Source organism: Oreochromis niloticus, linkage group LG20 (assembly GCF_001858045.2).
Source record: "Oreochromis niloticus isolate F11D_XX linkage group LG20, O_niloticus_UMD_NMBU, whole genome shotgun sequence".
Taxonomy (NCBI): domain Eukaryota; kingdom Metazoa; phylum Chordata; class Actinopteri; order Cichliformes; family Cichlidae; genus Oreochromis; species Oreochromis niloticus.
The window spans coordinates 3,282,202-3,414,307 of record NC_031984.2 but is presented as its reverse complement, the minus strand read 5'-3'; the positions used below and the strand labels follow the sequence as shown (position 1 = coordinate 3,414,307).

Sequence of the window (132,106 nt, the reverse complement as noted above, 5' to 3'; positions counted from 1 at the left end):
AGGGAGCAAAAGAAGTCAAAATTCATAAAACCTTAGATATTAAAAAGAGTGTGCTTTCTTTTTACCATAAGCTAAGATAAGATAAGATAAGATAGCCTTTATTAGTCCCACAGGTGGGAAATTTGTTTTGTTACAGCAAAAGTGCAAAGTTATGTAGCAGAAATTAGAAAACACTGGAATGCAATAAAATACAATAAAATAAAATATACAATAGAATAAAATAGAATAGAATAATATATACAATAGAATAAAATAGAAATACAAATACTATATACAACTGAGTAGGAAAATACAAAAACACAACATCGTCAGAAGAAGAATTGCACATATAGCAGTCTTATTGCACATGTGTGGGTTTGTGTGTTTGATCAGCTGCAAAAGTCTTTATTGTGGAGTCTGACAGCAGTGGGGAGGAAAGACCTGCGAAATCTCTCCGTCCCACACCGTGGGTGCCGCAGTCTCCCACTGAAGGAGCTGCTCAGTGCTGTCACAGTCTCATGCATGGGGTGGGACATGTTGTCCAACAGTGATGACAGCTTAGCCACCATTCTCCTGTCACTCACCACCTCCACTGGGTCCAGAGGGCATCCTAGAACAGAGCTGGCCCTTCGGATCAGCCTGTTCAGTCTTTTCCTGTCCCCAGCAGAGATGCTGCCGCCCCAGCAGACCACACCATAAAAGATGGCTGAGGCCACCACAGAGTCATAGAAGGTCTTCAGGAGAGGGCCCTCCACTCCAAACGACCTGAGTCTCTGCAGCAGGTACTGTCTGCTCTGCCCTTTCCTGTAGAGGGCATCTGAGTTATGAGTCCAGTCCAGTTTGCTGTTCAGATGAACACCAAGGTACCTGTAGCTATCCACAGCCTCGATGTCCATATCTTGGATGTTCAGTGGTTGCAGTGGAGGATGTTTGTGCCTGCGGAAGTCTACCACCAGCTCCTTGGTTTTACTGGCATTGATCTGGAGGTAGTTCAGCTGGCACCAGTCCACAAAGTCTTGAGTCAGTCCTCTGTACTCCTTGTCGTCCCCATCAGTGATGAGGCCGACTATTGCAGAGTCATCAGAGAACTTCTGTAGGAAGCACTGGGTGGAGTTGTGGGAGAAGTCTGCAGTGTAGATGGTGAAGAGGAACGGAGCCAGAACCGTTCCCTGTGGGGCCCCCGTACTGCAGACGACCCTGTCCGACACACAGCCCTGAGTCCTCACATACTGTGGTCGATCGGTGAGGTAGTCCAAAATCCAGGTAGTGAGGTGATGGTCCACTCCAGAGTTCTCCAGCTTGTCCTTCAGAACCGAGGGAAGAATGGTGTTGAAGGCACTGGAGAAATGGCTGCACCTTTGGCCTCCAAGGTATTACAAGAAGCCCCGCGAACATGTGGACATCAGACTACTTCAAGATGTATATGTACACTACCAGCCAAATGTTTGGACACACCTTCTCATTTAAAGGTTTTTCTTTATTTTTACTACTTTCTACATTGTAGATACATACTGAAGGCATTAAATATATGAAGCAAGATATATGGAATTATGTAGCAATGAATAAATTGATAAATAACTCTAAATATGTCTTATATTTTAGATTCCTGAAAGAAGCCACCATTTGCTTTGTTGACAGCGCTGCGAACTCTTGGCCTTCTCTCAATGAGCTTCATATTGTAGTCACCTGAAATGGTTTTCACTTGCCTTGTTAGGTTTTACATGTGAAATTTCTTTCTTTCCTAATGGGGTTTGAGACCATGAGTTGTGGAGTGCAGAAGTACAGAGGATTAATTCATCCGAGTCACCAGCCTCAGAAATCGCAAGTTAACATCAGCTCTGATCAGAGCCCAGATAAATGCCACACAGAGGTCCAGTAGCAGAAATATCTCTACATCAACTGTTCAGAGGAGACTGTGTGAATCAGGCCTTTATGGTCAAATAGCTGCTAAGAAACCAAGACTAAAGAAAAGCAACAAGCAGAAGTGATTTGTTTGGAGCAAGAAACACAAGGAATGGACATTAGACCAGAGGAAATGTGTGCTTTGGTCTGATGAGTCCAAATCTGACATCTTTAGTTCCACCTGGCGTGTCTTTGTGTGATGCAGAAAAAATAAAAAGATAGTCTTTTCATGCACCACCGTGAAGCATGGAGGAGGAGGTGCTTTGCTGGATTTATTCAAAACTGAAGGCACACTGAACAACAGCATCCCGCAGTGACATCCCATCCGGTTTGCGTTTAGTTGAAACATTATTTATTTTTCAACAGTAAAATGAACCCAAACACACCTCCAGGCTGTGTAAGGGCTATTTGACCGAGAAGGAGAGTGCTGCACCATGGCCTGGCCTCCACAGTCACCTGACCAAAAGCCAGTGGAGATGGTTTGGGATGAGATGGAGCGCAGAGTGAAGGCAAAAGGACCAACAAGTGCTCAGCATCTCTGGGAACTCATTCAAGACTGTTGGAAAACCATTTCAGACGACCTCATGAAGCTCATTGAGAGAAGGCCAAGAGTGTGCAAAGCAGTAATTAAAGCAAAGGGTTGATATTTTGAAGACTCTAAAATCTAAAACATGTTTTGAATTCAATTTTGCTAGCAAAATATCAGATATGTTGAATGAAGAAATCACTTATATATAATCCTTTTAATGAAGCAAACAACAACACATCATGCCAAAATCTTATTAAACAGCTGAGAAACAAAGTCTGCCATATCTATCAGTCTGGAAAAGGTGATAAAGCCCTTTCTCTGCCTCTGGGACCCCAGTGAACCATGGTGAGAGCTATTATCCACAATTAGAGAAAATTGGAACAACAGTTAATCTTTCCATTAATAGTGGCTGACCAAAAGTACTTAAAGAATGAATAATGACTCATTAATGACTCATTCAGGAGGTCACAAAAGAACCCAGAACAATATCAAAAGAAATGCAGGCCTCAGCACAAAAAAACAAAATGGGCAAAATTTGCACCCATGCAAGGGTTCCAACATGAAAATGACTTCTGACCAAAAATAGTTTAATAATAGTTTAATTACTTAGATAGCACATTTAATTACAACAGGAGTGTTGACCAAAGTGCTGAACAAGAATACAACATACATAATAAAATAACTTCGAGTATTGATAGCAAACACCAAATATGAATTAACAAATAACTCTCATGTTGTATTAAAAGCCAGTACATAAAAATGCGTTTTAAGATAAGATTTTAAAAGATTGACAGTAGGAGCCTGTCTGATGTATAGGGGCAAATTATTCCACAGCTTAGGCGCTACGACTGCAAATGCTCGATCGCCTCTATGAACCAGCCTTGACCTTGGTACGGCTAAAAGCAAAAGATCACTTGATCAAAGAGATCTAAGGGTGGTATAAGTCTGCAAGAGGTCAGACAAATACCCGGGAGCCTGTCCATTCAGGGCTTTGTAAGTCAACAATAAAATTTTAAAATTAATTCTGAAGTGGACAGCGAGCCAATGAAGAGAGGCAAGCACCGGGGAAATGTGCTCACATCTTTTAGTACGTGTCAGAAGACGAGCTGTATGGAGGACCAGAAGAGCCACGCGCATCGAAATAAAAATTTCTGTGCTTTAATAATGAATTTTAGAATAAATTCTGCAATTGTAAATTCATTTTTGAATTCCAATTTAATAAACTGCATTTCAAAATCCTTTTTCCAATTGCATTTCAAAATCCTTTTTCCAATTGCACTTTAATAAACTGCATTTCAAAATCCTTTTTCCAGTTGCACTTTAATAAACTGCAGTTCAAAATCCTTTTTCCACTTGCAATTTAATAAACTGCAGTTCAAAATCCTTTTTCCACCTGCAATTTAATAAACTGCAGTTCAAAATCCTTTTTCCACCTGCAATTTAATAAACTGCAGTTCAAAATCCTTTTTCCACTTGCAATTTAATAAACTGCAGTTCAAAATCCTTTTCCACTTGCAATTTAATAAACTGCAGTTCAAAATCCTTTTTCCACTTGCAATTTAATAAACTGCAGTTCAAAATCCTTTTTTCCACTTGCAATTTAATAAACTGCAGTTCAAAATCCATTTCCCTTTCCTGTTCGCTCTGGGATTAGCTGCTGGATTAGCTGCTGGATTAGCTCTTCGATTAACAACTTGCTGGAGGCTATTCAAATTAGCCACACCGTGGGATGTAAGGAGCTCTCTGATTGGTTGGTCGGACACAGGCTGTCTGCCAGCCTGGATTTTTCTAGCTCAAAGCTTCTCCCTGCTACGAAGCGTGTGTGCTTGTACAAAGGCCGTTCAGCGTCGGGATTTACACTCGGCTCGACACGGATATGTGAAGAATGAAGGGACCCTGCAGCGAAACGGAGAGCCAACCTCTGACTGAGTGCCTGTCTACACAGTCTGACCACCTGTTGAAGGTAAGGTGCTAACATGGCTAACGCTAGCGTCACCGCACGTAGCCCCGTTATTTTAAGATCATCTTAGCTAATGAAAGTTTTACGTCGCAGCTGTACGAGCTCGCTACGTGTTTTATAAGCTGCTGTGCTCTTCACAAATAAAGCTGGAAGCAGCTCAGACTGTTAGAACCAGCACTGAGCCCTGTTACATTTATACGGTGTTAGAGCAATGGCTGCAACCTACAGCCTTTAAACTAGCGATTACAAATGCTGACAGTAAACTCGTCAGTCCAGATGTTACCACATTACTCTATGGTACTTAGAGTTAAAACAACTGAGACAGGCTGATTAAAATAACAGCTGTCAGTTCTCTCATTCAACATATAAAGACTGGAGATCACACTACTGATTTCAGTTCATTTAATATGTGAGTGCACAGATTCATTCTCAACTGGACATAAATGATGATCAAAGGTTGTATATATGATGAATTCATCAAATCCCAGCCTCTAACACAGTGCGCTGAATCTTAGCTTTGAATGTCCAGTATATTCTAATCAGTGCAATGTAAGCATTCACCGAACCTATAGTATCTACACCTGTGTGGCAAATGTGTGGTAAAGATACAGATAATGAAATTTAATTATTAATACAATATACATCATGAAAAATGAAAGCTGAAATTGATTCAGTTTAGTACTTTTCTCTGTATGCTCTGTGATTATAAAGGCCTTAAATTCTGTGATATATACTGTAAATGATTTTCACAGAGGTCTTAAAGTACTTAAATCACTGCTGATAGTCTGGTTGTTTATATTTTCACATGTTTTTGTGTCTGTAGGGCTGTTTGATGACGATTTGGACTCCTATGGGAGATGAGGACACACCCACATCTGTTCCATACTGCAGCCATTGATGGTGTTACAGCTCTGAGTCAGATTTGGGCCATCAGACGCACACACTGGAAAACCAGCACCTGGACTTCATGCAGGAGAGACGGCCTCAGTGATGTAGGTTCATAAGCGAGTTCAAACATTTCTGGCCTCTTATCACTTAGATTTTGAATGCATTTAAAGCAGGAACTGCACACTAGGGGTGGGTTTTAATAATCGATTCATCGATTAAAATTGCCTGGCTTGGATAACGTGAAATCGATTCATTAAAATCCTGAATCGATTTTTTAATATAAATTTATTTTGCCCGAAACGCCAGAATCTCAGGTGAAACCTCACAAAATTTCAACAACCACCAAACAGCTAAGACAGTAAATGAGAGCAGGTACACGGATTCTGCACAAGGACGTAAACACACAGCGCGGACCCGTGGATCAGAATCAGTGAGATGTCGCCTTTCTCACCCGACGGGCGCTGCAGCTTTAAGCGTCTGCGCGCGTTCCCGCAGACGGCAATCACTTTCTGGCACAACAACTGCACGGACACGGTCGGTGCTGAAAGCCGACAGCTCGCTGATTCTGTTTCGGCGGGTCCGCGCTTTGTGTTCACGCCCTTTTTGCGCTGATTCTAAAGCTGTTAGTTTTATCTCTCTCCAAACAATATTGACTGAACCAACAGCAAAAGAAGATCCAAACTACGCTTCACGTAAACATCGTCATGAATTCCCTCTGACTTTTACTGTTTTGCTTCACCCACGATAAAATCACACTTCATGCACAGCTCTCTCTCTCTCTGTACTGTTTTCTGCATTATTCGCTTGCTTGTTACGCGCAACTCTACTGTTGTTTACAGAGCTGTCGGCCGCTGTTTTTTTGTTTTGTTTTTTTTGTTTTACATACTTCTGAAAAGAAAACCTAATTTCTGCCGTTCAATACTGAACAAATTTAAACTTTTTAAAATTATGCAAAACGCTTAGCCGTGTCTCTAATAAAACCGCTGTAACGTCAGAGGTAACGTTCATATGTTGATTAATGGTTTTCTTTCGTTTTTGATGTACTGCAGATACATATTTTTATAAAATCCCAGGCCAGGAAAACCACCTTCATGTTTTTCTGTATTATCTTCAGCTACTTTGACACAAAGGCATCTGCTGTGACGCTCACACCTTTGATAAAGTCTTGCGTGTGTCAGCTTCCTTTTTATAGATACAAAAATATGTCAATGAAATCTGAATTATAATATTTCTGACTGTCAAAATTTCCCAGATTCAAATCGAATTGAATCGAATCGTGGATCGAATCGATTTGGGACCTTGTGAATCGGAAATGAATCGATTCTAGAAATCAGTGACGATACCCAGCCCTACTGCACACCTAGCTGTCAAAAGTTTGGCAGCATGAGTACTGTAAAGTTTTGTAGGGTCCTTGTTAAAAATTCCACAAGCACCACACCACATTTGTCATATACAGTTCCATTTTGTACAGGACATTTTTGAAATTATATCTATATAGATATTATATATCCTAGTTATCCACTTGTCAGTATTTTTTGAGTAAATGGATGTCGCTGATAAATCAGTGGTGATTCACCTGCAAATGTTTTTAACAAACTTTGTTTTTTGTAGAATTCATCAGCAGCTGTGGAGAGATGCATTTGAATATCTTCTGGTTCCACTTTTCCTTACCTGGAAGCTGAGTATTGCTGATTTCTGACAAGGACACAAACCTCAGTGCTTATCATGGGTGTTACATCCTCTGTGCAGCAATTCCAGAGAAAACGAGAGAGCAACGACCACTCATTAAGACCAGCCAGAAATCTGTCCCTTTCTGGCAGCTGTGGAAACTTCCATTAAGAAAGTTTGCATTCTTAGAACAATGCTGGATCATGTGTGATGTGTCATCATATGAGGATATTACATTTTGCCTTAATTCTGCTCAATTAAGTGTTTTGATCGTTGATCCAGTATGGCAGCTTTGTGTTGTGCTGCAAGTTAAAACCCATTGTCCTCATGAGCACAGCATCTAACAACTCTCCTTAAAAAAAGTCGATTGACTTTAACTGGACACAATGGTTTCCAGTGGGAGATACATTCATCACTCATCCGTGACACTGGAGAAGTCACCTGGATGAGTGATAAAACAATTTTCCATGGAAAATCCAGAGGAACTAAACTTTGTTGTTGTTTCTTTGGGCTCAATTTTGCCTGAGGCTGAAATTGAGCCCAAAATGTTTTCTTCTTTCAGAAGAATGTTTTCTTCTTTCAGAAGAAAACATTTTGCCAATAATCAGATAAAAAGATTGTTGAACCAGGTGGTATTCTCTGGAGTTTAAGACCAAAACTGAACTCCGTGAATTGACATTAGACTGGAAATTCATAAGATGAATAGAAATACTGCTGAAGCTGAATGATATGTGTGAGTATGTATGTGTGTGTGATCTTTGTTTTCTCCAATTCACCAGGTCTGTAAAGTTCAGTATGACTGTGGTACATGATACAAAAGAATAAATACAGAAGAATAACAACTTTATGTGAATAACTTTACTCTTCTTAAAAATAACTCATAAAACAAGTAAAAGTACAAATGTGTACAAGTTAGAGACTTCCTCAGTAAGTTTACACTCTTTTGGAGTGATTTTAATTGTGTGTTAAAGAAGAAAGAGATTAGAGGTAAAGTAGAGGATGCAGAGTCCATCACTGAGGCCGTCTCTCCTGCATGAAGTCCAGGTGCTGGTTTTCCAGTGTGTGCATCTGATGGCCCAAATCTGACTCAGAGCTGTAACACCATCAATGGCTGCAGTATGGAACAGATGTGGGTGTGTCCTCATCTCCCATAGGAGTCCAAATCGTCATCAAACAGCCCTACAGACACAAAAACATGTGAAAATATAAACAACCAGACTATCAGCAGTGATTTAAGTACTTTAAGACCTCTGTGAAAATCATTTACAGTATATATATCACAGAATTTAAGGCCTTTATAATCACAGAGCATACAGAGAAAAGTACTAAACTGAATCAATTTCAGCTTTCATTTTTCATGATGTATATTGTATTAATAATTAAATTTCATTATCTGTATCTTTACCACACATTTGCCACACAGGTGTAGATACTATAGGTTCGGTGAATGCTTACATTGCACTGATTAGAATATACTGGACATTCAAAGCTAAGATTCAGCGCACTGTGTTAGAGGCTGGGATTTGATGAATTCATCATATATACAACCTTTGATCATCATTTATGTCCAGTTGAGAATGAATCTGTGCACTCACATATTAAATGAACTGAAATCAGTAGTGTGATCTCCAGTCTTTATATGTTGAATGAGAGAACTGACAGCTGTTATTTTAATCAGCCTGTCTCAGTTGTTTTAACTCTAAGTACCACAGAGTAATGTGGTAACATCTGGACTGACGAGTTTACTGTCAGCATTTGTAATCGCTAGTTTAAAGGCTGTAGGTTGCAGCCATTGCTCTAACACCGTATAAATGTAACAGGGCTCAGTGCTGGTTCTAACAGTCTGAGCTGCTTCCAGCTTTATTTGTGAAGAGCACAGCAGCTTATAAAACACGTAGCGAGCTCGTACAGCTGCGACGTAAAACTTTCATTAGCTAAGATGATCTTAAAATAACGGGGCTACGTGCGGTGACGCTAGCGTTAGCCATGTTAGCACCTTACCTTCAACAGGTGGTCAGACTGTGTAGACAGGCACTCAGTCAGAGGTTGGCTCTCCGTTTCGCTGCAGGGTCCCTTCATTCTTCACATATCCGTGTCGAGCCGAGTGTAAATCCCGACGCTGAACGGCCTTTGTACAAGCACACACGCTTCGTAGCAGGGAGAAGCTTTGAGCTAGAAAAATCCAGGCTGGCAGACAGCCTGTGTCCGACCAACCAATCAGAGAGCTCCTTACATCCCACGGTGTGGCTAATTTGAATAGCCTCCAGCAAGTTGTTAATCGAAGAGCTAATCCAGCAGCTAATCCAGCAGCTAATCCAGCAGCTAATCCCAGAGCGAACAGGAAAGGGAAATGGATTTTGAACTGCAGTTTATTAAATTGCAAGTGGAAAAAGGATTTTGAACTGCAGTTTATTAAATTGCAAGTGGAAAAAAGGATTTTGAACTGCAGTTTATTAAATTGCAAGTGGAAAAGGATTTTGAACTGCAGTTTATTAAATTGCAAGTGGAAAAAGGATTTTGAACTGCAGTTTATTAAATTGCAGGTGGAAAAAGGATTTTGAACTGCAGTTTATTAAATTGCAGGTGGAAAAAGGATTTTGAACTGCAGTTTATTAAAGTGCAACTGGAAAAAGGATTTTGAAATGCAATTGGAAAAAGGATTTTGAAATGCAGTTTATTAAATTGGAATTCAAAAATGAATTTACAATTGCAGAATTTATTCTAAAATTCATTATTAAAGCACAGAAATTTTTATTTCGATGCGCGTGGCTCTTCTGGTCCTCCATACGAGCTGCAGCATTCTGGACTAACTGCAGCCTTGCTAGGCAGGTCTGGCTAACTCCAGCATATAAGGAGTTACAATAGTCCAGCTGGGATATAATAAAAGCATGAATCGCCCGTTCAAAGTTTTTAAAAGATAAAAATGATCTCACCTTAGATAAAAGCCTCGGTTTGAAGAGAGACCACTGTACGACTGAGCTAATGTGTTTTTCAAAGGTGAAATTGCTGTCAAATATAACCCCCCAATTTTTGGCATGCAATTTGACAAAAGGTTCAAGACTGTGCAGGTTAAAATTAGAGGTGCTGGGATAGCCACTTGGTCCAAAAATTATCACTTCAGTTTTGTTCTCATTGAAGTTAGAGGCCATCCAAGATTTAACTTCACCGAGACACTGAAGTAAGGGTTCTAGTGAGGCAGGACTGTTTCCCTTCAGTTGAAGATAGATCTGAGTATCATCGGCATATGAATGAAAACAAATGTTATATTTTCTAAAAATTAGACCTAGAGGCATCATATCAATGGAGAATAAAATTGGCCCCAGTATAGATCCCTGGGGAACACCACAAGTAAGGGGAGCTGAGGAAGAGATAAATTCGCCAAAGCTCACAGAGAAGGTCCTGTCAGACAGGTATGACCTGAACCACTCTAATGGGGAACACAAAAAAGAACACAAAAGCTTGTTTTGCATTTGCCAAAACTGCTCATGCTCAAACTCTCCAGTGTGGCTGAATTAATACAATTCAGCAAAGAAGTCTATTGCGGCCAAGGGTGGCAAAAGCAGTCATTTGATTGGGGGCGAATGGTTTTTCAGACAGAGCTAGGAGCATTTAGTTGGATTTCCACTGTCTACTATTAAAAGTTGTTTAAGGATCTGAAACACTTAGGTGTGGCTGGCTGCTTCTATGTCACAGCTAAGAGTGGTTATAGTATCAATATTTTATCATGGTTAGATTGACGCTTTTAAATTTGTTTCAGTAACTATACTTCAAAGTACTGTTGAAAGTATTCTGGAGTACAATAAGGGCTTTTTCAGAATGAAATCAACAGAGCACCACTGTGATGTTGAACAGGAGATTCTCAACATGGATCCCCAGCATACAATCATCAGCACTGTCTGTGTGATGCTATCATGTCAATATGAATCTAAATCTCCGAGGAGTGCTTTCAGCAATATTTTGAATCTATACCAAGAAGAATTAAGGCAGTTCTGAAGGCAAAAGGCGCTCCAACATGATACTAGCAAGGTGCACCGAATAAAGTGTCAGGTAAATGTTTAATAAAAATGATAAAAATAATAGACAATAAACAGATAACAGGGATACCAAATATAGCTGTAGGTATCTCAATATATTTGCTTGTATTTATACTGCATATTTACAATTATTCATAAAATGCACAAACTGATTAAAAAAAAACACCTCAGCAATATGCAGCACAGACTACATGTTTGATTATAAATACTATGATCTATGACCAAATAACCAACCAAATGCCACAGGTTTATATTTCAACCAATTCATCTGTCAGTGCAGCAAATACTAAGTCTTCATATTTTTCTTTTAATCCATTCATCTTAGGAGTAAATGTGATCATAAATCCTTAATATAGGTTATTGTTAGTCACTGCAATGTTTCAATACCAATGTACACTTCTACAGCAGTGTTCTATAAAGATCCATGTAGGCTATAGTAATAACTTTACTCTGTGGAATTAAAGAGAGTGAAGTGTACTCTGTTTTGGTTTTGGACTTTTTCCTTTGAACACCGTGTTGTTGATAAAATTGTGAAATAACATAAAACTCAATTTCTTCACAGTAGGAAGTCTGCTTAAACTAAATGCTGTTAGATGCCGCACGAAAAGAGTCAAATGCGTTCAGAAGACACTCGAAATGATGATAAAGGGGGGCTATTTAAATGTCTTTTCGTGACATCATGTTGCGGTTGCGTCCTGCTACCTGCAGGGGCGCACATGTTGATGACGTTTTATTTGAGGATCGGAGAAAACTGAGTCACTTGGACAGGAGGACGTGATAATTTCACAGCAGTACAGGACTGAGGCTGAATTTTTAAATAGTCATCATCTTAACAAAAATTGTGATACTTAGATACAGGACATAATTTTACTGCTATAGTTTTAGAGGATGGAAGCTTCACTCTCAGCACACAGGATGGTAAAAAAAAACAAAAAACAAAAAAAAAACTCTTTCAATGTATTCGTCGTGACCCATTTATTGTCTTGATTGTTACCATCCTGGTGGGTGTCATCGTTTTTTATTACCAGTATCTGTCCTGCAGTTGCAGCACCTGCAAGCCATGGGTGTGCCAGTTTTTATAACGTTTTTCTTAATGCTGCTGACAGACAGGACATTCCGGAGAACTGCGAAACACGCTGGGACGCTTCCATGTGTTGTAGTCAAGCGCGTTATCAGAGCCTTTTTAATTGCTCTGCTGTGGGTTGTAGCTGTGTTAGTTCATGGTGTCTGGTACTTCTCCTGTAAGACTGACGAGAAAAACATCAAGCTGCAAACTTGTACTATTAATGGATGAAGCAGAAAAAGCCAAAAGAGCTGAGAGGATGAACGCATCAAAGGTGAGTGTCTTTTTCTAAATAGAGCTATAAGTGATCTCAGTCTCAGTCTTCTTTATGGAATTACAGTAAATATACATTAATGCGTTATATATCGCATTTCTACTTTTTTTTTCAGATTTGTGGTTATACGTTGTTATTGGCTATAGTTGTAGCGGCTTTCTTCACGTCGTGGAGTGGATGGAGACGATTCTTTGAAAAAGAAAAAAATGGGCATTTACAGCAGGAAAAGTTTGTACTACTAAGTGGTTTTGGAAGAGGAGGAAAAAAATCCTGGAAGATCTTTTGAGAAAAGCAGTGAATGAGAACTTGTTTAGGGAAATCACAAAGAACATAAATAAACAGGACTGGGACGGCTGTTTAAATGCTGCTCAAGAAATGATTAATTAAGCAAAACTACAGCAAACAACTGCAACGAAGGAGGACAACACGGGGATGAGCGAGGGAAATGTCAAAGGAGGGGAACAGGCTCAACAAGGACCCGCAAGTCACCAGGTAAAGTGCTGTGTGTTATGTACAGCTGCCAGACTCAGTCTTTTGTTAGCTTCTGATGTGTTGAGCTATCCGAGTCACGCAACAGGTTGTTGTTGTAGAGTTTTTACAAGGTCTTTACATAAAAACAAAATTAAAGAGGGGATAAGTTGTGTTAGAAAAGCATTACCGCACAGAGATTCTGTCATGTCTTTTTTTATGTCAAAAGCAACTTTTTACTCATGATATTAAAATCTTTCTCAGGCACAAAATCTTGAGCTTCAGTCATTGAGAGAAGGTAAATACAGCTACTCACTCAGATCCTTAAATGTTTTCACTGCTGTGAAGCTGGTGATCTGCACAGTTGCCAATTGATGGCGCTGTTGTACCTGATGCAATTAAAACTTTGGCTCATAAAGATATCATATATGCAGGAAATAGTGAAGGTCTAAACTAACGTATTAGAAGACTCCATAAACTAATAATAATGATCAATACTTATTATTTAATGACAACAATACGGGAAAATGGCAAAACCTCACCATGAAGCTGCAGACACCCTGGAAGTTGTTTCTGGGCTAAATGTGGAAGGTTAAAGATCACCCTTTGCAAAATGTTTTTCAAATTTGGTTGAAAAGTAAAAAGTTTAGTTTGCAACTACATTGCACACAAAAATGTATTTAAAAATACCAACACAGTTTTTGTTTTGCCTTTTTTATTTGTGTATTTGACATTTTATTTGGTTGCAATAAGACAGCCACATAGCGCCCCTTCCGGTGGCATGTATGTAAGTATTAATGCTTACATACATGCCACCTGACATGTATAAACCTTTCCACTTGCAAAGTTGAACTGTGCATCTTTAGCAAAGACCAGCAGCACTTTTTAAATTTGTGTTGGTTCAGAGTGTGTATATTTGTTTTATTTTAATTATTTCAGTTTTCATATTTGAAATTTGGTTTACTTTTAGTTAACCAGCTCAGTTTAATTTTCAGTCTAGTTTTAATTTTAATATCTTTGCTCTGTACTGACACACTTCTTTTTTCTGGAAAAACTTTTCTACTCCATCAGAGAATAAAGAAACCACACCACCGTTTGACTAAACCGACTGAAGAAAGGGGGAAAAAAAATCAAGTAATTCAACTACAGAAGCAACGCAAGTCACATAATCACAGAAATCATATTGTACTATAAATTGTGATTGCTTTGTCTTTCAGACTGCATAAAGCACCTTATCTTTGCTGTTTGTAATGACAGAGTCACAAAAACATTTCTATGAGGTTTTAAAGTCTCTGTGGCTTTCAGTTTAATACACATCTTACTCAAGTGCTAAAAAGCAATGATAATAATCAAGCATAATGCCTTTGCTTTAACTCTTTCCTCCATAAAGGTGACATTTGAAAACCTGCCCTGTACCCTGTACGAGTTTTGACACCTCAGTATATATCTATGTGAGGTTTGATGTTTATACTTGGTTTGATGACCATTATGATTGGTTCAGATTTTTCCGAGGGTATCCCCAGTAACCTGACCACCTTCGCTTCTAAACCTTCTGATGCACACTCAGTCATGTTATTGTGGAAGCAGGACAGAAATATGACAGAAACCCACAGTTCAGAAAAGAGAAAAAAGGGTTAAGAGTACAAACTCTTTATTGTTAACTTAGTACTTAATTATTCACTGTACAATATAATCTGAATCTTGTACTTCTAATATTAGATTAATAAGAGGTCTGAAGATATCCTGCTCTTGACTATGATACTACTAGAAAATATGATAAAACGTAGTGTGAGTTTTGAAAGTCTGCTCATATGCCTCTGTGTGAATATTGTTTTATATTATTTTTTTAATAACCTAAAGACAACGAATGTTCAAATAAACTGTTTCTGCTCTTAATTTATCAAAGGTTGTGTTGGATTTTGACTTTTATTACCTACAAAAAAGAGATGATAGTAGATTATAATATCAAAGAACTGTAACGCAGCTCCTATAAACTGGACTGACCTGCTGCTGCTGTTTGCCAAAATTGCCAGCGTTGTGAAATTAAAAAAAAAAAAGATGAAACAAACAAAACAAACAAAACAGAATTTATTTCACCAACTTTGATCTAGTTGATGTTTAACCCTGAATTTATGGTTAAAAAACAGGTTTATACTCCAGCAAGAAGTAAATTCTTTTACCAAAAACCACTGAATTCAGTTTATGTAATGAAAGTCAGTCAGCTACACGATCAAAGGTGTGGGAGTTACAGGTGCTGCACTCTAGCATATTTTTATCCTGTATAAGTTAACAGTACTTTAAGTGTAGTTTATGACATTTATCTAAACTGAACTTAGTACAGGGCAGCACGTTGGTGTTGTGGTTAGCACTGTTGCCTCACAGCATGAGGGTCCTGAGTTGAATTCACTGTCTGGTTGAGGGTTTTATGTGTGGAGGTTGCAAGTTCTCCTTGTGTCTGTGTGGATTCTCTTTAGCTAGGTAGTCCAGCTTGCTTGCACATGCAGTTAATGCAACAGGTTAATTGGTCATTCCAAATTACCTGTAGATGTGGACCTGAGGGCAAATCGTTTTCTGTGCCAAATCACAATCATAAATTTAGTGGCAAACTACAACAACAGTTGCCTCAAGGCACTTTATATTGTAAGATAAAGGCCCTACAATAATACAGAGCAAACCTCAACAATCAGATAATAACAATAATAACTAATGATTAAATGCAGAGTAGTGCATAAAGATCTGGTGAGTGAAAAAGGTTAGAGAAGGACAAAAACTCAGTGCATTATGGGAATCCCCCAGCAGCCTAGGCCTATTGCAACGTAACGTAACTAAGGGAGAATTATTTATCTGCAAAATGCTGTTGCAGTGTAACAACACCCTACAACGCCCACTCTTTGGGCCTAATTTAAGAGCAGTTAAAAAAAAAAACCAGTCAATTTTGACTGGGAACACTAAAGTAAGGGGCGGGAGGTGAACATGACAGGAGGGTTAACGAAACAGCGTTGAAACAAAAAATCCAGATCAGGAACGGATAAAGACGAAAAGCCCCGAACAGACAAACAGCGAGCAGTTACAGATCATTCTTCTTAAATTAAAGTACATAAGGAATTAATGTATTGATATGCATGGATCTTTATAGATCCATGGGGGCAATAGTGCAACACGGTTACCTTGAAATACTCCAATAAATATCTTACAATTAAACTTATTTATGTCCTATTATCGAACTAACTCCACAGACAAATTTAAGATGCACGGGTATACAAGCACTGAGCACAAGATCCATAGAGGCTGGGGTCTATCACACCAGGCAAGACCCCAGGTGCAGGCTGTGTAAAGATGCCCCAGAGACAATCCAGCACATAACAGCAGGGTGCAAAATGCTAGCAGGCAAGGCATACATGGAACGCCATAACCAAGTGGCCGGCATAGTGTACAGGAACATCTGTGCCGAGTATAACCTGGAAGTCCCAAGGTCAAAATGGGAGATGCCCCCAAGGGCGATGGAGAATGACCGAGCTAAGATCCTGTGGGACTTCCAGATACAGACGGACAAAATGGTGGTGGCTAACCAACCGGACATAGTGGTGGTAGACAAACAGAAGAAGACGGCCGTAGTGATCGATATAGCGGTTCCGAATGACAGCAACATCAGGAAGAAGGAACACGAGAAGCTCAAGAAATACCAAGGGCTCAGAGAAGAGCTCGAGAGGATGTGGAGGGTGAAGGTGACGGTGGTCCCAGTGGTAATCGGAGCACTAGGTGCAGTGACTCCCAAGCTAGGCAAGTGGCTCCAGCAGATCCCGGGAACAACATCGGAGATCTCTGTCCAGAAGAGCGCAGTCCTGGGAACAGCTAAGATACTGCGCAGGACCCTCAAGCTCCCAGGCCTCTGGTAGAGGACCCGAGCTTGAAGGATTAACCGCCCACAGGGGCGAGTGGGGAATTTTTTTTTTATATTATACTAGGGGTGCAACGATACACAAAATTCACGGTTCGGTTCGATTCGATACTTTGGTGTCACGGTTCGATATTTTTTCGATACAAAAAAAATGTTCATGCCTTTTTAACTTGTCATTTATTAAAATTATAAATAGATATTTTAACTCAAAAGTACAGTTTTTAAATTTAATGTTGCTGAAACAACAAAATAATTAAAAAAAAAATTAATCTATTTGATCGAGAAATCACTCATCTTTGGAAAAGAGAGTTTATTACAGAGAAATGGCTCTTTCCAAAATAAAAGCTATACTATACGCTTCTTCTGGGCTATATTCTCAGCAGCATATTAAACATATCAGGTCCCCATAAGGAGAATCATGTGCTAACGGCTGTCTAAATGACTCGGGTAAAGTTTGTAGCATGCGTGCTTGTTGTTTTTGTCTGCTACCACTTGTCTTTGCACTAGGATAATGTCGGCGTAAATGTGCAGTCATATTCATTGTGTTCCCACTAGTGCTGTCAGCATTAATCTCGTTAAAATTACATTAACGCCATAACGCCGCAAATCTCCATTAACGAGTTACCGCAAATCGGACTGTGGGGCTGGACGGCGTCAACACGTTAACGAGCTAACTGCGCTAACGCACTAGTTCCCACCAATGTAATTGAGCATTGCGTGGCACATCCGAAATACTGTTTTACTTTTGTCCATGACGCGCTGACCATCAGGGTCATATTTCACATGAAAACCAAAATAGAATGAGGGTGGGGGAGGTTCAATTTTGGCTAGCGTTGGGGCAGTTGCCATGTTGCAACGAGCTTAGCTTCTGTCTCGCTAGCTTGCGCTGCGCTCAGTGGATCTGCGCTCGACAGTGCAGCCTAGGCGGAGTAGTCGAACGCAGATCCACTGAGCTCTCGTCAGAAGAAAAGTTGATAAAATAAATTAAAAATTTTGTATTGTTTGATACATATGCGTACCGAACCGAAAGCACTGTATTGAACGGTTCAATACCGATAAGAGTATTGTTGCACCCCTAATATATACACACACACACACACATATACATATAAGTCACTTATTGATAAATATCTGAATAAGAGAGAAGAGCATGTGCAAAAAGGGTGTAGCTATTGTAGTATACAGTGTGTTGTTAAGTGGATGAGTTGTACAGGGAGATGGCCACAGGCCGGAAAGATTTCCTGTGTTGTTCAGTGGTGCTTTTTGGTAATCTCAGTCTCTCACTGAACGTGCTCCTGTGACTGACCAGCGTGTCATGGAGTGGGTGGGAGGTATTATCCAACATTGTCTTTATCTTGGACAACATTCGCCTCTTCGTCACCACCTTAAGAGAGCCCAGCTCCCTCCCCACAACATTGCTGGCCTTGCGGATCAGTTTATTGAGTCTGTTAGCATCAGTAACCCTCAATCTACTCCCCCCCAGCATGCAACAGCATAGAGGATTGCACTGGCCACAACAGACTCGTAGAAAATCCTGAGCATTGTCCGGCAGATGTTGAACGACCTCAGTCCCCTCAAAAAATAGAGGCGACTCTGGCCCTTCCTGTAAAGTGCTGTGGTGTTTTTAGCCCAGTCCAGTTTATTGTCAAAGTATACTCCGAGGTATTTATTGTCCTCCACAATGTCAACATCAAGGTTATTATCGTTAACTAAAACTAACGAAATAACGAAAACTAGAAGTGAAAAAACATTTTCGTTGACGGAAATAAAAATAAAAACGAAAAAAGGAAAACTAACTAAAACTGTAATGAGTGTTCACAAAACTAACTAAAATTAACTGAATTTATAGCAAAAATGTGTTTAGTTTTCGTTGATGTGTGCTTGTCATACAATAGTCAAGGGTAAAAAAGAAGTTTAGTTTCCAGGTTTTTTTTCTTGCTGTGTCTCATTATGCCAGCAGGTGGCAAGTACGTTAGTCGAGTCGTTTTTGTTGCTGCTCCGTCCACGCGCAGAATCACGTCAGGAAAAGTCTGGAGAAAGCGCCAGCTTCCAATTTGAGATTACTTTGAATATGACTGTGTTTTGGATAAAGCAAGTGTCTTGTAGTGGATCGAGACAAATTATGAGGGACATTTCTAAAGGGAAAAAAATCCCACAAACCTTAAAGTGCACTTGAAAAGCTCACACAAGAAGCCTAACCTAGCTTACCTTGAGAAGGTAAGGGAGCACACTCAACCCTCATCCCCAGAAACAGAAGCTAACACCAGGCAAGGCAGCGTGATGCATCCCGAGACAACAGGACTGGGATATCTACATAACTGTGTGAGTCAATTGCCTTGAAAAGGTTTATCAATTCACTTGAACCAAAATTACGAACACCCGGTGCTGCAAGAGTTAATAGTCTCATTGCGGCCAAGATATACATTTTATAGTTGCCTGGTATCAATGGTTGTTCATCTGCCCTAATTTATTTATTTATTTATTTAAAGAACCCATAGGTGGCAACGTGAGTTGTCTGTCTCTGCGTGTTAACCCTGCGACAGACAGGTGACCTGTGCAGGGTGCAGGGTATGGTAGCTGGAATAGCAACATACCCAAGGATAAGCAGAAGAGAATGACTGATATGATGAAACTGGGATTTTGTTACACTTAATTATTGCAAACACAACTAAAACTATAACTGAAACTAATCAAAACTAAACTGAAACTAAGGATTTTCAAAAAAATAAAAACTAAACTAAACTAGCAAACAATTGGTAAAAACTAATTAAAACTAATATAAAATTGAAACTCTGAAGTCAAAACGAAATAAAAATAAAAACTAATGAAAATTGCAAAACTATTAAAACCCTGGTCAACACTGACCCCCTGGATTGAAACAGGGGTCAAGTGTTTCCTGGTCTTCCTGAAGTCCACAATAAATTCCTTGGTCTTTGCCACGTTGAGCTGCAGATGATTCTGCTCACACCACGTGACAAAGGAGTCGACCACAGCCCGGTACTGTTTGTAGTGTTTCATCATCCCTGCTAATGCATCCAACCACTGCAGAGTCATCAGAAAACTTCTGAAGATGGCAGGTCTCTGTGCAGTGGCTGAAGTCTGTGGTGTAGAGGGTGAAGAGGAAGGGGGAGAGGACAGTCCCTTGTGGTACCCCTGTGTTGCTGGTTACCTTGTCAGACACACACTGTGGAAGACGCACATATTGTGGTCTTCCTGTCAGGTAATCAACAATCCAGGACACCAGAGAAGCATCCACCTGCATCGCTGTTAACTTATCACCCAGAAGGGTTGGCCTGATGGTGATGAAAGCACTGGAAAAGTAAAAAAACATGACCCTCACAGTGCTCGCCGGCTGGTAAGCAAATTGAAGGGGATCCTGATGTGGTCTGACTATGGGTCGGAGCTGATCCAGGATGAGCCTTTCCAGGGTCTTCATGATGTGGGAGGTCAGTGCCACAGGCCTGTAATCCTGGGGGCCACTGGAACGTGGTGTCTTCAGTACATGGACGAAGTTTATGGAAGACTCCACAAAGCTGGGGGGCACAGGCCTTGAGGATGTGGGGACTCACTCCGTCTGGTTCAGCAGACTTGCCTGAATGGAGCTTCCTCATTTGCATCTGAACCTGGTCTTGAGTGAAAGTAATGGGTGGGAGAGGGGTGTCAGGATTCTCACCTGACACCTGACAAAATCATACCATCATTAAAACTGAGTGTTGGGTTAGCACCAGTTAGCTGTTGGTGAGTTTTCCTTTCAAGCACTGGCACATTTGTCTAACAGCAGCAGTTCAGTTAGGTTTGAAAGTGATGTTTGATTTGGCAGAAATTTACCCCGGACACTCTTCCTGACACAACTCCGTATCACAGGAAGCCAAATGTATCCTGTTTTTCATACCAAGTATCACACTCTCTGTTAACCCTTGAATTGTGTTCATGGATTTTGTTACTCAGCTAATGTTTATAGTTCTGGTCAACACACCTGCATTTTAAATCAATCCAACTATAAAAATTTATTAAATTAAATTAAATTAAATCTTATTTACATAGCACCAAATCACAATGACAGTTACCTCAAGGCACTTTATATTGTAAGGTATAAAGTGTTCTAAGGTGTTGTAAGGTGTAAGAATATAGAGAAAACCCCAACAATATGACCCCCTTTAAATAAGTGCTTTGGCAACAGTGGAAAGGAAAAACTTCCTTTTTGTCACGGTCTGAGCTGGCAGATCAAACAGAGTCCAAAACCAGAGAACATGGAGCCAAAAAAGGTTAAAAACAACCCTGAAAAGCCCTGCTCTGGGGTTGGCCATGTAGAAAGCAGCAGTGCAAATACAGATCAGGTGACCGACAGAGTGGAAAGCTGCAGTGGTGCAGGCTAGAAGGTCCAGAGGCCAACCGTGAGGAAAGTGACAGCGACAGAACACTTTAGGAGACGGGCCGTGTGGGAAGTGGCAGGGGCAAAGCACTCCAGGAGGCCAGCCATGTGGAAAGCGTCGGCGGCAACGTTGAAGCTCGGCAGTGAGTGGCCAGGAAGGTGGCCGGTAATGGTGTGGTGTGGTAGATGAATGTGGACAGGCAAGGCATGTAGGACATGGACAGGCAAGCCATGGAGGACGTGGACAGACAAGCTGAGCATTATATGGACATATAGGCCGAGCAGGATGTGGACAAGTCAGGATCAGACGAGGCAGGACCAGATGACGGGGTGGCAGCCATCAGGCTGCTTGTAGGTGGAGCTGATGGCTGGAAGGACTCCCCAGAGCCCCCAGCGGACACAAGGGAGTGCTGGAGCAGCTCTTATGAGCCCCCAGGGAGGGGGTGCAGGCACCTGCTGGACACTAGTTGCTCCCACCCAAGGAGTAGGTATGGGTGCAGAAGTCAGCTGTGTCCTGGCTGGCCTCACCCTGGGGACCGGCATTGGTGCCGGGGCGGACCGAACACCAGCCACTCCCACCCGAGGAGTAGATATGGGTGCAGGAGGGAGCTGGTTCATAGCTGGGACAGGCACCGGCAACGGCTGGGCGTCTGCTGTCCCCACCTGAGGAGTAGGTACAGGTGCAGGGACTATCAGAGCCTCAGCCAGCCTGGGAACCAGGGCAGGGACCAACCGGGCTCTAGCCCCCCTCACCCGGGGAACTGATACGGGTGCAGGGGAAAGCTGGGCTGCAGCCGTCCTAGAAACAAGAGTACAGAGAGGCAGAGGTGGAGGTTCAGAAAAAACAGTCTCAGCAAAAATAATTGCTATACATTGTCCACCACAGGTGATGGTCTCAACAGTATTTATCTACCCAAACTCTGTCAACCCAAACTCTGGGTTGACAGTGTTTGGGTTGACAGAGTTTGGGTTGACAAACCCAGAGTTTTGGATAACCCAAACTCTGGGTTGACAGTTTGACTCTGAAAACATAACTTCTGGCTTCTGGAGAGGAACAAAAACAGTCTACAAATTCAAACTCAGTCTCATTAAAAGCAGTGTCTAAAGTTTGAGGTGAGATTGTTGTTCTTAAATCATGTAAGCTCAAGAGGAGCATAAGAAAAACAGTCATTTTGACTCACAACCGGGAGTTGCTCAGCGACCATTGAGTGTGGCGGCGGGAACACTGCTTCGTCCGGGAACAGGAAGCCGGCAAGCCAGGCAGCTTAGCCTCCAGCGCACAGTATGGCAGGGCCAAGTCTGCGGAGTGAGGGCATGGAGCAAACCTGAGTACTCCCGCTTGAAGTGGCCGAGGCCTAGGCGCTGGTGGACGTACACGGCAACTCCAGGGCCGCCCGAGAGCTGGGCGGGTTCCACGGAAAACATGCTCATATTCGGGGGTGCACAATGGCTTCCACCTGAGCTCTTCCTCCAGCTGGGTGAAGGCTACCTCCCACCGCTTGTACAGCTCGAGGTCTGCTGGGTCCATAGTTTGGTAAGTTCGTACTGTCTTTGTACTGGAGAGAGAGTGGACCCAATGCAGATACACGGAGCTGAGGTGAATGTTTAACAAAAAGTGAGCCGTTATTTGGCTGAACAGGAACACAAAACAAGGCAGGAAGGGAACTAACAAAACCTAAACTGGGAAAACTAAACAAGAAACCTGAAACACAGAACAAACAAAAAAACCTGAAACACGGAAACATGGGAAGAGGAATGCAGGGGGAGATACACAGGGAATTATGGATTTGATCAACTGGTCTCTTAACGAAAATTGACACCACCTTCTCGATGAGAAGCCTGGGCTTTGGGGAACCCGATTGTCGTGCAGGGTCCTTTGCTGCCGGACACACAATGGCTGGGAGAAGTGGAGTGTCGTGTGCCTGGCAACACTCAATATGGAAGACATTTGAAAGACATCTACCGACTTTGCTTATTGAACACAATATGGATACGATCTTGGAGAAGCTCCAACTCTGCAACGGGGAATCGATAGATCTGGGGACCAGTGATGGACATCAGATCAACTGCGAAATTGGAATGCAGTTTGTTTGCACTAAACCTAACCCAAACAACGATTACCTTCATGTGGCTGGCTGGCTGGCTGGCACAACAAATTCTCCCAGATTACAAGACTGTGTTTTGACTCTCTGCCTTATCCAACCTGTTTCCTACCTGTCTTCCCAATGTGATCTTTGTGCAATATATGTATGGTCAGAAGGGGGTCAAATTTTCACTGCAGGTAATATGTATGTGTAACATTGCATGTGACAAATAAAGGCTTGATGGAGGGGATGATGAACAGACGAATCGATGAGAAACAGAGGGAACAACAAAAAATAAAATAAAATATTGCTCATCAGATTATAACAACTAAAAACATGAAATTTACCTTAATTAGATGGCAAAAAACAAATAGACCCAGACAAGGACATGAAAGCTTGACAATCGAAAAGAGGACAAACATACATGGAACACATGACAGACTGAGGTGACAAAAACACAGGAACAGTTCATGGGGGCAAACAGAAACACAACTAAAAGGCGGCACGAGGGACACACACAGATACAGACATAGAGACAAGGCACACGGAGGGTGACAGTCAAACATGGAGATATAAACACGGGTGACATGACAGACTCTAACACGCAACACAGGGATGGGTCAGAGCAAGGGCGTAGATTTGGCATGGATAAACATGATATATACATCACTTGAATAACTTAAATATGTTGTTTGGCCTTTTTCAGTGTTTTATTTGTTCGTGAGTAAATCGGTTTGGTTGAGATTAAAGTTATTAGATTAGATTAGATTAAATAAAACTTTATTAATCCCACAGGAGGGTTCATCCGGGGTTTTCACACAGCTGAATAAACGTCAAACAGAAAACTGATTAAACAGAAGTGTGAGATGGTCGAGAATTTACGCCAGTGTCCGGTTATACTTAGATAGCAAAGAGCAGACGGCAGAGTTTTACTCCACCGAGAGAGCTCGTGACGTAATTCTGAAGGCTATACCGTCCAATTTCACAGTCGCTCATTTCCAGTCTACCCGGCTTTCGGAGGACCCGGCCCACTTAGATCGCAAAGGCAAGGTCCTCAGGTGGATTCTGAATTTGGACAACCCCAGCCTGTTTCCGCCCGAACAATAATAACGGTGACATTTAACTTATTTTATCCGATAAATAAACACTGTAAAATTCAAGTTTTTTTGTATATATATGTATATGTATACCACTCCTCCCCCCTAACAGCCCTTTTGAATGTCTCCCTAATTCTGAGGTCTCAAGGTTGGCAAGTATGTGCTAGGCTTTGGCCCACATCAGTATAAAATTGTATGTAACCATGAATAACGTGTTGCCATGTCCACCAGGAGAGACTGGACAGTATAGATGTAAAACACATATGCCAGCAGTTTATCTCAGTTAACGAGAGGAGAAGGCATGTGTTTGGCTCCTTCACAGAGTGGACATTGAGTTGTTGTGTGGGACACCAGTAGTCCATGTCTGTTGCTGTAACAGTAGTTCATGTTGAGAATATAAAATCCCAGCTCACTGATTTGATCGGGGCAATAGTGCCTAAAATGTTGCATAATTTTGCTGAGAGATCTTTTACTTTGTGGTAATCTTAGATGAGTACACTGTAAAATGTAATTCTAGATGTTTGTTATTTCAACATATTATTCTATATCAGTTTGACGATAGATGACTGAAGTTGTTGTTATAACATAGAATTACAAGTTAAAAACGTCCCAATTACACCAAAAAAAGCTAACTTGAAAACTCATGTCCAGCTAAATCAGCAACTTATGTGAACTTGACAATGTGGGTAAGTTGAGCACAGCAGGATTCAAAACTGCGTCACGTGACTGCTACCGAGGTGCATCATGGGGAATTGGCGGTTAACGACATGCTCACTTTACTTGGACGTTTTCTAATCGTCTTCTTTGGAATATGCTTTCAAGGTGAGTAACATTGGTTATAACTATAAGGAAAGAGAGCTACAAAAGTTGGAACATGTTTTGAATTTATGGCATGATGTGTGTTTTTCTCTTTTACCGAAATGTTTGCTTTAGCTAATGTAACTTTAGCCGACAAGGTCCAGCTTGTATGTCATGACCAAACTTGACCTAATAAACTGACACATGGCCTTTTTTATGGGTTTAATGTGGCACTGACCAAATCACAAGTATTGTGCCGCTAGCTTTAAGGTTGTGCACTCAACCACTGTTGCGATATTAGCAAGCTAACTCAGCTAATTAATAAAGCTTATTTCATATTGTCTCTGTACTTGTAAATTTCTTTCAAGTTCACAGGCTGTTGTATTTGGTGGAAGTTCATTTTGGCAATATTTCCAATAACTGGCTGGGTTCAAAAAGAACTTTTTGGCAGGACTCCGATGCTTGTTGTCATCTGTTTACCCCTATGTAATCACTTAAGTTGTTATTAACTGCTGCATGCTAAGCTGCAAGAGTGCACTGAGGACTGAGACAAAATATGGTCTACAAACCAGCATTATATTAGTTTTTATCAGATAGTCCTCCAGTGTGTTTATTTTTTGCTTTAATTCTATTGTGCAGTTATTTGTTACCCTGAAATGCTTTATGCTTAACAACAGCTCACTATTTTGACTTATTTTTGAACTCATGTGATCAGTATGACTAGATTGTGTGAGTTTCCATACTAAAAGAGCTGTAGTGATAAAATAATTGGCATCAGAGACACTGATTTTTGGCATGGTATACTGCAGAAGTTTTTTTTTTTTTTTGCATAATTTACCTTTTAATTAAACTGCATTCTCTGTATTGTAACAAAACTAACATTGTTTATATGTCAGAAAACTAGCAAACATGAATAAATGGCGAAAACAATATAATTATAACATATATTTTTATTTTACTTATTTTAGGTCTGTGAAGCCAAACTTGATGCTGGGGATTTATTTTTGTCAGTGGAGTCAAATGGTAAGTTACAATTTGTGCATTTTGTCATACTGGAAACACCACAGATTATATTGTAACTTAATAGCTCTGTAGAACAAATGATATAAAGATTGTAGTGTCAGGGTACTTCTTAAGAAGTAATATGGCACTATTGATGATCACATGCAGGTGGCATAAACTAAATATTCAGACGTGCTACCAACAAATGATTCATTAACAAAAGCAATGGAGCAGACTGTTTAGGTTCTTGTGGTTGTAATAACATCCATAACTGCAAGTTTGTCATTAATTTATTTTCACAGGTCTAGATGATCACATCTGTCTTTGTCATTTAAATGAGGTGGACTTGCAAACTTTGCGCTCTTTTGGGTAAATTGCTGTCCACTACATATACACAGAATGTGCACAGTATTTCAGATCTAAAAAGGGAGTATGTAATGGACTTGCTGGCTTTAATGTAAAAAGCCTGTTGTGTAACTTTAATGAGGCAGTTGGACTAAAACAGTATTGCTCATCAAGGTAAACATCTGAGGAATAAGGAAACTGTTACTTGTCCTTTTACTCAGTGTTCTTTTAATCGCACGTTTACTAAAGTTTTACATCACATAAGTCATTTTCACAATCATTCTACTTTAAAAGATTTCAAGACAGAGCTTATTGTTCTCTGAACTTCCTTGTTTGCTGAACGGCAGGTAAAGTGCATCTTTTTGTTTGTTTGCTTTTGTGTGTTTGTGTTTTCTCTAATGGGCCTCAGATGACCGTTTGCTTAAATTTGGGTCTCAAAGAATCTTTTTTTCATTCTGCCTGTACTCTCCACCCCTCTTCTTCTATTGCTCAGGTTGAAGCAGAATTTGCCCGTCTTACATCTGTTGACCTGAAAGGGTTCCTTTTTGCTGTGCTTGACCATTATGGAGAGGTTCGTGGAGCTGTACAAAATCAAGAGCGGCATAGGAGGGCTAACTAGGCTCATAAGATGCTTCGGTGATGATGTAAGTGTTCAACTGCGAAATCTAATCCTTTGTTTACGTTTTAGGTTATCCAGTTCAACTGATGAACTCATTGAAAGAAAGCTGATAAGTAAAGTCTGTCATCATATTTCACAACCGGACATTTAGTGTGGTAACTTTTACAGAATCTATGTATATTGGTGGTAGTTTGGATATCATATTCTACTTGAATGTCCTGATAAGCCTGATTCAAAATCTCCAATGATAATCATATATTGATGGAATTATGTAGCAAAAAGCTGAATTTGGAGCTGTCTACATGCTTCATAAACACTGTTTAAAAAATGTTTTGGTTTTGTTTTTGACTTCTTTGACCAGAGCCCTACACAAAGGAAGAGGACAGAGGACCTCATTTTCTAAAGGAAGATCCCTCACACACTTTCAAGACTGTGAAGGTTAGCATTGTTTCTTTTAGTAAATTTAATAATGACAGCACCACAGTGGATTTTAAATGAAACATGTGGCATCTATGAAACAATAGATGCCACATGATAACATGTGTACTTTTTCCTCACCAAATGTATTATTACAAGATCTTTGACACTGGATTTGGTCTGGGTTTCAGAGAAACTAACTGGCAAGCTAGCATTGATATTATTAGTGTCTTGTGTTTATTCATGTCTTCACCAGGGTCTTTGACATTTCGCTGCTGTACTGTTCACTTCAGCTTTACGTTTGATTTCTCACATTGTATATTGTAATGGCAGAGATATTAGGATATTTAAGGGCCTGCAGTGGCTGCTACAGCTGTGGGGGCAATACTTTGGTGAAATGTCCTGGACCCTGGAAAAGAGACTGTGTAGACTGGGTAAGCAATTAAAGGTTACTGGCCAAGAGTCATTGGGCAGCTGGGTAAAGGTGGATGTTGATATTCAGTGCCAATTATGCAACCTGCTCAGCCATGTCTATATGCTCTTTTTCATGCTGTTAATATAGGGGGAAAAAATAAACTTTAATCAATAAACTGATTAAAGAAGCATTGTCTATGGAGCCACAATCTGATCCTGTAGTGTAGCTGCAGTTTGCACATTTCATGTATTCTCAGCCAGATTTGGTTTAGAGCACAGCCAATATTTAGCATAAGTAGATTTAAATTCACACACTGGTGATGGCAAGCTACATTGTAGCCACAGCCGGCCTGGGGCGCACTGACAGAGGCGAGGCTGCCGGACACTGGCACCACCGGGCCCTCTGACCACCGCCAGTAGGCAACAGGTGAAGTGTCTTGCCCAAGGACACAACGACTGAAACTGTCGGAGCCGGGGCTCGAACCGGCAACCTTCCAATTATAAGACGAACTGTCAACTCTTGAGTCGCGATTCAGTCATCCACCCATGTGTGTGAATGACTGAATGTGTAAAGCGCTATACAAATACAGGCCATTTACCATTTAAATTGAAAATTTTGTTTGAATTCTGCAATTGAAGACATGCTCAGTTATTTATGAACATGATCTTTGTTTAAACCAAGAAATGGATTTGTAACATGGGGGTGCATATCTCATTCTGAAAAAACTTTAACAACTAATAAGATAAGATAAGATAAGATAAGATGGCCTTTATTAGTCCCACAGGTGGGAAATTTGTTTTGTTACAGCAAAAGTGCAAAGTTATGTAGCAGAAATTAGAAAACACTGGAATGCAATAAAATACAATAAAATAAAATAAAATACTATATACAATAGAATAAAATAGAATAGAATAATATATACAATAGAATAAAATAGAAATACAAATACTATATACAACTGAGTAGGAAAATACAAAAACACAACTTCGTCAGAAGAAGAATTGTGTTACCCAAAGCCAATCACCATCATCCAAGGCATCAGTATGGCTCTGCTTTGGAAAGACATGCATTGTTAAGCACAAGGGATATTGTGTAATTGTAATTGTGTAATTTTTTTTTTTTTTTTTTTGTCTTTGAACCCTTTTATAGCCGACAGGTATTGAAGACACGTTTTCTAAGAGGATGAAAGTTGGCATTGCGATGGTGAAAGAAGAAGACATCATCGATGTGTTGGTTGTCCTTGAGGCGGCAGTAATCCTGTCTAATCTGAGGGATGTCTCAAGTGCCATTTCCATGCTGATGGGCCTTCTTTTTGCCCTCAACATAGACTATCCAAAGGAACTTAAGGACATCTTTGAAGTCATTCAGAACATCCTAATGAACATTGGTGGAAGGCAGTGCATCTCACTAGTGCATGGTCTAAGAAACAGACTCTTGCAGAAAGCCATGCAGAACTGTAATTGTATGTTCCTTAGTGTTAAGGACAGTTTTTATTTTACTGTTTGTTTTTTTATTCTTGCAAGTTCTCATTCTCACTTTTGTATGTCACTAAATGACTACACTTTACATTCCAGATTAGACAATTACTCATTTGTTCATGGTTTAAGAAACTTATGTGAACAACAATATAATGGTGGACTTTGCAGATGCTTATCTCATGCAAGTCAGTAGTTTTTCCTTTGTTTTGCAATTGAGCAGACTCAAACTGATGTATCTGAAATATCCATATTATCAAATGTTTCAGAAGCATGCACTCATTTTCAGAGATATTGGTTCTGTGGAATTTGTTGCAATTGTAAACGAAGACAAATACAAGAGTTTGATGTCTTACTTGTTATAAACTGATCTTTACTGTCACTTATCAAAGGTTTTGTACTATTTTAATATTTCAAGTTTTATGCTAACAGGTGTGACTGAGCACAATGAAGTTTAAAAATTTTGCAAATGTAAAGAATAACTTTTCTAAAATAGCAAGTGTCCCGTTGATACATTACATTAATGCAGACTTTATGTTGTTACTTCACAAGAATCACTACTGCTCCTAGAGTATTGGTCAGAATTTCATCTTCACCCAAACTGGGCTCAAGACCAAGTTCAAATTTATTGTTTCACAGGGAGCAGCCTTTGAGTTTTGATGGATTGTGAGCCTGATGAGCTACGTCACTGATTTTTCTGTTTCTCAGATGACTAAGATGGCACAATAAATGGTGAATGTTGGGTGCTCATTAGTAATTGTCTTGTCATGTTCTTAAAACAAACTTTCTGTATGAAATGATCAGATAGACTTTAATGGAATCTGTGGGGTTTTATTTTTTTTTCTGTAAACAACAGAAAATTAATTTAAAGGAATGTAGATATTTAAACCTGAGATCTAAGATAAACCTAACAGGTAGTTTTGCTGAAATGGATGTTAGAAAGCTAAAAAAACAAAACAAAACTTAAGATGTTTAATACACATTTTTCTTTACATCCAGTCAATCAACTCTGATAATTAAAATGAAACTGATTTACAAGTTCACTCAGCTACCTTAAGGAGCTCAGTTAATTAATAAACTTAAATCAACTTAGCTAACAGATTATGTTAGTTAAGCTAAAATAGATTCCTAAGTTAAAAGAACTACTAAAGTATTTGAATTAACTAAAAAACCCAAGTCAACTGAACTAGGACAAGAGTTTAAACAATAGATTATTTTAATTTAGCTGAAAGGGTTTTCCCAAGTAAAAATGACAATTAAAGGAGTTGAACTGACTAACAAATCTCAGTCAACTAAACTAAGATGAAAGTTTAGACAACATGTGATTTTTCATTAAGATAACAATTGGTTGTGTTATAAGAACAAACTCTATTTCTTGACTTAACTTAAAATTTTAAGGCAGCCCTTTACCTCATATTTTTAAGTTGAAACAACAAGTTATATTTTACAGTGTAGTTTTATGGACAAAGCCCACCAGGTCATTCAGTGTTCCCTTAGTGCTAATGTATCAGAGATGTTGGTGTACTATAACTGAAGGAATGTTGTTAAGTCCTTAAAGTCATATTCTTTTATTGTCATGACTGTATTTGAAGCTATTTTCATTTTTGTATGATACCTGATTTATATGGAATATGGCTGAAGTAAACTAAAGCCTAAAATACTTAGTCAGTCATTTGTTTAATAGTAATTTAACATGATATAATTCACATATAAAACAATGAATTGTGATTTTACATGGTTTAAAAGCATGTAGAATAGCATATGTAGGCAAGTATATTTCTCCTTTTTTTAATCAAGAAGCAAAGACAAAAAGGAAAAAAGAAAAAGAAACAGGGCAGGGTTCGGTGGTTGAATCATCCATCCCCACCAACGCCAAAACCAAATCTACGCCCTTGGGTCAGAGACACAAGAGGACCCTAACAAACAAAACAAAAAAACCAAACTGGGGATAAAAAGAAAACTCAGGAACAAAAAAAATAAGTAAACTTGAGGCAAACTGTAAAACTGGAACTTAAATCTTTATAATACAAAAAGTCACAAAAAAAACGCATTAAACACCTGGCAACTGAGAATACTGACACCAATAGTCACATGCATCCCTGTGAGATCCTTCAAGTTTACCCACATTCTGATCGCTGCTTCTAGCAAAATAACTGTCAGGGTTGGTTGAAGTAGGATCCAAAATACAGGACTTTCTGAATAAAGACAGTGTGATTATTTACAATGCATTACCAGAAAACAGCGCCAACAATTCTCAGTGTGTGAGTCCTCCGTGTGCCCGTTCCCAATTCCAGTGCAGTGATTCTCCTGCACTGGAATTGCACTGGTAAGTGTTTGTCCCCCTCGGTGCCTATGTAGATCAGTGTTCTGCTCACTCCACATGTTTCCACAATCCTCCTGGAAATAAGAGTGAGTACATTCCCATCCACCGGCCGATAAAAACACTTTCCCCATTCAACAGGAGAATTAACTGAGTATACGGTAATACAAGCTGGAGCGCTATGTTCCTAGTTTAACAATCCAGCACCAACTACTCTCTTAAGTAGGGCTTCCTTGATTAGGCTGATTGGCAACAGATGAGTGATTACTCCCAGATGTGGCTGGCTCAAAGGCGGGAAGACTCTCCAGGCCTGGTGTGGCAGCAAAACTCACACACCACAGCACGCACACACACACACACACACACACAGATACACACACACACACACACACTCAAATGTGTACACAGGGAGTCGAGGGACCAGGTGCAGATCACACCAACAAACAACAATAAATAATCCAGATAGTCAAAGAGAACTTATAATATTAATTAAACCCAAGAATAATGCATGAACCCATGACAGTAACACAGTATGTCATAAAGCTTAGATCATCTCCAACTGGTTTCTTGAACATGACTGTGGCGGGGCGTGGTTTGCGGCTCAGTTGCAGAGGAGGGGTGAAGCAGTGGGTTACAACGCTGTGTGCCTCTGGTCCGTTAGACCACAGTGGTGTATGTGTATGTGTGTGTGTGTGCCTGTGTGTGTGTTTGGGGTGAAACAGATGCAAAGAAACATAGAATTTGACACTTTTGATCCTCCACTTTGACTGCCTTGTCAAATTGACCAGAACAGTATCTATGTAATATAATATATGTGTAACATAACAGGAGGGTTAACAAAATGGACAAGATGATGAAGACACCTCAGTAATATGGAGCTCAGATTACATATTCAATAATAACATGGTAAATGGACCGATTCTTATATAGCGCTTTTCTACTCTCACGGAGTACTCAAAGCGCTCTATACAACATGCCTCATTCACCCAATCACACCCATTCTCACAAGCACTTTATCTACACTTAGTGCTTTCTAACGATATTCATCCACATTCATACTCCAATGGATGCATCGGAGAGCAAGTTGGGGTTAGTAGGATACTTGACATGCAGACTGGAGGAGCCAGGAATCGAACCGCCTGCTTGTGGCTTTTCGTCTTCATCCGTTCCTGTTCGGAATTTGTCATTTCAACACTGTTAATAAAAAAATGTGGTAACTTGAAACACGATATTTTCACAGTGGAAACTCTGGAGATTAAATGGCCACACGAAAAGATTCCAATGCGTTGACGCAAACTCCAGCTGCCAGCTTGGCAAGGTTTCTTTTAAAATGTATTCCACTACAGATTACCGAATACATGCCTCAAAATGTAGTTTGTAACATATTCTGTTAAGTTACTCAATGTGAATAACGTATTCTGAATACTTTGGATTACTTAATATATTGTCATACTTTTCACAACTACAGGAATGCACTATTTCTGTGTGATTTATTACTATTACTGAAGGCTACTTGCCACCGAGCTAACATTGATAGCTGGTGTTAGCTGAGGTTAGTTCATAGACCGCAGATTGTTAGACTTGATGGATAGCATTAACAACCTGCTAGCAGCTCCGGGTTCATTGTGTAACTGACACCACCAACATTCACAGGATGCTGACATTAGAGCCTCTTATTGTGTGTTTGTTTGGGGTTTTGGCAATTCGTGGAATTACCAAAATTGGAGAGGGGGTAGCCTAACATATGAAACAGGAAAAGAACACCGTGTAATCCATTTATTTAAACAAAGTATATATACTAATTATCACCTTTTTAAACAGTAACTGTAACAGAATACAGTTACTCATATTTTGTATTTTAAATTCGTAACGCCGGTACATGTATTCCGTTACTCCCCAACACTGTCTTTAGGGGCGCAAATGTTTTATTTCGGGGTAAATTGTCATTTGGACTGAATGACTTGTTGCACCTGTAGTCTAACAAAGGATTGAGATTTTGTTTACCTTAATAGAAACTGTGATACTTCCTGTATAAAAACAGGAAATACTTGTTTTCCTGCTACAGTTTTGAATTGACGGTGCACTCTCAGCACACAACATGATGATCAAGATTCAAAACCCCCTGAAACATACTGCCCGTGACCCAATTCCTGTCCTTGTGCTAGCCACCTTGACGTTTGTCGTCAAATTTATAACAAGTACCTGACGTGTAGTTGCAGCAACTTTCCGATGCACTGAAGCCATAGGTGTGTCATTTTTTATAATATTTTTCTTGATGGTGTTGACAGATAGGACATCCTGGAGAACTGCGAAACACATTGGCACTCTTTCAGGTGTTGTAGTCAAGCGCGCTATCAGAGCTTTTTTAATTGCTCTGCTGTGGGTTGTAGCTGTGTTAGTTCATGGAGACTGGTACTTCTGCTGTAAGATTGACAAGAAAAACATCAAGCTACCCTGCAAGCCTGAGGGAAATCTCACTTATGCTGAAAAAGCCAAAAGAACTGAGATGATGAAAACATCAAACGTGTCTTTTTTTAATCAGACGCTATATGTGATGTCAGTCTACGATTTCTTTATGGAATTACAGTAAATACACAATAATGCGTTACATATCGCGAGCATTTGAAGGAATCGGCCCTGACCGTTGGCATCCCTGGCTTCCGTGATTCCCATGTGGCTTGACAGGTGGTGGAGGTGAGGCCAGTCTGGCCAGCACGCCAACCTTAGGCTTAGCAGGACCCTCGCGCACTTGAACCTCCGTCTCTGGCAGGTGAGGTCCCTCATGCGCCCCAAGCTCTGGCATGCCAGGTTCCTCCCACGAGCTCCGCACACTGACCTCCAGCTCGGGCTGAGCAGGTGGGTGAGCTGATGGTGGAAGTGGAGGACACTCAACTGACCTCCTCTGGGGAACAAGGACAACCTGCCAGGCACTAGCCGCTTCCCGCTGCTCCCTCACAGTCAAGCGTCGCGGGTGGCGGTTGTGGACCCGATGTGAGCTGCTAGCCTCTCGATTGTCTGTGGTGCTCGATCTGGTCGTGCAGTTCTTCCCGCTGTTGGTGTGACGCTGCCAACTGCTCCCTCCACATGGCAGCCAACTGGCCCCTGCCTGGCCCAGTACTGGGTCTGCCACGCCCCCATCCTGGGTTTCGCCACCACTTTGAAAGACGTACAACAGACCCGACCACTCGTTCATGCTTTTCATCATACTTGACTATAATTGCTGTCACACACAACTGGGATATAGCTCTGCAGCTCACTGCCGGACACATGCCAACAACAATAGTCAGTCAGCACAGACTTTAAGCCACGATGCATCATTTATTACTAAATAAAATTTAAGCCTACTTCTTCCACCATTTCTCATTATATTGATTCTTCTAGGAACTCACAGGCACTGACCGAGTGCCCTTCTTTGAGCTCAATTTGTCTATAAGTGAAAAACAGGTTTGGCAGAGAAGGTGATCAAACGTGAGCACTTGATGTGAATCCTATGCTCTGCGCAGCAGTACAGATAGACATTTCCAGATCTCACTCTCTCTCTTACCACTTTCTTTAGCATGTCTGAGGGAGACAACCAAGCCAGCCATGGCATGCAAACTCGTCATTCTGTCCTTTCTCAGAGCATCCCACACAGTGAGAAATCCCCCGAACCCCTCTTGTAATCGATTTTTACGTTCTATTTAAGTATGTCTGGCATTAATAAGGCCAAAGGGTGGCTAGTGAAATATAACTTAATTTTTTAAAAAGTGGTTAATCAATTGTTATTTTAACAGGAGAAGGGGATTACTTTTTCACAGGGCCAGGTAAGCTTCTTCCTTTAATAAATGAAATAGACATACATATATCATTTGTTTGATCCCACACTGAGGAGATTCACTTGTTACAGCAACAGAAGGGGCAGGAAGAAAAGTGAATTAGAAATATATTGGGCAAAAAATAGAAAGAAAAAAAAAGCCAAAATCTATGTTTTATAAAGATGGTTGTTATATACAGTAGCATACACCCATGTTATTATTATCATTTGTTTATGTTCATAAAGTGCAGTGAGAGTGACAATAATACACATGTATTTTTGAAACCATATTTATCCTGTGTGCCTACTGTACAGCCTGACAATAGTCACTGCTGAAAGAGCTGCTCAGGGCCTCCACAGTCTCATGCAGGTGGAGAGAGGTGTTGTCCCTAATGCACATTAGCTTGGCTAACATTTCTTCTCACTCATCTCCTCTATGGAGTCTAAAGACTCCTGGACAGTCCCCTATAGTGCAATAGCAACAACAGGGTCCTTAATGCCATCTAAAAGATATAATAATGAGTGCAGAATTAATTATAGAGAGCTGAACAGAACTGAGAAAGCAACATTAGCAGTGGACATGTTGCTTTGTAAAACCGTTACCCCACCCCAAAGTGCCTGGTATCCCATACTCTCAGAGTGTGAGTGTGGGTGGGTGGTGTGTTTTACAGTACTATTTGTTTCACCATCCTTTAAAATGAATTCTCGATATTGAGACACATTCCATAGTTCTTCCATGTGTTGCTTAAAAGAACATCTGTTTTCTGTTTCCGCTGGCATCTCTTGTTCCTCTTTACTTGTTCCTCTTCAATTTTACAGTTATTTCAGCAGAACTTGTATGAATCCATTTGAACTATAACCATAAAATATGTTTTTTTTTCTTCAAAATTTTGTAAAACATTTTTGTTGTTGTGGCATTACAGAGTTTGTGCTCCAGTATTAGAAATGCTTACAGCATGGGTATCCTGGAAACATTCAGATACACGTAGAGAATTAAACAAAAATTGGAGTCACACCTCAAAAGTCCTGTTTGAGGTGTCACTTCCTGTTTGCCATTTGTTTGCAAGTTGTTGTGTTTTGATCATGTCCTATGGATTTTTGAAATCTGGCCATCAATTTCTGGAGCAAGGACTTTATTCAAATTGTTGGAACTTTTGGTATAACCCTGTCTGGATTACAGTTTTGATACAGGATATTGGACTGGACTAACAATGTTAAAGAGGTAATTGCAGGCTAGCCAACACGCTACCAGGCTAACAGCTGACAAAGCTAACAGCTGACCGAGGAAACAGCTGACTGAACCTGCTACCAGTGGAACCAGATAAAATGGGGCCGAAGAGGACACCGACAGCTGAGGAAGTTGAGGACATTAAAAAGTCTCTTGACTTCATAATGGAGGAAATTTCCACTATCAGGTTGCAGCAGAAAAGTATCATTAAAATTGTGCAGAAGGTAAAGCTCATCCGCATCCAAAATGCAGAAAAAGATAAAAAGATTGCATACCTGGAAAGTAAGGTCGCTGACCTGGAACAATACTCCAGGATAAACGACGTCACTGGGCTCCATATTAAACCCCGGTCATACGCTCAGGCGGTGACCGCTGACAGCAATGAGGAACCTGGAGAGCTTGACATTAGCTCCACGGAACAACAGGTGGCTGCTTTCCTGCGGTCCAAAGGGATTGACCTTGACTGTAACTCTGTCGAAGCCACCCTCTTCCCAGGAGGAACGGCAACAAACTGGCTATTATATTATGGTTTGTAAATCGAAAGCACAAGAACACGCTGCTGAAACAAGGAAGAAAATTAAAAGGATCTAATGTCTTTATCAATGAACATCTAACCAAACACAATGCTGAAATAGCCAAAAAAGCGGGACACCTTAAGAAGCTGGGAAAAATTCAAAGCACTTGGACAACAAACTGTAAAATATTAATTAAACTAAACGGATCACCAGAGGAAGCCAAAGTTCTGACCATTAAAAACATGGCAGATCTCGAAAAATATCAGTGAGCAACATGATCTGGACTACAAACAAGGTAACAGACAACCACACACTCGCTTATGACACACAATGGAAGGAAGAACTCAGATACATCTGGAAGAAATTGCTGCATCAGTCAGACAGTAGCAGAATATGATCAACTGGAACTGAAAACATTTAACTATATGGATCACAACACACAGGACTTGGAATATGAAATAGATCCAGACAACTTTTTCTCATCTATCAATAATAACTGCTGCTACTGTACAGATAAAGACTACAATCAGAGGATTAAAACTGAGAATAAATTATCAATTATCCACTTTAACTGTAGAAGTCTATATGCTAATTTTAATCATATCAAAGAATATCTTAACCAGATTTCACATCCATTTAGTGTCATTGCCTTATCAGAAACTTGGATCAATATGGAAAAAGGAACAGACTTTGAACTGGAGGGTTATGAATTCACATTTATAACTAGGTGAAACAAAGGAGGAGGAGGAGGAGTGGCCTTGTATGTGGACAAATCCTTGAAATTTAATGTGGTGGATAAGATGACGATGGTGATTGATAACGTACTGGAATGTATTACAGTTGAAATTTGTAAAGAAAAAAGTAAAAATGTAATCATTAACTGTATATACAGAGCTCCAGGTAGTAGTATTGAGACATTTAAAGACTGGATAGAAGAAACATTTATTGAAATAGCTCACAAAAAAGTTTATTTCTCAATATTGATTTGCTAAACCCAAATAAACAATAACCACTGAGGAATTTATAAACACAATGTACTGTATGAACCTATTCCCTACAAAAAAAAAAAAAAAAAAAAAGAGTACAGGTGAGTAAGAACAGAAGAAAGAATGAATGCATTTAAAAAAGATTTACTGAAAGAGAACTAGGGTGAAGTATATCAGGAACAGGACGTTAATAGTGCGTATAATGAATTCCTTAGAATATTTACATTACTGTACAATACCAACTGTCCAGTAGAGCAATATAGTAGGAAACAAACTCAATGGACTGTCCTTGGATAACAAAAGGTCTGCTAAATGCATGTATAAAGAAAAATGCTCTATACAGAGATTTCTTAAGAAAGAGAACTAAAGATGCTGAAATCAGATACAAAAGATATTACAATAGGTTAACTAATATACTTAGATATAGTAAAAAGGAATACTATATGAAGAAATTAGATATAAATAGAAATAATATTAAAAGATAATGGGAAATAATGAACAGTGTTATAAAACGTGGGGCTGGACAAAAGAACTATCCCAAGTATTTCATTGATAATAACCATGAAGAATACAATATGGATGTTGTGGCAAATAGTCTCAATGAATTCTTTGTAACTGCTGGACCAAATTTAGCAAGAACAATCACTGATCCTGGGAAAGCACAGGAAAAACCGGATACACTGATAGACAGAGATCCATATTCTGTTTCTCACAGCCGTTGATGAAAATGAAGTTTTTGAAATTGTTAAAAAAAAAAAATGTAAAAATCAAAAATCTTTGGATTGTAATGATATTGATATGATAGTGATTAAAAGAGTCATTGAGGCTGTTATAAAATCGTTTACATACATCTGTAATTTATCATTTCAAACTGGTCAATTTCCAGACAGAATGAAAACAGCAAAAGTTATATCTCTATACAAATCTGGCAACAAACACCATTTCACAAACTACAGGCCTGTCTCTTTACTACCTCAATTCTCAAAAATTATTGAAAAACTGTTTAACAACCGACTGGAAAAATTTATAGATAAACATAAACTACTCACCGAGAGTCAGTACGGATTCAGATCAAGCAGATCAACATCACTGGCATTATTAGATTCAATAGAATACATCACAAATTCCATAGACAAAAAGCAATATGTGGTAGACTTGACAAAGGCATTTGACACTATAGATCATGATATATTAATAAGAAAACTGGAACGTTATGGTGTCAGAGGGGTAGCTTTAGATTGGGTCCAGAGTTATTTAAGTGACAGAAAGCAGTTTGTGAAAATAAATGGTGGTTGCTCCTTATGTATGGACATTGCTTGTGGTGTACCCCAAGGGTCAGTTTTGGGTTGAAAATTCTTCAACTTATACATTACCGCCATCTGTAAAGTGTCCAAAGTATTAAAAATGGTTCTCTTTGCTGACGATACAAACATTTTTTGCTCTGGTGATGATCTGCAGCATTTATTGGAGGATATGACTAATGAAATAAGTAAAGTGAAGTTCTGGCTTGATAAAAACAAATTATCATTAAATTTGAATAAATCTAAACTTATGTTATTTGGAAATAGTAGTTTAAATACAAATGCAAAGATTCAAATAAATGGTGTTGATATTGAAAGAGTCAGTGAAAATAGATTTCTGGGGGTAATAATAGATGAAAAACTTAACCAGAGAGCTCACATAAGATATATTCATTCCAAAGTATCACGAAGCATTGCAGTACTAAACAAGGCAAAGCAGGTATTCGACAGAACATCACTTCATATTCTCTACTGTGCACTGGTTTCACCATACTTAAGCTATTGTGCAGAGGTCTGGGGCAACAACTATAAAACCACATTACATTCACTTTTTACCCTTCAAAAAAAAAGCAGTTCGAATCATCCACACTGCAGGTTATTGGGAACATACAAACTCTCTATTTTTGCAGTCTGAAATATTGAAATTTGCTGATCTAGTGAAATTCCAAACAGCACAAATTCTATTCAAAGCAAAAAATTAGGACCTGCCCGGTAATATTCTGAGTATGTTTTGTTTGTTTTTTTTAAGAAATAAGTTATAACAAAACAGGGAAGGTACATATGTACTGTGTTTCTGTTCATGGAGTGAAACTGTGGAACAGTCTGAATATGGAATTAAAGCAACGTCCAAACATAAAACAGTTCTAAAAGAGTTATAAACATATGATGTTCTTGAACTATAAAGAAAGGGAAAATGTTGAAATTCAGTGAATGTCTCCATTTAGAAAATTTCATGATGTGATAATATAGTATATATTATATCATATCAGAAATCTGTTCGCTATTTTTCTTACGGATTATATCAGTAAGGAAGCTGACTAAGTATTGACTGATAACTTATGGCAAAGGGGTGGGATTAAATAAGTGTGTACTTCTTCCCACTCCCTTTCGACATGTAACTGAATCAGGACAGAAGCAATATTGAAATGTATTAACTTTATTTTGTATAGTATTTTTTTTCTCCCTCTCTTATTTTCTTTGCTAAATGTAGCTGTATATTGTTTACATGATCGAAATGAATTAACAAATGACATTTACTTTAATTAGATGGCCTATATCAAATATATTCGAACCTAACAATGACACTTCTCACTATTGCCAATATTAACCAAAACTAAAAATGTAGACCAAGTTATAAAAATAAAAGTCAATTTACCAAGTCTTGAAAAAATAAAACTGAAAAATAGAATCAAAAAATAAAATAAAGAATAAAATATCCATCCAGATCTTTACAACCAACGACATGAAATTTATCCTAATTGGATAGCCTAATTCAAATAAATTTGCAAAGTAAAGTAAGAATAAAATAAGACCTCTCCATACAATATAGCCAATATTTACAAAACTAAAAGGAGTTGGCATAGTAATTTTAAAAAACCAAAAAAAACCCAGCTTCAGTCTCCTTTCTCCTCAATCCACTCTACAACAACAGTCTCCTGCTTCCCTTTCCAAAAACTCTTACAGATTCATCCCAATCCATTTATAATCACATAAGGGTGGATATTAAGACCTTTTATCCGACCTCTCTTTCCCTCTACACCTCACGTCGCCTGTCAAGGTGTATAACTTGTCTGTGGTCACTTGCGTTGTTTCTGGAGCTGCGTACCTCGATGCTCTTTCAGGCAGATTCGTCAAATAACGGCATGGTGTCTTTGTTTTCTACAGGGCAGTAAAATATTTTTGTCAGAAAACAAAGAATTGTGTCTGTACAGAGCAAAATTATTACATTTAAACTGGAGTGAAAACTACAATGAAGTGTTGAAATCCATAAAAATAAACGAGACTTGAAAAATGAAAATCCAAGAAATGAACATAAAAGAAAGATATACTGGAAATGGTTTGACTGTTTAACTTTGAACTGTGTACTTCTGGACCCTGTTCCAGGAAGCATGCTGAGTTAAGTACATGGATGATCTCATTTCTGCGTGACTGATATATGATGGCTGTCTTACAACATCTCTGCTATAGAGATGTTTTACAGAGTTACTGTTAATGGTCAGACTTCAACTGTAGTAACTGTTTCGGGTGTAGCTGAAGAAAATGCAGAAAGTTTTTAAAGGATGTAAAGATTAATCAGTTAGGGCGCACATGTGATGAGAGGTGTCTGAGCTTGTATAGAACTATGCAGATGTCAGTCTATAGATAAAAATTAGTTGTAGACACTCATTATGAGGGAATTCTTTGCCTGGGTCCAAACTGTCCTGAACCATACTGTGAGTATGAAGAGTAAGGAATGTGTGCTCACAGACATTGGCGGACCTGCTCTCAGTGTGTCGTTCGCGCTCACAACTAGTGGTGGATCAGTATTGAAATATTGATTCTTCTGATAACAGTAATTTATGTTCTAGAATCGATGTTCATATTAAAATATCGATATTTTAATACTTTGGGATAAATTTGTAGTTTTTCATTAACAGGAACACAGTGGAAAGAAACTATATCATTCGGATCACCTAAATTGGAAGGAACTACTTCCTCTTACGCCTTTCATAGTCATATGCGAAATACAGCTGTATAAATGTGTCGCAGCCCCTTGGCGTGCGCACTCACAACAATGGCTGAGCGAACGGAGTCATGTGTGGACGTATTTTACCTCCACAAACAGCCAAGACGCGGTTTGCGATACATGTGGCAAGACAGGGAAGTGTTGTGGCAACACTACTAACCTCGTCAAACACCTCAGAGTAAATCATATCACAGAATATGACGAGCGTATGTTGAGGCGAACTGAAGAGGAGGAGAGGGACAGGTGCTGCTAGGGGGAGACAGACGTCTCTCACGGAGTCCTTTAGTGCTGCAGGCAGGCAACATGCTCAAATAGAAATAAAAAACCTGAAGTTGTGCGCTATATGATAATTCTGCATTATTAAGCAATAAGAACAAGTAGTCTGATGTCCTGTAATCATTATGAAGCTATATTATCATATTATTATTACAATTACATAATACAATTATATATTGTATTATGAAACACAATGAAACATTAAGTTTTTATACAGAGTATCGGTATCAGATCAGTATCGTCGATACCACCCTGAATTTTACTTGGTATCGGATCAGAAAGGAAATCAGTGGTATCGCACATCACTACTCACAACATCTCTGCTTCATGCGCGCTCGACTCTCTGTATACCGTTATAAGTGTGCCACAAAACCAACCAATCACAGACTTGGATACAAAAATTCTGATTGGCTGTTTTGGTCTCCAATCAGCTTGCTAGCTACTGTAGCCAAACCCAGGCAAATATCCCAGAATGCATTTCGGCCAAAATTTAAACGAGGCAGTTGCAGAGGGGCGCAGAGTGGCGGAGTATTAAAATATTACTATTTCTGGATCACAAAATAAACGTTTAAGATTTTCAGGCGAGAATGTTGCAGTGTAAACTTCAAATACCTGCTCGATTTATCAAGACATCACATATTTGTAAATGTGCTCTAACATTTTCTGAGATGCCCGTTACCCACCAGCTGACTACACAGCTGGACTGGCCATCAGGCATTTGCCCGGTATACCCGATGGTAATTTTTCATTTTTATGTTTGTTTGTTTTTGTAAAAATGCAAGGTGGTGGATTTGCCAATTGGTCATGATGGACTCTGGGCTGGACCAATTTCAATACATCTAAACTGAGTCACAGCTCCTGACGAAATTTAGGGTCTTTATGCTCGCTTTGTAGATGAAAAAAAGAGGCTTTGCATGGAGCTGAGCCAAAGCAAGACCTCAATATAAGAGTCTCAGTGAAAACAAGAAAACGCAGAGATCTGTAGTGGTAACTATGCAGATCACCATCCTCACATCAGTGACAGTTTTTAGTATTATCACAGTAAAAGTGAAGTTAGCTGTTCACTTAAGAGAGCTGTACAATGAATCCGGTCTTTAAGTCTGATGTCATTAGTCGCATCCGGGCCCAAACTCCGCTGCAGGTCCCAAAGTCAAACGATCACTGCAGCATTACTGAGAGTTGAAAACTGTCTAAATTCTTTCATCTTTAATAAAATGATCAGCGTTGCTGCTTTACCAGGTGTAATGATTAAGTTTAACATCCAGGCATCCATGAAAACGGAATTTATTAAATTTAACAGAGTTAGAAGTTAGCAGGGAGTTAGCTCTACTATCACTTCCAACATAAATGAAGACAGAAAACTAAACAGCAGTGACGTTTGTAGGGTTACTGAAGTTGGACTAGCTGGTATATAATGATGTGCTACATGATCGCTAGCGACACAGCTATGTTAGCATAACATCAGCACAGTGAAGCTGGAGGACGAACAAACTTTTTTTTCCACTCAATAAAAGTTAACGTGAGGGTTCTCTGTGGTTAGGAACAAATGTAATCGCATGGCAGGATGCTGTAAACGGACCAAACTTCAGTCAGGAGAACAACCAGTAGCGGTTTTTGATACGGGCGACACGGGCGGTTGCCCGGGGTGGGGGCGGCATCACGGGCATCGGCAAAAAATAAATAAATAAATAAATAAAAAATTGCTCGTACTCATGCTGCCAGTCATCCCAGCGCATATTGGGAATGGCATAGGCACCGATCGGTTTTCTATCGCCCATTTGCTGGGAGCAAGGGCGCCCTCCGTTTGCGAGGTGCGCCTGCTGCTTGCGGCACAGGGAGGAGAGGGCGGGGCGGCGGGGGATTCTCTGGCTGGCTGGAGCAGCATCTAATAACCAACTCGCAAAATAAAATAAAATAAAAACAAACCAACAAACACGAAAACACCGGACATTATGATACAGACTTATAATTTGCGCCGATGTTTTTTCGAAATTCTATACGCGAAAAGTGAGCGCGAGAGCCCTCGGTGCGCCTGCTCGCTGCTGAAGTCAAAGTAAACTTTATTGTCATCTCCGCTACATACAGTCCAGTATATAGAGAGACGAGACGACGAGGCTCCAGTTACAGCAGTGCAAGTAAACAAACAATAAATATAGTAGAGTAAGAAAATAAATCTACACTTTAGGACTCGGGGTAAAGGGATCAATAACAATTTAAAATTTATAATTTACAGTTTGATGATTTAAAGTCTCACACACAACCCGTCGAAAGGGGAGGGGCCCTGCTGCTTCCAAATAGAGCACATTTCATTCATAATGATGTCAATCCAAGACCACTACGTATTCATGATTTGAATCCTGGATTGTGCGAAATCCGAGAAATAAACCCTAGACAAAGTGAATCTGTGAACTAAGGTGTAGGTCTGTTAGGTTATGTTGTGGTGATTCTCGAGTTGGGGGATGGGTGTTCATGCTGGAGTGCAAAATTAAAACCAGTGGAAGATGGACAAGAAAAGTTCAAAGCCATCAGGTCCTCAGTTTAGAAAAAAGAGAAAAGAAGAGGAGGAGAAACGAGCAAAAGATACAGGTACAGATGTGTCATTGGATAATGGCAGGTCATCCTGAAACAATCAGAATCAGAATACTTTATTAATCCCATTATGTGGGTTACAGTTGCTCCAAGAAGAAATGGTAAAAATAGTAACAGTAACAGACTAAACTCCTAACAATACATTATGTTACAGATTGTAATATTAATTAGTCATTGTCAATTGTTGATTTGTCCTGTTCTCATTGTATCACGAATTATGATGGCTGTTTGGTAGCCGTTTGTATACAATGCATACTCTCTCTGTGTGTTTCTCTTGTGAAATTCAGTATGGTTCCGACAAAAGTTCTATGTTAATGTACAATCCTGTGTGTGTGTGTGGGGGGGGGGGGGGGGGGGGGCGTCAGAGGGACTGTTCGCCCAGGGCGCCACATAGACTAGGACCGCCACTGAGAGCAACTGAGATAATCCATCCACAATACGAGGTTAGTCATTAATATACTGCTGCATGGACTGGGCTGTAGTTACATCGTAAGGTTTAAAAAACTGAGCTTTAAAATGATTAGCGATAATAAAAACCGAGAGAGGCCAACAGTGATCACTGACTGTTTTTAGGGGCTTGTTGAGATGAAATAGAACCAGTTACAAAGCTTAAAACATGTTTAAAGCACAATAGCCGTAGTTTGGGCCCGGAAGCAGGATTCAGCACGTCATCACTTAAAGACCGGATTAAGGAGTGTTGGTGCGTTTACCTTGTGCCACAGCATCAAGTTCATAGTTTTGTGCCTGCAAAAGATTTTTATCAATTAGAAAAAAGTTCACTCTGATAGAAAAAACATTATATATATGCACTAATTATTCACTTTTCATTCTATTTCTGCACAGTATTAGTAGTTAGAACTAACATAGATCATATTTGCAACCAGGAAGGAAACACAGAGTGCCCTAATGATGGTCTCAAGCCCAGATAAAAAGAGTTACATCATGAAGAGCATCCAGCATAGCAATCTGTGTCAGTTAAATTAGAAACATCTGTTGAAATAAGGGAGAAACTTAAGATGGCTATCCTGTTTCTGCACAAAAATGTCTTTTTGGTTTTATAGTTAACTAAACAACAACAACATATGTTAATGCTATTAATAGTGAGTAGAGTTGGATTCATATGATGGCGACCTGGAGGACTGTGCAGGTCAGAATGCAACAAAAAAATAGTTTCATTAATTTAGACTGACAGAGTCTGGCAGCTGTAACATGTGGTATGTAAATAACACAGCACTTTACCTGCTGATGTGCTGCTGCTTGATGATGCTGTCCCCCTCTGTTGGAGCTCCCCTCACTGATCCAGTTGATCTGCTGGTTGGTTGCTTCTGGTTTTTGATGTTTTGCTTTATTGATCATTTGTTGAGCAACATTTAAACAGCCGTCCCAGTCTTTCCTTTTTATGTTGCTCATAATTTCTTTAGTCAAAGTCTCATTTGCTTCTTTCCTCAAAAGCTCCTCCAGAACTTTTTTCTCTTCTTCCAAAATCAGTTTGTAGTAAAAAGTTTTCTTGTTGCAACAACTGTATTTTTTTACAAACCATTTTCTCCATCCACTCCAAGTCATGAAGAAAGCTACAACAGTCATGCCCAGGAGCAGAGAGTAACCAGCAAGCTGAAAAAGAAGCAACAAACATACAAAACATATAACAGCATTAATGTGTGTTTGCCATGATTTCATTAAAAAAGCAGAATAAACATACAGCCAGAAAGTCCTCACCTTTGACTTGATTTCCACTTCATCTTTTCGAGCTTGTTGTTCAGTTGTGAAGTTCCCAGATTTGCAGAACAGCTTGCTCGTGTTTTCATCAATGTTACAGCAACCATACCAGTCCGTGACAAGCAACACAGCTACAATCCACAGCAGACTGATTAGAAACGCTCTGATAACGCGCTTGACTACAAGGCATAAAAACGTGGATGGATGTTTCGCGGTGCTCCGAAATGTCTGGTCTATCAGGAGCATCAGGAAAAACACTAAAAAAACAGGCACGACGATGATTTCATTACATTCAAAAGTGCGCCCTGTGCAAGGGCACGTCTTAGTCTGCAGAAAAAAAGTGACAGTGATCATCCCGACGACTGTAGCGAGGAGACCGATTTTTTCAGTACGAACATATTGCAGGAGTTTTTTCAACATCTTGAGCAGTTAAGTGCCTGCTGAGGCTGCAGCTTCTGACCTGTAAAATTACACCGAGTATCACAGTCTCTTTGAAATTCAGCTTGATATCTCAGTGCTATAACAGCTGTGAAATGAGCAAGTCCTCCAGTCCACGTGACCAATGTTCCCTCTAAGCTGCGCACGTGCGCAATTGCGCACTGTTGGCACGTCTCTGCGCAGAGAAAATCTGCGTTGCGCACACAAAAAAATTTCTAACCTGAATTGAAATTAAAGTAAATATGTGCCGACACCGGTGTTTTAGCTAGCAAAGCGGCGTGGCTGATGTGGAGTGAAGCCACGTTAATGACAACGTGTACAACCTTTGGAGATGTGAGCAGGACAGACGGAACAATTGACGGAAAAGTGTGGACTTAATTGTGTTGATAGGCCACGTAAAACCAGAGTTATGATAAAAATATCTGCAATATTTGGTTTTCTTCCTGAATACTATCGTTGTTCATATTTACTGCGGGAAGAAACGGTAAAAACGGCGTTTTATAAGGAAAACGCTCGAAAGCCTGTGAGCAGAGACGAAACCAAAACACCCCACCCTTTCCCATTGGTCGAAAAGTTTACCATGTCGACCAATCAAAACATGGCATTTAGTTGTTAAGAAACGGGGGGAAGTTTTAGGAGTGACGGCGGTGTTTTGAGACGTGAGAGATTTGCAACGTTTAGCGCAAATCTTGTGTAGTTAGTGTGTAGTTAGTGTGTAGTTAGTTTGTAGTGTAGTCAATAGTTTTGTTGTGTGTGTCAGAACAATGAGGCGGCTGCTGAATGTTACAGGTGTTACAGGAGTGATACATCTCCTGTTGTCAGGCCTGCAGGTATCAGGCTGTTGTTCTCCTTTATCTCATAGTGGACAGAAATTATTTTTTGGAGTGGCACAAATAATTTGTGTGGCATCAGATTTGAATTAGAACAGCTGATTGTTCTGTAAATAGTTTGAAATGTTTGTTTAAAAAAAACGCTTTGGCTGCATTTTAAGGTAAACAGCTGCAAAAAACTTTGTTGTTTGCAAAACTCAGTAACTTTTTTGAAGAAGTAACTATATAATTAATTGCCCAACATTGGTCATTATATGCTGTATTTTGCAGACAGAGAGTTACAGGAGTCAGAGCTTTATTAAAAAAAAATAAAGTTGGAGTTCAAGTTATTTTTACTTCCAATAGTGTTAACATACTACACAGGTCATGAACAAGATTTTTTTTTAAAAATTTTCATTGTAAGTGGGCTAAAGCAGTTAATTAAACGTAGTCTAACAGAAATGTAAATGCTGTAATTTTATTATTTTAATAAACCATGTAACTTGGATGGATTCGACGCTGGCGTGACCACAGTGCACACGTCTAATGTCACTCACAGTGGTCCACGAGATCGCTCAGGGAGTTTGTGTGTTCGCTCAGACACATGAAAAATTAGAGGGAACATTGCACGTGACGATGTGAGCCCTCGAATAAGAACCTCAGTCAACTGAGCCGTCATTTGTGAGCCTCTTATCTGCCGCATAAAGGTTCTTGCACTTCTACACTAGGCTTTACGGGAGCACCTATTCTCCTTCATTGCTGATCTCAAAAATAGATTCGCGCACACGCATGCACGTGCGCTCACATATACAAACACATGAACACATTGCACCGAAACAGTCTGAATGCATCATATTCAAAAATTTAATAAAGGAAAGTGAAATTAAATGACTTTCCTTATCGAATTCAACATGCTCAGTCGATTTTAACATCACATAAAAAATTAAAAAAAATTGACATTAAATTGTTAGTTGAATACTCCTCTGGGTTACCTTCTCTACATGGGTGCCAACTTTTATCACAAAATTCTGCAAGATTCCAGAGAAGGTAAAGGACATTTCTACTCAAATTCAACAAGGTCATTATAATAAATGAACTTTTACAAAAATAATCATCTTTGATAGCTGACATGAAATTCTCCACACATTCCTCTCCTCTGCAACTCACACTACATGTATGCAAAGTTTCAGCACCAAGCACTGCAATATTCCTTAAAAAATAAACAGCAATTGTATTTCCTTATATTTGCTTGTATTGCTCATATTTCATTATACCATTCTGATCAAAATTCTCCAAATACATTCTCTTTTACAATATTCACTTCTTTTATTAAAAATCAGTTATTTTGGTCATTCCTTGTGAAGTTGTCAGACTCAAATGTCAAGGAAGGTGGTAGGGAAGCAGACTACACAGACATTTCAGGTTTCCAGAGGTGAGCAATTTATTTACAGTGAACTTAATTTAATGTGTAACTTAACAAACCTTCCCCCCTCAGATCAACTCAATTAACAAAACGCAACAGCCCATGGCTCTGGTAACACAGCTCACCTCTCCTCTCTTGTCTGAATCTAGTACAGACTGGCTTTAAATAGGGCCATGAATTTCCCTTCAATTAGCCCAGCCAGTACCACTCACTCGAAATGAGGGATCTAAAACTCTACACAGATAATGAAAAAGACACAAAAACTCTTCACACTTCTAATATTCACATTTACACAACTAAATGGCAGTATTAACGAAAGGAAAAAGATTCAACAAATCCCTTTAAACCTTAACACAAACAAAAGGAAGCATATCTATGGAAAAAGAAACCCCTCCACTTGGTTTGACCTGCTGATGTCATATGTGACATCATCAGGACTTTCAAATGAGGAAATGCTAGGCGGGCGTTTCCCCACACCTGACCCTCATGAAGACTGAAAAGACAGAACAAAGTAAGTATGAACAAATGACTTAATCTGTAACATAATAAATTATAAAGAAACATGTAATTGAGTATTTGCCTTAATTTGCAGAATGTTTGATTTGCCGGCAACAGAACGCTTACACAAGCAAACCCGGGATAGTGAGTGCAGCAATGTTACTTGACAAATAGCAAATCATAGCGAATAAATAGAAACAGAATAATGTGTATAATGTGCAAAAAAAGGTCAACACATATGGGACAAATGGAGAGCATTGCAACTGCTCATCCACTTTGTCACATTCCTAGTTACCCAAGTTTACAAATGTCATATGCTTAGTTTTTACTCACATTATATAGTATATAGACTTTAAGTTCATATTTATGATACAGTCTACTGTACTGAAAAGGTTGATGTGAATTTTGAATTCAATTCTGGATTTAACAGGAAGCCAATGAAGGGAAGCCAAAACAGGAGAAATATGCTCTCTCTTTCTAGTCCCTGTCAGGACTCTTGCTGCAGCATTTTGGATTAACTGAAGGCTTTTCAGGGAGTTTTTAGGACATCCTGATAATAATGAATTACAGTAGTCCAGCCTGGAAGTAATAAATGCATGAACTAGTTTTTCAGCGTCACTCTGAGACAGGATATTTCTAATTTTTAGAGATGTTGCACAAATGGAAGAAAGCAGTCTTACATATTTGTTTAATATGTGCATTGAAGGACATGTCCTGGTCAAAAATGACTCCAAGGCTCCTCACAGTGTTACTGGAGGCCACGGTAATGCCATCCAGAGTAAGAATCTGGTTAGATACCATATTTCTAGAAATTTTTTGGACCAAGTACAATAACCTCAGTTTTATCTTTAGAAATAGGAAAATTAAAGGTGATCCAGGTCTTTATGTCTTTAAGACATTCCTGCAGTTTAACTAATTGGTGTGTGTTATCTGGCTTCATGGATAGATAAATTTGGGTGTCATCTGCATAGCAGTGAAAATGTATGCTATGCCTTCTGATGATACTGTGTAGAAGCATGTATAATGTAAACAGAATTGGTCCTAGCACCGAACCCTGTGGAACTCCATAATTAACGTCAGCGTGTGAAGAAGACTCCCCATTTACTTGAACAAATTGGAGTCTATTAGATAGATATAATACAAACCACTGCAGTGTAGTGCCTGTAATACCTGTAAATATAACTTCCAGGTTCACCAATGAGCAATGAGACAAATAATAATCTCATAGAACACCATTTTGAAACATGCCCTTGTGTGATGTTGCGTTCACAGCCCTACAGGTTGCCTGAACATAAAAGGCAAATTGTTCAGAGGGAATTAGTTGAAATGCTGAAGCTGTGAGTAATAAAAGAGTGACACGGTGCGTGGCGTAGGCCCATAATTCTTGTGGTGAAGAAAGACGGGTCTATAATGTTCTGTGTCGACTATCGCAAGGTGAATGAAGTGTCACAGTTTGATGCTTATCCCATGCCCTGGGTTGACAAACCTCTGGAACGGTTAGGCACTGCTCTGTTTCTTCTTCAGTTCTGAAGAAGCTTCTCGGATGAGAGGTGAAACGTCTTCAGTGACGATGACCTGGATGACTGAGAACCTTCACAGACATGGTAGCACATATATTAAACATGAAACCAGATTTCGTGTTCAGTGAATGACTCTCAAGTTTTGTTTAAAAATATTCATTCCCACTGTATTTCTCCCACACTGCTGCTTTACACAGTTTCGTTTAATTAATAAAATGTTCAACTAAATAAGCGACTGGTTTTCACTGCTTGCTTGCTTCCAAAAAAAAGCAATCACATGCATTGTGAGATTGCTATTACTGACTTTAGTCACATTAAAGCTGTGAATATTACATTTGTGTATGTCATGTTGCACTCTCACAATATAAAATCATTTCAGTTCATTCATTTTTTATTTTGGTCAAAGTTCTCTTTGTTGAGGATAATAAAGTCTAAATTCTAACACACACACACACACACACACACACACACACACACACACACACACACACACACACACACACACACACACACACACACACACACACACACACACACACAATATGCGAGAAAACTGTTTCTCTGAATATTGACCATCATCACTGAGCATACTTGTTTATTTCTCTAACATCACAGCAATGATTATGCTAATCTAGATTATAGTTGAGTTGAGTTTGAGTGATTATTTTATTATTAATGTCAAAGCTGAAAGAGGCTACAGAGAATTTGAAGCATGAAAAGAACATTTCTTAAAATTTGTCATGATAAACAGCAAAGATAAGATACTTTATACTGTCTGATAAACTCAATTTACAAAAAAATATATTTTCGTGATTATGGCAATAACAGATGTGCGTCTACATCCTTCCTTTGTTTCTCTTGTTGCATCACTTTTTTTTTCAGTCCGACTCATCAAATAGTGGTTTGCTGTCTGTTGAGTAAAAAAGAAGATTACATGAGTAAGACTTACAGCTGCTCCACACACTTTATATATAAATGGGAATTCTTCAGTTACATATTCAATTTTCAGAACATTTTACAAATAAAATGTGTGATTAATTTATACAGTAGGATATTGTGGACTGTTAAGCAAATTATTATACAAATTTATAATAAAATGTTTACATTTAAAGCCAAACATTACTGAATGCTACATTAAAATCCTTTTTGTGAAGTAATGTTACAGTAATTCAGACAGAATGATACACGAGATATTTCAACAATAGGCTTCTTCTTTGCCCACTGCTGATTTATGGATTGTTCTGCTTAATTCACAGGTGCTGGCTCAGTTCAGACTGTAACTGTCTGCTCTCTGTGTGAGCTCTTTATGCTCACTTTGTCTGTGAAGTGAAAATAATCTGGGCCAAAGTGAACGCTTGAGCCAGTTTGGGGGAAAACAGATACAGCAGAGACCTCCAGTGGTAGATGTATAGATCACATCTTCACATCAATGAGATTTCAGCATTATCATTTCTCATCATATTTGTATTTATTTAAGTTAGATGAACTTAAAATTGTTGTTAGGTGAGATGAAGTGTGTGAGTGTATTTACCTTCTGTCACTGACTGAAGTTCAATATTTTTGTCCCTGCAAAACATTTTTAGACCTTCATCAAAAAAAGTTAACTTTCACATAGAAAAAGGAAGTGACAGGATTTCTCTCTGTGTTACTGCTTATTTAACACAATTTCTTCTCTGATGTGGTGGAATGATGGTGACTCAGAAGAAGCTAATAACTCAGACAGACAGCAGTAACATTCTGCATGTAAATAACACAAAGCTCTTTACCTCGTGATGTGCTGATCTCGTCCCTTGTTGAGCAGGTTCCCCTGTTTTTGTGCTCTCCTTGCTGATGTCCTCGTTTCTTGCTGCCATCTTTTGTTGTTTTGCTTTATTGATCATTTCCTGAGCAACATTAAAACAGCCGTCCCAGTCGTTCTTTTTTATTTTGGTCATTATTTCTTTAGTTAAATTCTCTTTTGCTGCTTTCCTCAAAAGCACATCCAGAGCTTTTTTCTCTTCTTCCAAAATTAATCTGTAATATAATGTTTTCCTGCTGCAACAGCTGAACTTTTTTTCACAGCATTTTCTCCATCCACATCCGCATGACGTTAAAAAAGCTGCAACAATTACAGCCAGGAGCAAAGAGTAACCAATAATCTGAAAAAAAGAAGCAGCAAATATGGTAATATGTATCCAGTACATACACAGTAATGCTGTAGTATTGATGTGCATTTACTGTAAAGATCATAGTAATTTAAAGGGTTAGTGCAATCGGACCTACTGTGCAAGAACCAAAAAACTCACCTGTGACGTGTTTTTTAGATCAGTGATTTCAGCAAATTCTTCAGATGTGAGGTTTTCTTTTTTTTTGCAGGGTAACATTTTCTTTACTTCATCAATCTTACAGCAAACATACCAGTCTCCATCAATGAACACAGCTACAACCCACAGCAGACCAATTAAAGAAGCTTTGATAGTGCGCTTGATTACAATGCATAAAAAAGTAGCACCGTGTTTTGTTGTTCTCCGAAATGTCTTGTCGATGAAGAGCATAATAAAAAACACTAAAACAAATGGCAGAGCCATGTATTCATTGCATTGTTTTGTTTGGTCTTTGCAAGTGCATGGCATGTCCCTATGAAGCAAAACAATGTAAGTAAAAATCCCGATCACTGTGGCATAAGTGCCAAGTTCTTGACAACGAAAATGACTCAGGAGATCCATCTCGAGTGTTTCGGTGTCATCTGCTGAGATCTGCAGCCTCTGTCCTTTAAAATGATACCACACAGGAAAACACATATTTCCTGTTTTTTGTACGACAACTTCTGTTGAGGTGGTTATATTTTTTAAATTCAGCTTCTGTATCTCTCTCTATATATAAACACTGCTTAAAAAAAAGTTCACACTTGAACAATTTTAACTTTGTTTAATTTTGTCTTTGAATCTGAATCCAGCACTCAAAGGTTCGATGATTTTCGTTTCCACTAACCTAATTTTGTTCTTAAGAAATTACACAACATATGTGCAGAAAGATTTTCAACTTGATTTCATTCTTCAGGATCCCGTGTCTGATTTAAGGTTTCCTGTATTGAGTGTGTGAGTCTGCGCACCAAATTTGAGTTCTTGTATCTTATTGGTGTTTTTGAATGTGGCTCATTAACATTTATAATGCATTTACCGCTGAGACAGATCCTGCTCATGTTAGCAAAAGTTATTTTAACATAAATATCAATTACAATTAAATGCTGAGTCATTTACATTTACTTTGCGAGCTTCACTGCAATTTGTCACGTTACTGTCACAGAGTGGAGAGATGATTTATTATTAATTCTAAAGATTAAGTTTATTTCCTCTTTTTTTAAAAAAAGTTATGGCTTTACAGTAACACAGTGTGTTTGATCCAGTAAATGAAACAAGTTCCCTTCTACTCTTCACTACATGTCAGAGGTAGCAATAACTGAAACATTTTATTTATTGATTTGTTTGAGCCGTTTTAAAACTTATTGCACAAGACAGATATATAAACAGGAAGCAACAATCGCAGGAAAAAAATGTATCTACAGATAAGAACTTGTTGCCTCACAAACCTCCAGATAAGGAACAGTTACCATTTGTGTCAGGAAATGAAAATCGAATGTAGAAATTATCGCAATCAAAATGGTTGCGATAATGGGTGTGACAGCATATAACTCTCCTTACTATATTGGAATTCACCGTATTGCGTTTGTGGCCATTTGCTCAGGTATTTGACTACACAAAGAAAAGTATTATGAGTATACAGCCTATACCAATGTGCTTCCATGCAGTCCTCCATGAAACAAATGGCGAGTGAAAAGTGGTGAGTGAGTCCCTATAGCAGCGTAACTGAGGGCTGGTTCAGGATCACCTGATCCAGTCCTAACTATAAACTTTTTAAAAAAGGAAAGTATGAACCTCAATCTTAAAAAGGGCATCTGTCCGTCACCTCGCTAGGGACATCTCAGGCCCTCCAAGGTTTGGAGGCCTATCTCCCCCACCACTCCCCCTGCCAGTGGCAGACGCCCTCAGACATCGGTGCATTGGTGGTTTTTGGTGTCCGGGGATGGGCGTCCAGGTACGCACCGGCTCACTCCTGGTGGCTGCTTGTCGGGGCCTGGAGCCTGGGGCTCGCTCAGGCCACTTCGGAAGCGGGGTGTCCTCGGCCTCTCGGCCCGGGGCTCGGTCACTCAGGCACAGCTGGCTGTCGGCGGAGCTCACGGGCACGTCACTGCAACCCCCCCGGCTTCTGCTCCGCGGCTACTGAGTGACCCCTCATCTGGGACTCTCCTCAGCTCTTTCCGGGATAGTGGTGCAGTTGCCCCTCCGTTGGTCTTCCTTGGTCTCCTGTGCTCTGAGGGCCTCTGGATGTCTGGAGCCTGGATCTCCTCCATACCTGCTTCATGCCCTGGAGGACGGGGCAGTGGCCCCCCCACACCCTCTAGCAGATCATTACATGAAGGAACCTTTTAAATACAAGTGCGTCCATGCTCACAGGTGTACACACGGGTGCTCACAGACACAAACTTCACCCTTTTTGGCTCTTACCTCAAAGCACACACTGCGCTGTCGATCTTACGTGCTGCACAGTAATGTTTAATATTTAGTATTTAGTGTTATATTCACATAGATTATCGCGATGATGTTGTTTATTATATTGATCTCTTTTTTTGCTTGTTTTCTCTTTTTTCTTTCTGAACAGGTGATCCAGGTGATTGATATATGTATTTTTTGTCTGTTCGTTTTGTTTGTTTTTGTTTTTTGCCCTTTATCACCGTTCCTCTTCCCCACTGTCTTTCTTTCCCTACCTGTCTTTCTTTCTCCCTTTTCTTTCCCCCAGTCATGTCTGTCCCGTGTGTAGCAAGCGAAAATAAAATAAAATAAACAATAAAAGCAAAGGTGAATCAAATGGACCAATACGACAAGGCCGGGATGGTCCATTTGGTAAAGTAAATCCGTTGGGCATCTTTCTTTGCCTTTAGACAATAATTCTGATGGCAAAAGAGCCAAACGGGACAGGCGGAAAAAAAGAAAAAGGGCGTCTGTCTCCTGAATCCAAACTGGAAGCTGGTTCCACAGAAGACGGGCCTGAAAGCTGAAGGCTCTTCCTCCCATTCTACTTTTAATTACTCTAGGAACAACAAGTAGGTCTGCAGTCTGGGAGAGGAGTGTTTCACCCATAAAGACAACAGACAAGAACTCTAATCAGCATCCAAGGAGAAAAGAGTTCAGATATGATGGGGCCCAATCATTCGGAACTTATGTAAGGAGAAAGGTTTTAAATTCAATTCTGGATTAATCAAGGAGCAAATGAAGCAAAGCTAATATGGGATGAATATGATGTATCTTTGTATTCCATGTTAGCACTCTCACTGCAGCATTTCAAATCAACTGATCCAGGCTTTTCAGGTAGCGTTTACATAAAAAGAACCAGCTTGATAATAAGAAATTACAATAGTACAGCAAAAGGAGTACACTAGTGTAGCCCCAAATATTTTTTTCCTCTAATCTGCATCCCTCAATCTTCATACAGATACTGATACTTAACATATTGTGCAACATGCTTCATAATCTGAAAGTGGTTGCACAATATTTTCAAAACAGTACATTAAATGTGTTTCGCAAAGTGGCAAAACAAATATTTAACCTCTTTAACTCTAAGTACATGTTAGAATTCTTCTATAATAGTGCAAAATCTTTATCAAAATATAACATAGCCAGACTCATTATCATTCATGATAAGTAATTATTAATTAATTCACTTTAAAGATGGAGTTGATTGCTTAATTATTCATATACTGTATGTATCTACATAATAAAAAGAAAGTATTCAAATACAAAGGTATGGAATACAATATCATCACCCCAAAAATGTGGAGTAGAAGTAGAAAGCACTATACCACAGACATGTTTAAAGAACGGCTATCAATCCATGTGTTTTGTCAAAGGGCCTGAGGGCCAGTACGTGTGAGTGGACCCAAAAGCAGAGACAATCGAGACAGCGATATGTTTTAACAAGCTGTACTGAGTGCACAGGGATTGGAGATAGCAGAACATACTCTGTGCCAGGAAATCACCGAAATGGAGGGAGAGTGAGATTAGATGTGAAGTGGGGAAGGGGCTATACTGGGGAAAGGTGAATACTGAATCTGTGGCCTGGGGAGTGTAGCCCGGTGAGCATCAAGTGGTAAGAGATCGAGTGAGGTTCCAACCTTTTCTTTCCAGAACTTGTCCAGAAACTTGAGCTGCAGGTGAGTAAGGTGGTGTCATGGCAGAGAAACACGAGGTAGCTGACAAATGGCAGAGAAATGATGGCAGCGCGGGTCTTTATATACAGCCTCTTAGACTGCCGTTGATGGATGCCAGGTGATTAGCAACAGGTGGGGAACCAAGGCTCCACCCAGAAGCAGGACACAGGTAAACACAAGCAGGCAGTGGAAAAACACCAGGCACTCACCCACTTCGTGACATTCTTTATACTGTGACAACCCACTCCAATTGACTTCTTTTCGGCCTGTTTGTGTAGCAGATGGTATTTGCAGGCATTTGAAGGCTGGTGTGGTTTGTTTTCCAGTCAGTGACACTGGGCCCAGTATGCAGTGCTCTATAAAACCCCTCAGATCTCAGCTGTGGCGTAGCTCTCCTCCCTGAGACACCCTTTTGGATTTTGGTTTGGGTTCGTGATACAAACAACAACACTATCTAATATTTAGCAGGTATCTGTCCTTTCTGTGAAACAACTACAGTCTGTGGATTCACTTTGCTAGCCTAGCTAACTTAGCATTCCACCCTCTCATCCAAAACTGTCACTTCTACCGTCGGTCATCTTGTTAAGCAGAAGTATTGTAAATAATGCTGTGAAAATAAATTGAAAAAGAAACAGTTCAGATTTTGCTCATTTATTACAGGTACATATGTGTCCTACTGTTTGCCTGATTTTTTTAGGGACTTTAAGCACAATTACCAGGATTTTTGCCTTCAGTTTATTTTTCTTGATGTGCACATGCAAAGCCATCGCCATCACTTTCATTTTTATTCATTTATTTTTCTTTGTTGTGCACATTTTTCAAAATTTTATTTTTCTTGAACAATATATATATTTTTTAATTTGCACAGTGAGATTTTTCCATCTGCATCCGTTTTCTTTTTTGTACAAATTTGTAGGTTATTTTGATGTTTTGCTTCCCTTTTTTGCATTTAGCATTTTGTGATATCAAATGGAAAAAATATTGTGGCAAAAATAAAATGTTTAGGAAAATTCTTATTCATGGCATTTAAACCTACAATACAATCAAATGTGTTAAGAAAAAGTGAAAGGTTATCAGTGCACTTTAGAAGCTGCTGTAAGTGAGGAAGGAGGAACTTGGGGAACCTGCTTTCAGACAGAGGCCACTCGAGGTCGCTGCTGCATCACAATCCTTTCACATACGGTAATTTTACTTTGTTCTGTTTTCATGTTATCTCATGATTTTATAAATACAACTCTTTGGTCAGCAGCTGATGCTTTTTAATGTGTTATTTAAATAACTTTCCCGATGCTTTTCCTTTACTTCACATTTTAATAATGACATGAAATTACCCTCACAAAAATGCCCAGGAGCTGACTGAAGTGGATACTGACTGCTCTTCAGTAAAATCATATACACTCAAATCACACACACACACACACACACACACACACACACACACACACACACAAAACAAACAAACTTAATTATTGGCCATTCAGACTAAAAATTGTTATTTTCTTCTAAAATTCTATATTTAAATTAATTATTTCATTGACCGTTCATATAAATAACCAACAAACTTTTAGTCAAGCTGAAAAAAAAATGACAGATTTTCTTTGTGTTGTTGTGCACTGTGCACACACAGGAACACTTGTGGTTTATGTTCAAGGTTCTTAAGCCAAATGTTTCCTCCTGCACATATTTATTCAAATTCATGCATCATGTCCTGTCATCTTATCTTTGCACCGTCTTGACCTTTTCCTCTCCCTGGCTCAGGGTGGATATCTTTGGTATTCGTTTATCTTCTTTACTTCTTTCTACCTTATGACTCCAAGTAGTCATTTTCTAACATCAAGAGATCTATAATGAAATCTTCTCTGCCACTCTGAAGAAAAAAAATAACTTTAAATAGGCCCAAACTCAGTGCTGAAAATGTTGGGAAGCTGTAGAAAATGCAAATAAAAACAGAATTACAACTCTCACAAAATCATATTTTACTCAGAGCAAAACATAGAATCAGACGTTTAAACTGAAATATTTTATTATTTAATGAAAAATATAAGATCAATTTGAATTTGTAGATACATCTCAAAAGCTGCGATGGTGGTAACCCACCACTTCACAAAAAAGGGCTCCTATAAACAAATAGCTGGATGGGTCACTCCCCTGACCATGTCAAGGGGGCAATCCCTCAGGGGGGAAACTGAAAAACAACACAACAAAAAATAAAATAAAATATTCCTCATTAGATTATAACAACTAAAAAAAATTTATTTACCTAAATTAGATGGCCTATATCAAATATATTGGATCCTAACAATAACACTTCTGATTGGTGCCAACATAATAAAAAGTGTAGGCCAAGTTATAAAAATAAAAGTCAATTCACCAAGTCTTGAAAAATAAAATTGAAAAACAGAATAAAAAAAATTAAAATGAAGAATAAAGTAAAACATCCATCCAGATCTTTACAACCAACAACATAAAATTTATCCTAATTGGATAGCCTAATTCAAATAAATTTGCAAAATAAAGTAAGAGTAAAATAAGACGTCTCCATACAATATAGCCAGTATTTACAAAGCTAAACAGAGTTGGCATAGGAAAAAAACAAAAAAAAACAAAAAAAAGAATTCACTGTGTCTTTTCCTACAATTCTCAAATTAATTTGTAGAACACAACAGATTTAGAACAGAACATTTTAACTTTTTTCTTCTTTTTTTGTCTTGTTTTAAATGTGTTTGTTTTGCAAGGAACTGAACTCTCAGTCTCCTTTCTCCTCAATCCACTCTACAACAACAGTCTCCTGCTTCCCTTTCCAAAAACTCTTAATATCCAGCCTTATGTGATTATAAATGGATATGGATGAATCTGTAAGACCTTTTATCCGACCTCTCTCTCTCTAGACCTCACGTCGCCTGTCAAGGTGTATAACTTGTCTGTGGTCACTTGCGTTGTTTCTGGAGCTGCGTCACTTGATGTTCTTTTAGGCAGATTCGTCAAATAATGGCATGGTGTCTTTGTTTTCTACAGGGTGGAAAATATTTTTGTCAGAAAACATAGAACTGTGTCTGTACAGAGTAAAATTATTACATTTAAACTGGAGTGAAAACTACAATGAAGTATTGAACTGAATAAAAATAAACGAGACTTGAAAATTGAAAATCCAAGAAATGAACATAAAACAAAGATATACCGGAAATGGTTTGACTGTTTAACTTAAGCCTGAGGAGCCATTTACTGGGCTGTCTACAGGACAGTGGGTGTTTTGTGATCTTCTAAAGTTGTACTTTGAACTGTGTACTTCTGGACCCTGTTCCAGGAAGCATGCTGAGCTAAGTACATGGATGACTAGAAAACGAAAAGATTCATCAGAGGAGCTCTGATATCATGATTCACCATGGCAACATGTTAAAAAAAAACAAAAAAACCCCCCAAAAAAACAGAGCCTCCATTTTAATAGACTGAGGAATGTGAACATGTGACACTGTGTGTCATTTAGAGCAGTGGCGGAGCGGGGGGTGGGGGGTGGTGGCTTACTGGGCTTAAGCCCGGGTTGTTTTTTCAGAAGCCCGGGGTCTTTTGGAGTGTAATTTTTTCATAGTTAGATGCCTGGCTGACAACTGTATAAAACAAAAACTACACACAATATCCGAAGCACATAGTGCACACTGTGGGAATTTACAACTGTGCGTAAATCCCCCCTAATATTGGTATGATCCAACGTCAGACTGAGCGAGGGGGCGGGGGGGAGCTGCTGCCTCGAGTGCGCTGTTGGAGAAGCGCAGACAGAGGAGAGCTGAAGTCTGACCAGGTACCAGAGCAAGTCATTCATACTGTACAAATTATGTAAATATGACGGTGTATCACGAAAGATTGATATCAAACTGATCACTTGACCCATATTACGTTACTTGCTCTTCAAGTGAATCAACAAATGGCGAAATGAAAAGCCGAACAACAACAACGCCGTTTCTTTAGAGAGTCTTAGCTTACATATGTGTTTATTTCATATTTTCAGTTGTTACCCTGCACGGCTAAATAAATCGGTTTCAGTAATGTACTGATATACAAGAATGGACATAAGGAGCTTCTTTCAAACACAAAACTCTGGTAGATGTTATTTTATATATTATGCTTTGTATGTTGTTCAGTATATTTCTATGCAAAACAAGAGGAATTTCAATACACAGCAGTATATTCACAGTTTTATCCAGATATTTACATAAACTTTATGGAAAACACAAGAACATTTTTTGACTGTACAACATCAATTTAGAGTAAACTTGTTTTGTTTTGGATAAATAAATATTGAAATATCTTTTGAATGAGTTAAATGTCAGAATAAAGAGAGAGAGAGCTGTCTATCACTTTCATCATATTTAGGAGTACATATACATTAAGTTTATTGTTAATTATAAGAAAACTCCAGACGATTCCATTCTGAGCTGAAGAAGCTTCTGATTGGTTCGTAGAGTCCATGTGAGTAAATTGGTGGCACACCTGTGGATGCATATAAGGCAAAACACAGAGCCTGTGTTTTGCCTTATATGCCTGTCAACCAAAACACCAGGAAAAGAATTGTGGAGCTCCATAAATGTGGCTCAATGTTGAATACAATTTTGTGCCATTTACAATAAAGAAATAGAGATAGTTTCTCTCTTTACTCTTAACGTTAATAAATATGTTTTTTATATTTATCAACCTAAAAAAATTTAAACATTTAGTCTGATTTGATGTTACAATTAAAAAAGTGTTTGTGTTTTTAGCTGAAGAGTGTAAATATCTGGTTTCCACTGTATATTTGATGATTGTCAGCACAGAGAGGGAGAGAGAGGAACAGAGAGGGAACAAGAGCAGGTGAGACACATGTTAGGCAAATGGTTGTTTACCAAAAGTATCACCGTATCATAGGTACTCATGTATCTCGTACCTAGTGTTTCTTTTTTGGTTTGTTATTTTTCAAATTCTATATTTATTAAGTTATGCAGGCTTGTTTGCACAACAAGGCTAAATAATTATATAGACTTTTCTAAATAGTGGACTTTGGTAGAATTAAAAAATAAGTGTAGTGCAGGTCTATGATGATTTTTAGTGCTACTATCATCTAGTTCTGATTCTGGTTCTGTCTTGGTTATGTCCTAAGTAGTCCTGTTTGTGAACTGTTGTAGTCCTGTTTTAATTCTGGATCAGTTCTGGGTCTGGTTGAATTTAGGTTTAGTCCTCATGTCTTGATACAGCCCCGACTTTGTTCTGCCTTGCTGCTTAATTAAAAAAAAACTAGTTTAAGGTGTCCTGCAGATGTGATATATATTTTTTCCTATATGAAGTCATTCTTTTTTGAACAAAACTGAAAACAGAGCCAATTATTCTTTCAGTCATTTCATTTAGGATGAATCATTAATTTATTATAACGTCAGAGAGGCTATTAATGCATTCTAAATTGATCTGTAGATTAGTAGTGATGTAGTGATGGGAATTCCGGCTCTTTTTAGAGAACCGGCTCTTTCGGTTTCCATCCGGCTCTTCAGGTTGTTTTGTTGCTTTAATTAATTTATTATCAACAACAATATAAAATTATGCACAAAATGAATTACTAATGTAAAAAATGTTTTTTATTTATATATATTTATTATATAAATATGCTTTTATTTATTCACTCCACATAAAATTTAAAAAATAAATTAGAAAATACAAAAACCAACTATGTACAACTCTACTTTTAACTATTTAAATTTTCAGCTTTTTTCCTTTTAAACAAATTTAAAATGAAACAACACAATACACTGCAAACCACAACACAATAAAATATAAATTAATATGTAAAACAAAAAGGAGATGCACGTTCTCTGATGGGACAGTTCTCAGGTGCCTGTGCAGGTTGTTTGTGGAGCCGGCTCTATATGATATCCTTTTCTCGCAGACTCTACACTCTGCTTGTCAATAAAATTGAAATGATTCCAGATTTAACTTCTTTTCTTGGTGTCACTCATCTCCATTACTATAGGGCTTTGGAGTTGACGTCACTGGAGGTGGGCCACGCCCCCTTTCCGCCATGACAGTAGGCTAGACACAGGATACAGCTTCAGCTATGGTTTGTACGTGTTGTGTTATCAGTTGCAACGTTTGATCACACGATCGTGAAGGCAAGAAGCTGGATAATGGGCTCTCTTTTCATCGTTTTTCAACCTGGAGGCAATGTGAGGGATCCCATGTATCCGATATTACTAAACAAAGACGTCAGGCTTGCATTGCAGCGGTGAGACGAGTGGATCGAGAATTATAAATCCCTGGAGGCCCACATCCAATTCACGAACGGCTGGGTGCAAGATTTGTCCATCTTTATGCCTCCACGCTGCGACAACTGTACGTTGTCGTTAAGACAAAGGTAAGTCGGTTTGAACATGATAACTTTCTAAACAACTTCCTTGTTACAGTTTTTGATTTGCACGTACAGCCAACCCATCTATATTAGCCTTGGTTCATTACAGACCTTTTATTAAAAGTGGTTTTTGTGTGTTTCAGGTACTGCACTCACAACGACTGAATGAAACTGCACTGTGACCTCGTTGTGTGGACACAGAGAGACCTTCTGTCATACGCATCTTCCCTGATGTGGATTTCTGGGAACCACGTTTAAAGCAAGCACAAGACTTCTTTCTTAAAGTGTGTCTTCCTGAACTTGTTGGGAAATACTTCTCCAAACAACGTGCTGCTCTAAATAGCCTGTAATGTTTCATTTTGTGGTTCAAGATTGATGCCAGCTGTGTGTTGCCATGTAAATAGTTAGCAAGAACATAAAAATGAAATGCAAAGTACATGTGATAAGATCAAGAATAACAAAAAAAAACATGTATACTATTCTTTTCTGTTTTATTGAAACTACTTCACACAAAGTACAATTATTTACAATGAACTACACATGCAACACAACAGCTTTATGAATACTCAACAAGAGCAAGTTTCATTTGGCGCTGGTTTGACAACCACACTGGGGCACATATTCACCAAAACACAGCAAACCTTAACAATCTTATCAAGCAGTGTTGTGTTTATTTCTGCTCTGCCCTGTTCATTGCACACACAATGCTTCGTCTGCCCTTTAGCTTCTGTGATGCTGTCTGTCCGATCACCACTGTCCACATTTACAGCTGGTACCTCAACCTCCACTTGTCCAACACAACTGCTGTCCACAGCTATGACATTGTAATTTTGTTGTTGTTCTTCTGTCAGATCTTCATCGATTACTTCTGCACGGGGCACACCTTCAGACTCTGCAGCTGCATAAAAGCCTGTAAGATAAAATTAGTGCACATGACAGGTGTGTGATTCATCTGGAAGTTATGTGCGGATTAGTATACAATGAGAGCAATTTAGTATGTTTTTAGAGGCCCATGAGCAGTGTTGGTGCCCAGTCTGGATTTACATCCATTTCATATGCTGGTTTGCCTGCAATAATGCTAAATCATAAGCTACTCAGTCGACATGATGACATGACGTGGTTCTGCAGCATCACACATTAGCACGTTTTATCTCATTATCTATGACCTCAGCACATTGAAAATAACACTAAAAGCATTTTAATAGTGATATGAATTAATTTAGAACTCACCGGAAAGAAGATGCGGAGACCAAACCAACAAAAAGCTGGGGATTGCACAGAACTCGATCCGCTCGTCTCACCGCTGCAATGCAAGCCTGACGTCTTTGTTTTCTAGTGTGATGATGTTTTCTCTTGTTGTTGCCTCTGGCTCTCTTTCTCCCTTTCCTTCCTGCGCTACTGTAAGTGTAATTAGCGCCCCTCCCCCTTCTGCTCGGCAAACATAAGGCTCACGTGCAGCGTGAAGCGAAAAAAAGTGAGAGAGAGAGTGAGAGAAGAAAAAAAAAAGAAACACGGCTCTCAATAAGGAGCCGGCTCCCGTCGTCCACGTCAATGATCCGGCTGTAAGAGCCGTTTCATTGGCGACTGACACATCACTATTGTAGACACTCATTATGAGGGAATTCTTTGCCTGGGTCCAAGCTGTCCTGAATCCTGTAAGTATGAAGAGTAAGGAAGGGTAAAACAGAGACTGCTGCAGTGATAAACAGTAAATGTTTTCACTGCAGAGAAACTGCCTCACAGTCTGACGGCTGCATTACTGTCCACAGAGTCACAGAGTTAAAAAGATGGAGACCATAGATTTTATTTTATAAATTTTATTCTGATTCCAACAGACTTTTCATAACATCAGTCGTCATAAGTAAAACAAAAGGGCAAATAAGAGGACTGGGAGGTGCTGAAAATTAACTTTAGCTTTGATAACTTTATAAATGAGGAAATAAAACTGCTGTTCTGGTGCAGCAGGAGAGCAGGAGACAAACAACGTGTGAATATTTTATACAGTAACACATTGTGGCCAATCTCTAAAGTGATTAAAATTAACTCCAACCCTCAACAGTGCAATATAAAAAATCTCATTATGAGCTATGAGATATAAGATATTTCAACCCTGTGAAAGAAATTATTATTGTTGTTATTACAATTATCTTTATTACTTTAATTGAGTAAACTAAGTAACTGTAACTGTCCTCTGTCACTGTCTGCTGTTTTCTGAGTGACTTAGTTTTTAAAGTAAATGTCTAAACTGAGTTACAGCTGCTGATGAAATTTAGACAGTCTGTCGTGTCTTTATGCTCGCTTTGTAGATGCAAAAGAGGCTTTGCATGGAGCTGGGCCAATGCAAGCCCTCAATGTGAGACTGTCTCATTGAAAACAAGAAAACTCAGAGACCTCTAGTGGTAACTATGTCCTAGCATGTTTGGTGCCTTGGGCAATCACTAATTAATGTTATCTTGTTGTATCTCTGTTGTGGTCAGTGCTATCCTCTATGCTGTTGCATGCTGCGGCAGCAGGTTGAGGGTCACAGATGCCAACAGACTAAATAAACTGATCCACAAGGCCAGTAATGCTGTGGGGATGGAGCTGGACTCAGTTAGGTTGGCGTCTGAGAGGCAGATGTTGTCTAAGATAAGGATAATCATGGATAATACCTCCCTCCCACTCCATGACATGCTGGCTAGTCACAGGAGCACGTTCAGTGAGAGACAGATTACCAAAAAGCACCACTGACTGACACAGGAAATGATTCCTGCCTGTGGCCATCTCCCTGTACAACTCCTCCATCTCCTCCATCTACTTTATACTAAGGGTACAACTTTGTCCTTTAAAGTACAGGTTTGACGTGTAAAAGGTACAAATTACAAGGGTACAAATCAGTACCCACAGTTTAGGGTACAGAACGGTACCTTAGAGGGTACCACCCCAGTGACAAGCCATTGTACCCCTATAGGTACATTTCTGTACTTTAATTTCTGAGTGTGCTGTAAACACTACAATAGTTACACCCCTTTTACACACACTCTCTTCTAGTCTGTAATATTCTTTTCAATTTTCTTGATATTTATTTATAATCCCCTCTGTTAATCCTTTATATTTAGAACTGAATGATCTGTATATATTAGTGCCATTTCTTAAATGTGTAAAATCTGTAACATAATGTATTGTTTGGAGTTTAGTCTGTTACTGTTACTATTTTTACAATTTCTTCTTGGAGCAACTGTAACCCAAATAATTTCCTTAGGGATTAATAAAGTATTCTGATTCTGATTGTTTCAGGATGACCTGCCATTATCCAATGACACATCTGCTTACCTGTATCTTTTGCTCATTTCTCCTCATCTTCTTTTCTTTTTTCTAAACTGAGCACCTGATGGCTGTGAACTTTTATTGTCCATCTTTCATTGGTTTTAATTTTGCACTCCAGTATGAACACAAATCCCCCAACCCGAGGATCACCACAACATAACCTAACAGACCTACACCTTAGTTCACAGATTTGGTTTGTCTAGGGTTTATTTCTGGGATTTCGCACAACCCAGGATTCAAATCATGAATACATAATGGGCTTGGATTTACATCATTATGAATGAAATGTGCTCTATTTGGAAGCAGCCGGCCCCCCTCCCCTTTCGACGGGTTGAGTGAGACTTTAAATCATCAAACTGTAAATTATAAATTTTAAATTGTTACTGATCCCTTTACCCCGAGTCCTAAAGTGTATATTTATTTTCTTACTCTTCTTATATATAGTTTGTTTACTTGCACTGCTGTAACTGGAGCCTCGTCGTCTCGTCTCTCTATATACTGGACTGTATGTAGCGGAGATGACAATAAAGTTTAATTTGACTTCAGCAGCGAGCAGGCGCACCGAGGGCTCTCGCGCTCACTTTTCGCGTACAGAATTTCGAAAAAACATCGGTGCAAATTATAAGTCCGTATCCTAATGTCTGGTGTTTTCGTTTTTGTTGGTTTGTTTTTATTTTATTTTATTTTGCGAGTTGGTTATTAGATGCTGCTCCAGCCAGCCAGAGAATCCCCCGCCGCCCCGCCCTCTCCTCCCTGTGCCGCAAGCAGCAGGCGCACCTCGCAAACGGAGGGCGCCCTTACTCCCAGCAAATGGGCCATAGAAAACCGATCGGTGCCTATGACATCCCCAATATGCGCTGGCTGATGTCGGGGCAGCGTGACGAGCAACTTTTTTTTTGTTGCTTCTCTGGGCCGCCCTGGGCAACCGCCCATGTCGCCCATATCAAAAACCGCTACTGACCACCATCATCACATCAGTGACAGTTTTTAGTATTATCACAGTAAAAGTGAAGTTAGCTGTTGTTAAGAGAGCTGTACGGTGAATTAAGGAGTGTTGGTGCGTTTACCTTGTGCCACAGCATCAAGTTCATAGTTTTGTGCCTGCAAAAGATTTTTATCAATTACTTAAAAAGTTTACTCTGATAGAAAAAAGAAAAAGACAGAATCTATATGCATTAATTATTCACTTTTCATTGCATTTCTTCACAGTGTTAGTAGTTAGAGGTAACATAGATCATATTTGCAACCGAGGGGAAACACAGAGTGCTCTAATGATGGTCTCAAGCCCAGATAAATCAGAGAGTTACATCAGGAAGAACATCCAGCATAGCAATCTGTGTCTTTTTGGTTTCATAGTTAACTAAACAACAACAACATATGTTAACATTATTAATCATGAGTTGCATTCATATGATGGCGACCTGGATGACTGTGCAGTTCTGAATGCAACAAAAAATAGTTTCATTAATTTAGACTGACAGAGTCTGGCAGCTGTAACATCTGGTATGTAAATAACACAGCACTTTACCTGCTGATGTGCTGCTGCTTGATGATGCTGCCCCCCTCTGTTGGAGCTCCCCTCACTGATCCAGTTGATCTGCTGGTTGGTTGCTTCTGGTTTTTGATGTTTTGCTTTATTGATCATTTGTTGAGCAACATTAAAACAGCCGTCCCAGTCTTTCCTTTTTATGTTGCTCATAATTTCTTTAGTCAGAGTTTCATTTGCTTCTTTCCTCAAAAGCTCCTCCAGAACTTTTTTCTCTTCTTCCAAAATCAGTTTGTAGTAAAACGTTTTCTTGTTGCAACAACTGAATTTTTTTACAAACCATTTTCTCCATCCACTCCAAGTCATGAAGAAAGCGACAACAGTCATGCCCAGGAGCAGAGAGTAACCAGTAAGCTGAAAAGGAAGCAACAAACATACGAAACATATAACATTACATTACCAGCATTAATGTGTGTTTGCCATAATTTCATTAGAAAAGTAGAATAAGAGCACATATATACAACAAGAAATCCTCACCTTGGACTTGATTTGCACTTCAGTTTTTTGAGCTTCTTCTTCAGTTGTGACGCCCCAGGTTTTGCAGAACAGCTTGCTCGTGTTTTCATCAGTGTTACAGCAACCATACCAATCTGTGAAAATCAACACAGCTACAATCCACAGCAGACTGATTAGAAACGCTCTGATTACGCGCTTGACTACAAGGCACAAAAACGTGGATGCATGTTTCGCGGTGCTCCGAAATGTCTGGTCCATCAGGAGCATCAGGAAAAACACTAAAAAAACAGGCACGACGATGATTTCATTGCATTCAAAAGTGCGCCCTTTGCAAGCGCACATCATACTCCGCAGAAAGAAAGCCATGCCGACCATCCCGATGACTGTCCCGGGAGTCCCGATTTTTTCAGTACGAACATATTGCAGGACTTTTTTAAACATCTTGAGCAGTTAAGTGCCTGCTGAGGCTGCAGCTTCTGTCCTGTAAAATTACGGCCACGGAAAAAGAAATATTTCCTGTTTTTCACACCAAGTATCACTTTGAAATTCTTTGAAATTCAGCTTAATATCAGGCCTATAGCAGCTGTGAAATGTGAAAAGATAAAGTCCTTCAGTCCAACTGACGATAAGAGCCCTCGTCTCCCACCCTCACATGAACGGTGCTCCCACAGGCAGCAGGACTCTAAGGCAACGTGACGTCATGAGAAGGCGTTTAAACAGCATTCAGTTCAAAATCATTTACTGTCGTGTCAACGAATGTCACGCTTTTCGTTTAGCATCTAAGGTGATTTAAACCACGTAAATTTTATACTGTGAAGAAATCACGTGTCACAGCGAACTTTTTATTAATAACGAAAAATCCCAGAAGACAGAAGTGTGACAGAGTTAACAGATGGAAGAGAGACATCTTATGATGCATGGTTTAGGGCAGGAGGCAGAGCTGGTGTTGACAGATATATTTTAACGTAATGTTTGCACTGACTTTAAGTACATATGCTAGAAAAACTTAATTCATTTGAAATGATTGGACATTTGGCTAAGAACAGCAGCAAGTCGATCTATAGGTGCTGTTTGGTTTGTCAGCGTTTTGTAACCCCAACACCACAGGAAGACAAATGTTTCCTGTCTTTCATACCAACTATCACCGGATGATCTCTAATTTCCTGCTTCTAATTAGGAAAGACTGAGGTTATTGTCCTAAAAATCTTTCAGGTCAACAGTTGCCTTCAGGCCCTTTATATTAAAAGATAAAGACCCTAAACTAATGGTGTAGGACAGAAACATGGTCTCTAACTAGATACTTACTTTGGCCTCCAGTAATACTATGATGATACTCGGAATAACTTATGACCAGGATGTGTTCTTCAGTGTGTCTATTAAAGAATTATATAAAAGTGCTTTCTTGCATTTACAGAAAAAGTAGTTTTTTTTAAACAAGATTAAAAAACATTTAATCTGTACAATAATGCTAAAATAAGACAGAATGAAACAGAATTTCAAGGGAGAGTGGAGTGGAGAGAGAGAACCTTCATCTTTAAGGCCTGTCTTTTAACACTTTTTTTTAAAGATTAGTTTTAAAACTTTACCTTTTGATAAAGGTTATAGTTAGCCCTGGATCAGGTAACCCTGAACCTTAGATATGCTCATAGGTCTAGGCTGGGGGGACCTACCCATGGTGCACTGAGCATTTCTTCTTCACTCACAACCCTTTTTTTTCCCAAAAAGGATTATTTGAGCCAAGTGAAACAGTGAGATACAGGCCAAAAGCAGGTATCTCACATCAGATTTCTTTTCTCCCTTTGTCTCTCTTTTCTCTGACATGTTCATGTCAGATGAACAGAAAAATTGTCCTGTCTGAAAATGACTTAATTTTATTCCACATTATGAAAATTTATAACATTCTTATTTGTCCAATACTGTCATATGTGAGTATAGTCCCACCTAACAATGATAGTATGGTTCCCTACCCATAGTTTATCAGTACCTTTACCAAACAGTAGCATAAACCCTACAGTTATGTATTTACTCTATCCTTTATTAAAATATCTCCTAAACAGGTTTTATGAGTGCAAAACTACAAGACGTGATACCACTGGAGAGAAATCTGCAGGCCAGTGTTTTTCTTCATACTATGCCAATTTCTTTTTTGCATCTTTGGAATGCATCATCGAGTTCAGTGGTTCAGATTAAGAAAGGGGATGGAAAGTACATTTTCAAACACTCTTGGGACATTATGAATACTTTCTTATGTGATTTTAACTCACAAACATGCCTGTAGTTTTCAGTAGCTGCAGTTTCTCAGGGCCCAGTAAAATCCTTTGAGACCATCTGAATTTGCTAATTTTTCTACACAAACAACTTTTAAAGAAAGTCCTGCAAATTGTATAGCAAAGCAGAGAAGTGTAATTTTTTGTGTCATCTGTTTTTCAGGTTTACATTTTTAGGCTACATCTTTGCAAGTTTTATAGACTTACTGAGCTTTATAGATGCAAAAGATTTATAAAGGATTACAATAAAATTTTGTTTTTAAATGATGTTTTTTGGGTTTTTTTTTTTTTTTTTTTTGTTAAGGGGACAAAAGTTATCTAAAGCTTCCTGTCCCTGTGTGAACAAGTAATTCACCCCTAACCTAATAACTGCAATGGCAGCAAGAACTGCAGTGAGACTTTCATGGTGCTGTGGAGAATTTCCTTCCCACTCTCCTTTGCAGAAGTGTTTTATTTTAACCACATTGGAGAGTTTGAGCATGACCATCCTCTTTTAGGTGTTAGCAAATGTGAAACAAGTCTATTGTTGTTTTTGTGGCTTTTCATTCTGAAACTCACCCACAGATTCTATTTTTGCACACTGACCATAAATGAGACAAATGAGGCCTGCAGTTCTTTAAATATTGTTCTGGGTTCTGAGTGACCTCCTTGATGAGTCAACAATGCGCTCTTTGAGTATTTTTGGTCGTACAGCCTTTACTGGGAAGTTTCAACACTGCTCCTATTTTCTCTGTGGATAATGGCTCCCTGTGGTTCACTGGAATCCCAGAGCCTTAGAAATTGTTTTTAAACCCTTTACAGACTTATAGATAGCAAAGAATTTGTTTCTTAGTTGTTTCTTTAGATTGTGGGATGTGTTTTGCTTTTTGAGATCTTTTAGCCTACGCCACAACTTCATTGCTGAGGATGTTACAAGGAGGAGTAAAATAGTGGCACAGTCTACAGTGTGCATATGGACATTACTTGTATTTTTATTCTACAAAACAAGAAGAATATGATGATAGGTGTTTATTTTGAGAGAATGGAGTAACCTGTAAAAACTATTTATGTACTTAGATTGGCTCTCACTTGGTATTGGCTCTCTCTGCAGTAGAGTATAACTTCCTTTTCCTACAGCCCGGGGATGTTTTGATGTAGCTTATCTGCGTAGCCAATTTAATTAAAAACTTAACGATAATGTCTTATTTCATAGTGTAATTCATCCACCCTAAAAAAAAAAACAGTTTCATTTGTTATCAGCCTAAGTCAGGCGATAGTGGTATGTCCCGGGGTGTGTGTCTGCAGGGGAGGGGTGGAGCAGCGGAATGTTCATGGGGCAGCGCCAGAGGAGGCTAGCAGAAACAGCTGACTCCTGTCACACTAATTATGCTTTCCCCCTATTTCAGTAGCTGTTGGGGTCTGAGGTCTCTACCAGAGAAGCGGTTTCAGCATCTCTCCATGTTTTTAAGAGGTTGAGGTGATAAATCTGAGTGGCTCCTTCCATGTCTGACCGTGCCACTTCATAGTTGGCGTCGCCCACAAGCCATGTGACCACAAAGGGCGTCTTGAACTTCAACATTATGCACTCCACACTGTACATTAATGCCACTGTTTTGCACATGTCCAACTACCAACCTCTGTATATTTTATATATTTTATTTTATTGTTTACTCTATTTAATTTGTAAAATATGTATACACACACACACACACACACACACGTAGAAAAACATATTTAGTATACACATCCAGTAATGCATATACTCTTATATATTGTACATGTATTTATTGTGACAGCACTGAGCACTGAGCAGCTCCTTCAGTGGGAGACTGCGGCACCCACGGTGCGGGACGGAGAGATTTCGCAGGTCTTTCCTCCCCACTGCTGTCAGACTCTACAATAAAGACTTTTGCAGCTGATCAAACACACAAACCCACACATGTGCAATAAGACTGCTATACGTGCAATTCTTCTTCTGACGAAGTTGTGTTTTTGTATTTTCCTACTCAGTTGTATATAGTATTTGTATTTCTATTTTATTCTATTGTATATATTATTCTATTCTATTTTATTCTATTGTATATAGTATTTTATTTTATTTTATTGTATTTTATTGCATTCCAGTGTTTTCTAATTTCTGCTACATAACTTTGCACTTTTGCTGTAACAAAACAAATTTCCCACCTGTGGGACTAATAAAGGCCATCTTATCTTATCTTATCTTATCTTATTACTTTCAGATTTAGCATTCTTATATTTTGCTTGTTTTACGTTATTGTATTTTTGCACAACTCTGTTGTTTGTGAAGCTCGCACACAAGAATTTCACTCGCATGTACTGTACCAGTGTACCTGCACATGTGACGTGACAATAAAAGTGATTTGATTTGATTTGATGCATGCTCAATCATCCACGTAAGTAAATCCCAACAGTTGATTCTGTTCATCTGGACGTAACGTTTTCAGTGGGAGAAACATTTAGTCACTCATCCAAGTGACTTCTTCAGTCTCAGCTGACTGCAGGTTTCCCAAACCTTATAAACAGTACATTTGCACAAAGACTGAAACCAGCCCACTAAATGAACAATGGGCTGGGAGGTCAGTTCCTTAATCAATAATGTGAAAATTCTCATGATCATTGATCAACAACTACTGACCAAAGACCACTGATCAACGGCCATGAGTACCATTCCCAGAATGTAAATAACCCTAAATGCCTGTATTTACTTCCTTGCACCTTATTTTGACACTCATCGCTGTCTTCTACTACCAACTTCCTGTTTGGGTGTAGACGCTTTTATTTTGGTGGGACGATTTCCTGTAAGACTGTTTTTGGCGCAGTTTTTCAGCGGCAGTCGCGGGAGTTTGAAATGTGATGGTTTAACGGAGCCCATGGAGATTTCTTTTGTCATTAGCAGCCCCCTTGATAGAGGCACAAGGTATGTTTACAACATAAATAAGGACATGTTTAGATGTTTGTGCGACAGAGGCTATATTTGTTAAATTTTATGTTGAAGCTTACTTTATGTCATAAGGTTTACGATTGTAAGAGTGTGGATTTTTTTTTTTTTTTTTGCTTACACACTGTTTCTATGTATACATCTCCAGCTCTTACGGTCAGATTGATGGTTTACTGCCATTAAACCTTCAAAACTTCATCATTAAAGTGTCATCCTTCATTGGTGGTGGGGGGGGGTTGCTACACAGAAAGTTGGGGAGAATGTTGTTGCTGTGATTTGGTGCTGTACAAATAAAATTGAATTGGATTGAATTTAACCAATTCAGACATTATAAAGGCTAGGTTAGGCTTCCAAACAATATGAAACCCAGCTGGGTTTGATGATGCTGATCTGTGAAACGATGACATAGAAAAGCGCTGCACAATTCCAATCAAAGCTACTTATTATACCAGACAGCCAGCAATTGTGATTAATACCTATTTTGAAGAAAAATAATGTTAACATTCATGTTGCTTACAAAAAGTCAATTTATAAAGAAAAACACATTAGGAAAAGACTGCTGTGTTTACTGTAATAACCACGCAGGTTTACAGCTGTTTGTGGGGTCAGTTGACCTTTAGTGCACAGCCCTCAACTTTGGATGTGTTTGGCTGATCATGTTCATGTCACCAAGTCTGTTCTTCATGCTATCAAGCTAGAACCTGGCATAGTTGTTCTAGCTTGATAATATTCTGAACCATGAAGAACCTTCCTGAAGTTTATGCTGCAATGAATGCTGCATTCTGTAACACTGGCATGATGTTTTACTGTGAGTCTGGCGTTTTGGTTAAAGTGAACATGAGGCCTCCTGTTTCTGTTTTCTTCGAACCAGAAGTGTAAGTGAGAATTTAAAAAAAAAGGAAAAGTGATTTCCCACTAAAAATGTTAAGAGATCACCTGTAATTAATGGATTTGTTTTCCTAATATGTTTTAACAGTATAAATATATTCCTTATGGCAGCACAGTATGTGAGTAATGGGTCATAGTGAGGATGACATCACCTGAAAAGTTGTGATTTGGCACTATATAAATAAAATTGAATTGAATTGAATTGAACCTGATACACCAAATAAAGTTTTCTGGTGAAAGTAGAAAAAAAACAGAATAGTATGGTATCTGGCGGCGCCTAGAAGCACTCGGTATGCCACCTGTCGAAACTGGGGTGACGTGCTCCAAAACCTCGTTTAGTCATGTTCACATGATCTGGGTGTTTTGAAATGCACTTTGGAGCAGTGTTTTGAATCTGCACTTCAGACGCTCAAGACAGTGTTGAAACATCTATTTCGAGCTTACCATCTCTATTGGTCAGATTGTCTGCTCTTCCCTGGAGTTTTTTGTGTGTCTGTGATTAGTTTAGCTCAGTTCAGTTTCTGTAATTTGACATTTTAGTTTCCTTTGTATTGCCTGATCCATTCTTGTACCTGGATATTCAGCCAAATAAACGGCTCTAAGCACCTGCATTTGGGTCCTCCTTACTTCCTGCCCCACGGAGTCAAAATCTACTTCACATACGTTTTTTATTTTTAATTTAAATCAAATCCATGTGCAATGCTACTCAAATGGGATACTGTAGTCCAGAGTAGGAGGTATGGACTAAAGAAAGCTTATTTAAAGAGGGTGAAGTGACTGGTTAAGAGTTTTATTATGTTACACCTACATTAACCTCCTAAGACCTGAACTCTTCCACGACATGCATTTTTAATTTCTCTTTGATATTTGGGCATATTGGGGCCAGATGAATGTAAAAACAAAGAATTTCCAGAAATTTTTTTTTTTTTACCTTATTTTTGTTTTTAAGAAAAATGAGAGCCACAAATGAGGATATTCATTTAAAATTTTGATAGAACAGTAGCAGTATAATGTCCTCGTAAGTGGATATCAGGCCCATGTAGAGCAAAATTGAGTATTTTGGTCAAAATAACGAAAAATGTGATGTCCACATATGTGGACGGCAGGTCCTAGGAGGTTAAACCACGGCAGCTGCTTCTTCTTTCTTGATTGACAGTAACATTAACATTGCAAAAGCAGCAAAACCGATCTCGTTAAACTGCCCAATCCCAAAACTCCTGCAAACATGTTAAATGCAGGCACTGAGCACTTATCTAAATGAAATATATTAGCTGATGTGTTCTGCATACATTATTTTCAGATTCATGCTGACTCAAGCTTATCTCTCCGGATAATCAAGTGATGCTCCCCTTGGTCATGATCAAATGGATTTGGTCCAGATATTCAGTTCTACATCTGCACCGTGCAGGTGGACAGTGCAAAGTTTAACCCATTCATACAAAACAGTCATGTTAGATATTTTAGTTAAAGATTAAACCTACCACTTTAATTCTCTACATGTATCTGAAGGTTTCCAGGATACTCATGCTGTAAGCATTTCTAATACTGGAGGTTAGGGTTATAGTTCAAATTGAGTACAAATGGGTTCATACAAGTTGTGCTGAAATAACCGTAATAACCGTGAAGAGGAACAAGAGATTCCTGTGGGAACAGAAAACAGATGTACTGTTAAGTAACACATCGAAAAACTATGGAATGGTAAATGATAAATGGCCTGTATTTGTATAGCGCTTTACACATTCAGTCATCCACCCATTCACACACACATTCACACACTGGTGATAGCAAGCTACATTGTAGCCACAGCCACCCTGGGGGGCACTGACAGATATTGTGTCTCAATATCGAGAATCCATTTTAGAGGATGGTGAAACAAATGGTAGACACACACGTACCACCTACAGTAACCCTCTGTGAAGGAAGTGGACTTTGAGAGCTCGTTTGACTGTTTCCCTTGGGGTATCCTGTGTAGAGTGCTCTGAGAGTATGGGATACCAGGCCACTTTGGGGTGGGGTAACGGTTTTACAAAGCAGCATGTCCACTGCTAATGTTGCTTTCTCAGTTCTGTCCAGCTCTATATTATTAATTCTTTACGCATTACGCATGTGCTGTTGCACTATAAAGACTCCTGGACAGTCCCCTAGGCTCCATAGAGGAGTTGAGTGAGAGGAGGATGTTAGCCAAGCTAATGTGGAGTATGGACAACACCTCTCTCCACCTGCATGAGGCTGTGGAGGCCCTGAGCAGCTCTTTCAGCAGTGTCTGTTACAGCCATAGTGTAAAACTGAGTCCTATTGTCAGGCTGTACAATAGGCACACAGGATAATTGGAGATTAAGTATCGGAATTTCAGGAGTGGGACCACGCCTCCTAACACGCTCCTTCCGGTTCTCACCTACATAGGTTCATTCTCGTTTACATGCTCCAGCCTCCCTCCCTCCCCTTTTCAATTCTTTAACTTCTTCACTTCTCTTTAGTACATGGGGATCTGCCAGGCAGGCCCGGGAGCCATCGCCAGTCCCCTTCGAGGCCTTCCCCAAACCTCAGCTCAATTCATGTCCAAGCATTCAGCTTTACCTACTAAAACATTGTCAAACCTAAAATGAGGACGTGGGCCCAGTTAGTGAAATATGGGTTAAAAAATACATGTGTATTATTGTCACTCTCACTGCACTTTATGAACATAAGCAAATAATAATAATAATAATAACATTGGTGTATGCTATTGTATATAACAACCATCTTTATAAAGCATTGATTTGGGCTTTTTTGCCCAGTATATCTCTAATTCTCTTTTCTTCCTGCCCCTTCTGCTGCTGTAACAAGTTAATCTCCTCAGTGTGGGATCAAACAAATTATATTTGTATGTCTGTTTAATTTATTAAAGGGAAAAGCTAGCCAAGCTTACCTGGACCTGTGAAAAACTAATCCCCCTCCCCTGTTAAAATAATGTTTGATTAACCAATTAAAAAAACAAACAAAACTAAGTTCTATTTCACTAACCAGTGACTTTGTCGCTATATTTAGCGAGTTTTCAGACCCACTTAGGGACTTTTTTTCTATAAAGCGACTAGCGACAAATCTGGCGACTTTTTCTGGTGTTATTGGAGCCTTATTTATGACGACTTTTTGAGGTGAAAGCGCGTATCGCTCTTACTCTCAACAAGCAGCGGGTGCACCTCACTCGTGCCAAAGCGCTCACAGGCGGACGATAGTCCTCCCCCAGCTGCTATCAGGGCAGGAGATGTTCACATCTATGCGTTCAAACGGCAAATGAATCGCGCACGAGCAAAGCGGCCGCTCCCGCACTGACTGTAACGCAGTCAATTCTTCTTTTACTGTTATGCTGTTTTGTGGATCACAAGGTTTAAAACTACTTATAAACACACACACTCACACACACACACAAAGTAACTCCACCAGAGTGTCACTTTTGCCGGTCCAAACCCGGATAAAGGAGCAGGGTTAGAATTGTGACATTAAAAAACAATAATTGCTAAAAGAAATTTAATTTGTAGTTCTAAATAAATTCTAAATGCATTTAGGACGTTTTTTACTCACTTTATGTCTTGTTCCACGTTGTTATTTCTCTCTTCAACAACGTAGGTAGGTTACAATCACATTAGCATGACCAGTTATGCAAATTACGCAATGACTTCATTTAGCGACTTCTAGCGACTTTTAGGACAGCCAATAGCGATTTTCCTTACTGAGGAGTTGGCAACACTGTCACTAACCACCCTTAGGCCTTATTAATGTCAGACCTCTTTAAAAAATGAATAAAGAAAAAAATACTTAAATAGAATGTAAAAAATAGATTACATGAAGGGTTCGGGGCATTTCTCACTGTGGGGGATGCTCTGAGAAAACCCAGGACAGAATGACGAGATTACATGTCATGGCTGGCGTCGGAACGCTGGATTGAGAGTCAGATCTGGAGATGTCTATCTGGACTACTGCCGTGTAACCCATACCTGGGTTAGTGATGGAGGGCGGACGCACGAAGTGCAAATTGGGCAATGTGTTTTTATTGAATATCTGTACTGATTTTTGTAAATCTTTTCCCTCTGATGAATGGCCCCCATACGATAATAACTCAAAAGACTCAAACTAACAGTGGAAACATGAATAGTCTTGAAGCAGTGTATGTTTGATTGTATTAGATAGTAGATATATTCTCAAGATGCATATTTTATGAATGGGTGATAGTGTGAGTGTCTGTTTTGCTGCCCCAGGAACTGGAGGACTTGCTTTGGTGAATGGAATCATGAATTCTGCCGTCAACTAAAACATCCTAAAGGAGAATGTCCACCCATCTGTTCATGACCTCAGGCTGAAGCACACTCGGATTCTGGACAATGAGCAAAACACACCAGCAAGTCCACCTCTGAATGGCTTCATAAAAACAAAATGAAGTCCAAGTCCAGACTTGAATCCGATTGATATGCTGTGATGAAACCTGAAAACGTGGTTCATGCTGGAAAACTCTCCAATGTGTCTAAATTGTAACGATTCAGCAAAGATGAGTGGGCCAAAATACCTCCACAGTGCTGTAAAACACTCATTGCCAGTTATTGCAAACACTTGATTGCAGTTGTTGCCGCTCAGGGAGGCCCAACCAGTTATTAGGTTTAGGAGGCAATCACTTTTTAACATAGTGCCATTTAGTGTTTGATTTTTTTCTGCCTTTAATAATAATAAACATTTTCATTTAGAAAATGTATTTAGTGTTTACTTGTGTTGTCTTTGGCCAATATTTATGATTGAAAAAATTTAAGCGTGACAAACATCCCCCCCCCCCCCCCCCCCCAAAAAAAAAGAAAAAAAAAAAGGAAATCAGGAAGAGGGCAAACACTTTTTTCACATCACTGTACTCTATCCAATATATTTTACTAAATCATAGATTTTTAAAGTCAGAAATTCCTTAGTGGCTCCTGCGTGTTGCTCTCACCATTTTCCAAGTAGACGAGACTAGACATGGACATGAGAAGCCAAGCAGGAAAGACAAGGGAGAGGGAGAAAAGTGCGACCGCCTTGGTCAAGAGCCAAACGAGGGTATCATCTATATTGATGGCTTGGTGATACATTTCTTATCTGTTCACATTCCTGCAGAAACACAAAAGTCCACACACAGAATTCAGACATTAGAAGATTCATTTTCACTACTCAAGCTCATTTATCATTTAACATATTAATCAGACTTGTAGTTTGATTTATGTGTTATGGTCCGTGGCTCTGTGTCTGGGCAGTGTGTGGGATGCCCTGGTGGCCACACCCCCAGGCTGGGCCATCACCATCACACCTGCGTCCCATTCCAGGTGATTACCAGGAGGACTATTTAACCCTGCGCTGACGGATGCTCCACGCCAGTCCGTTAGTCACCCATCAGTGGTAACTAGGCTCCCTGCAAAGCTTTGTGTATATCCAAGTGTTGCATGAACTGTGTTAATGCTACCTCTGTGTGCCCAGGTTACTATCTGGCGTTTTGTGCCTGCCACCGGCCTATCCTCATGCCTGCTCGGATCTCTGAGTGCACCATCTATCCTCGTCCCTGCCTCCTCGTATTTGCCTCCCACGGACATGCTTCCCCCCCTCCGAGTCCCACGGTCCGGCTCTCATCGTAAGCCAGATTACTATAGCCCTGCCTCGTTGTGTCTCTTCATTTCCCTGCTCACCAGTAATTTTCTTCCCTTTCTGTTGCAGCCTCCCATGGTCCCGAATACAGCTTCGCTGTGTATTTTGTCTTCCAGGTTTCCTTCAGTTGCGTGATTTTGCTTCCTTGGTTGTTCTGGGTCACCTTTTGTTAAATCAATAAAATCTGTACTTGCTCACATTAAGGGTATTGAGTTTGCTTTTGGGTCCCGCTTTAGTGTATGAACTGCGCTTCATGACATTATGTGTTTGATTAAGAATAAAAAAATTTACTATTAGCAAAAAAACCATACTCACAACTCTGCTTTAGTACTCTGTATTATTCTCAAAACGTAAGGCTGAATGTCAAGACCATTTACCCCGACTCAGATGTGATGCAAGTGGAAACATGGGAGACTCTGTCCCGCCTCTTTTAACAAAACATGGAAGCAAAATGTCATTGGGCTACAGAGAATATGAAGCTTAATAGAAACATGTTACACAGTTTTGACCAAAGTGGATATAAAGGCAGACTACATCTTTCACTGCTTTGGGAATGCCTCAGTGGTAGAACTGGAAAAGGTTTAGGAACTGGAGTGGCTAGAAAACGTGACCAAGGAAATGATGGTCTGAGGAGCTCTCCTTAGATTGCTGGTTTGTGACCATTTACCATTTTGCAATTTGGAGCATAGTTACCGCAGAAAAAAAAGTCAGTCTCTCAAATACAGATGTGACATTCACTGCTATGAATGTAAACTTATTTGAAACACCGTGTGGAAATGTTATCAAAACGAGCAAGTATTGATGTGGGTGGATTGCTCAAAGCTGTAAGCATAGTACTACTAAAGGGTGAATACATACATATATTCTACCTGCAGGGGGCGATGTGTCCTAATTCTAAAAACATGGTGGAAGGGTGATCTTTAATCTTCAACACTCTTATATGGATCATCCATCCATTCTCTTCCTCTTATCCTTTTCAGGGTTGCCGGGGGGCTGGAGCCTATGCCAGCTGTCTCCCAGCGAGAGGCTGCGTACATCCTTGACAGGTTGCCAGTCTGTCGCATGGCTGACACAGAGAGACAGACAACCGCGTGCACTCAGATTCACACCTATGGGCAATTTAGAGTTACCAGTTAACCTAACCCCACTAACTGCATGTCTTTGGACTGTGGGAGGAAGCCAGAGTACTGGAGAGAACCCACACAAACCCGGGTAGAACATGCAAACTCCACAAAGAAAGACCCCAGCGTGATGGTGGAATTGTTCTTTTTCTGCATAAGTGAGATTTCCCTCAGGTTTGCAGGGTAGCGTGATGTTTTTCTTGTCAATCTTACAACAGAAGTACCAGTCTCAATGAACTAACACAGCTACAACCCACAGCAGAGTAGTTACAAAAGCTCTGATAGCGCACTTGACTACAACACCTGAAATAGTGCCATCGTGTTTTGTATTTCTCTGAAATGTCCTGCCTGTCAACAGCATCAAGAAAAATAATATTCAGAAATGACACAGCCATGGCTTCATTGCACCGGAAAGTTTGGGTGCTGCAACTGCACGACAGTTACTTGTTATAAATTTTGGCAACAAACATCAAGGTGGCTAGCACATGGACAGGAAATGGGTCATGAGAAATATGTTCTAATATCAGTTTTTTCATGTCAGACATTTTGCTGTTTGCGGCTTCTTATGAGGATATTGCCCTGCTTTTTTTTCTCAGTTTAAGTACTATCGTGCAGCATTTGGTGATCTTGGCCCATGAGAAGTCCATAACAAATAACTTGGACATGGACAAAATCTTCCACATCGAAAGGAGCCAGTTGAGGTGGTTCGGGCATCTGACAAGGATGCCTCCTGGATGAGGTTTTCCGGGAATGGCCCACCGGGAGGAGGCCCCGGGGCAGACCCAGGACACACTGGATGATTGGGTTCCCCTGAGTGCAGGCTTCTCATTGAGAACAAGGTGTCTTCCCCTACACCCGTATCAGTTCCCCAGGTGAGGGGGGCTGGGACCGGGTTGGTCCCTGCTTTGGCTAGTCCTTGCACCTGTACCTACTCCTCGGGTGGGGATAGCAGATGCCCAGCCGTTGCCGGTGCCTGTCCCAGCTGCCAGGGTGAGAGCAGCTGTGAACCAGTTAACTCCTGGATCTGTAGTTACTCCTCAGTGTGAGTGGTTGGTGTTCGGTCTGCCCTGGCACCCATGCCAGTCCCCAGGGCAAGGCCAGCCAGGACACAGTTGACTTCTGCACCCACACCTACTCGGTTGGGGGCGGCTAGTGTCTGGCACGTGCCTGCACCCATTCCTGTCTCCACTGGAGGCTCAGGAGAATCAGTTCAGCTGCCTGTGGCTCACAGACAATCACCACTCCAACCACCGCTTCCACCACCTGCTCAGCCACCTGTGGTTTCCACACTGCCGTCTGTTTCCAGTGGGGGCTCAGGACAGCTGCTCCAGCACTCCCTCGTGTCTGCTGGAGAGTCTTTCCAGCCATCAGCTCCACCTACAGTTCAACCACCTGTGGCCGCTACGCTGCCCACAGCTCAACCGCCTGCGGCTGCGACGCCATCATCTCGTCCTGCCTCATCTGGTCTGCCTCGTCCATGTCCTGCTTGGCCTGCATGTCCATATCATGCTTAGCTTGTCTGTCCACATCCTCCATGCCTTGCCTGTCCACATTTATTTACCTCACCATACCATCACTACCTTCCTGGCCATTCATTACCGAGCTTCAACGTTGCCGCTGACACTTTCCACATGGCCTGCCTCCTGGACTGTTTTGCCACTGCCGCTTCCCATGCTGGTGGACTCTTGAACTGTTGTGTCGCAGCCACTTTCCACGTGGCCAGTCTCCCAAAGTGTTCCGTCACCACCGCTTTCCGCGCAGTTGGCCTCCGGACCTGCTACGCCTGCACCACCACCGCTTCCCACACAGTCGACCTCATGAACTGTGTCTGCGCTGCCACTTTCTACACGGCCAGCCCCAGAGCGGGGCTTTGTAGGTTTTTTTAAACTTTTTTTTGGCTTCATGTTCTCTGGTTTTGGACTCTGTTGGGTCTGCCGTCTCAGACTGTGATAAAAAAAGAAGTTTTTCCTTTTCACTGTTGCCAAAGCACTTATTTAAAGGGGGTCATATTGTTGGAGTTCTCTCTGTATTTTTATACCTTACAACACTTTATACCTTAAAATATAAAGTGCCTTGAGGCCGTGGGAGGTACCTATTGCAATAGGATGGAGCCGTAGCCATGCAGTCAGTTCACAAGGCTTTAATGTTAATATAAAATTCAACAGGTAACAGTAGAACCTAAAAACAATTAAAACTCTACTTTATTAAATACGGGTAAAACTGTAAAATTGTATGATTGTAAGTGTATGTAAATAAGATCTAATTTAATTAAATTTAATAAAGTTTGTTGACTAGAACTATAAACATTAGCTGAGTAACAAAATCCATGAACACAATTCAAGGGTTAACAGAGTAGTGATGGTAAATTTGATTCTTTTTACTGAATCGAGTTTTAATGAGTCACTCACCAAAGTGAATCGGGTTTTTTGAGTCATTTGAGTCACTGAGTGAGTTGACCAGAGAGTGCAAAAAATGTACATTTTCACTCAAACTTAATTTTTTTCTCTTTTAGTGTAAATCCTACTGCTAAGATGAGTGATTCTTAAAGAAAACAACTATTTTATATACCAAAAAAGAGCAAAAGAATTTCTAAAGGGAACATTTCTTTTGTTTATTTTTATTTTATTAGTATTTTCCTTACATGTGTCAAATATATATTTTCTCATCTAAATGTCCACTGAGCTGTGAGCCAGGGGGCGGTAGTGCGCCTTAACATTGGTTGCCAACGAAGAAGAAGAAGAAGTAGCTGCGAGCCAGGAGGGAGGGGGTGAGTGAGTGAGTGAGTGATTCGTTCGCTCTATGATTCAGCACAGGAGGGAGGGGGTTAGCGAGTCATGAGTGATTCGCTCGCTCTATGATTCAGCACAGGAGGGAGGGGGTGAGCGAGTCATGAGTGATTCGCGCGCTCTATGATTCAGCACAGGAGGGAGGGGGTTAGTGAGTCCTGAGTGATTTGCTTACGCTACGATTCAGCACAGGAGGGAGGGGGTTAGTGAGTCATGAGTGATTTGCTTCCCCTACGATTCAGCGCAGGAATGGAGGGGGTGAGTAGCTCAAATGTGCTGTTAGCATGTTAGCAGAGCGTTGCTACTGTGAACCGAGGAGCTATTGTCTTGATGTGAGCTTCTACTCAGGGTTTTTTCTTCCAGTTCAGAGCAGAAATGTTTTTGTTAAGATACTGGATGTTGTGTTTTTCTTCACAATTTGAATTATAAGCTAGATATATTTCTACTAGTGAAATTAGTTTGCTAACAGCAACAGGGATGAGTCAGTGAGTCAGTTGCGCTTGTGAATCATGATTCACGAGTCAGTAAAGTGATTCTCGAGTATTGAACGATTCGTTCATGATTCGCGCATCACTATAACAGAGACTGTGATACTTGGTATGAAAAGCAGGATACATTTGGCTTCCTGTGATACGGAGTTGTGTCAGGAAGAGCATCCGGGGTAAATTTCTGCCAAATCAAACATCACTTTCAAACCTGACTGAGCTGCTGCTGTTAGACAAATGTGCCAGCTTGAAAGGAAAACTGACCAACAGCTAAAGTCTAAGTATTATTTTCATCCCTCACTCAGTTTTAATTAGTGATGCGCGAATCATGAACGAATCGTTCAATACTCGAGAATCACTTTACTGACTCGTGAATCATGATTCACAAGCGCAACTGACTCACTGACTCATCCCTGTTGCTGTTAGCAAACTAATTTCACTAGTAGAAATATATCTAGCTTATAATTCAAATTGTGAAGAAAAACACAACATCCAGTATCTTAACAAAAACATTTCTGCTCTGAACTGGAAGAAAAAACCCTGAGTAGAAGCTCACATCAAGACAATAGCTCCTCGGTTCACAGTAGCAACGCTCTGCTAACATGCTAACAGCACATTTGAGCTACTCACCCCCTCCATTCCTGCGCTGAATCGTAGGGGAAGCAAATCACTCATGACTCACTAACCCCCTCCCTCCTGTGCTGAATCGTAGCGTAAGCAAATCACTCAGGACTCACTAACCCCCTCCCTCCTGTGCTGAATCATAGAGCGCGCGAATCACTCATGACTCGCTCACCCCCTCCCTCCTGTGCTGAATCATAGAGCGAGCGAATCACTCATGACTCGCTAACCCCCTCCCTCCTGTGCTGAATCATAGAGCGAACGAATCACTCACTCACTCACTCACCCCCTCCCTCCTGGCTCGCAGCTACTTCTTCTTCTTCTTCGTTGGCAACCAATGTTAAGGCGCACTACCGCCCCCTGGCTCACAGCTCAGTGGACATTTAGATGAGAAAATATATATTTGACACATGTAAGGAAAATACTAATAAAATAAAAATAAACAAAAGAAATGTTCCCTTTAGAAATTCTTTTGCTCTTTTTTGGTATATAAAATAGTTGTTTTCTTTAAGAATCACTCATCTTAGCAGTAGGATTTACACTAAAAGAGAAAAAAATTAAGTTTGAGTGAAAATGTACATTTTTTGCACTCTCTGGTCAACTGACTCAGTGACTCAAATGACTCAAAAAACCCGATTCACTTTGGTGAGTGACTCATTAAAACTCGATTCAGTAAAAAGAATCAAATTTACCATCACTAGTCCCAACAGAACACTGATGGGGACCTCCCTGTATGTTTCTTGCTCAACTTGCTAACACTCTTTGTCTTTACTGTTGGGGTTTCTGAGCACACACAGGTTCTACCGGTGCTCTATGTTCTCATGTTTAAATGCTGGGGATTTGTGTGACCTTGGTGGAGGTGAAAATATCTTCACAATCTTCACACTACCTGTTGATCTTTGTGTGTTCCTTCGTGTCCTCTGATTTTTTTGCTCTCTTGGACAGGAAATAAATAGGTTAGCTAACTAAAATGTGGATTCAAAAAGACAAATGACATGTGAGAAAAATGACAGCTGGCTCAACCTGTATTTGATCTTCTCTTGCAGGAGCAGGACACTTATCAATACATCCCTGAAACCCATTAAAATCTAATAATGATAAAAAATAAATAAATAAGTAGCCTATACAAAGACATAACGACAACGATGACTAGATTACTGTATTTCAATGCATTTTAGATAGCTCTACACGATACGCCTGCATTTTACATTTATCTGCGGAGTTAATTCGATAATAAAACATAAATAAGTTCTATTGTAAGTTATTTATTGGAATAGTACTTTGATAAAGAAGAATGATCTGCAACCGCTTACTGTTTGTCTGTTCGGGGCTTTTCATCTTTATCCATTCCTGATCTGGATTTTTAGTTTCAACATGGTTTCATTAATAAAAAGTCGGTCATGACACGCCATCTTTTCACAAAATAAAACAGGAAACATGGAAACTAGACTTAACAAACCTAAAACACATGATAAAACTAGACAAGAACCTAAACATGGAGACCAAGGAAACAATAATAAATAATGGCTGCCTTTAACCTCAACTAAAAGCTAAATATTAATAACACAAGAACTATAATCACAAATCTAACATGAAATGAATACAAAACTATACTCAGAGCGCTGGCTCAGTGACCCAGCCTGTGACACCAAAAATAACTGAATCAACTTATATTACTATTACAGCTAGTAACATGATTTTTTTGTCCACGACATTTGTACATTTCTTACCTCTACGGGAATCCTCCATTGCTCTGAGGATTACCCAGAATTTCTTACCCTTTGTAAATATTGCAGGGTGACTTTTGCAACAGTAGGTGGTGCCAATGTCCCATTTAGCGGGATTTAACTTGAACTCTATTTAACTATGTTACACTTCCATGGCCTTTTTTAAAAAACCTGCTCTAACAAACAGAATCATAGACTGAATGCTTTGTCATGCAAACACATTTTCTTTCACAAGAGGAGCACTATGGCACTATCCACTCTCTGAAGGCTCATATTTTAATCGTGTTTTCATAATATTATCTGAGTGGAATATGAAAAGCAAAGAGACAGAAAGAAAGAGAGAAAAGAATCGGGAGGTGGGTTGAGGCTGAAACAGAGAGTCATGCTGTATCTCCAACTGCTGCATCTTTAACAAAACACACTCAAACCATACACAGCACCTGAAAGATAAGACAAAGAAAGGTACACAAACAAACATTGCATTTTCTGTGTGTGTAAGACAGCGAATGTTACTTGAAAACGAGGGTGAAAGACTGCTATAATGCCCCCAGTGAGCCAGGTAAAGACCCCAGATGCGTGGCCATCCACAGCTCCACAAGAGTGCTGAAGATCTGAGGCCACACATCTTGAAAAAAAATGACGCCCTGTCGTGCTTGAACATGTTGCTGGTTTTTCAAAGTAACATGCTGATGGTCTAAAAATGTGGGAGCAATAGGTTGGTATTTTATGTGTGTGGGTGTGTTCCCTGTCTTGCTTCAACATGCTGATGCCTCAAATAACGAATGAAATGCATCCCAAAGCATAAAGACTGTTTCAACATCTAGGTTTGTCACTAAAAGTAAAAGATCCAAAAGAGAAACAAGTAGTTGGGGATGTTTGGTTTAAATTTATGGTAAATGGACTGATTCTTACTCTTGGGGAGCACTCAAAGCGCTTTATACAACAATAAAGCAACTTGGGGTTAGTATCTTCCCCAAGGACATTTAGCATGCAGACTGTGGGAGCCAGAGATCAAACTACCAACCTTCTGATTCGCAGATGACCTGCTGTACCTCCTGAGCTATAGCCATCCCAACCTGTATCTATTTATGTAGATACCGGTTGGTTTTCCAAAGCATTTGTTTTTCCTACCTTTTTAATAACATTATTAAACATATATAGTTCTACTGCCTTGTGCTGAATGAGCCAATCACGTGACCAACTCTTGATTGGAAAACGTATTTATTTATTTATTCAAGTTCAAAAAGTAATGGTGTACTTGAGTAAGTACAAATTAGTCTTGATGCATGCTCAGTCATTCAGGTAAGTAAATCCCAAAAAGTTGATTCTGTTCATTTGGACGTTGCGTTTTCAGTGGGAGAAACATTTAATAAGTCACCTGGATGACTGATGAAGTCTCAGCTGACTGGCTCAGCAGGTTTCCCCAATCTTATAAACAGTACATTTGCACAATGACTGAAACTAGCACCACTGAATGAACAATGGGCTGTGAGGTCAGTTCTTTGATCATTAATATGCAAATTGTCATGACCATTGATCAACAACCACTGATCAAAGACCATTGATTAATGGCCATGAGTATCATTCACAGAGTTGGGAATGGCTGCAAACAACCTCTGGCAAAGCAGATGGCACAACACAGAAGAGCTAACTCATCAGGCCAGGACTCTGCAGTCTATTTACACCTACAGGCCAGTGGACACTCTTCAATGATGAGGATGTACACATCCTGGACAGGGAGGAACGCTGGTTTGACCAAGGAGGTCATTTACTCACGGCCATTGATCAATGACCAGCCAAGTGTTTTGTTTTGTTTGTTTTGTTTTTTAAGTTTGATACTTGCCATAAATGTCTAAAAATCAAACTTTGGCTTATTTTTTTTCCTAACTCTCTCTTCCTCCTCATCTGTCTGTAGCTCTGATCTATCACAGGTCAGTGATGCTTTTAGTTCTTCTCTTGACTTTAGGTAATCACCTATTCAGAATTCACAAAAGATTAATAATTACTTCATTGCCACAAATTCACATAAATGTTCTGATGCAGAGTTCTACTTCAGTTTCTTGGAAGAGGTAGGGAGTGTGACCAAAGTGAAGCTTTATGGATAAAGCAGAACAAAGTAACTGGTACAATTTTCATCTCTAAATGGATATTTACCAGTTCTTGGGAGGACTGAAATATCGTTCTTGAGTTTATAGTCTTCTCCTGTCCTCATTTTTTTAAACCACTCTGTTTTTTCACTTATCGCTACTATAGTTAGGCCACCTTGTAAATCCATCGTCAAACCAGGACTCAGGTATGATGTTCACAGTCTTGCTGTTGATAAATTAAACGATTAAAAACATGTAAAAAAAACCCAAAACAAAACAAAACAAAATGTGACATGAAACATTTTTTCATTTTAACATCTCTAACATCTAACATCTCTGAATAGATGGTGTTCATTATTATTTTTTATCATTATTATTATTTTCTTTTTTTATTGTGACATCCCTCGTTACATCTGATGTTTTCAGCAAAACACTGAAGTTGGACTTGCACATAAAAAATAATAAATGTATAAGACTACAGTGCTGAATTCAAGTTTCACCTGCTTATATCTTATGGTCGTCTGCAGTACGGGGGCCCCACAGGGAACGGTTCTGGCTCCGTTCCTCTTCACCATCTACACTGCAGACTTCTCCCACAACTCCACCCAATGCTTCCTGCAGAAGTTCTCTGATGACTCTGCAATAGTCGGCCTCATCACTGATGGGGACGACAAGGAGTACAGAGGACTGACTCAAGACTTTGTGGACTGGTGCCAGCTGAACTACCTCCAGATCAATGCCAGTAAAACCAAGGAGCTGGTGGTAGACTTCCGCAGGCACAAACATCCTCCACTGCAACCACTGAACATCCAAGGTATGGACATTGAGGCTGTGGACAGCTACAGGTACCTTGGTGTTCATCTGAACAACAAACTGGACTGGACTCATAACTCAGACGCCCTCTACAGGAAAGGGCAGAGCAGGCTGTACCTGCTGCGGAGACTCAGGTCGTTTGGAGTGGAGGGCCCACTCCTGAAGACCTTCTATGACTCTGTGGTGGCCTCAGCCATCTTTTACGGTGTGGTCTGCTGGGGCGGCAACATCTCTGCTGGGGACAGGAAGAGACTGAACAGGCTGATCCGAAGGGCCTGCTCTGTTCTAGGATGCCCTCTGGACCCAGTGGAGGTGGTGAGTGACAGGAGAATGGTGGCTAAGCTGTCATCCCTGTTGGACAACATCTCCCACCCCATGCATGAGACTGTGACAGCACTGAGCAGCTCCTTCAGTGGGAGACTGCGGCACCCACGGTGTGGGACGGAGAGATTTCGCAGGTCTTTCCTCCCCACTGCTGTCAGACTCTACAATAAAGACTTTTGCAGCTGATCAAACACACACATCCACACATGTGCAATAACACTAATGTGCAATAATCTTTTCTGGCATCGTTGTATTTTTACTCAGTTGTATATAGCATTTGTATTCTATTTTTATCTTATTGTATATTTTATTCTATTTTATTCTACTGTATATAGTATTTTATTTTATTCTATTCTGTACAGTTCTGTACTGTATTTATTCTTATTTTATTTTATTCTAATTTTTGCTTCATAACTTTTGCACTGTCCACGTCCTGCTGTGACAAAATAAATTTCCCACGTGTGGGACTAATAAAGGTTATCTTATCTTATCTTATCTTATCTTATCTTATCTTATAACAGGGCTACAATAACCATAAAACAACAAATTCTGCAAAGCACAACAATCCCCTTACAGTCAAACGTTTTTAATAGTACAGAATAGCTGATTGTAGAACTACCCTAGAGGAAGAGTTTGTCAGTCTGTGTGAGATCTGAATGACAACATGGTTGCTCAGCTTTAATAATCTATATCTGTATATATGAAGAAGTTAAATTCCAACACAATGTTTGATTTAAAAAAGACATGAAACAGTTTATTGAAAATTATCTTTGAACTTGTAAAATTAAATAAAAAACAGTTTTCATTTTAACTTTGTCACAGTCTACTGCAAACACCACAACACAACAGCTATTATTATTATTTTAAATCTGTCACTTGTGTTCTGACGAGTATTAAAACTTCAGGGACTGTATCAGATTTTGATCATATTGTGCAGTGGTTTACAAATGCACATTACATTAACACAAAACGAGCTTAAAACAGACTTCTGCATTATACTTTGAATATTATTTATTTACAGCTCTTGATCAACACGCTCAATATTCTGAAACCTAAATTTAGCTTTTTTCACTGAAGGAACTTTCTAAACAGTAAATCGGCCTCCATGCTTCACTTGCTTCAAGTATTTCTGTGTGTGGCATTCGCTGTCTGTGTTTCCAGTTTGCACCTTTGGATCGCTGGATTCGCTCTAAAGCTGGTCGTCCTCCCTCACTCTTTGCCTGCCTGTCTTTGCCTACCAGGTGGCACTGCTCTTACCTCCCAGTCTCCTGGAATAACATTGGAATCTCAGCTGTCTGTCCAGAGAGCTGCAAAGGACCTCCGGAAAAGGAAAAGAAAGATATTCTTTTCCTTTTCCTGAGCGGTATTCTGTTCCGCCTGTTCCATCACTCAGCCACTCACGTGAAGAAGTACCCCTCCCTCTAGTCTTGCTTTGTCTTGTCTTGACTTCTATACTTTTAATATTTTATTGTTCAAGAGCAATGAGACAGATGGACCGTGTTTAAGGTAACCTCACAAATGTCACAGATGAAATAGTCAGTGTTTATTTGCTGGTTGGGTGGTAGCAGCTCCTGAAAAGCAAGTCTACCACACATCTGTTCCACTGTCACCAGTTAATTCTCGACACCAGTTAATCTGGAACACTGGCAGTTTGACATAGAATTATTTGTTATTGACTCCAAATGAGAGAAAGTTAAATGCTGCTTACTTAAATGCTGATTAATGACGCTAAGTGTTAAATGCATTGTTATTTCCAGGATTTGATTGCTTCCTGCTATAGTCTCTGCTCAGCAGTTAGTGTTGGTTGTTCAAGCAGAACTGAAATCTTTGAGACTGAGATTTAAGTTTGCAACTTCAACATGAAGGTTTCCATGATGTAATGGTTAGTAGTAGTTATTGTCATGGTCTGACCTAATGTGTGAGTGAGCTAACTGTGCTAATGTATGAGGGGCCGTACAAGCCAAAATTCATTCTTTCACTCTCACATAATTTGTGCAGTAAGTAGTAACGAAAATGACATTAGAACTTTTTTAAATAATGTATTAGAATGTGTGGAAAAAATTCAAAGAGAAGCTACAGATTCTTTTGTTCGTCAGAGGCTCCATAGAGAACTTGGTGATCACATTCAAATCTTATCTGGAATTTTGTCCATCTCAAGATTTGTTGACGATGCAAGAAATAGAGAAGCAGTGAATACATTACAGTCCTTAAATGGATGGCTGACATTTTTACTGACTGCTTATAAAACCAGACAAGCAACTACATGTGAGAACAGACTTGTCTTGCTACCTCCACCTCTCATGACTTGCTCTCAAGGTCGACCGCAATACAGCATTTAAAGAGAGCAAATATCTCATTTAGTATCTCTTGGAATGAACTGGCAAAGCATTGCAACGTGCTTAGGGGTCAGCTCCCGTACTCTGTACAGGCACAGAGAGGAGCTTGGCATTGAGCCACTGACTTATGCAACATTATCCGAAGAAAACCTGAACAGGGTTGTTAGTGAAATTCTTCAGTATACCACAAATGCAGGTGAACGATATGTGCATGGCAGCTTGAGGTCACGTGGGTTACAAATTCAAAGGTGGCGTGTAAGACAAAGTCTACAAGAAACTGACCCCTTTGGACGTTCCCTCAGAAAACGCAATGCAATATGTTGACGACTGTACGGTGTTCCTTTCCCCAATCAGTTATGGTGAGAAAATTCTTACAGAAAAACAGTCCTGATTCTAAGTCTATAGCGAAATGGATTGTCTAAAGCAAAATAACTCATTGTTTTATTTACTCAAACTTGTGCATAACCTTGACCACGTCATAGTTTCCCCATACATAACTTATACTTATTTCATTTTTCTATAGGCATATAGATGGAAACCACAAACTTGTGAGATGGAGGATGGTGTTCCATGTCTGTGTGGATGGTTTCAGTAGAACCATCATCTACCTTGCTTGTTTAGATAACAACAGGGCATCAAGTGTTTTGTCACTGTTCATGGTTGGTGTTCAGAACTTTGGAATGCCATCCAGAGTGAGATGTGATCACGGGCTAGAAAACACTGGTGTTGCCCGTTTCATGCTTTACAGGCAAGGACTGAACAGGCATAGTGCTGTCACTGGCAGGTCAGTGCATAATCAAAGAATTGAGCGATAATGGGCAGAATTAAATCGAGTGGTCTTATATCATTTTGTTAATCTTTTCAATTTTATGGAGGAGCATAGTGTATTAGATTCACTTAATAAGGTCCATTTATTTTGTCTTCATTATATTTATTTGCCCCGTATTCAAAGAGCTGCCACAGAATATCAGAACCAGTGGAATAACCATGGACTTTCAACACAAGGAGGGCAAACCCCTCTTCAGCTGTGGCAAAGGGGCATTGTCAACAATGCAGGAATACATAACCCAAATATGATTAGTATTTGTGAAAATGATTTTGGTATTGATGAATGCAGACCACTGCCAGAGCTGGAGACAAACAATAATGTTGTTGTTCCATCAATTAACATTTCCATCAGCGACACTATGATGGTTACACTTCAGCAGACCTTTGATCCATTTGAAGATGATGGCAATAACGGTATAGATTTATTTTGCAACCTTGTTCGTTTTCTTGAGGGACAATCCTAAAATATCAAGAAGGCCTCTGGTGAAATTTCATTTACTGTAATTGTGGTTGTGCAGCTTAAAAAGAATACAGTGCCATGACTGTTGTTAGTTCAGTATTATTAGAACTTTAGTCACAGCTTTAAATTTCAAAAATGCTACTATCAACCTTTACATGCATGTTGACGGTTTGTATATAATTTTAAAGAATTTATGAGTTGTATTATGTGAGTGTGTTTAGATTTTACAACCATGTTTCGTTTTAAAACACCTTGTTAAAAGAAAAAATAAATTTGTGCAACCACATTTTATTGAGGTTTTTGGTCATCACAATCACCAGGTGTATTGCCTTGGAACAAGATGACTCAAACTGACAACATTAATGTTAACACAGTCAGTAAATACATCAAACATGGATCACTGATCAAATAGAATAGAAGTGTCAGATAAACAATATTGAAGAACACCAGAGAATAGACGCAACAAACAAGTACAAAGCTAGAAAAAAAATCACAATGCACATAAATTAATACAATGAAACTGAATTTAATTTAATTTTGTTAGTCCTTATAACTATTGTATACTTGTAGAAAGGTACCCTGACAAGCAAAAAGACTTGAAGCAAATGAACATTTGTTAAAAGGTCAATGCAAAAATGGAGCCTCCAATCACAAAATAGCTGGGTGAAATATGAAATATGGGAACATAAACTAAATTCAGCTTGGTCTCAAGTGTGTTAGTTGGTGTTTTAGGTGGAACATTTTTGTTTGATTTCTGGGAAAGAAAATGCAATGATATTCAAACAAAAAAAACAAAAAAAACCCCCAAAACCTTACTTAATCATTGACACTCATTTATTTAACTGAGTGTAAAGCTCAGATTAGCATTCTAACCTGGGCAGGAATTAAGCTATTCCAAAACCATGTGTATTACCTAATGCAAAGTCCATATTCTCCTGAAAGTCTTAGTAAGAGGTATGAAGTGGTAACTTTAAAGAATTGATGCACGTATTTGCAATGGGTATTTTAGACATGGTTTGTGCATCAGGCTCTTGGTGAAGAAATTCTAGACTAGGCCCCTCCTGCTCCACCAGGCCCAAGATCCTCCAGCAGCCACTAGGCCCAGGCTCTTCCAGCAGCCACTAGGCCCAGGCTCCTCCAGCAGCAACTAGGCCCAGGATCCTCCAACAACCACTAGGCCCAGGATCCTACAGCAGCCACTAGGCCCAGGATCCTCCAACAACCACTAGGCCCAGGCTCCTCCAGCAAGGCATCAACAAGTAAACCGATAGTGACTTCAACGGGCCATCACAAGGTAACAACACTGTTTGAATGCCGTAAAAGAAGGATGACATCTTTGTTGAAAGTATCATGATAATATGTCCTCGCCCTATAAAACAAAACAGCAACTATATTTCAGATTTATGTATCCTTGTTTTATTTACCTATACTTAGACACTATCAGTTCCTTAAGAAAGTTGCTAATGTCACTTGGTAGTGACCAGCTTAAACTGTTGTAGCTTTTATAAATAAAATAAAATGTTACTGAGGTCACACTTCATATTAAAAGTATCACAGCTAGCCATTTAGTCCACTTCAATATGTTTAAAGTTGCTTGTGTATGTAAGAGTTGAGTATAATAGCAAACGCAAATAACAGAAACATAATTTGAAAGAAAAAAAATGGATAAAGTAAAAGCATGCTTATAAATTGCCTTTGAACAAAAAGTGGAAAATGTACATGAAATAGAAAATGTTTTGGGGTTTGACCATTTTAATTAACTGAAGCTTGAATTTTTAAAAAATGTGTGTATATATACACACATGAAAAAAACCACCCATCTCGCCCCTGCGGGCGGTTTATCCTTCAAGCTCGGGTCCTCTACCAGAGGCATGGGAGGGTCCTGCGCAGTATCTTAGCTGTTCCCAGGACTGCGCTCTTCTGGACAGAGATCTCCGATGTTGTTCCCGGGATCTGCTGGAGCCACTCGCCTAGCTTGGGAGTCACCGCACCTAGTGCTCCGATTACCACGGGGACCACCGTCACCTTCACCCTCCACATCCTCTCGAGCTCTTCTCTGAGCCCTTGGTATTTCTCCAGCTTCTCGTGTTCCTTCTTCCTGATGTTGCTGTCATTCGGAACCGCTACATCGATCACTACGGCCGTCTTCTTCTGTTTGTCTACCACCACTATGTCCGGTTGGTTAGCCAGCACCATTTTGTCCGTCTGTATCTGGAAGTCCCACAGGATCTTAGCTCGGTCATTCTCCATCACCCTTGGGGGCATCTCCCATTTTGACCTCGGGACTTCCAGGTTATACTCGGCACAGATGTTCCTGTACACTATGCCGGCCACTTGGTTATGGTGCTCCATGTATGCCTTGCCTGCTAGCATCTTGCACCCTGCTGTTATGTGCTGGATTGTGTCAGGGGCATCTTTACACAGCCTGCACCTGGGGTCTTGCCTGGTGTGATAGACCCCAGCCTCTATGGATCTTGTACTCAGAGCTTGTTCTTGTGCTGCCATGATTAGTGCCTCTGTGCTGCCTTTCAGTCCAGCTTTGTCCAGCCACTGGTAGGATTTCTGGATATCAGCCACCTCCTCTATCTGCCGGTGGTACATACCGTGCAGGGGCCTGTCCTTCCATGATGGTTCCTCGTCTCCCTCCTCTTTCTTGGGTTTCTGGTGCCTGAGGTATTCACTGAGCACTCGGTCAGTTGGGGCCATCTTCCCAATGTATTCATGGATGTTTCTTGTCTCATCCTGGACTGTGGTGCTGACACTCACCAGTCCCCGGCCCCCTTCCTTCCGCTTAGCGTACAGCCTCAGGGTGCTGGAAACCCTCCATGCATGGTAAGGAGCTTTCTTGTCTTGATGTCAGTGGCTTCTATCTCCTCCTTTGGCCAGCCTATTACCCCAGCAGGGTACCTGATCACGGGCATGGTGTAGGTGTTGATGGCCCGGATCTTGTTCTTACCGTTCAGCTGACTCCTCAGGACTTGCCTGACCCTCTGCAGGTATTTGGTGGTTGTAGCTTTCCTAGCGGCCTCTTCATGGTTCCCATTCGCCTGTGGGATCCCCAGGTACTTGTAACTGTCCTCTATGTCTGCAATGTTGCCTTCTGGTAGTTCGATCCCCTCAGTTCTGACTACCTTCCCTCTCTTTGTTACCATCCGACTACATATATATATATATATATATATATATATATATATATATATATATATATATATATATATATGCTGAATGCTTGTAAATGAGAGCAAAATGTAGGAATGTGTGTGTTAAATATGTGTAAACATGAGAATAAAAATATCTAAATATAGAAATTTAAAATAAAACTAAAATAAAACTATGTGAGAGTGAAAGTATATGTATATGAAAGAAGAACGTATGTGTGTGAGAGTGAAAGAATGAATTTTGGCTTGTTTGTTCAAAAACATAACAGTACAATAACATTACATATTCACTGAGTACATATGCACATCCTCACCTTTGACTTCATTTGCAGCTCAGTTATTTGAGCTGTTTCATCAGCTGTGAGATCCTCAGGTTCACAGAACAGCTTCCTCTTTTTTTCATCAGTGGTACAGCAACTATACCAGTCTGTGAAAAGCAACACAGCTACAATCCACAGCAGACTGATTAGAAACGCTCTGATAACACGCTTGAGTACAATGCATAAAAGCATGGATGGATGCTCCGCTGTGCTCCGAAATGTCTGGTCTATCAGGAGCACCAGGAAAAATACTATATTTATTACTTTTTAGATTAGCCATTTTTATATTTTGCTTGTTTTACGTTATTGTATTTTTGCACAACTCTGTTGCTTGTGAAGCTCGCACACAAGAATTTCACTCGCATGTACTGTACCAGTGTACCTGCACATGTGACGTGACAATAAAAGTGATTTGATTTGATTTGATTTGATTTGATAAAAAAACAGGCACGACCACCATTTCATTGCAATCAAAAGTGTGGCCTGAGCAAGCGCACATCTTTTCCCGCAGATACATAAATGCGAAGAAAATCCCAATGCCTGTGCCAGTGGTGCCGATTTTTCCACTACAAGCATATTGCAGGAGTTTTTTCAACATCTTGAGCAGTTCAGTACCTGCTGAGGCTGCAGCTTCTGACCTGTAAAATTACAGACACGGAAAAAGAAATATTTCCTGCTTTTCACACCCGGTATCACAGTCTCTTTGAAAGTCAGCTTGATATCTCAGTCCTATAGCAGCAGTGAAATGAGCAAGTCGTCCAGTCAAAGTGATGAAATGAGCTCTCTTCTCCCACCCTCACATAAGAACCACGAGTGTTGCTCCTACAGGTGGCAGGATGCAAATGCAATATGACGTCATGAGAAGGAGTTTAAACAGCACTCTGTTCAAAACTGTTTCCAAAGTCGTGTCAGCGAATTTCAAACTTTTCCCAAACACTTTATACTATGATGAGATTGTGTGTCACAACAGGTTTTTTGATGAATGAGTTGGAATGATGAATTCTATCAGCACAACAAATACTGAGTATCAGGTACTGTTAGGCACTAACACTCATTTAAATACAGTATTTTAGGCTTAGATTCTGTTTGTTATCGTAATCTATGCTTCATAATATTAATTAGATTTTTATCAGTTAATTTTTTCAACTGCATTATGACTAATAACAAAAAATCTCCACAGTTTGAAACGTAGAGTGTTACAGATACAAAGTGAATTTATGTTATTTTTGTCATGAGATGTCAAAACATGTGTTTAACACCATTTAGTCACCACAGCCTGTGGAGTCTACTGTAAAGAAATGGCAATGGCTCAACCATTCAGTGTTGAAATCTGGAGCAAACATGAACAATGGTAAATGGACGGATTCTTATATAGTGCTTTTCTACTCTCCCGGAGTACTCAAAGCGCTCTATACAACATGCCTCATTCACCCATTCACACCCACTCATACAAGCACTTCTAAACTCAAGTGCAACTAATAAACATTCACACACATTCACACTCCGATGAACGCATCAAGAGAGGTGAAGAAGAAAAAGAATGCAAGCAGGGTGGAGCGGGTGGAGATGACTGCCAGGGGTGATTTGTGGCAGAACAAGTGAAAGTTTATAAGATGGCAGTGAGACCTGCTGTGATGTGTGGTTTGGAGATGATGCACCTGACAAAAAGGCAGATCTGCAGGAGGCGGATTAATGCTACTATACTAAATTTAATACAGACAGTCAGGTTTGTAGGTGCTGTTTGAGTTGGCATCATCTCACGCCAGATACCCTTTCTGGGGCAACCACAACAGTACAAGAAGACAAATGTTTCCTGTGTTTCATGCAAATTATCATATTTTCTGTTAGCAGTGGTGGTCAGTCCATGGTTTCTGTTACAGCAAACATTTGTAGGTCTGGTTGACCCACTGTGGCTTCCATTTTTAAATCAATGCTGTCAGGGACGTGGGTCTGAGCGACACAGGGTCCATGAGCAGTGGACGACTCATTTGATACTATATGTGTTTATTCTGCACCTTCAGGCCTGGTGGGTGTGGCCCTGCCAGTTGGCTGGCCGCACCTGAAGATCATCACACACACCTGGAGGTGATCAAGCCTTGTCGGGGAGCTACCTAATGTGCCTGAGTGCTCCTCGACGTGGGATTGTTGCATAAGACTCCACATCAGTCTTCAAGCTCTGTTAAAAGTTAGTGTGTGTATGCCCGCAATTGTATGGTGTCTTGATGGCTGCTTCTATTGTTTCACCAGGAGGAGCGTGGAATGCTTGAATATTTATTTAATTATCGATTATTTGTTTTTGCTAAGTCTACAAGAGGGGGACAATCTGTGATATTTATTTTTGGACACTGGAGAGAAATGTTGGGACTGTTTTGTGAGAGGAAAGGGTTTTTTAGAAGCTGGGACACCAGCTTGGACTCTTTACTAGCATAATGAAATGTCAAATACAGGAGAATAAAAGGCCAAAATAACGAAGATTCAGTTTAGTTCAAATCTGACTTTTAATAAGGAGACAGCCAACAGAACAATAAAATGATGAAACACAAAATAATAATATAGAATATCACATTGCAACCAGAGATTTAAACAGGCAAGAACATCAGTGGCTCCACATCCAAGACTGAATTCATAGTATGATTGGATAAAGACAAATAATGTAACAGTTAGATTTTTTGCAGACTTTTTTTTTTCTTTTTACCAGATTAACAAGATGGTAGTATACCCTTATGTGACGAAATAAATACTTAAATCTTTTCAGGCCAGTAGCAGATGCAAAAATATCAGGAAATATATGTTCTTTCTTTTCGTTCTTACTACTTACTTGTAGCATTTGGATTACATTTGCAAAAGACTGAATTTACTAAAACAATACATACATGTAACAGAAATGTAAAATATTCTATATGCCATCCTGCTGCAACCCATGATATAAAAAAGATGCAGATACTTCCCTTTGTTTCTTACTTTCTTTTGGGCACCAGAAAATCGTGATTCTCACAAAGAATACATAACAATCCATTAAATGTTTTCTTCTGAATTAATAAGGCTGGAGTCCTTAAAATCATTCATAGAATAGATGTTTTAAAATGTAATTTTTGTATGTATCATATAAATGTATTGTATATTTTTATATAACTTATTATATATGTATTGTATAAATGTTTAAATGTGTTATGATTGATTTTGTCAATGACTTTGAAATTTTCAAGCTAATTTTAGCAAACCGTTGATAAACATGCAAATTGTCCTTTTTTGCAGCTAACTCGTCAGGTCAGAAACAGTCAGTCATTATTGAGGCCTGCTGTGCCCTCTGTCATGGATTTAGCTGTGGCCCCTGTTGCAGATGCTTCTGTGCCCCCAGTTGGACATTGTTGGGGATTTTGCTGTGAATCTAGTATTTTCTGTTGTTTAGAAAGTTTGTTTTTTTTCTGAGCTTTCAATCATGTTGGCAGCAACATCTCCAAGCTCTGTTATCCATTTCTCTTTAGTTCCATATTTATCTTGTGTTCCATCTTCTTTTCAATCTATTTTCACAAGGATGGTGGTCCTCTCTTCTTCTGCTTCTTCTTTGAAATGCTCTTTCAGTAAGTTTTCTCCCTGTTCCAAGATCACTTTGTCATAAACAGCTCTTCTGCTAGAACTGCATTTACAGCAATCACACCACAGTGACACCAGAGCCAACAGAAAAATCATACCGAAGAGCACAATGAATCCAGTAAGCTGAAAAGGAATCACCAAAGATCAGTTAGAATAGGATGAAACAGTGTTAAATGCTTTGAAAAAAAATGTCAACAAAAAAAGGAAACACTCACCCTTGATTTGTTTTTTTAGAGAACCAATGGTCACATTTTCCTCAGCTGTGATGATTTGTTTTTTTTGTTTTTTTATCTTTGCAGGCTAACTGTGATTGTTCTTTCTCACTCCAACAGGAAACATACCAGTCTCCATCAACGAGCACAGAGACGACCAACACAACCTGCCTTGAAAATATGACTTCAGAAAACTCTACATAACTCTGTCCTTTAATGTCGAACTTCACTGGCTTCACTGAAACACAGCAACAGTCACATGTTGTCCGCTGCTCCTCTTTTCTAGGACAACACCTACAATTCCAATTACACTCATATTCACTGCCATGCTTACGTTTATATACAAGTGTATACTTGTAGGTCTCCTGTAATGTGTTGTCTGTCCAAAGCATTAAGAAAAATAATTAATGAAAAATATATTTAATTAAAAATAATTAAAGATGACCAGAACACGTGCCTCGAGTTACATCTTTGAAAGTGCATTGCATATCACTATCAAGTAAACTTTTGTAAGTAAAACCGCCAATGATGGTAACAAAAACAGCGAGCTACCTAAAGGGAAAATTTGTCAGAAAGTTCCAAATCTTTGGCAGACAGTTTGTATCTGACGAGCACTGCAGCTTGGAATGTGAACAAGTATCAGCAAGACCACACACATTTCCCTTTTGAAAAGAAAAACAAAACAAAACTTTGCTCTGAAGGGGTGGGACTTTGTGAGTCATAATGACTGATATTTGTTTCCCAATCTGCCCCAATCTAATAATTAGAATTAACAAAAGCAGATGAATAATACCGAAATGGTCAGCATTTAGATAGAAGACTTAAAGGGTGACCAGGGACCTGTCTAATATTGTGACGTTGATGCTGAGTTTCCTAAAGGCACCAGTAAAGGTATGTGGATAATGTCTCTCCATCTCTGAATATTTCTAGCAACTCTGAAGTTAAACCCACATAAACAACATAAAACCATGTAGTTCCTGTTCTTGAAACCTGCTCAGACTACACTTTATCATTTGCATTACCCACTATTTCATTTTGGTAACGCAGTTAAGTGGCAGTCTGTGCATATATGTATGCACATTGAAAATTGTTTATCAGCCTTTATTTATTAGAAATCCTGTTTTGACACTTTTTAACTTGAATGACTACAACCTGGAATATTTCAATTTAACTATAGGTTATGTAATCTATGCGTTATGGGTAAGGGACTGTTCAGTTTCAGTTTTATCTGTCATATGCAAGTTAGCACAGCGTCAGCATCATTGCAATGGAATGTATTTGATGAGCAGAAGACAAGTCACTCAGCAGTATAGTACAGTAAAAAATATATGTGAGTGTGTGTGTGTGTGTGGGGGGGGGGGATTACAGATGGGATAAAGTGGCAGGAGTGAGTGGCAGTGCAAACTGAGTAGTACAAGATTTTAGAGTTAGTACAGTATTGCTCTGAGTAAGGGTTTTCATTTGTATTTAAATACTAAAAAGAGTGGGGTGACCAGTGCAGAGTGCAGTATGTACTTGTGAAACAGTAGGACAGCTTCTGAGTGCATCCTGTGGAGTGTGGTGTATGTGTTTAAGTGTTGTGGTTGAGGTGTCGAATGGCTTGGTGGTAAAAACTGTTTTAAAGTCTTGTAGTCAAAGCAGACAGATTCCTGTAACATCTGCCAGATGGTAACATGGAGAACAACTGATTTGCTGGGTGGCTGTGGTCCTTGATAATGCTGTGTGCTTTGTGGAGGCAAAGAAGATAAATGTCCTGAATGGCAGGAAGCCTCATGCCTGTGATGTGCTCTCCTGCTTTCAACGTATTTAGTGATTTACAGCTGCTGGCAGAGCAGCTTCCAAACCGTAATGCAGTTCCTCGGCAAGCTTTCGATCGCACAACTGTAGAAATTTGAGGTGATGTTGTCATGCATGCCAAACTTCCTCAGCCTCCTCAGAAAGTAGAGTCGCTGGTGTCTGTGTGGGGGCTCCAGGAGAGATCCTCAGTGATGACACCATTGATGGGCTGGTGTTCCCTGACTGGTTGTTTACGATAGTCCACTATCATTTCTCTTGTTTTGCTGACGTTGAGAGACAGGTTATTTTCCAGACACCACTCGTACAGTGCCATCACCTCATCTCCTTAGGCCGTCTCATCGTTGTCTGTGACGAGGCCTATGATGGTTGTGTCATCTGCAAACTTGATAATGGTGTTGGACTTATGTTTAGCGACACAGTCGTGTGTGAACAGGGAATATAGGAGGGGGCTAAGCACACATCCCTGTGTTTCGGATGAGTAATGAGAAGGTGTGCTTACCAGCTCTTATCACCTGGGGCCTGTTTGTGAGGAAGTTCAGAATCCATCTGCAGATGGGTGTTCTCAGCCCAAGGTCGATGAGCTTCGAGGCAAGTTTTGAGGGGATGATGGTGTTAAATGCCAACCTGAACCTGAATTTAACATGAATTGCACCTGGAATCCAATACCTTTGCCGTAATTTGGACAGCATGTGGTTACGTCCACCATGCCCTGTTTTCAAGTACAAGGTCAGAAATATGAAGATCCCTAGCTATAATACTGGAATGCCTTGCCTTTTCAGGCATAGCTGCTCTACTAAGCCTACCTCCCACTTTCGACACACCATTCTCAAATTTAGGATTAAGATTATAGAGCTCGCTACTCTTCTTCACCTTTTCACCCCTCTGCAACCTACTGATCTTATCTGAATATCTCTCCTTTTGACAAAAGCAAAGAACTGCATTCTCTGCCTTGTCAAGTTCTTCTACTGAGATAAATTCTTTAGCAGTGTTACGGAATAAATATATATTGTTAGTGCTTATTTTCTGTTTATATTGTTTTATATAGGCTAGGGCAGTAAAAACGCCACTTTGAGTTAGAATGTGTGCTAAAGGGCACAGAGTACTGTGTAAGACAGGAAACTGCAGAAGGAGACGCTTTGTGCAGAAATTTATTTTGCGACCCAGAAAGAGTAATAAGAGTAATATTAAAACTAAGTAGCTGCCATTGTTGGAAACTGGAATTGGCTGGGCCGCGCTATGAATTCTGGGATATGGTTTTTAATTTTTGTTGTCCGGGTGGAAAATCGGGAGGAATTCGGGAGAATGGTGACTCTGGGAGATTTTCAGGAGGGGCACTGAAACTCAGGATTCTCTCAGGATGCTCGGCAAACATAAGACTATTTGCGCCCCTCCCTCCTCTGCTCAGCACAAACACAAGGCTCACGTGCGGCTTGAAGTCATTCACTTCAAACATCCGGCTCTGAGAACCGTTTCGTTTGCCACCGACACATCACTAGTGTATATCCTGTTTTTAAAATGGTCTTGTTTTTTATGTTGATAGTTTGTTTCTGCTTCCTTCTCCCTTCTTGTCTGATTGTCCTCACCTGAGATTATTTGATTTTGTTGCTGTTGTTTTTAGGGATTATAGGCCCACCCTTTGGGGAGGTTATGTCATTTTTTGACTTTTGTTAATGGCTGCAAGAACATAAATATAGGACATAGTACTCCTGCATTGGCATTTTCCCCTTCTTCATGCAAGCCTTTAAATGATGAATTTTTGGTTATTCTTTGGAACAGTAGCAACTGTCATGGTTCTGAGTCTGTGACCCACTGTTACTGTCATGGTCCACGGTGGGTGGCTGAAATTTCCATGAGGTTCCTGAACCTACCTGGGATCCGCCCCTGGACAGGGCCACCTTCTCCAGCTTCTGCACACCTGGAGCCAATTGTAAGCAATCACTCAAGAGTGATTTAAGCCACACGCTGATGTTCATTCTCTGCCACTTCATTAGCAACCCATGTTGGTAACCGGGCCTCATGCTTCAAGTTCTCTCTGTGTTTACCTTACTAAAGAAACTTTCTTGTGCTGCAGTTCCTGGATTCATCTTGCCTCAAACCCTCAGCTCACGCTCCATCTTCGCACTCAAGATACCAAACAGTCATTCTGAGAATCACTCTGTACCTCACCTGCCTGCTCTCCTGCCATCACACTCCATCTGCAGGCCACGGATCTCAGGTAGCCCTAGCCACGCCATTCAGCACCCCTGGATTCTTGGGCCCAGGGAGAGAATCTCCCTGGGCTGAGGCTTACCTGTTGCCCATCTGCTCCCAACCTGCTCGTATGATGATTTTCTGGGTGAATTTAACCTTCCTCTTGTATTAGCTTTCTGGTGTCATCTCTTATGTTAACGGGTCAGTTTTGACCCGTGTATTAAATCAGCTATAAAATACAATAAAAACAATAAGTTATCATCCAATTTGTTTCTCAACTCTTGGTTACCTTGTTAGGCTTCCTTATCCATGAAAATGTTGGTTTTAATACTTTTGGTGTGGACCTCTGGGTCTTTTTTTTTTTTTAATAAAATGCATTCGTGTGTGTGTGTGTGTGTGTGAATGGGTGGATGACTGGATGTGTAAAGCGCTTTGGGGTCCTTAGGGACTAGTAAAGCGCTATACAAATACAGGCCATTTACCATTTACCATTCGAAATTTAAAATGGGTTGGTGTCGACCCTAACACGAGAGGAAGGTTAAAAAGACCTTTACTCATCCGATATCTGAGGGCAGTTCTGATGAAAGGTTGCTAGGGTTACAGCAGGGAAACCGCAGCGTCACAGAGTTAATTATTGACTAACCTATCGCAGCCGCTGAGCCCAATTGGCCCGATCATGCCCTTCGGGGAGTGTTCCGTCGCACGCTAAACGATGAGCTCAAAGACCAGCTCGCTTCCCGCGATGAGTCTTTTGAAGATCTGGTCTCCCTTTCCCTTAGGATAGATAATCGCCTGAGGGAAAGGGAAGCGGAAAATAATTAGACATCGTTAACCCTCACCCCATACGTCCCCACTTCCACCACTGTCACTTCTGGTGTCTAAATCAGCCCCAGCTTTCATAGAAACAATTCAATTCAATTTTATTTATATAGCGCCAAATCACAACAAAAGTTGCCTCAAGGCGCTTTATATTGTACAGTAGATAGCACAATAATAAATACAGAGAAAACCCAACAATCATATGACCCCCTATGAGCAAGCACTTTGGCGACAGTGGGAAGGAAAAACTCCCTTTTAACAGGAAGAAACCTCCAGCAGAACCAGGCTCAGGGAGGGGCGGGCCATCTGCTGCGACCGGTTGGGGTGAAAGAAGGAAAACAGGATGAAAGACATGCTGTGGAAGAGAGACAGAGATTAATAACAGATATGATTCGATGCAGAGAGGTCTATTAGCACATAGTGAGTGAGAAAGGTGACTGGAAAGGGAAAAACTCAATGCATCATGGGAATCCCCGGCAGCCTACGTCTATTGCAGCATAACTAAGGGAGGATTCAGGGTCACCTGGTCCAGCCCTAACTATATGCTTTAGCAAAAAGGAAAGTTTGAAGCCTAATCTTAAAAGTAGAGATAGTGTCTGTCTCCTGAATCCAAACTGGAAGCTGGTTCCACAGAAGAGGGGCCTGAAAACTGAAGGCTCTGCCTCCCATTCTACTTTTAAATACTCTAGGAACAACAAGTAAGCCTGCAGAGCGAGAGCGAAGTGCTCTAATAGGGTGATATGGTACTACAAGGTCATTAAGATAAGATGGGGCCTGATTATTTAAGACCTTGTATGTGAGGAGCAGGATTTTGAATTCTGGATTTAACAGGAAGCCAATGAAGGGAAGCCAAAACAGGAGAAATCTGCTCTCTCTTTCTAGTCCCTGTCAGGACTCTTGCTGCAGCATTTTGGATCAGCTGAAGGCTTTTCAGGGAGTTTTTAGGACATCCTGATAATAAAGAATTACAGTCGTCCAGCCTGGAAGTAATAAATGCATGAACTAGTTTTTCAGCATCACTCTGAGACAGGATATTTCTAATTTTAGAGATGTTGCGCAAATGGAAGAAAGCAGTCTTACATATTTGTTTAATATGTGCGTTGAAGGACATGTCCTGGTCAAAAATGACTCCAAGGTTCCTCACAGCGTTACTGGAGGCCAAGGTAATGCCATCCAGAGTAAGAATCTGCTTAGATACCATATTTCTAAGATTTTCAGGGCCGAGTACAATAACCTCAGTTTGATCTGAATTAAGAAGCAGAAAGTTAGCGGCCATCCAGGTCTTTATGTCTTTAAGACATTCCTGCAGTTTAACTAATTGGTGTGTGTTACCTGGCTTCATGGATAGATAGAGCTGTGTGTCATCTGCATAGCAGTGAAAATTTATGCTATGTCTTCTAATGATGCTGCCTAAGGGAAGCATGTATAATGTAAATAGAATTGGTCCTAGCACTGAACCCTGTGGAACACCATAATTGACCTTAGTGTGTGAAGAGGACTCTCCATTTACATGTACAAATTGGAGTCTATTAGATAGATATGATACAAACCACTGCAGTGCAGTACCTGTAATACCTACAGCATGTTCTAATCGCTCTAATAGGATATTATGGTCAACAGTATCGAATGCAGCACTGAAGTCTAGCAGGACAAGCAGACACCATTGCGGAGCCCATGCAAATCAGCCGCTTCCGTCTCTCACCAGAGGAGAGGGAGCGACGGCTTCAGTCGGGTGCATGTTTTTACTGTGGCCCAGGGGAGCATAGGGTTGGCACAGTGCCCAGTTCGGCCAAAAGGCACTGCCCGCTTGTAATTTCTGGGATACGGGTTGGCGGATTGTCTTCTAGTCTCAAACCCCGGTTAATATTACCCGTCACCTTATGCCTGGATCAGGTTTCTCACCCTCTCTATGCTCTCGTTGACTCCAGAGCAAAGCAAAATTTAATAGACTTACCTCTCGCTAGGTGCCTTCAATTGTCACTTGAAACACTCGATCCTCCCATCCCAGTCACTGCATTTAAAAAATAAATAAATAAAATAAAATTCAAATATTCTGTCACATAACCCATCAGGTGGGCCCCGTAACCCTTGTCACCTCTGGAAACCACCGTGAAGCCATTAAATAGACTGGTCTGGGAATGAAATCACTCATTGGAGCCTATTCTGTCTAGCCCATTGCCTCACGTCCACTCTAGCTCCAGGTTCCCCTGACACAGACTCCCCTGACACTGATCTGGTTGACGACTGTGCTATCGACCTGGTGCTCCACTTCCCTCTAGCGGGCTTTACAACATCTCCAGACCTGAAAGGGAGTCCATGGAAAAATATATCCACAAGTCACTAGCTGCAGGTATGATCCGCCCATCCTCTCAGGTGGGCCCCAGCTGCTTTTTCATGGAAAAGAAAGATAAGTCACTCCGTCCATGCATTGATTACAGAGGGTCATTACCCCTTATCAGCTCAGCCTTTGAACCCCTCCATGGAGCCACTATATTCACCAAACTGGATCTCCGCAACCCCTACCGCCTGGTCCGCATTAGGGAGGGGGATAAGTGGAAGACAGCTCTCAATACGCCCCTAGGGCATCTTGAGTATTTGGTCATGCCGTCTGCGATGCAGCTATATCATCGGGAAGTGATAAAAGCCCCGTTCAGAACCTGGTCAACGACGTGCTCAGTGATTTCCTGAACCGATTTGTCTTTGTTTATCTTGATGACATACTCATTTTCTCCAAGACCCCCCCCCCGAGCAGTCCTCCTTCCTTGGCTATATACTCGCAGGGTGGCAGGTGAAGACTGATCCAGCCAAGATCCGCACGATTCTGGAGTGGCCCACGCCCACGTCGATCAAGCACCTCCAGCACTTCCTCGACTTCGCCAATTTCTACCGGGGGTTTATTCACAACTACAGCCAGGTAGCCACAGTGTTGGGCAAGTTACTTTAAAAAAGTAATTAATTATAGTTGTAACAGAGTTACAAGATTCTAAAAGTAATTAATTACTTGAAAAGTAATTATTGCGTTAAAAGTTTAAGCCTCTGGGGTCCAGGATATAATTGGCCATTTTTGACTACTTTTGATGTTTTCTCTACATTTCACCTTTAAACTAATTACTTTGCCTTGTTTGGTATCATCCTTTTCAGCACTACCTCACGTGTCTGAATTTATAGTTATGTTTTCATTTTGACATACTGTATCAACACAGCTGATCTAAAATCAGACACAAAACAAAGTCGGAGTAGAAAAAGTTATATTTTACTGTAACAACCACAAACATGTTTATTGAATCATATTTCATAACTTTAAATTCAAATATATATTGTCAATTTTAAAATCATATGCACAAGTTTCGCAAACAACAAAGTTATTTGCAGCCATTTACCTTTTACCCTTTGTTATAACCAGTTCAAACTATTTACAGAACACTCAGCTGTTCTGCATTCAATAAGATGCCACACAAATTATTTGTGCCACTCCCAAAAAAATTTTGTCCAAATCTGTCACCTCAAAACTCGCTCTCTTTTTCTGCTGTCTTTCTCTCACTCACATCACTCCTAAAACTTCCCCCTCTTCCTAAACAACCAAATGTCATGTTGACATATCATTATTTTTTTTATTGGTTGACATGGTGGATTCTGCCACCAAAACAAAGGGGCTGTGTTTTTTTGTTTTTGTTTTTTTTTTTTGTTTTGTGTTTTTTTTTTGTTTTTTTTTTTGTTTTTTTGTCATAAGCAGAGAGTGCTTGCTAGCGCTGTCTTTAGACAGTAAACGTGACACAACTATTGAGGGGGAAAAAAACACAGCGTATATATTTATCATGACTCTGGTTTTACGTGGCCTATCAACACAATGGAAAAACTGGTATATATCACCTTGTTGCTTTGTCTTTAAGTGGTCATGTGATTGGCTTACCACAACTACTTTATTCTTCCTCAGTCAAACAGCAGCACTCATGCGATTGTTTCGCCCCCTGAGCTCCAGGTGTTGTGCCAAAAAGTGATAGTCGGCGAGAAAGTGATTGCCGTCCACCGGAGCGCGCGCAACTGCTTAAAGCTGTAGTGCCCAGATTACGTAGTGCTACTTCCGTGCAACTGATATAAGATTCTGTAAGCTGAAGACAGCTTCAACTATCTGTTTGTTGAAAAATGGTAACACAACCGCACTGCATTTTCTTGTTAGTAACGATAAGAGTAATTAGTTTACTCATTACTGAAAAAGTAATGCTGTAATTCCCATCACTGGGAAGCCGCACCTCTCACTGCACTCACATCCACCAAAACAGTTCATCTGGACACCTGAAGCTGAGGCAGCATTTAGTAGGCTCAAAACGACTATTTACCTCAGCTCAAGTGTTATGTCACCCAGATCACTCCAAGCCATTCGTTCGAGAGGTGGACTCGACCCACGTTGGCGCAATGGCAAGTTACACCCATGTGCCTGTGGGGTTGGGTTTTTTTTTTGGTTTTTTTTCACATCGACTTGCATCAGCTGAGTGCAACTATGAGGTAGGAGACAGAGTTGCTTGCTATTAAGTTGGCCCTAGAGGAGTGGCGTCACCTATTGGAAGGAGCTGAACACCAATTCACCATTTTCACAGACCATTAAAAACCTTATCTAAAAACGGCTTAACATCTAAATGCCCGCCAGGCTCGTTGGTCTCTGTTCTTTGATCGGTTCAAGTTTGCCATCTCCTTCCGTCCAGGTTCCAAGAACACCAAGGCTGACGCTTGTCTTTACAACCCAGACACAGAACCCACCGAACCGGCTCCTGTGCTTCCTACCTCCTGCCGCATGGTGTCCTTATCCTGGGACATAGAGGAAACCATCCAGCGAGCTTTACAGGACAAACCAGACCCTGGCACAGGTCCTCCAGGCCGCCGCTTCGTACCCACAGCAGCCCCTCCCAGAATCAGCCGCACCATCGCACTACTACGTCGTCACTTCTGGTGGGCAACTCTGGAGCGAGATGTGCGGGAATACGTCTCTGCCTGTGACGTATGCGACAGGAGCAAGACCCAAAATCGGCATCCCTCTGGCCTTCTACAACCTCTGGCCATCCCTTCTCGCCCTTGTCACTGGACTGCCTAGGTCAGCAGGTAAAACAGTAATACTCTCTGTGATCGACAGGTTTTCTAAAGCAGGTTACTTCATTGCCCGGGAAAAACTACCCACTGCCACGGAAACTGCAAGACTCATGATTGACCACATCTTTAAACTTCATCGATTTCCTGCAGAAGTCTCTTCGGACAGTGGGACCTCAATTTACATCCCAGGTTTGGAAATCTTTCTGCTCTGCCCTAGGTGCGCACCCTCATACCACCCTCAAACCAATGGACGGACTGGGACTCAACCAGGAACTGGAATCCACACTCCGCTGCGTAGTTTCCCATAAGCCAGAAACCTGGTCAGTCTCTCTCTCTCTCTCTCTCTCTCTCTCTCTCTCTCTCGTCCAGCCACTATGCAGATTGTCTATGACAGGGGTAGGCAACTCCAGGCCTCGAGTGCTGGTGTCCTGGAGGTTTTAGATGTGTCCATGATCCATCACAGCTGATTTAAATGGCTAAATGACTCCTCAGCATTTCTTGAAGTTCTCCAGAGGCCTGGTAAAGAACTAATCATTTGATTCAGGTGTGTTAAGCCAGGGTGGGATCTAAAACCTGCAGGACACTGGCACTCGAGGCCTGGAGTTGCCTACCCCAGGTCTACGATCACCAGCTCCTCAGTACGTTCCAGAGCAGAAGGTGTGGCTGTCGGTTAAGGACATTCCCCTTAAGGTTTCCTCCCACAAGCTGGCTCCTCGTTTCATTGGGCCATATGTCATCCGCTCGGTCGTCTCGCCCACTGCTGTGGAACTCAAGGATTAACCTAACAGGCTTTGTCATGTGGATTTTCATTAATTTTAGCAGACACAAATGCAGAAGACAGGAATTAAAATTTGAGCTGTTAGTCCAAACTAAACACAAAGTCCAAAAAAAACCCCATAAGCATCTAAAGAACAAATTATGACAGATGTTGTCTGTGTATGATTTCCACATGAATGAAGCTTTAACTATATTACAGTTTTCATTTGACTCATCCTACCAACCTGGAGCATGAACCAAATAACAGCATTAGCATAGAAACCATTTCCTGCATGCACTTTGGTTTTCCAGTCAGAAAAAATTTCAAATTTCTCTTACTGAAAAAGTACTATAGTTTCCATATAAATGAAACGAAGTCTTTCACTGACACCAATGACACCTGGAATAACACATTTTTATTTGATCTGAAAAAAAGAGGCCCATAAAATAAACTTTATGGTAGCAATAAATTATTTTTATTGTATATAGTTAAGTTGTGCACAGATTACCAGGAACACTTGTGGTTTGAGTTCAAGACTCTTAGGCCAAATATTTCCTGTATAAACCTGATATTGCAGAGAAGCGTGTAATAGACACACAGATCTGCTGTGTTCATTTTACTCTTTGTCTCTACAAAGTGTGAAATGAACACGCACGCAAACGTTGCAGTACCAGCATGGGGAGATAATATATTTAAAGCCAGGACGTTTGTGCATCATGTCCTGTCATTTAATCTTTACACTATCTTGACCTTTTTCTCGCTTGCATTTCTAAAATCCACTCACCATTACGCAAATGTTGAAACTAATTAAGCCATATTTAGATTCATGGGATCACATCATGTCTTAACCATGTTGTTTTCTGGGAAAACAATCATCTAAGAATATCACCGTGATGTCACCACACTTCATAAACTTAAAAACATGAGTAGGTGTTGTTGTGCGGGCAGAATAAATATCTTAAAAACAAGAACCATGTTGCCAAATAATGTTTCTTGTGAATATTTTGATACTATTGTTCTTGACCTGTTGTTCAGATTAAAATTGTATGGCTCTCAATAAATTAATTGGTGTGAAATAAACATTTGTCTTCCTTCATCTACATTGAAAATTTTTTTTTTTCTTTTTCCTAGTAACCTGTCATGGGTGTAACAAAGATAATACTAGTGCTTTAATAACAGGAATGATTTGGACTTGCTAAATGTGTCATGATCCTGGGTCATTTGAGGGGTTTTTTTTTTTTTTTTTTGGTTTTTTTTTTTGCATTGACAAAGTTTGTGACGAATAAATTACTTTAGTTTAGTCTAATTATTTCATTGATATAATTTGTAACCTGGAAAAACAGCTGAATTCAAGCACCAAAACACATGCTGCCAATAACTGGCAATAACATAAAAAAAGAGTAACAATGTACAAAACCGGGAGACTTGTGGTTTATGTTCAAGGTTCTCACGCCAAATGTTTCCTGTCTCACATATTTATACAAATTTGTGCATCACATCCTGTTATTTTATCTTGGCACCATTTTGATGTTTTTCTCTCCTGCGTTTCACTTAAAGAAATGTATTTGTATTCTACTGCTGCAGCTAAAATATGCACTCTACATTGGTCTGGTCATTTCTTTTCTCTATACAATTACAGAAACCTGCATGAAACATGTTGCTTTTTGCAAAATTAATTGTCTAAAACTATCACCAAAACGTCACTACAGTTCATAGTATTAAGTGGAGTGGCTTATCATGCACATCTTTGGATAAGATGTTGTCCAAACATCTTATCCAAAGATGTTTGTGATAAGTTATCGGGCCATAAGTGTGAATGTTTTTTCTATTTTTGTTAGCTGATAGAGGGCTCCAGCCCACCTGCGACCCTAAAGATGATCGAAGAATTCCTCATCATCCTGCTACACTTAAGAAATCAGTGCTTTAAAAAAAGGAATTACTTAAATTTGCTAAATGGTTTACTTTTTCAATTTCTATTTTTAGTGTTGAAACAATGAAAAGTGGTCACTGTAGTGATAGTTTGAGCCTTTGTTGTTGGTGTTAGTTTAAATCTTAGATTTTCTGTCAAGCTTCTGTGTTTCCTTTTCTAGGTCACTTATTAACCAAATCAAATCACTTTTATTGTCACATCACATGTGCAGGTACACTGGTACATGCAAGTGTACCAGTGTACACAGTGTAACTAATCAGGATTCAACCTACACGCATTATATATGAAGCTACAGTACCTGCTCGGATCAACTCACGGTGGTATGACATGAGTGGGGTCGTTATAGCAACGGGGCCGAGCGTCTCATGATAAGTATGTGAGACGAACTCCACAACAAAGATACACGCAAGGTAATGTTATACCTGCTGCTCGGTCTGTGGCTTTCCGTCAGACTCGGAGATCATGGTGTAGTTGTTCTAGCCGTTTCCCTCATTATCCTGGTTTTTAAAAAAGCTGGTTTTGATTTTGACGAAAGAGATGCATGACTCATGACTGATCAAGTGACGTCACTGACGAGCCAATCAGTGCCACGGAGTCACATTTTCAGATCATCTTGGATCGCTTGGAATCCCGCCAAAGTAGGTACTAAAAAAGTACCTGATACCAGGTGCTATGACCTAATGGAAAACTCTCAAATCTGTGGTGAGCCGACCCAAGTAGGTACCAACGGAAAGGGGCTTAAGAGTGAGAGCTAAAAGTTTTAACCTAGAATCAATTTTACTCACAATAGAACATCATTTTTAACATTTGATATGTTTAAGTATTTTACTATCTTTTTATGGAAAATAATAAGTCAGTTTGGATTTTGAGCAATATGTTTCAAAAAAGTTAGGACAGGAAGAACCAGTGTTTGGACAAATGGCCAATTGATCGCTGGAGGAACATTTTGAAAAGTTAAGTGGCAATGGGTATAAAAGAGAATCTTAGAGATCCAAAAATTCTCAGATGTAGAGATGGGCAAGGTTAACCAATCTGCAAAAAACTATGCAAAAATTTGAGAAATAATTTTAAAATAATGTTCCTCATTGTATAGTTATGAAGCATCAGACTATATCATTATCTACAGTGCATGAGATCATGAAAATATTCTGAAAATCTAGAGAAACATTATTATCATTATTAAATCTCTGTGCACAAGGCCGAAAATCAATACCGGATGCCCATGAGCTTGAGACTCTCAAGCCACATTGCACTATCAACGGAGGACGGAGAGATTTCGCAGGTCTTTCTTCCCCACTGCTGTCAGACTCCACAACAAAGACTCCAACTGATCAAACACACACATCCACACGTGTGCAATAACACTTGCAATAAGTGCAATACTCTTTTCTGGCATCATTGTATTTTTACCCAGTTGTATATAGAATTTGTATTCTATTTTTATCCTATTGTATATTTTATTCTACTGCATATAGTATTTTATTCTATTCTGTACAGTTGTGTAGTGTATTTATTCTTATGATATTCTAATTTTTGCTACATAACCTTTGCACTGTCCACTTCCTGCTGTGACAAAACAAATTTCCCATGTGTGGGACTAATAAAGGTTATCTTATCTTAAACAAATCTACAAATGATGTTTAAAGCTCTAGCATGCAGAAAAAAAGTCATATGTGAGCTTAATGCAGAAACACCAACATGTTCTCTCAATCAAACCTCATGTGATATGGACTGAGGTAAAATGACAAACTATTCTCTGGCAAAGACTCAAGACTTTGTAGCAGCTAAGATCCTCTATCAGAAAACAATGGGACAACACTCCAATCCCATAGTCCAGAAACAGATCTATGCACTGCTGTTAAAAGAACAGGGATGCTACACAGTGGTAAACATGGCTCTGTTCCAGGGTTTTTGGAGATGTGTTGCTAACATTAAATTCAAAATAACCTCTGTGTTTTGTTTGTGTAGTGAAAGTAAATGCAGCATTCTATAAGTGCATCACCCTTGCTTTTCTTTACTTTTTTATTTTTTTCTTTCTTGCTTCCAGGCTGGACGACTGTAATTCTTTATTATCAGGATGTCCTAAAAACTCCCTGAAAAGCCTTCAGTTACTCCAAAATGCTGCAGCAAGAGTCCTGACAGGGACTAGAAAGAGAGAGCAGATTTCTCCTGTTTTGGCTTCCCTTCATTGGCTTCCTGTTAAATCCAGAATTCAAAATCCTGCTCCTCACATACAAGGTCTTAAATAATCAGGCCCCATCTTATCTTAATGACCTTGTAGTACCATATCACCCTATTAGAGCACTTCGCTCTCACACTGCAGGCCTACTTGTTGTTCCTAGAGTATTTAAAAGTAGAATGGGAGGCAGAGGCTTCAGTTTTCAGGCCCCTCCTCTGTGGAACCAGCTTCCAGTTTGGATTCAGGAGACAGACACTATCTCTACTTTTAAGATTAGGCTTAAAACTTTCCTTTTTGCTAAAGCATATAGTTAGGGCTGGACCAGGTGACCCTGAATCCTCCCTTAGTTATGCTGCAATAAGTCAAGGTTGCTGGGGGGGATTCCCATGAATCACTGAGTGTTTCTTCTTCAGTCACCTTTTCCACTCTCTGTATGATAATACATTTCTCTGCATTAATTATTAGTTATTATTATTCTCTGTTTCTCTTTCACACCATGTCATTGTCCTGTCTTCCTCCCTCACCCCAGCCAGTCGTAGCTTGCTCATAGGGGTCATATGATTGTTGGGGTGTTTTTTATTTCTTTTTTTTATGGTAAATGGCCTGTATTTATATAGCGCTTTACTAGTCCCTAAGGACCCCAAAGCGCTTTACATATCCAGTCATTCACCCATTCACACACACATTCACACACTGGTGATGGCAAGCTACGTTGTAGCCACAGCCACCCTGGGGCGCACTGACAGAGGCGAGGCTGCCGGACACTGGCGCCACCGGGCCCTCTGACCACCACCAGTAGGCAACGGGTGAAGTGTCTTGCCCAAGGACACAACGACTGAGACTGTCCAAGCCGGGGCTTGAACCGGCAACCTTCCGATTACAAGGTGAACTCCCAACTCTTGAGCCACGATCGATAAAGACCCTATTGTCATAGGGTCTTTATCTTACAATATAAAATGCCTTGAGGCAACTGTTGTTGTTATTTGGCACTATAGCACTATAGTATTAATCTTCCACCTCAAGCTTTGCCTCTTTTTGTTCGTGCTACTATTTCCAAACTATAGGCTACATTATAGCCGGGGCAGATGTGTGGTGGCCTCTCCCTCCTTCGTCCCACGGTCTGCCCCCTGTGATGTAGGGTCCTCCCTGTGGACCCTGCACCTGGGACAATGAGCGTGGGTCCTCCTGTACCACTAGGGTTATGCCCCAGCGGGCTGATGTCCCTCCTGTCCCTCGGCTCATGCAGTGCTATGGGTTCCACTTCCTAATGTCTGGTTAGGTAGGAGTGGCATGTGCTATTAGGCCTTTGTTGGGTCTCAACAGAAACTCTGAACAACGATGTAGACCTAACTGTTTCTTGCTCAACACAATAACACTCTAATATCCACTGTGGCTGAATCTGTTGGGGTTTCTGAGCTCACACAGGTTCTCATTGTCCCTCTGTGCTCTGAAATTTAAACTCTGGGGATTCGAGTGAGACTGATGCAAGTTAAAGTATGTCATTAAGCTTTCTGTTTTATCTACAGGAGAAGGACACCTGTCAATACATGCCTGAAGTGCATAAAAAGGGGGTTAGGGTCATAAATAAACAATGGGATCTATGGTCAAACTACTGTATTTGAATGCATTAGTTGCAGTCTGAATAGCTGTACCTAAAGCCAGTGCACCTTGGTTGCACTGGTTGAATTTATAGGATTATAAAACTTTATTAAATGTCTTGTTAAACAAAAAGCTTGAAATGCTTTTTGCATGACAGTCCAAATGATCCACACCTCATGGTATCATGTTGTGTTTGATTGTTAGGGAATTGGACTTTTATTATCCTCAAAAAATACATGCATTCATGATTTACTGAGACTGCAGCAAATGAAAGAGGAATGAACAACTAAACTTATCATGTTTTCGATTGTTGTCCATTTCTTTTATATAAGACCTTTACCATTTTAACTTAACTTGTCAAACTGCAAGTAAAAGAAATGAAAAATGACATGAGGCCTAAAGAGGAATGGTAAGTTAGAGAGAGGAGGAAACTCATTTACAGTGTTATGACAGTTGAATATTATCAGTACACAGAATACCCATAATCACTGGTAATCAGCCCCATACCTTTGGGTCAGATGGGACCCTCTATCCCTCTGTGAAAAGCATTAGCAGAGAGACAGTCTACTTTAATTTTTCCTCTCAAATTTAACTTTATGGTATAAAAGACATCCATTTTAGTGGATGGATTGATTTAAAAACCAACAATGTAATAGGTCAACCAGGCCTATTGCATTGCTAACCAGAGGAGTAACAAAAACTATGAACACAGCAAACAGGTAACCGGAGACTGTGGTAGCTGGTATGAAAAACAGGAAACAGATTTTGTGCCTACAGTCAGTGACACAAGGTGAATACGCCCACATAATCACACATTTTATGTCACTTTACAACTCAGCTTGGTCTGTACCCAGTGGCGGTCCTAGCCTGTTTGGCGCCCCGGGCGAACACTCCCTCTGCCCCCCCCCCCCCCCCCCTCCCCAACCACCACCACACACACACACACACACACACACACACACACGAGAGAGAGTATGCATGGTATGCAAACGGCTACCAAACAGCCATCATAATTCGTCATACAATGAGAACAGGACAAATCAACAATTGACAATGACTAACTAATATTAAAATCTGTAACATAATGTATTGTTTGGAGTTTAGTCTGTTACTGTTACTATTTTTACCATTTCTTCTTGGAGCAACTGTAACCCACATTATTTCCTTAGGGATTAATAAAGTATTCTGATTCTGATTGTTTCAGGATGACCTGCCATTATCCAATGACACATCTGCTTACCTGGATCTTTGGCTCGTTTCTCCTCCTCTTCTTTTCTATTTTTTCTAAACTGAGTACCTGATGGCTTTGAAATTATCTTGTCCATCTTACATTGGTTTTAATTGTGCACTCCAGTATGAACACAAATCCCCCAACTCGAGGATCGCCACAACATAACCTAATAGACCTGCACCTTAGTTCACAGATTCACTTTGTCTAAGGTGTATTACTGGGATTTCGCACAACCCAGGATTCAAATCATGAATACATAATAGGCTTGGATTTACAACATTATGAATGAAATGTGCTCTATTTGGAAGCAGCCCCCCCCCCTTTCGTGTGTTAGATTTTAAATCATCAAACTGTAAATTATAAATTTTAAATTGTTATTGAACCCTTTACCCCGAGTCCTAAAGTGTAGGGGAGACCGGGGATAGTTGTAACATTTTTGACATTTCTGTCTGTAAATTGGAGCTCTTTTAAGGTAGTGGATTCAAAATTTAATGCAAAGTATTTACATGTCTCTGCTATTAAATAGTGCAGCTATTTTCTCTGCAGCACAATTACTCATTGCATGGTATGGTCTCAAACACAAAGAGTGAAATGTTACAATTAACCCCATAGTCTGGGTTAGTTGTAACATATCCTGGGGTGAAATGTAACACAATGAAATAAGGGTACTGACAAAACATTAACATGTAATCTTTTTTATTCAGCACATGAATGCACTTAGAGCCATTTATGTAGCTGTGTGTGTGACAGAATGCAGAAATCTAGCTTTTGAACATATTCCAACCCCCCAAAAAAGACAAATTATGGAATTTTCTGCAACTGAATATTTCATTAATTTTGGTTGGTCTTCCTTGAGTTTGGCCTCATTGGCTCAGTGGGCATTATAACCTACAACTCTTGCACCAACTTTTGAACATAACAATGAAGCTGAAAAAATGTAGTTGTGCACCAGCATCGCAATTCCATTACTTTTTATCATGGCTGACCTTGGTGTGGTTTGCAAAGTGCTTCAGAAAGATGAGGAAATCTGTTTCTTGCATCCATCCTGATTTATTTCCACTACCAATACTTCCTACTGGTCCATCTCTGACACAGTGGTCTGCATAATGTATGTGTGGGAACACAAACAGTGGAGGAATTGTGTTGCCAATGGCATTAACCGCAAATACAAAGGTGACCAGTGAACCTCTCTCTGCTGATGTCGTTGCCCCAACTTGTTTAATATAAGTTAAAGTAATAGTGTGGTAAGTTGTAACATCTGCATTATTGTTACAACTAACCCAGACTGTTGCTGTTACAACTGACCCAGACTCCTATAGCCATGAGCAAACATTACAGCCAACGGCTAAAACATTAGCACTAAAGACCTACACAGAATATATCCCCATAGACGTACAAATAACATAATTTAAGTTTGAAGAGTTTAACTGCAAAGCAGATAATGCTATAAGAAATTGAAATAAAGTAGAAAAACTTACTTTTTGGCATACAAATTACTTTTTTCGTGTTAAATTGTCTGTGTTTGACAAAATGTGCTGATTTTTCACATGTGATAGCAGAACTGAATTGGGCATGTACAGGATGAATCACATCATTTGAAACTTAGCCCTGATTGGAGAAATTGGAAGTGTTACAACTGACCCACGTTACATCTATCCCCGGTCTCCCCTATATTTATTTTCTTACTCTTCTTATATTTATTGTTTGTTTACTTGCACTGCTGTAACTGGAGCCTCGTCGTCTCGTCTCTCTATATCCTGGACTGTATGTAGCGGAGATGACAATAAAGTTTACTTTGACTTCAGCAGCGAGCAGGCGCACCGAGGGCTCTCGCGCTCACTTTTCGTGTGTAGAATTTCGAAAAAACATCGGTGCAAATTATAAGTCTGTATCATAATGTCAGCAGGCAGCACCTTGCAAACGAGGGCGTCCTTACTCCCAGCAAATGGGCGATAGAAACCGATCGGTGCCTATGCCATTCCCATATGCGCTGGCTGGTGTCGGGGCAGCATGAGTATGAGCAATTTTTTTTTTTTTTTTTTTTGCCGATGCCCGTGATGCCGCCCCCCACCACGATGCCGCCCCGGGCCCGTATCTAAAACCGCTACTGTCTGTACCCGCTCGCTGTTTGAGTGCTTTGGACTTCTTTTTTTTTTATTTCAAAAAGAAGTGACAGGCCATCTCCTCACAGTGTTAAGTGAAATAGAGCAAGAGTGACTTTCGTTCACACGACACTTTAAATGATTCTGAAGCGAGTGCAGTTAAAACTCATGACATCACGTTGCGTTTGCGTCCTGCCACCTGTACGAGCAACGCTCGTGGTTCTTATGTGAGGGTGGGAGCAGAGGGCTCATATCGTCACTTGGACTGGAGGACTTGCTCATTTCACGGCTGCAATTGGACTGGGATATTAAGCTGAATTTCAAAGAGACTGTGATACTTGGTGTAATTTTACAGGACAGAAGCTGAATCCCCAGCAGGCACCTAACTGTTCAAGATGTGGAAACAAGTCCTGCAATTAGTTAGTTCTGAAAAAACCGGTCCCCTCGGGATAGTCATCGGGATGGTCATTGTCATTCTTTATCTGGAGAACACGACGTGCCCTTGCACAGGACGCACGTTTGAATGTAATGAAATCATCGTCGTGCCTGTTTTTTTTTTATTTTTCCTGGTGCTCCTGATAGACCAGACATTTCGGAGCACCGCGAAACATCCATCCACGTTTTTATGCCTTGTAGCGAAGCGCGTTATCAGAGCGTTTCTAATCAGTCTGCTGTGGATTGTAGCTGTGTTGCTTGTCACGGACTGGTATGGTTGCTGTAACACTGATGAAAACACGAGCAAGCTGTTCTGCAAATCTGGGAACTTCACAACTGAACAACAAGCTCGAAAAGATGAAGCGGAAATCAGGTCAAGGGTGAGGACTTTCTTGCTCTATGCTGATTCTGCTTTTTTAATGAAATTATGGCAATCACACATTAATGCTGTTATGTTTTGCATGTTTGTTGCTTCTTTTTCAGCTTGCTGCTTACTCTCTGCTCCTGGGCATGACTGTTGTAGCTTTCTTCATGACTTGGAGTGGATGGAGAAAATGGTTTATAAAAAAAATTAGTTGGTGCAACAAGAAAACTTTTTACTACAAACTGATTTTGGAAGAAGAGAAAAAAGTTCTGGAGGAGCTTTTGAGGAAAGAAGCAAATGAGACTTTGACTAAAGAAATCATGAGCAACATAAAAAGGAAAGACTGGGACGGCTGTTTTAATGTTGCTCAACAAATGATCAATAAAGCAAAACATCAAAAACCAGAAGCAACCAACCAGCAGATCAACTGGATCAGTGAGGGGAGCTCCAACAGAGGGGGACAGCATCATCAAGCAGCAGCACATCAGCAGGTAAAGTGATGTGTTATTTACATACCACATGTTACAGCTGCCAGACTTTGCCGTTCTAAAATGACAGAATTATTTTTTCTTGTGTTCTGATCTGCATAGACACCCAGGTCACCATCATATGACTGCAGCTCACTATTAATAACTTTAACATATTGTAGCGGGCCAGGGCTGTTCGGGGTTTTGTTATTTACAGTTATGTTCTGTTGCCATGGTTACAGGTGACGCTCTCTCTGCAACTGTGTGTTTCCGGGTGAGAGAGCGCCATTTTTTTGTTTTTGTTGTTGCCGTGCTGAGCTTTGGTGTGAGCTGGTGTGTGCTCCGGGGTTGAATGCTAATAAACGGCTGTGCTCCCAAGAAACCTTTGTCTCCTCCTTGTCTGAGCTCGCCACATTGGTGTCAGAAGTGGGATAGCTCACCCTCGCCGGAACAGAGAGAGACACTCAGAGGCTGGAGCAAGCCATCGAGGAGAGTATTCGCTGCTTGGGAAGTGGGCGATTGAAGAGAGAGCAAGCGAGCCGCCATGTGACGGTGCGCACACACCGAACGCGATAGAGGCGGCCAGAGCGTCAGGTGTACATGTAAAGTCAATGGAAAGAGCGCGATGACACGCGATTGCGCATCCGGCGAACATGCGGAAGCAGATTTGCGTCGCGAAAACGCCAAAACCCGTGAAACGCACGTCAGTGTACCGCGTGGGGCGCGTTTGACTTGCGAAGAAAACCACGCGTCTCAGATTGTGTGTTGCATTTTGTGCACACGCCCGTACTGCGCCAACCGCTGGAGTTGGAAAATATGAACTCCGGCGTCAAATCGCGCCCCGACAACCAATCAGGAGGCCGGTGACGTGGCTGTAACCAGGTCACAGGGGCAGATCAAACCAAAGCCCTTCATTCTTCATTCAGTATGGAGGAAAAACTCATCACTGCCGTGGCTAATCACCCAGAGCTGTATGATGCCAGCTGCTACTTCTACCGAGACAAGAATAAAAAGGACCGAGCTTGGAGGCACAGAAGTGAGGAGATCGGGCAACCTGGTAAGTTCATTCATTCTCCTTTTTAATTTTGAGACTGACCCGATAAAGCCGCGCAAAAGCTAGCAAGCCCGCCTACTGTCCCGTTATTTTCCCACTGATGTACAAATACCTTTCCGCTAACAAGATAATGTGTTTATTCAGAGGACATCTGCAGCACAACACATCTGGCACAACTTCCTCCCACATTTCCGGTCCACGCGCGTGGAAAGATGCAATTTTGAGGCGTGATGGGTTTTTCTTGGACACACGTTAAGGTGCGAATGTGCACGCGTCAAATTAGGGGCGTTTAGGGCGTTTTCGCTCGCCTCTATCGCGTTTGGTGTGAACGCTGCCTAAGTCCTCCGACGGGTCTCGACGGCGCGAGCGCACCGCGGCAGCGGCCTGTCGCGACCGATGCTAGGACAGTGCTTCATGGGCTGCCTCTGTCGACCGACACACCGGGCCCCCGACAGCGAGCAGTGATGCCTGCAACGCCAGCTAAGGTAAGGAAATACAACGGGCTAACCCCACTAGAGCCCTACCTCTCACAAGTACGGCTAACAGCGAGGCATAGTGGCTGGAGCGACGAAGAGGCTGCTACACACCTAGCGCTAGCATTGGAAGGAGATGCACTGCAGGTACTCCTTGACCTAGCCCCGTCAGAGCAGCATGAGCTCCAGGCCCTCACCATAGCACTCGAGAGGCGGTTTGGGCTGCGGCACTCCACTGATCAGAGCAGGGAGCAGCTGACCAACCGGAGCCGTCGGCCGGGGGAGAGCCTGGGCACCTTTGCAGCGGATGTGTTGCTGTATGCTCGTCGTGGCTACCCAGAGTTCCCAGCAGCAGCCCGTGAGGAGCTTAGCCTGCATGCTTTTCTGCGAGGACTTTTCCCAGAGCGACTACGCCAACACGTCCGCCTGGCCATGCCTCAGACTCTCCGTGAGGCGCTCCTTGAGGCGGAAAGGGCCGAGCTTGTGCTCACCTCGCGACCTAACCAGCCCCCCCCAAACTACCCTCAAATCAGAGCCGCAGACTACGACAGGGTGGGGAGGTCCCGGAGGTATGCCAGCTGCAGCCCTCGGTGCCCTGGAGGCGTCCCCGTCGAAAGACCGACCGCTGCTACCGGTGCGATGAGCCTGGCCACGTGGTGCGCGACTGCCTGGCGCCCGCCCCGAAGGCCAGAACTATGTGGCCTCAGAAGAATGAGAGGGGAGCGTCACAGCGAGGGGACCACCGCTCCAGCTTCCTGCCCCCCTCCAAGAATGATGCACGGTGGCGGGCCTAGTCGGGCACCTCAAGGGACTCTACCTGAGCTGCTGTGTTGAGGACCAGCCCTGCCAGGCCCTGGTGGACACGGGGTCCGCCATTTCCCTAATACGACCTGGTGTGTTTCCTTGAACATCCGGGCCGCTTGTGATGGGTTGGTCGCCCACCGACACCCAGCTGATGACAGTGACGGAGGAGAGAACTGACATGCGCGGGAAGAAACCGTTGCGGATCCGAGTGAAGGATCTGGAGCTGGTGCACGACTTCTGGCTTGCTGACATCCAAGATCAGTGCATCATCGGCCTTGATCTGCTGACCCGCTGGGGGGCCTGCGTTGACACCGCGAAGCTGGCTATCACTCTTGGTACAGAGACTCTGGCCCTCCAGTGCGGTCAAAAGCAGGGAACTGGAGACTGCAGGCAGACTCGGCTGGTTCAGCACACCATCGACACCGGCTCTGCTCAACCCATCTGTCTGCGCCCACGCCAGCTGCCCCTCTCGAAACGGCAGGGAGAGCGGGCCCAGGAGGCACGGGGCGTGGCTACTGCTCGGGCCACAGCCGGCGGAGGGGGATGGCTCTCGTTGACCATGCAGCAGCTGAAGCAGGAGCAGGAAGCTGATGCGACGTTGGCTCAGGTGGGGGCCTGGCTGGAGGTAGCACGACGCCCAGGCTGGACAGGGGTGTCAGGACAGGGGCCCGAAGTGAAGGCCTACTACTCCCAGTACAACAATCTGGAGACCCACAGCGGCCTCCTGTACCGGAGATGGCAGGCCCTCGGACAGGGCAAGGATCTCCTGCAGCTGTTGGTGCCTCGGTCGCTGCGGTCGCAGGTGCTCGAGCTTGTCCACGGCTCGGTGGGGGCCAGCCACTATGGAAATGCTAAAACTCTCCGGCGTCTCAGGGGACAGTTCTACTGGCCTGGTTGTCGACGGGATGTGGAACTTCATCTGCACTGCTGTGACACCTGTACGGCACGGAAGGGCCCCACTCAACGCTCCACTGTCCCCCTACAGCAGCATCGGGTGGGGGCCCCGATGGAGAGAGTGGGAGGAGACGTCCTAGGGCCTTTCCCCGTCCCCGAGGCAGGGAACCGGCGCGTGTCGGTGGCCAGGGACTGCTACAGGAGGCTGAGGGAGCGGCCGCGAGTGGTTCATGACTACACCCGCCAGGCCCAGGTCAGCGCTGCAGTACGACAGAAAAGAGCCTGCAACACCAGGACCCGAGGGGGAGCTTTCGTGCCTGGTGACAAGGTTTGGGTGTACTGCCCGGTTCGCAAGAGAGGGGTGTCCCCCAGGCTGTGCGGTCACTGGCAAGGGCCGGCGGAAGTCGTGGGGCGGCTAACAGAAGTGGTGTACCGGATCCGCCCAGGGCGCGTGGCGGTGTTGCACCAGGACAGACTCTCACCGTACCGCCCGCCCGCTCCAGCAGCCGCCGGGGCAGGGGATGCTGGTGGCACCCCAGGTTCTCATCCAAGTGACTCTTCCCCTGCTGGTCGAGATCGGCCTGCGCGCCGAAGGAAGACACATGGACATTTGCAGGACTTTGTGTTGGGTAATGGGGTTGTCGGGGACGACTGACCCCTTAGGTGAGGGCTATGTAGCGGGCCAGGGCTGTTCGGGGTTTTGTTATTTACAGTTATGTTCTGTTGCCATGGTTACAGGTGACGCTCTCTCTGCAACTGTGTGTTTCCGGGTGAGAGAGCGCCATTTTTTTGTGTTGTTGTTGCCGCGCCGAGCTTTGGTGTTAGCTGGTGTGTGCTCCGGGGTTGAATGCTAATAAACGGGTGTGCTCCCAAGAAACCTCTGTCTCCTCCTTGTCTGAGCTCGCCACAATATGGTCTTTTAGTTTAGTTAAAAATTAACTATAAACCCTAAAATACATTTGTGTGCAGAAACAAGATAAATGTCTCAAGCTGTTCCTTATTTGAACAGATGGATCTACACATATAATTTGACATATTCTTATGCTGAATGTTCTTTCTGATGTAACCCTCCAATTTATCTGGGCTTGAGACCATCATTAGGGCACTCCGTGTTTCCCCTCGGTTGCAAATATGACCTAACTACTAAAACTGTGCAGAAATAGAATGAAGAGTGAATAATTAGTTCTGTCTTTCTTTTTTTATCAGAGGTAGTGTTTTTACTAATTGGTAAAACTCTTTTGCAGGCACAAAACTATGAACTTGATGCAGTGGCAAAAGGTAAACACACCGACACTCCTTAATTCACCGTTCAGCTCTCTTAAGATCCATTAAAGTCACTTTCACTGCAATATACTAAAAACTTTCACTGATTTGATGATGATGATCTTCACAGTTACCACTAGGGGTCTCTGCTGTTCCTGTTTTCACTGAAACTGTCTCACGTTAATGGTTCAGGTCTTGCTTTGAACCAGCTCCATGCAACACTTCTTATGCATCTACGAAGCGAGCAGAGGGTTGAAATATCTTATATCTCATAGCTCATAATGAGGTTTTTAATATTTCACTGGTGAGGGTTGGAGTTAATTTTAATCACTTTAGATTGGCCACAATGTGTTACTGTATAAAATATTCATGCATGTTATTTGACTCCTACCCTCCTGCTGCACCTGAACCACCATAATAACAGTTTTATTTTCTCAATAATAAAGTTACTATCTGTAGGAATCAGAATAAACTCTATAATAATGGATTGCATTTATATAGCACTTTTCAGGACCCTCAAAGTGCTTTGCAATTCCCCTATTCATTCACACACTGGTGGAGGCAGTTGTAGCCACAGCTGCCCTGGGGCAGGCTGACAGAAGTGAGACTGCCATATCTCACCATCGGCCCCTCTGGCCATCACCAGTAGGTGAAGTGTCTTACCCAAGGACACAATGATCGAGGCTGTCCAAGCCAAGGCTCGAACCGGCAACCTTCCGATTACAAGACGAACTGCCAACTTTTGAGCCACGATCGCCCCTATGGTCTCCATCCTTTTAACTCTGTCTCTGTGATTCTGTGGACAGATAATTTCCTTAGGGATTAATAATTTGTTTTATGTTCGTTGCTTGGGTTTTCATATTTCAATTCTTGTTTATTTTTATTCAGTTAAACAGTTCAGTATAGTTTTCACTACAGTTTTAAATGTAATAATTTTGCTCTGTACAGACACAATTCTTTGGTTTCTGACAAACATGTTTTCCACCCTGTAGAAAACACAGACACCATGCCGTTATTTAACGAATCCGCCTGAAAGAACATCAAGTGACACAGCTCCAGAAACAACGCAAGCGACCACAGACAAGTTATACACCTTGTCACAGTGGTCGCTTCTTGTCATCACAGCTGAGAGGGGATAAAAAGTCTTAATGTCCAGCCTAATGTGATTAAAAATGATCAGAGTGCTAAAACAGAACTTTCCCTTTTTCCCTAAAATATAAGTTTGATCGACATAATAATGAGAAAAGTTGTTTGAGTAGTACAAATGACTGTTCTAATGTCATTGTTTCGTTGTAGTGTGTGTGTGTGTGTGTGTGTGTGTGTGTGTGTGTGTGTGTTAGTGGCTAGATCCACTGATCTCAATGAATGCCTGACTTTTAAATTGATTTAATAAAAAGTTGTATGAAATAAATGGTGAATAACAAACAGTTTTTTGAAAGGATGCATTTCTCAGTATTTGAATTAAATAGGGATTATGTTACAATGAATGTTCATGTGAAAATGTGCTAAAGACAAATCTAACTGAAATAGAATTACATAAACTGAGTGAAACATGAAGTGAATTATATCCATATATGACCGAATGTTTAAATGTGATGTGAATTCTGTTATGAATGACAAAGAAAAAATATTGACCTGATGTTAAAGTTTAAACTTGGTGTTAAATCTTCTATGTCAACTAGACAGAGATAGCATGATACAGTGTGGCTGGAATAATGGATCTAATGAATGATTAGATGTTAGTAATGTGACTGGATGTCCCGAGGGGTGAAGCTGGATTCCATCTCTGAAGATGTGACATTCAGTAGCAGAGGGGGACGTAAGGGTCAGTATTAGCATTAGCTCAGAGTAGGTTCATTAGATAAGTGTAATTCAGATGTTTTCATTAATGTTTTATGATTTTTACTATTTGATTTTGCTTGCTAATAAGATTTCCAGCAGCTAAAGCCTATAATTGTGGATATTCACTTTTAAACTCTTTGTGAAACAGTAAAACAGTTCAAATGCGTTATATTGCAACATCTGATCACCTTCCCTCAAGACTTGCTGTTCAGTCCTCTAAAGTCCCATGACTGAGTGGGACAGTATAGGATTTGACCTGCAAGGCTACTCAGGTATGGTCATCTTTTCATCTTAACACGGGGGACACATGGACGATTTCTAGGTAGTTAGTGCTGGGCGAGTCCCCTCACCCGCATTGGCTCCAGCTGACCTCTGCATTATCAACTGGCTAAGATTCATAGGATCAGAGATTAGGAGTTTTAATCACTGAAATATTTGCAAGTTAGCTGAGTGATGCAATCTGTCTTTATAATCTTTGTCAGACTGTGTTTGATAAATCTAAAGAAATGTTTCTTACATGCTTCATATTCTCTGGAGCCTATTGACCAATCAGCTTTCACATGAACATGCTTAATGACATATAAATAAATATAAATAGATAAATAGATTAAAATAACAGACTATGTATAATATGTTAAACTGCTGAACAAAATTCCCAACATTCCCATTATTTTGTATTACAGTGAGTGAAAAGAAACAATACGCCCAGCCTGAAAACAACCAGTGACAAAAGTGCAGAAAGTCATTTATTAATATCAGTTCTTTGTTCCTTCCCTCAAGTACAACCCACATGTGTGTACCCCTACAGGTGGCAGGAAACAACTTAGACTTACACTTAGAGACTTAGAGCTTTTTATTGTCATTGTGCAGTTTCTTGCACAGCGAAACTGGGTAGCTGGAACACAAAGGTGCAAAAGTAAGAAGAGAAAACAATATACAACGAGGGGAAAAAAATAAATAAAATAAAAAGCAATATATATCCTTTTTATTTTTTTTCTGAGTTAAACTATGTACGTGGCGTATGTGTAAGAAACATTGAAACAGAAACACTGTGTGGCTGTATACAAGGGCAGTTATAAAATATAATATAATAAATAAATAAATATATTATAAGGGTGGAGGGGCTATGGTCATTTAGGGTGCACAAATATTGCACATGAGCCAAATAAATATTGCACAGAACATGGAAAGAACATGAGATATTGCACACAGATGAGCAATAGCAGTGTCAGAGTGGATGTGTTGGAGAAGTCTGATCACACTCGGCTGGCTGTTGGTAGAAATACGTTATTTTTATCATATATATATTTTTTTAGTTGTGCACAGGTTAACAGGAGAACTCTTGGTTTGAGTTCACGGTTCTTAGGCCAAATGTGTCCTGCATCAGCCCAATATCACAGAAAAGAAAGTTTGTGCATCATGTCCTGTCATATGATCTGCATTTCTAAAATTCACAATTACAGAAGATTTTAAAGTATTGAAGTCACATTTAGATTCATTAGATAATATCTCTTGACCAAATTGTGTTCTGGATTTTTGCATGTCACACATGCAAAAATTGTGGTTTATGTTCAAGGTTCTTTAGCTAAATGTTTCCTCCTATATTTATTCAAGTTCATGCATCACATCCTGTCATTTTATCTTAGGACCATCTTGAAATTCTCTTAAGCAGAGGTTCCCAAAGTGTGGGGCCCGCCCCCTAGGGGGGGCGCAGAGCCATTGCAGGGGGGCGCGGTATGAAAAGAAAAAAAAAAAAAAAGAGCGCTTGGACACTGTGGACAGGTTTTGACGGGGCTCCCACACAAACGCAAAGCAGGAGATGAAGCATCGCCAAATATGTTTCCAAACCAACTTCCTTCCAAGCCAAAGACAGGAAAATATGGTGAAGCATATCTTCCCTTTGGCTTCACCTGCACAAGTGCCGAGGTAGGTCTCCCCTGCAAAATTAGTTTCCCTGCGTCGGGAGCACGCGCTGTGCTCTCCAAATCACGGACAAACAGGATCCCACATTCTTGATTTTTAGTTCACAAACACTTCTTGTAATAACTAACTACTCCTGACATTTGTTAGTTATTACAAGAAGTGTTTGTGAACTAAAAATCAAGAGCTAACATGATGTTAGCTCTTTATGCAGTAAAGTTACAGTGGGATACAAATAATATCAGGCTGATCCTGCCGTAATTTGTTCCCCCTGTTCAAATCACGGACAAACAGTATCCCACAGCTGTTTATGTGTTTAAACCCATTTTGCACAGAGAGACATTTTTTGAAAAATGTATTGACAGTAATGTTGAATATTATTACACAGGAAAAAAAAACAACTACACGTAAAATAATTACACCATGACGCCTCTGCCTTTCTAAATGCAGGGACAGTAACTGCGTGTGTATATGTAAGCGTGTAAAACCTGAAGATAGTCAGATTAACAGTAACAGTATTTTGTCTCTGTCTGCCATTCTGCAATTCATCTCATGTAAACAATAACGTGGCGCACAGCGTGACGTGAAAAGAGGCACATACCTTTGACGTTGCGTGACGAACTCTGTAATCCTCGTCCACACGTAAACGCAAAAAAGGAGTTTTAAATAATCTCCGTTTTCGGTGAATCGCAACGCCGTTTACGTGTTGACGAAAAGCCCAAACGCATAGAAACAGCTGAGTTTTCAAAAATACCGTGTAGGTGTGGACGTAGCGTAAAAGAGTTAGTAGTATATTTTATTACTACCTGTAATTTATTGCCGTTTACTTGTATTTGCTTAATTGTTTACTAAATGTTTGAGGTGTGAAATAAACCGCAATGGAGTTTGTAAACAAATATGGGTGTGTGTGTTTGGAGGATGTGTTTGTGCGGGGGTGGGGGGGGCGCGAACATTTTTCTTGTAAA

The 132,106-nt window shown here is 40.5% G+C and overlaps 3 protein-coding genes and 5 long non-coding RNA genes across 13 annotated transcripts; 3 read left to right on the top strand and 5 right to left on the bottom strand.

Moving 5' to 3' along the window:
* Positions 1-11,181: 11,181 nt before the first annotated feature.
* On the bottom strand, positions 11,182-47,295 carry LOC109196249 (uncharacterized). 3 transcript variants are annotated; one of them, XM_019350113.2, is made up of 4 exons: positions 46,737-47,295; positions 46,260-46,631; positions 45,731-45,764; positions 11,182-12,207 (listed from the first exon to the last, which is right to left on the bottom strand). In XM_019350113.2, the coding sequence occupies exons 1-4, from the start codon at positions 47,154-47,156 to the stop codon at positions 12,179-12,181; spliced, it is 855 nt and encodes a 284-aa protein (XP_019205658.1). In that variant the 5' UTR covers positions 47,157-47,295; the 3' UTR covers positions 11,182-12,178. The 3 variants fall into 3 exon arrangements, with proteins under 3 accessions (XP_019205658.1, XP_019205656.1, XP_019205657.1); XM_019350111.2 differs by lacking the exon at positions 11,182-12,207 and adding an exon at positions 34,091-34,762; XM_019350112.2 differs by lacking the exon at positions 11,182-12,207 and adding an exon at positions 37,902-41,308.
* LOC102081196 (uncharacterized) lies at positions 12,162-14,665 on the top strand. Its single transcript, XR_270225.3, has 4 exons — positions 12,162-12,297; positions 12,413-12,789; positions 13,030-13,063; positions 13,837-14,665. It is a non-coding gene; the product is annotated as an uncharacterized LOC102081196 (long non-coding RNA).
* Positions 20,795-23,762, bottom strand: LOC109196250 (translation initiation factor IF-2-like). The gene is made up of 2 exons (XM_019350114.2): positions 22,217-23,762; positions 20,795-21,834 (listed from the first exon to the last, which is right to left on the bottom strand). The coding sequence occupies exons 1-2, from the start codon at positions 22,561-22,563 to the stop codon at positions 21,339-21,341; spliced, it is 843 nt and encodes a 280-aa protein (XP_019205659.1). The 5' UTR covers positions 22,564-23,762; the 3' UTR covers positions 20,795-21,338.
* Positions 47,296-49,261: 1,966 nt separating the features above from the next.
* LOC109196251 (uncharacterized) lies at positions 49,262-52,940 on the top strand. Its single transcript, XR_002057768.2, has 3 exons — positions 49,262-49,917; positions 52,307-52,362; positions 52,681-52,940. It is a non-coding gene; the product is annotated as an uncharacterized LOC109196251 (long non-coding RNA).
* On the bottom strand, positions 52,072-54,668 carry LOC102081362 (uncharacterized). The gene is made up of 3 exons (XR_002057767.2): positions 53,710-54,668; positions 52,956-53,562; positions 52,072-52,334 (listed from the first exon to the last, which is right to left on the bottom strand). It is a non-coding gene; the product is annotated as an uncharacterized LOC102081362 (long non-coding RNA).
* A 4,998-nt stretch (positions 54,669-59,666) lies between these two features.
* LOC100697788 (uncharacterized) lies at positions 59,667-70,014 on the bottom strand. 2 transcript variants are annotated; one of them, XM_003445968.5, is made up of 4 exons: positions 69,362-70,008; positions 68,867-69,238; positions 68,406-68,439; positions 59,667-60,677 (listed from the first exon to the last, which is right to left on the bottom strand). In XM_003445968.5, the coding sequence occupies exons 1-4, from the start codon at positions 69,779-69,781 to the stop codon at positions 60,637-60,639; spliced, it is 867 nt and encodes a 288-aa protein (XP_003446016.2). In that variant the 5' UTR covers positions 69,782-70,008; the 3' UTR covers positions 59,667-60,636. The 2 variants fall into 2 exon arrangements, with proteins under 2 accessions (XP_003446016.2, XP_013127283.2); XM_013271829.3 differs by lacking the exon at positions 59,667-60,677 and adding an exon at positions 65,315-65,685 and having other exon boundaries at positions 69,362-70,014.
* Positions 70,015-74,380: 4,366 nt separating this feature from the next.
* Positions 74,381-81,260, top strand: LOC102081133 (uncharacterized). Of its 3 annotated transcripts, none has more exons than XR_003215470.1 (4): positions 74,381-74,524; positions 80,683-80,824; positions 80,903-81,053; positions 81,137-81,260. It is a non-coding gene; the product is annotated as an uncharacterized LOC102081133 (long non-coding RNA). The 3 variants fall into 3 exon arrangements; XR_003215471.1 differs by having other exon boundaries at positions 74,385-74,524; positions 80,752-80,824; XR_270224.4 differs by lacking the exon at positions 74,381-74,524 and having other exon boundaries at positions 80,265-80,824.
* A 19,357-nt stretch (positions 81,261-100,617) lies between these two features.
* Positions 100,618-102,085, bottom strand: LOC109196083 (uncharacterized). The gene is made up of 2 exons (XR_002057554.1): positions 101,943-102,085; positions 100,618-101,850 (listed from the first exon to the last, which is right to left on the bottom strand). It is a non-coding gene; the product is annotated as an uncharacterized LOC109196083 (long non-coding RNA).
* Between the last annotated feature and the right edge of the window lie 30,021 nt (positions 102,086-132,106).

Excerpts from the sequence above, each read along its gene's own strand:
- LOC100697788 (XM_013271829.3), bottom strand. The coding sequence starts at position 69,781 with ATGTTTAAAAAAGTCCTGCAATATGTTCGTACTGAAAAAATCGGGACT. Across the intron at positions 68,440-68,866 it reads AAGCAGCAGCACATCAGCAG|GCACAAAACTATGAACTTGA; the intron begins GTAAAGTGCTGT and ends AATCTTTTGCAG. Across the intron at positions 65,686-68,405 it reads ACTTGATGCTGTGGCACAAG|GATTCAGGACAGCTTGGACC; the intron begins GTAAACGCACCA and ends TCATACTTACAG.
- LOC109196250 (XM_019350114.2), bottom strand. The coding sequence starts at position 22,563 with ATGGACCCAGCAGACCTCGAGCTGTACAAGCGGTGGGAGGTAGCCTTC. Across the intron at positions 21,835-22,216 it reads TCGCTGAGCAACTCCCGGTT|GACGGCTGCAGCCCAGCTTT; the intron begins GTGAGTCAAAAT and ends TCTTGTTTCTAG.
- LOC109196249 (XM_019350111.2), bottom strand. The coding sequence starts at position 47,156 with ATGTTGAAAAAACTCCTGCAATATGTTCGTACTGAAAAAATCGGTCTC. Across the intron at positions 46,632-46,736 it reads AAGTGGAAATCAAGTCAAAG|CTTGCTGGTTACTCTCTGCT; the intron begins GTGAGGACTTTC and ends CTTCTTTTTCAG. Across the intron at positions 45,765-46,259 it reads AAGCAGCAGCACATCAGCAG|GCACAAAACTATGAACTTGA; the intron begins GTAAAGTGCTGT and ends AATCTTTTGCAG.